The sequence below is a fragment of the Crinia signifera genome, chromosome 1 (assembly GCF_055691185.1).
Source record: "Crinia signifera chromosome 1, ASM5569118v1, whole genome shotgun sequence".
Classification (NCBI taxonomy): domain Eukaryota; kingdom Metazoa; phylum Chordata; class Amphibia; order Anura; family Myobatrachidae; genus Crinia; species Crinia signifera.
Window position 1 is genome coordinate 65507312 of NC_139217.1, and position 144179 is coordinate 65651490.

The 144179-nt window shown below is 42.5% G+C and overlaps 1 protein-coding gene and 1 pseudogene across 1 annotated transcript; one reads left to right on the forward strand and one right to left on the reverse strand.

Moving 5' to 3' along the window:
• The first annotated feature begins 37784 nt into the window (after positions 1 to 37784).
• On the forward strand, positions 37785 to 37904 carry LOC146040903 (5S ribosomal RNA; annotated as a pseudogene).
• Positions 37905 to 43893: 5989 nt separating this feature from the next.
• LOC146012414 (uncharacterized) lies at positions 43894 to 83644 on the reverse strand. Its single transcript, XM_083151444.1, has 3 exons — positions 83524 to 83644; positions 44904 to 45203; positions 43894 to 44041 (listed from the first exon to the last, which is right to left on the reverse strand). The coding sequence occupies exons 1-3, from the start codon at positions 83642 to 83644 to the stop codon at positions 43929 to 43931; spliced, it is 534 nt and encodes a 177-aa protein (XP_083007570.1). The 3' UTR covers positions 43894 to 43928.
• Between the last annotated feature and the right edge of the window lie 60535 nt (positions 83645 to 144179).

Genomic DNA, 144179 nt, shown 5'->3' on the forward strand with positions numbered 1-144179 from the left:
CTCCTGTATTATTACGGCGCCGGCTACGCTGACAACGTCCTGATAATACACAAGTACCTAAATTTACTAAAGCTTTTTAACATCAGGTCCAGTCTATCATTTCATATATACAGTAGTGTATTTAGCACTAAACTAAAGCAACAAATCAGACATTAACTTTTATATTTGTAATTGTTGCTAGTCAGATAAAAGTGATTTGTAAATTCTTACAAATAATCCTCATGGTTTACTGAATTCAATTTAATTAGAATGACCAAACTTGTGTCTTAAATATACTTTACGCCTGCTATAGTTCACACCAATATTTATAGCTCACAGCAATTAACACATGTGCAGTGAAGTATTTTGACTGAATAGTTTTGACTGAAAATGCCTTTGTTTTCTAGTATTGTCCCTTACTTGCTTTTGACATGTGGAACCTAATTATTCAGAGATTTAGTACAAATATTTACCTTTGAAGTTATAATCCTTAACTCGCTGTATTGTTAGTTATGTATCAAGTATAAATATCCATTCAGAAAGTTAGACCCTTATTCTGGTTCACCAGCAAATTCCTTTTTTAAATGGATAAAACCATGTGCACTGCAGGTGGGCCAGATGTGCAGAGAGAATTAGATTTGAGCGGGGTTTTCAAAGTAAGATCTAAATTGCAGTGTAAAAATAAAGCAGTCAGTATTTCCCCTGCACAGAAACAAAATAATTCACCCAAATCTGCATATGTTGCATCTTCCCCACCTGCAGTGCACATGGTTTTGTCCATTTGAGAAGGAATTTGCCCTTGCGAGTGAAACAGAATAAGGCCCATATTGTGTTAAGGTGCCCATACACGCACCGATCCCGGCGGGGCGATATGTGCTTTGAGGTGTGCGCTCCAGCGCACCTCATCGCACAGTACAAAAAGTATGTGCTGCACATACTTTTTGTACTTGCTTTTCATCACATTGCATCGCATTGCATGCACAAGGCATGCAATGCGATGCAATGTGTGCTATTTAAACTCAAAACGCATGCCCGCATCGAGGGAGTTAGATTTGGGTGCGTTATTTTCTTTCTGTGCAGGGTAAATATTTGCTGTTTTATTTTTTGCATTGCAATTTTTAATATTTTATGGGTATTGAATTTTATTAACCCTCTGAGTGCCAACATCTCTGTAAGAGATGTGCAAAATAGCTGCTAAGAAGGCCAGCGTCTCTCACATTTGTTATATAAATTCAAATAAAAAATGTTGTGTAAAATAATATATATTTCGTATATAAGGTAAACATTACAGGTCATTATAGTGAATAAAAATGCTTGCTTGCCAATTTTCAGACCTATTTTGACAAATTTACTTGGCATTCAATGGGTTAATCCCATGCACACTAGACATGCCTGCATTGGTAAGTGCACACACACTTGCCGATGCCAGCTCCGAAGTGAGTGGTGAAGGGGGAAGCGACGGCCCGTGCTGCCACTGCAACTTGGCCATCGTTAACGAGGACCTCCCTTGCCTGGACATGATGAACAAGGGAGAGGGTAGTTAACAATGCCCTAAAAACTGAACAGTGATGTTTTTTATTTCATGTACAGTATTTTTACTTTTACGATCCTTGGAAAACGTTTTCTTGAGTGCTTCTACTTAGCCAGCAGCTAGCCACTTATGCCCAAACATGTTGCACCAATGAGGAGATAAATAGCATATGCACAAAACATACATATTTTCGTTCATAATGGAATAATAAGGACGGCAAACGTCAACATCACTTGTTTTTAAAAAGGTCCAGAAATAACCTTCGATGAGGACAGAAACAGTGCGGGAACATTCAGTAGCAAAGTATTTCTTGAAAAAAAAGAAAGTACAGAATAAAATATACAAAATAACAATAAGTTTGGTTATGTATTAGCAAACCTTGTAATGTTTATTCAGATTGTATTTTTGTCTTCATCGCATTTTTCTTTCAATTATGAAATTGTGCGTCCTCAGCAGATTCATTTTAAGTGTAGTTTTTTTTATGGTGATGGTATAAGATCTATGATACATTCTTTCTTAAATCTCCTGTCTTAAGACTGATGTAAATGAATGCAAATAGCAGCATCGTATATCAACTTGATATTAAGAATAAAAATGTTAACTGCAAATAGAATCTAACATGACTAGCAAGATGTGCCAAAAATGATGGGTTCCAAAAATAGGATGCTTTAAGTGTGTACTACTCAATTATACCTGATAATAGCTAATTTTAAAGGCCTATTTATTAACATATTAATCCTGAAGAGATGCAAGCATCACACTTCCTGAGGCATTTGCTCTGCCACGGGAGGGAAGGGGCAGACTTGGGGGGGTAGCAGTTGAACGCCAGCGTTTAACCCCTTGGGTGGTATGCCCGAAAATTTTGCGGGCTCAGCTGCGCTGCCGCAGCAGGCTGTCCCGGAAAATTTACAGGCATACCACTTTAAATTAGGTGCGCGCCAGTGGTGTCTCCAGCGGAGCACCACTGGCGCACTACCTTTAGGGGTCCCCTCATCAACCCCCATCCCCCTCCTGTCGCCTCCCATCCCCTCCGCTCCGGCGATCGTACCCGGAGAGCTCCTGCTGCCAGCTGCCATTCACTGTGATGTAGGCGGCAGGCTCGGGGATAGTTGGCGCGGCTCGGGGGGACTCGGGAGAGTTCAGGCACCTGAGTCCTCCCGAGCTGCCGCGAAACATCCCAGAGCCTGCTGCCTGTGTAATGACTGACAGGCAGCAGGGGAGCTCTTGCGTACTAATGCCGGAGCGGACTTGAGGGGGGGGAGCGGAGGTGAGGAGCGGAAGAGCGAGGGAGCGGCGGCTTTCTAGATTCTGTGGTGGGTTTTGCTGGGGAAGGACAAACCTGCACTAGTAGGTTTGTCCTGCCCCAGCAAAACCCAAAACTTCTAGGCATTCGCAGGTGTCAAAGCATTTTTGGGGCGGGTGGTTGATGTCACATGGTGTTAGCGCTCGCCCGGAATTTGGAGATCATCTGCCATCTGAAAAATAAGTATTGACTTTACAGACCGAAGACTGTAGAAATTATTCTACGGTCAGCGACCATAGGGGATGTGTAAACATACACAGCAGCCTGGAGGTGCTCGCTTTCCATCACAGTTCTGAGTAAGTACTGGGCTATGCAGCGGATGTGATGACTCGTGGCCAGTGTAAAAATAATTCTGCTTTGTCTATTATCTTTACAGATGTTTGGTCCATTTTGAGTCTGTTTTTGACAGAGATTTACATAGGCTTGTCGATGGAAAATTAAAAATGAACTTTAGCAATGTGCGGCCCTGCGCGGTGCTATCACCAGGTGATTAAAATCCGCCATGCTAGATAAATCTATTTGGATTTATGACAGATCACTCAGCTCACAGCTCCCAGCTCACTCAGCTCACTGCGCTGACACATTGCTTTGTGTGTGTTGAATGACCTTGCTGAGTTATCTGGGTGATCTACATTGCTCAGATCGCTCAGCAGTGTCACCCCGTGTGTAGGCCCCTTAAAGTACTATAAATTCACACAAGATGCATCAGATGCTGACAACAAGAAAGCAACAGATGCATTGAATCGCTTGCCAGGGATTGATCCCTGGCGTCAGAGTCAACAGATGATGATGACGATCACAGGCTGCTAGTGATTGGCTGAATGCACATGGATTTTTTCTTCTATTCTAGTCAAAAGGCAGCTCAACCTACAAAAAACTGTATAGTTACAAAATACTACTGCACACAAATGGGTATGATATGGTTAGGATAGATAATTCTTTATAATAAAGATATGACTGCTATTATTATAATACTGATTTCTATCTTGGACTTGCTTGGTGTGTACGATGCTTTACTTGGAAGGCACTTGCTATCCATTTGCAAGTTATTATGACATAGGACTTTAGATGTGAATTATATTGTGCTTTAAATTGCAAATATTAGATATCAAGAAGTTTGTGCCTTGTTACCAGCCCTGTGCTTATCTTTATTTGAAAGGACTGGAATAACAAGAAGTGACTGATTAGGCTGAAAACATTCTGTTAAAGATAAACACAAATACTGTATTATTGATGTTTCGAGTCATTTCTATAGAAAAATAGGAAATGAAGCATGGCAAATTACTAGCTGTTTCTTGCTAAGAGGACTATTTATGATAATATTTTCATTTGTAGAAATTCAAAGAAATATCTTATGAACCGTATCAGCATACAGGAGTCTACTAGAGAAGTCAGGATGAACCCAGGCTACTGTGCTGATGTTTGATGAGGATGTACAGTAGCTAGTTTTAAATCCTATTTAGCAAATAATGGGTCAGATGTATTAAGCTTTAACAAGAGATAAATGCAAGGGTGATAAAGACAGATAAACGTCCAGCCAATCACCTGCTTACTGCCATGTTATAGGCTGTGTTTGAAAAAAGTCAGTAAGGAGCTGATTGGTTGGACATTTATCTCTCCCTATCACCCTTGTATTTATCTCTTGTTAAGGCTTAATACATTTGCCCCAAAATATGTAAGTAAATCAGGTTGTGCACAGCAGCACATGCGAATGTCCTAATCATATGCAGTGTATGTAATTTATACTTGCCTACTTTAAATGTCTCCTCCCTGGGAGAAGCCCAGAGAGGTGACTCTATGCATCTTTTCCGGAGGTGTTATCTGACCAACAGAGGGAGGGGTGCTGGAGGTGGACATGCGAGAGGGAGCTAAATGCGGGAGGATTACCCACCCTTCCGGGGGGCCCGGAGGGGGACAAGATTTTCAGGACCCTCCCGTTCATTCTGAGAGGGTAGGTAGGTATGATGTAGTGATTGCTCTCTTAGGGGTAGATCTATGAAACTGTGATAAGGCAGGAGAAGTGATAAAGTGCCTGGTACTTTATCACCAGCCAATCAGCTACTAACTGTCCGTTTTTAAACTCAGCCTGTAACTTAACAGTCAGGAGCTGATTTGCCAGTGATAAAGTACCAGGCACTTTATCACTTCTCCTCCCTTATCAATGCTTCATACTGTACATCTACCTCTTAGTACTGTAGTGTGTTGAGGTCTTTGAAATATGTGCTTTATAAGGGTATTTTATATGAGTTCATCATTCACATGTTCCAGATATCAACATTGTGAATAGCAACATAGTCTCAGGGGTTTATTTACTAAGAAGGGAGTTCTATTGAAGACGGGATGTTGCCCATAGCAACCAATTAGATTTGACTTCTTTTTTATTTAGCACCTAGTCAAAAATAACATATATATTTGAATGGGTTGCCCATAGCAACAAGCCATCTTGACTAGCTTTCCCATCTTAGTTACTAAACCCCTCAATGTTTGAAGTCATTTTTTAAAAACAGCCCTGTGCTAGTCTGCAAATGGCTTGCAATAATCTCCTGGATTGGCAGCCAGCTAAAAATCCTTACGCAACTCACTCATTATCATATGATTTTTTTGTATTCTGCAGTCTTTTGCGTAACCACAGGTCAGGGGTCACGCTTCCACAAATCTGCAATAGAAACAGGCTGATTGCGTCCAGAGCTAACGTCACAACAAATAGTGGTTTCCTGTCAATCAACTTGTGAATGGCTTTCGAATAGAGTAAACGCTGAATTTTGTCAATGTTTGACCTCGCACATGCGCACTATGGGCCTTATTTTGGTTCATTCTTTCTGACAAAATCCTTCTTAGATGGACAAAACCATGTGCACTGCAGGGGGGGGCAGATGTAACATGTGCAGAGAGAATTAGATTTGGGTGAATAATTTTGTTTCTGTGCAGGGAAAATACTGACTGCTTTATTTTTACACTGCAATATAGATCTCACTTTGAAGTAAAACCCCACCCAAATCTAATTCTCTCTGCACATGTTACATCTGCCCCACCTGCAGTGCACATGGTTTTGCCCATCTAAGAAGGATTTTGTCAGAAAGAATGAACCAAAATAAGGCCCTATGTTCTGTACTAATTGCATAGTCTTTTGAAAATCAGTCATGGTGCAAATTTGCACAGCGGCGGTCGGGTTAGTATAAACCCCTTTGTCCCTAACTGCGGACACTCCCAGAAAATGGCCGGATAACACCCACAAATTGTGGCTTCCTGTCAATTAACTTGCGGACGGCTTGCAAATAGAGTAATTGCAGAATTTTGTTACTGTTTGCCCATGCTCAAGAGCCCTATGTTACGAACGCTTTCTCAGTCTTTCGAAAATTGGTTGCGGTGCTAATTCGCACGGCAGCAATCAGCTCTGAACAATCCCCTTTTCCCTAACTGCAGTTTTAACCTAATCCTATCACTAACTGCAGCCTAACACTAACTGTTGTCTGACCCAACCAATATCCACAGACTAAACTTATTCCTAACTGCTTCCTAACCTTATTTCTGATCCTAACTGCAGCCTAACCATAGTCCTAACTAGGGATGCCAATCCTGGGGCATATTTTCCATTCTGGGATATGGGATTGAAAAATGCTCAATACCGGGTTTCCCGGGATCCCAGGATTGGTGCTCAGTGGCTGCCCGGCATTAGACTGCACATATGCAGTTTAATCCCGAAATAAAAGACTATTTGGGGCCAAATCCTGGGATCCTGACAATCTCGGGATTGGCCACCCTAGTCCTAACACAATAACTGATGTCTAAAAAATAACTTAACCCTGCCCCATACTAACGATGATTTGCCCCTAAAATAGACATGCATAAAATTAACATTACAAACATGTTGACGTTGTAAACAAATCTGTCCACAATCTGAATGTTGACATTCAGAACCATTTAACATTGATGTATAAATAGTCTGAATGTCAACACTGTCAACGTCAACAATGTGACTGCAAAACTATGAAAAGCAGCAGTAGCTATATAATGAAATATACATTTGATTTAAGCTACTACATTTCTCTCGTATAGTAGCTAGCATAACATCAATGGATCAATTTCTGTGGATTCAGGCAACTCATGTTTTTGATCGCTGTTCTCTCTGCAAACCCGCTGTTCAGTGTGACCCGGTATATATCGGCCGAGCTGCAATATTTATGTATAGCTGTACGTGAACATTTGTACAGTACATTCCCGGTCAAGTGTCAGTTTTCACTGAATCTCTTTAGTTAAAGGAAGCTAAAACAACCTACTGAATGCCGGGGGAATATTTAAACATGACCTATGTCTGCACCATTAATATTCATTTTCTTAAATGAACATATTGAGAAACAAGTAATGTAGTAAATGAAGTCCCGGGCACCCTTCCACATAATTCATGAACACTTTTTTAAGGCTTCAAACTCAATTAACTCATTAGTCCTTGCATTAAATCAGAACAAAATTCCACAATTGAATAATTTCTGTGACCACTGTAACCTCTCAGCATCTTGTCCCTACTCTCAATGAGCTCTTAATAGAATATTTTAAAATAAAGATATTTGGTTGGTAGGAAGCAAGGGACGTTTAGCATCATGTAGCTAAATATTTCCAGCTTGAATTCTCACTGTCAGCAATATCTTTCTGAAATGAAAGAGCAACTGATAAAGGGGTTTATTCTGGTTGATTCACTCGGATTCGCTCAACCTAACCCCGCCTTGCGAATAGTGGTACGACAGCCCACCATTCGCAAAGTGCGTTCCTTCACACTGGCTGCTTTACGTAAACATCCATTTGCAGCATGCAGGGGAACACCCCCATCATCTGATGCGACCATCAAATGTTGTGGAACATGCACGTATATGTAAGGGTGCTCTGAGGCAACCATACAGATGTGTTCATGTTCAGAAGGAAGTGGGCGGGCAGCTGACATCCGGTGATGTCAGCTGGCCGCCCCCGGCGCCCACGTCTTGATCTCATTAGCAGGAGAACACCCAGTGTTCTCATGTTAATGCCCATAAAATGCTGGACATTCACACATGCTACTGGGCCGCCGCCCCACGTGCCCTTCTCTGCTTCCCACGAGCTGTCCTGGGTGTGTGCACCCAGTGATCCGACTATTCGAAGTGGGTGCATGAACAGTATGACATGCGCAGAAATGCGTATGCACATTAACAAAACATTGGTCCCCGTGCGAACAAACGCCCTTTGAGAATGGACCTGAATAAGGTCCAAAGTCCATTTTGGGAAGACTCCAAAACATTTCTAGCAGAGCTGCCCATGAACTGGCGAGATATGCTTATCAGAAACCAAATATTACTGTAGATCAAAAAGGGATGAAACAGACTCATAGGGCGCCGATCTATTGGGTGATAATAGGGGCAAAATCAGACTCATTCGGTTATGTGAACATGCGCATGCACAAACCCCGAAGGCGAATGGCTTCGGCGAGTTTTACATTGGCCAAGACGTTCGCTCCAGGAAGGGTGGAATGAGAGCGGTCAGGGGGCGGCAACAGAGAAACTCCCAGCATTTGGTGGGCTTCACCATAAAAACGCTGGGCATTCCCCTGCACACGCAGACATGGCAATGTAGTAGTAGTAGTAGTACGTTTATTTATAAGGCGCCGCAAAGTGTCCGCAGCGCCGTACATAGCAAACAAAAAAAACTAATTACAAGGTAACGTACAGGGTGTGTTGAAAGATACAGTATAAATAGGGGTATAGCTGGTAGAACTAAAATCAGCATCAGTTCAGAAGTAGGTGTCAAAATTGGCAAGGAGACTGAAGATGAAGTAGAGGAAGGGAAGAACAGGACAGGAGCACAGGTGAGGTAATGAGGTAGGGTGAGTACGTGAGGAAGGAGGGCCCTGCTCATAAGAGTTAACATACTAAAAATAGGTGGGTGGACGAACGAAATACAATAGGATAAGTAGGAACGGAGGGGAACGGAGGCAGGATAGGAGGATCAAAAGAGGTTAGGAGGAGGGATAGGCTAGTCGAAAAAAGTGGGTTTTGAGGGAGCGCTTGAAGGAGGTAAGGGAATCAGATAGCCTGATGGGTGGCGGGAGGTTGTTCCAGTGCAGGGGGGCAGCGCGAGAGAAATCTTGGACACGGGAGTGGGTGGAGGTGATTAGGTGAGAGGTCAGTCGGCGGTCAGCGATGGAGCGAAGAGGACGGGAGGGAGTGTGGATAGAGATCAGTGAAGAGAGGTAGGGAGCTGTGGAGGAGGAGAGAGCCTTGTAGGTGGTGGTGAGGAGTTTAAAGAGAACTCGGAAAGGAATGGGGAGCCAGTGAAGAGATAAATAGAGGGGGGAGGCAGAGGTAGAGCGGCGGGAGAGGAAGATGAGCCTAGCAGCAGCGGTAAGAATGGATTGGAGAGGTGCGAGGCGGGTGAGAGGTAGCCCAGAGAGAAGGATGTTGCAGTAGTCAAGGCGGGAGATGACAAGAGAGTGAATGAGAATTTTGGTTGCGTCAGTGGAGAGGAATGGTCTGATGCGTGAGATGTTGCGTAGGTGAAAGCGGCAAGACTGTGAGAGAGCACGAATGTGGGGGGTGAAAGAGAGGGAGGAGTCAATGATGACACCGAGGCAGCGCGTTTGGTCGGTGGACGTGATCTCGGTTTCACCAATGCTGATGGAGATAGTGGGAGAAGAGGGGATGTTCGGGGGATGGAAGATTAGAAGTTAAGTTTTAGCCATGTTTAGTTTCAGGAAGCGTTGGGTCATCCAGGCTGAGATTGCCGTGAGGCATTCGGAGACCTTGGACAGGAGTGATGGGGATAAGTCGGGGGAGGAGAGATAGATTAGGGTATCATCAGCATAAAGGTGGTAATGAAAACCATAGGAGCTGATGAGGGTGCCCAGAGAGGTGGTGTAGAGGGAGAAGAGGAGAGGGCCAAGGACTGACCCTTGGGGAACACCGACTGGCTGGGGGGTAGTAGGAGAGGAGGAGCTCGGAGTGGAGACGGAGAAGGAGTGTTCGGAGAGGTATGAGGTGAACCAGGAGAAGACCGTGCCAGTGATGCCAAAGGAGCGGAGGGTGTTGAGCAGGAGAGGGTGGTCAACAGTGTCAAAGGCAGCCGACAGATCAAGCTGGATGAGGATAGAGAAGAGGCCTTTGGATTTAGCCGATAGTAGATCTTTAGTGACTTTGGTCAGGGCAGTTTCAGTGGAATGTAAAGGGCGGAACCCGGATTGGAGGGGGTCTAGAATGGAGTTAGCAGTAAGGTGGCTTAGGAGACGATTATAGGTCAGACGTTTTAGGAGTTTGGAGGCAAAAGGGAGGAGGGAGATGGGCCTGTAGTTGGATGGAGAGTTGGGGTCCAGATTTGTTTTTTTGAGAATTGGGGAGACAAGAGCGTGTTTGAAGGAGGAAGGGAAGATCCCAGAGGATAGGGTAAGATTAAAGAGGTGAGCCAGGTGAGAGCAGACTGATGGACTGAGACAACGGATAATATTGGAGGGGATAGGATCGAGCGGGCAGGTGGAGGGAGAAGCGGATTGGAGGATAGAGTGGACTTCAGCAGCAGTGGTGGGGTAAAATGAGGACAGGGGTTGGAAGGAGGGGAGTGGAGATGTAGGAGGGGAGGAGGGAGAGGGTGAGGTCATGGCAGCAGTGATGGCAGTCCTGAGAGAGGAGATTTTGGTTGAAAAGTAGGTAGCAAAATCAGCGGCTAAGATGGAGGACGGAAGAGCTGGAGGAGGGGGGGAGAGCAAGGAGTTGAAGGTGGCGAAGAGCCTGCGGGGATTGGATGATTGGGAAAGGATGAGGGACTTAAAGTAGGATTCCTTGGCCAGAGCAAGGGCAGAGCTGAAGGAGGAAAGAATGAATTTGAAATGGAGATAATCCGCAAGGGAGCGTGATTTCTTCCAGAAGCACTCAGCAGTGCGAGAGCACTTTTTTAGGAATCGGGTGATAGGTGAGTGCCACGGTTGGGGGTTGGACCATCGAAGAGGGATAGAGGAGGGAGGGCAGGCAGAGTCCAATGCCGAAGATAAGGTGTCATTATAGAGGGAGGCAGCGAGGTTCGGGCAGGACATGAGGGCGATTGGGGCGAGAAGAGGACACAGCGTGTTTGAGAAGGCAGCAAGATCAAGTGTGTTGACGTTATGCCGTGAGACAATGCGCTTGGGAGGGGGGTGGGAGAGGGGGAAGCAGTGAGGGAGAAGGAGATAAGGTGATGGTCAGAAAGAGGAAAAGCTGAGATAGTGTAGTCAGTAAGGGAACAAGAGCGAGAGAAGACGAGATCGAGGGAGTGTCCTTGGATGTGGGTGGGAGAGGTAGTCCACTGAGATAGGCCAAGAGAGGAGCAGAGAGAGAGAAGTTTGGAGGTGCCAGGATCAGCGGGGTTATCCAAGTGGATGTTAAAGTCACCAAGAATGACAGATGGCAGGTCGGAGGAGAGGAAGTGTGGAAGCCAGGCGGCGAAGTTGTCAAGAAATTGGGAGATAGGGCCAGGGGGGCGGTAGATTGCAGCGACACGGAGGTGGTAGGGGTAGTATAGACGGATAGAGTGAGACTCAAAGGAGGAGAAAAGGAGAGAGGGTTCAGGGTGAATGACACTGTGGGTGCATGAGGCTGAGAGGAGAAAACCCACACCGCCACCTTGGCGACCGTCAGGCCTGGGAGTGTGAGAGAAAGAGAGGCCACCGTGGGAGAGAGCAGCTGGAGAGACAGAATCAGAGGTGGAGAGCCAGGTCTCGGTGATAGCAAGGAGGTGGAATGCTCTAGAGATGAATAGGTCATGGATGGCAGGAAGTTTGTTGCAGATGGATCTGGCATTCCATAGTGCACAGGAAAGAGGGGGGGTGGGTTGTGTATTTATGTGGATAAGGTTTTTGGGATTGCAGAAGCGAGGGGGGGTCATTGGGAGGGTGGGGGTGCGGGGGCGAGTGGTCAGGATAGGTATGGGATGGGAGGGGGGAGGAGCAGTTGGAGAAAGTGAAGTTGAGAGATTAACAGCCATGAGGAACCGAAAGTGAGAGGGAAGGTTAGTGAAAGCAGACAGAGGGATTTGGGAGGACAGACAGCGTCTGTAGTAGATTTGGTAGAAAACAGAGTGAGAGAGAAGGTAACAGGCAAGGAACTACTGTCAGAGAGGAGACCAGTGGGTAAAATCAGGTTGATTGAGTAATCCAATTAAGTATGAAACAACAACAAGTGAGAGGATGAAGGGAACAGAGAAGGTCAGAAGTGAGGCAAATGTGAGCAGGCGTGAAGAGGGAAACAGAGTGCAATAAATGTGTGGCAAAGATAAGAGAAAATAATAGTGAATGAGTAAAATGAAATACAATGTTGGAAAAATATAGATACAATGAATTAAATGTCAAAATTGAGCAACAGGTTACAATAGGATAGAAAGAAGATGAATATATTACAATAAAACCGAATATGAAAATTTAGACTGTGTTCAAACTCACCTTTTTCAGTATTCTAACTCACCTGCTTCAGTTTCCAACTCACTTAAGTAATCAAGCTTCACTTTAGTATGCAAGCTTCCCTCTCAATGAGCACGCTCCCAAATGAGCTCTGCCCCTCCTTATATAGTATGTCAGGCCCCTGTTACACTCAGCTCCTCCCCCTAATCTTCCTTGACACCTAGATTTAGCTCTAGTACATGACACATGACACCAGCATCCACCCCCTTTTTGGCGATCTGTGGCCAGAATAGTTTAGACTGAGATTTATTACCAAAGATAAGAGAAATCATTCAATGGTATGATACCGTTGAATGACTTTATTTATGTTTCTTTTGCTCTGACTTTTCCTATTTAACCCCAGATGCATACCTCCCAACATGACCCTCTCCAGGAGGGACACAATTCTCTGTTTCTGGATTTTCCTCTTAATTTATGATTGATAAGATAAGGTGTTTCAACACAAGTGATGGCAATCAACCTTTTTAACACAGGTGATGGCAATCAAAGATTAAGAGAGAAGTCCAGGAACAGAGCATTGTGTCCCTTCTGGAGAGGAACCCATGTTGGGAGGTATGCACATGTGTTGTATACTGCATACATACTGTTGTATTATTTGACAATTTTCTGTTACTGTATGTGCTACCATGGTGATGGTTTTACTGGGATTTGTAGCCACACCTTCTGTAGATGTTGGGATGCTGGCACTGACTGTGACATCACTGAGCTTCCATCAGGAAATACTGTCAGGTCAGGACCAGTGTGACTATGTGGGCTATTCTGGTTCACTCACAAAGGCAAATTCCTTCTCAAATGGACAAAACCATGTGCACTGCAGGTGGGGCAGAGGTAACTTGTGCAGAGAAAATTAGAATCGGGCAAGTTATTTTGTTTCTGTGCAGGGGAAATACTGACTGGTTTATTTTTACACTGCAATATAGATCTCACTTTGAAGGAAAACCCCACCCAACTCTAATTCTCTCTGCACGAGTTACATCTGACCCACCTGCAGTGCACACGGTTTTGTCTATTTGAGAAGGAATTTGCCTTTGCGAGTGAACCAGAATAAGGGCCAATATACAGTACGTATGCTATATTTGTATAGCCATTAGACTGCACCTCATATCAGTCTTAAGGGCCCCATACATCAGTAATTAATTGTGACAATTTTCAGATATGGAGATGATTGCCACAATTAATTTTAGATGTGTGGGCTCCCCCTTTTGGCAATCCCAATCAATCGATTGCTTAATCAGGTTTTTAAACATGTTTAATAATCTGGTATTATCTGCAGATCTTTTTTAGATGTGTGGGCATTCCCAATTCGTCTTCTTCATCTATTTACATTATGAACAGCTGAAATGACAATCGATTGGGCAATTTCCAGATATGAAGATGCAATCTTTAGATGGAAAAATCTGCCGATCACTGAAATAAATCTGTAATGTGTGGGCAAAGTCAGATAGATTGTAAAATCCATTTATCTGGCCAAAAAATCCCTGTATCTGGAAATCCATAAATTGTGATTGCTGATGTATGGGGCCCATTATTCTGGTTCACTTGCACAGGCAAATTCCTTCTCAAATGGACAAAACTATGTGCACTGCTGGGGGGGGGGGGGGGGGGGGGCCAGATGTAACATGTGCAGAATTTGATTTGGGTGGAGTTTTACTTCTAATTGAGGTCTATATTGCAGTGTAAAAATAAAGCAGACAGTATTTACCCTTTACAGAAACAAAATAACTCACCCAAATCTAATTCTCTCTGCACAAGTTATATCTGCCTCACCCGCGATGCACATGGTTTTGTCGATTTGAGAAGGAATTTGCCCTTGGGAGTCAACCAGAATAAGGGCCAAAGACCAAGTTGTTCACACCACAACTTGGAGTAACAACAAACTCCCTGTCTGGTTAACATCACACAGCCGTCAAGTGGTTATAGACAAAGCATACAGTCTACAAACAATGAATCAAGTGTAAAGTTTTTCCCTTTGGTGCCAACAGCAATACCATTAAACAGTCGCAACAAAGTGTCCTGGGTTATAGTCACCAGTGCGTGCAGTGTCCCGCATCAGTGGTAATGCGTCCTGCCAGTAACCACTGATACTGTTCCTTCGGGCATACACAGTCTTCCAGACCCCTGACACTAGCCCTCAGCCCCCCCAGACAGGCCCTAGCTTCTGGCTGCTAGACAGCATCAGAGCATACTTGCCTACCCTCCTGGAATGGATGGGAGTCTCCCGAAAATCGGGTCCCCCTCCTGGCCCCCTCGGGAAGGTGGGCAAGTCTCCGCATTTCCCCCAGAGTGCCCGCTCCCTCCCCCCCCGCAGCTTGGGAAAGAAGTGCCGTAAATCTTGAGTACGGGGGAGTCGGTGGGCCTGATAGCTTTGATACATCAGCCTTGTCCTCGCCCCCCGACCTGCACATTTGGTTGTCCTCTTCGTGCTTCTCCCAGAGAGTGACATTAAAAAGTCGGCAAGTATGCATCAGAGGTGCAGCTCCGGTGAAACCTTCAGCCCTTTCTGGGTATCCCACAGATGCACAATTACTCAGCCATTCTGGCTGCAGAACCCACAAGCCCTTGACCGGCCTTCATGGATGGGGCCCGCCCTCTTCTCCCATCCACCCCCAGGGACCCTTACTGGTTTTATATCAAAATCAAGAAGAGAAATAGGGAACGGGTGGGTGGGGCTTCGCAGGACAGAGGGAGATCACTCTAGCACGTGATCCTTCCTAACCTGCCTAATTTCTCCCCCCTGCACTGATAGGCCTTATGCCCACCTTCATTAACATAACACTTGACTAGTTACTAAAGTGCAGCCTGCAGGAACCTATCAGTGGTTTATGTTCACCTCATTGCTTAATCAGCATTCTGTGTTTCTTTAGACTGCACCTCATATCAGTCTTACTGTCCCATCAGGTGTAAGATGTCAAGGCTGGCGGAAACATTGTCAATCATTAGGTGTATACAGTAGTTTTCATCTAAAGGGCACATCTGCAGTTGAAAATCATCCCAGACTAAAGGTGAAACAGCGGTAATGTCATGTCACACAAACAGGTTTGGGTGTGGTACACGACAGGTGATCAAGATGAGCTATCCGGTTGGCCAAGCATGTTCTTAGCAGGCCGGTCACCAAACCCAAAAGTACATATAGCAGCTGATTCATTGGTACTTTGTATATCTTAACTTTATCTCTCTCTAAGCTTAAATGACTCTGCCCTTAATGCTTTAATACAAGCGTTATTGGATGTATGTTTCATCTTTCTTTTTTTATACCCTTTTTTGTTTGGCAATGTCTATTACACTACTCAAACTGAGCTTAAAATGTTCTTTCATAACAGTGTTCTTTAATCCCATAGCATTGTATGCTGTAGAGTTTATATAGATAATTTAACATAAGTCAGTGCTTTTAATATTTTCTAATGGATTCATCTGCATTCTTGGAGTAGTGATTTAAATAGTTTATAATTCTGCTGATAATAGCTAGCAGCAAATATACTAGTCAACGCTATATTTCTTATTTCATTTTATGGCTTTGCAATTTCCGATAAACTATTAGGTTTTCTTATAGGAAGCCAGAACATTACAAAACATTTCTCTCTAATAGCAATACGGTTCCAGAGCCTTTTTTTTAGATTTATGTACAAACATATATTGTTCATTTTCTTTCAGGAAGTGGAAATTAGTTATATTTATGTTATCCTAAAGTAATAGAAATGAAAAAAAAATCAATAATATTAGCCTCATCAAAAATAATCTTTTCTCTCTCATGAATGAATGAGACATATAAACTGCTTCCCAGTGTATTTAATCTAATCAGGACCATCAGACACAGCACAATGCATTGTACTGTAGGTCGCACCACCGCTGACCCGCAGCCTTTGCTCCTGGCTATCAGATTGCATGGAATGAGACCCTGCTGCTATAGTGCACGTTATGTTGACATACAATAGGGCATTGGTTCTTAAACTCGTCCTCAGGACCCCACTCAGTTTACGGTTTCCAGGTCACCCAGCAGGTGCACAGGTGCACTCATTACTCACTGACACATTTTAAAAGATCCACAGGTGGAGCTAATTATTTCACTTGTGATTCTTGAGGTTATTCTGATGTGCTCGGTCCCCCGCGCATATGCACTGGGGGACCGATGTTTTACTGCAGCGCATGCACATTTCTGTGCATATGCTGGGTGCGGGTGGGCATGTCCCGTTCACACCCACCAGTGTGGGCGTGGGGCATGGTGCGGCGCTGAGGGGATGAGCCCATGGAAATGCTCAGCATTTCATGAGTGTTCCCTTGAAAACACTGGGCATTCCCATGGACATTAGGCAGTGACACAGATGCCAGGTGTGGGCAGCTGACATCTCCGGATGTCAGCTGCCCACCCTGTTCCCATATAGAGAACACGCAAAGCTAAGGCACCTGAGAGTACCTTCGTTTTTTTGTATGTTACAAATTATTCAATGGTCGATGACCTTGAAATGATTTGTCTCCCTTAACACAAAGCCACCCCCCCTCACAGCAAGTGAGGGGGTAGGGGGGCGGAGGGCTTGGCGTGGCAGCTGTACGGGCGGCAGAAGGCTTTAAAAACCACATGCAGTGCTGCAAAATTCACAGCGCTGCATGTGTGAGCTACAATAAGGTCCTCTGTAAGGAGACCTGCAAAACATGTGCTGTGTTGGCTCCTGAGGACTGACTTTGAGAACCTGTGTAATAGGGGGACGAGGGAAGCACAGGGAACATTGAAGCAGATGTATTAAGCCTTAAAAAGATATAAACGCGAGAGTCATAAAGAGTGATAAATGTCCAGCCAATCAGCCCCATAACTGAAATAACTGAAATTTTTCAAATGCAGTCATTTACATGACAGTTAGGAGCTGATTGCCTAGACTGATTGGCTGACTGAGCCCAACATTTTAATGGGCGATACCATACTTCCCAATTTTGTAAAGCACTGCAGAATATATGTGCATTATATAAGAAATTGTTAATAATAATAACTTGACCCATTCCAGGAGGGGTACAATATGCTCTAGTCCTAGACTTCCTTGTCATTGTGTGCTGCATATTTTGGGGCTGCATCACAGTCCAACTGCCACCCCAAGCACTGCCAAACACCACAGTCTAGGATTCACTGGCAGTTGGTGTGGCTCCCTTATTTGAATTTTGGACTGTACTGCACCTTACCTCTAAAGCAGCCACTGGCAAGGAAGTTCAGGAACAGAGAATTCGTTTCTCCTGGAATGGGTCATGTTGTAAGGTATGCAATAACTGCTAATAAAAGTAATGCCCTCAAAAATAACAGGCTTATACATGCAAATGATGGCTTTTGCAAGTCGCCTGTTAAACCCCTTACCAGTCCAGATTTTAAAAATACCATTTTTAAATGTTGATGATTAAATCAAATTGACTGAGGTTATAATTAAGTCACATGTGCTCAAGCATGGATAACCTTAAAACCTGGAGTGTAATGGGGGATTTTGGCAAATTCTGCCTGAACCTGTTCACCTGAAAAAGCTGGGTGAATCAATTTGGGCAAATCTTGCATATTTAATTTTAGGAAATCAATTTTCGAATGATTCAGTTTGCTAAATATTTAATGTACAAATGTGAACTACTTTAGTACTATTTGTTTTGCCGTGAACTAAATTGTGTGTGTGTGTGGGGGTGGGGGGGGGGGGGGGGGTAACAAACAAAGTACGAGTCTTTAAAAGTGTGAGAGATAAAAATTTTGCAACTAAAAATCTACTGCCACAATCACCAGCAAGCTGCATTTTTGCAAGCACTTACCATATTATATTACCCCCTGAGTTCAGCCAGCCAGATCTACCTAGACAGTTGAATACAGTATGTAAGGAAACTGGATTTTCATCGAAGCAAGTAATGGCTTAAGAAAAATGGCTATTTCCTAAAAAAGGTTCATAAATGGTTGTTAGAAAAAGTCTTATGAGAGATGACTTAGAAACATTAGAACAGGCTAAAAATGGTACAAAATTTTTTGAAGCACCAGTGACCTTAGGACACCGAATCAGACTCCCTCTGACATTTTTATAATACTGTACAAAGGTTCTGCAAGAGATCAGAATAAAAAGCAAAATAAAAGTTTGGAAAAAAAAACACCTTAAAACACGCTGTTCAACAGGAAACAGCTAAACTATTTTGGTAATGTACTGTAGACAATCAGATTACATCATCTATAACACAGATGTACAGTATAGGAAAGTCTATCACAGCTTGGAAATAAATTTAGCCAGGTGAGAAATAAAATAATAAAACCTAGGGAGGCAATTGTATAACTTGCCAACCTCCCTGACCATTTCACTTAGACACATAAGTACTACATACTGTAGGTGATGAGTATATTCTCTGGCACATTCAAGCTTTAATAATTGCATTTATCGGGCATGCTGGAAGATTTCTCATGCCCAAGAGACTAATTGCACCTCGGACTCATGAAACTATTGTGCCATTATTGGCCAAATCATCTTTTCAGTGGCATATCAGGCCTACAATTGCACAGTGTATGGCTGCCATGTGATACCACAAAGCATATGCATTGCTGTACAAGTGGTAAACCTACAAAAAACGTACTGCAAAAATGTATGAGAACCGGGAATATGTAAAAAGTCAGCCATTACTTGTTGCTTTCCACCATGGTCCCCATCACAATAGTAGTCCTTGCCATTATGTTCCCCTTATTTGGTACTCACCAACAAAATCACTTTACTTGGAGCTCACCAATGTGATTCCCTTACTCACCAATATGTCCGCCTTTCTTTTTTGCTCACCAACATGGTTCCCTTACTTTTCAATCACCAACATGATCCTCTTACTTGGTGCTAACCAATTGCTAGAGTATTGCTAGATCACCATTCCCTAAATTGTTACGATGAGGACAGTTACTGGAATTCCTTTTAACTTCATAGAGTGTTGTAGGTGAAGCCCATCGGAAGTTTCTCCTGCATTAGAGACCTTATTGTACAGATATCACACACAAATGTACAAATATTACTCAGCAAATTGCTCATTGTGTTCTAGCAAAGTAGTTTTGTCACTTTCAGTTGTTTTATGTATGCGTTTAAGGCAAGAAATATGCGCAGTTAGCATGATGAAAGCAACAGTGTATGTGGACTCATCTGTAGTGTAGGAGCACTTGCATATATAACACTTGCACATCATTGTTAGTAAATTAGTCCATCAAAATATCTCTTCTTCTGGAAAATACATGCTAAATTTCATTGACTTAATAAAATAGAGAAGGTTTTGGATAAATTCCAAAACAGTGAGACTAAAGCAATGCTAGCATTAAATTTATTTTTGTTAGCCATTAAAAGGTATCATATTTGCTAGATTGCTATTTTGTTTTTCTCACTGAGGCAGTGGTCGAAGTGGGGCGGTATACGGGGGTATGGTATACCCCCACTTTAATCTGAAGATAAAAAAAAAGTTTTTTTTCCCCCTCAGGATGCTCTCTGATCACTCAGCAGCACATATTGTGCTTTTGTAATACCCCTGTACAACGGGGCAGTCTGGCAGGGGACGTTGATGGACAGGGGGGTGTCCGAAGGTGCGCACTATATTCACTCTTTACTTTTCCATACCCCCACTTCAAAATTTCCATACCCCCACTTCAAAATTTCCACTTCGACCACTGCACTGAGGAACAATAAAACTTTTCTTAACATAGATGGAAACATGTGATTAATACATTACACAACAGGATAACATTTAATAAAAAATATTAAATAAAAGATTTAGGTGTTGAAATACTTCTTGAGAAACATCTGAAAAATATGTTTTGGGTGTTAAAGTAAAATAATATTTTCAAATAGTGTACTTATTTTAGAACACTTTTTGTAAAAGCCTTGAACTCCCAAACTAGAAGCTCACCGTAAACAAACTTTGGAAAGGTCATTTAGGAAAGGCAATTTTTCATTTCAAATTGTTACCTTGTTACAGGGTTATATTTTAGAGACTTGATATTTTAGGCCATGACTTGACTTTTATCAGTACTATACAAGGTAAATGTCCAATAACTAAAGTTTTCATGCAAAACAAAAATGTCTGGATACATTAGCCCTTATTCAGATCTGATCGCAGTACAAATTTGTTCTCAAAATAGGCAAAACCATGTGCACTGCAGGTGGGGCAGATGTAACATGTGCAGAGAGTTAAATTTGGGTGGGGTGTGTTGAAACTGAAATCTAAATTGCAGTGTAAAAATAATGCAGCCAGTATTTACCCTGCACATAAACAGAATAACTCAACACAAATCTAACTCTCTCCATACATGTTACATCTGCCCCATCTGCAGTGCACATGGTTTTGCCCATTTTGAGAACAAATTTGAACTGCGATCAGATCTGAATAAGGGCCATTGTGACATAATTTGCTAATGTTAAATTAAATAAAAAATATTATTGGAACACTACAGCGAGAATAGTTCCAAAACTAAAGAATTAAAAATATCCGGTAACTGTACTGTATGTTAGGTTTTGAGAAAGCTACTTGTATGCCCATTTGGGTTGATACAGTGTAAACACAAGTTGGCTGCAAATATATGGATTTAAATATGGATATTCATCTATACGCTCAGTCATATGCATGTACATTATGTGGCTGCACCACCCTTTTGCATATGATTCCCTTCATAACCATCATCATCATTAGCAGAAAACACTTGTATTGGCCTTATTCTTTGTGCTCATATGCTTTGTGTAAGATATCCCCAAATCAGTTGGATTTCTGTGTATGCAAAGGAGTCAACAATTTCATCTGTCCATGCACCGTTGCTAAACTATCTTATGTGTGAATGCAACATTGCTGCCCAGTTATGCCCATTCAGCTAGTTGAGATGTAAGTACTGTAAATGTAGGTGAGAAGTATATAATTTCAAATCAAATGTGATGCATATGCTCAGCTGTGGACCATGCACACTTCTATAACTAGGCAAGGTTCATCTGCAGTCCAGCCATGCATGCAGCTGGGCATGAGTCCCATTATCTGTTTTTATAGGTATGGAATACATATGGATGATCAGTGGTCAGGATGCCAGCAGTCATGATACGAATGCCGGCATCCTGACAGGGGTACTCCCCATATGGATCATGTAAGTATAATAACCATCCCCTTCCCTCCAACACTCCCCCGCTAACCCCCCACCACCACAGCCAGACCCTAACCCTCCCTGCTAGTGCCTAACTCTAACCCCTGCACTCTGCCTTCTAAACCAACCCTCCCCCCACCCTAAAGCCTAACCCTGGCTGGTGCCTAATCCTCCCTCCCTGCAGCCTAAACATAACCCCCCCCCCCCAGCAGCCTAACCCTGTGTCTCCCTTAGTGCCTAAACCCCCTTCCCATTCGCAGGCTAGCTTGCCCTTCATTCTTGCCAATCGAGATGCTGGCTGTCAATATTCTGGCATCGGCATCGTGATCAATTCAGGGTTCCAGTGCCACTCTTTCTTGGATGTTGGCATCAGTATATTTAACACCAATATCCTTACTGCTGGCATATTGACTACATTTCATATATTCCCCTGGAGGAGGCAATACTAACAAAAGCTTCAAATTATAAAGTGCATGGTACACATGTAGCTGTACATGGTAAAGTAAATGGCCATCATACGGTAAAGACTGGCTAAATATCTTCTCCATTGGAGAAAACCACTGAGAACCAAAAGCAACATAAAGGCTAATTTTACACCTGCCAACACACTAATACCACACAAACTTCTATAGTAGACTAATATGTCCAAACATTTACTTTTGAAAGAATTGGGTACTGTTACATCTGGCATTAAAATTATACAGCATTTCACAATTAAATACATTAGTCAATGGTCAAACTTGTGTTGATCTGGGGATACATAACTGATTCAGTACCTCAGCCCCATACCATAATATAGCTGAGATATAGGATAGAAAAGGGGTTGTCCGTGTAGCACCAGAGGAAGGTTGTCGTTGGTAGAGATGGATGATTACAATTGGGCAGTTATTGACAGTAGCTGAGTAGGAGACAGATGTAATTTAAGTGCAGGAGAAAAGGGCAGTGAGAACAGGAGGGAAGAGGGCCCTGCTCCAATGAGCTTACAATCAAGAAGGAGGTTTGAGATCTGATGACTGTGGAGGCCAATAGAGTATAATGAATTCATTGTCATGTTTGTGGACCCTTCTTAAGTTGATAAGTGGTTTGTAAAATTATCATGCTTCAAGTAACTATTAGAAGATGGGTACAAAGCATAGGTGCCGATTCTGTGGGTGCTCAAGGGCCTGAGCACCCACGGAAATTGATTAGCACCCACGGGCCAGAGTCCCGCTGCTGGGCCGCCATATTAACTTGCTAATTTGCGGCTGCAGCCCCCACATTGCCGGACCCCCCACCTGGGAAACAATATGCCGGGAAGAGTGTATTCTGTCCGCGGAGTACCTGCACTGTGGGGGCATTTATGTACCTGCACTGTGGGGGCATTTATGTACCTCAATGTGGGGGCATTTATGTACCTGCACTGTGGGGGGCATTTATGTACCTGCACTGTGGGGGCATTTATGTATGTGGAACTCTGTTGCCGTAATTTGAATTTTGGAGACAACTGTGCTCCGTAATATAAATTGGTATTATTTTGTGGCAACACCCCTTCCCCATGAAGCCACTATATTTTTGGCTTGAGCACCAACCAACAAAAACATAAATCGGCGCCTATGGTACAAAGTGACCAATAGGGTCTGTAACACTACAATACAGTGCTGTATTCTTCTGTTTTAGCCAATTCCCTTCAAGGTTTGATGTACTGTACTTACAGAAGTACTCTTTCCATACCACAATTGTAATGTATAGTTATTTATTTACCTGCTGTGCCTATATCCTCTGACCTCCCTCATAATGAACTGAGTTGTTGTCTACAGAACTGTCACTGGATGTTGTTTGTTTTGTAACATTCTCTGTAAACTCAAGACACTGTTGTACATAATAATCCCATACGATCACCTGCTACTCAAACACTTGTTGACCTCTCGATATCTTCACGCATTTATGCCCTGAGTTGAAACCATATGTATATAAATATGTTTATTATAACTTTATTGCACAAGCAGTAACCCACTTGCAACAAAATTTAATAAACTATTACAGAAAGAAGTGTTACTTGTTTTAAATGGTTATAACTTAATAATAGCTATTGTGTATTTAATACAATTTATTTTTCGTATTATGAAATAGAAAATTGAAATACATAATAAACAAGATTTTTGAATTTACTGCCGAAAGGTAATATTGCATAATCAAATGGTAATACCATGGCGACTAGCACTATGCGTCTCTCAAAGGACCCCACGCTGCAGTTCAGAAGCCAATCTACTTCTCAGTGTGCTCATTCCTTTATTATAAAAGATAATCTAACTTAGCTGAGTACTTCTAATTGCAGCAGTTCCAATTGCACTGTTTTCAACCCTGTAGGTTTCCAGTCCTATGCAACATCTTTTATAATTAGTCTATAGGGAGCCCCAACAGTCTAAGGCAACTGTTTTAATTAAGTTAATCATGACTTGACCATACGATATCAGAAAACACTCTAGCTGCAAGGCAAGATTTTCCCTGCATCTGAGCAGTTAACCTGAATTTAAGGCTGTATTCCCGTTCTCTTTTGAAACATGTACAAACTGAATTGTACAAAATGCTTTTAAGCACATGCTGAATACACTGTATATTTTGGCAAATAACATACTCCCTTAAACACTCTAATTATTATATATGCTAGCAAATTGTTCTGCAAAAACAGTGCATAAAAAGTAGATCAATAAGTTTAAAAGCTTTACCTAGAAGAAATCTGATGAATAAATTCCAATTATGTATTTTTTTAATTACTGCTTAGATATGACTTGTTTACTTCTATAGAGCTGTTTGTTACAGTATCTTTATTTTATTTTTTTGATCTATGAGTAAAGTTGAATATTTATTTTATATTTATCTTCACTATATCTTGGTTTTAAAATTCATGATCTTTCATGAACCTAAAAATTGCCACTTGATTCATAAAACAGAGGTTCTTAGTTGTGATATGATAATATAGCCCAAATTGTTTATATTCTGCAAGATGAATACTATATACAGTAAAACTTTGCTACAATGTTTAAAACAAATACGAAAAGAGCATGTAAGTGGTAAGGGTATTTTCATGGGTTTTAAACCCCCCCCCCCCCCTGAGTCTTTTTTATGCTTTCCACCATATTTTTGGTAAAGGAAGTTAGGATACTTACTTATTATTTCACATTTTCCGGCTATAAAAAGTAATATTGTTATACAGTACAAGGAGGTAGAATGTCCTATAGCTTGCATGCTAAATCTGGGTACCAGATGATGACCCAAAAGTCGGCATCCCGACGTTCAGTAAACCTACATCGGAATCACGACTGTCAAAATGCCCAACAGTGTGATCCAGACTGACAGGGAGAATAGAAGCTGTGGCAAATGCAGCAAGGCGCTTCTTTGGCTCACCTCTGAATTTCAAATAAAGAGTCCAGTTTCTTTTTACCTGCTACAAGACTCCTAGTGCCACTTCTTTACTTGGTTGTATTTGGGAGGACCATCATCATCACCTAAGGAGGCACAGGAGCAATTCTACCACCACAAGTCAGACATCATTAAGTCCTGAGTGACGGGTCCATTCCTCACTAAATATGATCAACGTTTCAAGACTTTTATTGTCTCATCATCAGAATCTGTTGATGATGAGACAATAAAAGTCTGGCAGAGTTGATCATACTTACTACTGCCTGTGACTATGTTTATTTGAGTGGCGTCATTACAGTATGTATACTTTGGATCCCTGCTGTGGGATACCTAGGAGGGCACCAAATTTGTTAGTGGTTTATGCAGAGTGCTGTCCGGATAACCTCAATGCCCTTTGGAGCCGATTTAGACACACTCGCACCTGATGGTCGGGTTTGTGCTTTCACAAATATGCACGTTTGCAAACCCCAGAAGCGAAAGTCTGTTCACTGAATGATGGGCAGGAAGGGTGAGCGGGCATGAGATGGAAGCAGGGGTACACCCAGCATTCCATGGGCATGCCCATAGAAACGTTGCAATTTCTATTAAATAATTGATTTTAGATAGGGCCAAAAACTGCCCGAAGGAACTCAGTTTTTTGGATTTAGATGAGGGTACTGTCAACCCTAAGATCTGTGAACCATCAGTGCTTTGATTCCTATGAGTAGACATCCGGTCATCTAAATTTATAAGGGATATCATTATAAGTACTGATGGTTCACAGATCTTAGGGTTGACAGTACCCTCATCTACTGTAAATCCAAAAAACTGAGCCCCATCTAAAATCAATTATTTGATTTTCGGCGACATATCTATTTCAATACAGTCAATATTTGGGATTACAGTTCTCACTATTACAACCTATATGATATTTCCCCCTTCCAATAAGTGCAAATTTGTCTTTCTGAATTCAATACTTCCAATGCCCCTGATGAAGTCTATTTGTGAAACGTGTTGGGCCTGTTACTTCATTGAAAAGACCAAAATTATTTGAAAAACCATTCATTCTGTACCCTGAATGTTTTATTATGTATGCCATGTAGCCCTTGAGGCACTATTTTATTAAACATTGTTTTTTTAATTTGTGTATTCATTCATAGCGCACTATGAACTTGTTTTATTTCTATCCCCTATCTCCTTTGGTCCCAGCTAACAGGGGACACTCAGAGATGCTGCTATCTATCTCTAGTGCGCTGTTTGGGTTTTTTTTGTATTTGCATATCTATCTATCTATTTATCTATATATGTATGTATATATATATATATATATATATATATATATATATATATATATAGAGAGAGAGAGAGAGAGAGAGAGAGAGAGAGAGAGAGAGAGATAATACAAACTGAGGTGGCACAACCAAACAGGCATAACAAGAAAACTCGCCGGTGCCCTCCAAAATGGGGAATGACTTGTGTAGTCCCCAACATGTGCAAGTGATGGGGGATGGCGGCACTTGAGACTAGATACCCGACACTCAGGCAGATTTAGCCCATATATATGTTTAAATCACAACAATTATGTATTCTTAGATACACTTGTCACTCTGACTGATAGACAGTAAGTATACATGATGTGTTACATTAATGCCACCATTGAGTTTAACACATGGTTAAGCAAGTGCAGCTTTCACATTAAACTATTATCACATTTAATGCTTTAGAGCTATAGTATAATTCATAAAGTGATTGCATCGAGTGTTAATGCATTGAAGCTATATAAAGTGTTTAACGTGATTGATTAATAAATCATTGTAACATTTACTTACTTTATATGTATATAATAACGGTGCTGGAGAAATAACATAGCAATATTTCTCTCACCTCTATTCACATTCACAATGCATACCTTTTCATACAGAAATAGACCATAGTCTAGACATTATCAGAATGTTAGGCAAATGCCGAGCCTTATTTTACAGGAGACAGAGCTCTGTTTACCAATTAGTATAGTCCTGTGGTTAGGTAGAATTACTAAGGTGTAACTGATTACCCACGGAGACGTCTCAGATGTTCTGCGAAGCTAAAGAAGACATTTTACTGTAGCTGTGCATTTATGTCACGGAGATGGGTACACTGTCACATTAATAGACATCATTTAACTTTTAATATTTTCCAAAGGAACGATTTTAAAATTAAAGATGAACTGGAAACTGACTACTTAAAATAATACAATGAAATAGTAGAACTCAGCTGCTCTGTATAAATGTAGGGAACAAATAAGTCTAATGTCTATTTTTCCAGTTGAAATGATAAACATTTACTCATACAGCAAAGATATACAGTAATCTGCAAGGCTGTACATAGGAGGTGGTTGAACACCATTTGGAACGGGGCGAATTTGGCTGTTCCGATGGTGGGGGTCTGCACATGCGCAAGTGCATATTTGCTCAGCAAATGGCTTTTACGATTTACACACTTGCCGTGCCATTAGTTGCGGGGGTGGACGGCGACAGAAACGGGGCACTCCAATGGGAAAGCCCAACCTTTTATGGTGACTACTAAGTGAAAGTAAATTGGTTCAGCTGATGGTAGTATAATATACAGTATACAGTATATGGATTCAACTAACAAACTGAAATTGGCATGGTTAAGTTTACTAGCTGTGATGCATATTTGAAACAAAACTGGTCCAGATATTGAATGTTTGTATGAATTTGGTTAATAAGTGTACTGAGATTAGTTTGGCTAAGTTTTCTAACCTGAATGAACATCCACATACTGTAAATAATGGTGTAGATAACATAGGTGCTATGGAACTGGGAGGGATTCACCTTGTATACTTTTTAGATACCTTAAATACTTTTGCCTTGAGGACTACAATATTTGTGGGCATGCACCTTGACCAGCCATTGTAATGTGCTATAAAATGAACTGGAGGGAATTGTAATGTTAAATTATGAACTGAGGCACTATAATGTGGTACAATATGAATTAGAGGCACTATATTGTGGCACAATATGATTTGGGGACACAGGGAATAATGAGAATTGGGGATAGCGTGCTGCATAATGTGTACTGGCGGCCCTACAATGTGACATAACATGAACTAAGCTATTACTATGGTTCATAAAATAAACTAGGGACTACTGTAAGGGGTAACATTAACTAAGGGACTATTATTAGGGATGTGCACCGGCCACTTTTCGTGTTTTGGGTTCTGATTACCTTCAGATTTTGGGTTCTAATGGGTTTTGCCAAAACACCCCCTAAACATTTTGTGTTTGGATTTTTAGGTTTTGGGTTCTGATTTTTTTTTTAAAATCATAAAAACTGCTAAAATCGCAGAATTTGGGGTTTTATTTGCTCCTACGCTATATTAACCTCAATAACATTCATTTCCACTCATTTCCAGTCTATTCTGAACACCTCACACCTCACAATATTGTTTTTAGGGCAAAAGGTTGCAACGAGATAGCTGGATAACTATGCTAAGCCACACAAGTGTGTGGCACAAACACAAACTCATGTAAGAGTGGCACTGCAGCGGCAGACAGGATGGCAGTTTAAAAAACTAGGCCCTAAAAAGACCCCTATCTGGCTTGATTGTGCACTGTTTACCTTGTACAGCCAAGGAGCAGTGGGCATTTCGTGCAGCACAGAGTTTGTCTGCAAGTGTGTAACTGTTTCGATCAGTTGAGCATCCAACAAGACCCCTATTTGTCTTCATTGTGTGATTATGATTATTCATTAATGTAATCTGATTGTTTAATTTTGTGATTATTATTCATTTATTAGCAGTCGTCTCTTAAATCATTGCATAATGGGTGGAGGGGAGGGGGCTAATCAATTCTAAGGTGGCAGATGGCAGAGTTCCTCCTCCTCTCTATGACCCCTAGGTTGGAGATGTATCGCTTTTCAGCAACCGGTGTCTTACTACCTAACGGTACATGTACGGGTAAGCAGCCAACAAGACCCCTATCTGGTATGTGAGGGCTATCTGGCTGCTACTTCTGTCACTCAATTGATCGCTATGGTGGATTCAGCTATCTGGCTCACTAGGCGGGTGTTCCCTTTCCTCACTGCTTCACATGGGCACCAGACCAGACAGGTAGATACGGCAGTACTAGGCACAAGACAAGTAGATAAGGCAGTACTAGGTAGTACTAGGCACCAGACGGTAGATACGGCAGTATGAGGCAGTGGGCCCCAGACCAGACAGGTAGATACGGCAGTACTAGGCACAAGACAGGTAGATACGTCAGCAATACTAGTATATGTGTACCAGCAGAATTTATAATAATTAATTTTATTATTAGGTACTGCTTGGCACTCAGTGGCACACGTCAGTGCACCAGCAGTGAGCACAGATATTTTTTAATTAAATTATATACAGCAGCCTAGTACAGTATGTACTAGGTAGGTACACTTAGACAGTAGCACTGCCAGTGGCAACAGTGGACTGAGTAAATACCGGTAGCCTCTATTCAGTATTCAGTGCAGACACCACCAGTGGACTATATATAATTAAATTAATTAAATATGAATAATATAGCAGCCTAGTAGGTAGAGAAACTAAACTACTAGGTAAGTAGACAGTAGCACTGCCAGAGGCTACCACAAAAGGTAGTTACACAGCAGCAGTAGCAGACTATTATGCATCAGCAAAATTTATAATAATTAATTTTATTATTAGGTACTGCTTGGCACTCAGTGGCACACGTCAGTGCACCAGCAGCATGGAATTATTTATTACAGTTCCACTCAGCACTGCAGGACAGGTATTATTTTTAAATTAAATTATATATAGCAGCCTAGTATGTACTAGGTAGGTACACTTAGGCAGTAGCGCTGCCAGTGGCAACAGTGGACTGAGGAAATAATACTGGCAGCCTCTATTCAGTGCAGGCAGCACCAGTGGACTATATATAATTAATTATTAATATAATATATAATAATAATACTTACAGCACAGCACCAGAGGTAGGCCCCAGCACAGAGGAGACAGTAGTACTACAAGTACACAGTTAGACTGTCCTCCTTGCCAGGGTGATCCCACCCTAAGCAGAGAGGAGAACAGAGTACACAGCAGCACTGAGGGAGACAGCCCCAGTGAATAAAATAATTACAGCACAGCAAACCAGAGGTAGACCGCACAGAGGAGACAGTAGTACTACAAGTACACAGTTAGACTACACAGCAGCACTGAGAGACAGCCCCAGCAAATAAAAAAAATTGCGTTCAAGGTCAAGCTCAAGTTTAAGCCCCAGCAGCACCAACACACCCTCTCCCAACCCACTACTAGACTGGAGTGAAGATGGCGGGCGAGGGAGCCGCTATTTAAAGCCTCGTGAAATCCAGCGCCGGGCGATGACATTTTGCCTGTGCTGCCGGACCCAAGTCAGGCGGGAATCACTGAGCGCTGCTCGGAATCGGGCTCAGATTGATGACGTTCGTGGGGGCTCGGATCTCCAGAATCCAAGTCTGCACATCTCTAACTATTATGGGGAAAAAACAAATGCTGTAGAGCAGCGGCGTAACTATAGCACCGCAGCCCCCGCCACCGCGGGGGGGGGGGGGGGGGGGGGCGCTGTGCATGTGGGGGCGCCGGGGGCTGCGGTGCTATAGTTACACCCCCCCCCAATCCCCGCAGACTTACCTATCTCGCTGGTCCCGGCGGCTCCGTTCTTCTGCTGAGGACCACCACAAAATGGCCGCCCCCATATAGCACACAGTTCTCTGAAACTGTCTGCTGTATGGGGGCGGCCATTTTGTGGTGGTCCTCAGCAGAAGAAGAACGGAGCCGCCGGGACCAGCGCGATAGGTAAGGCTGCAGGGGATTGGGGCGGGGGGGTTTGCATGGTCGGCGGGGGATTGGGGGTGCTTGGCGGGCGGGGGGCGCCCAAGACTTAGTTACGCCACTGCTGTAGAGGTGTGTCTCAAGGAGCATTGGGACAGATATTGTCCCAAAATATTGCTATGGGGCTCACAAAGTTCTGTTTACACCCCAGCACATAACAGTGCATATTAAAGTTGGGTCTATATATTATTATACAGGCAGAGTCTCCCGTATCCGGTGATCTCAAATTCATTTTTGTACCCCCAGGATTCCAGTGATATAGTTATAGTACTCCGTTATGGGTACTCGGACGTCCTATCACAATCCAAAAGTATACCGGTAGCTTAATTAGCTCATCATGGCTGTGACCAGGTGTGGGTGAGACTCGTTTGCCAGTATGCACGTGCCTGCTGGTGTGTGAGTATCAGATTGCATTGCATGCCTGCCATAATGGGGAGCTAATTCACCAATGGTTCACAGAAGCGATCCATAGTGCAGTTTCCCGATGTGATCGTTTCTACCTGATTGACAGTCAGAGAAATTCACAAAAGGGGGGTGGCTGGGGTTTTACCCTAATTTTTCAAGCCAAGGGCTATGGTGCGAGGCAAAGTTTCCTTGGCCTTGCAAGCCACCATAAGACAGGCAGCCTCTCAGTAAGGCAGCGTGATTAAAGACTTAAGGTGCCCATACACGTTACAATTATTGTATACAATATCGCATCTCATCGCATCTTGGTTTTGCGATGAGATGAGATCTAGTACAAAATGTATTTTCTGCACATACCTTTTGTACTAGATCTCATCTCATCTCTTCGCAAAACCAAGATGCGATAAGATGCGATATTGTAACTTGTATGGGCACCTTCAAAAGTAATAAAATGAAGAGTGATACACAATGAACCAATCGGCCCCTGTCTGGCATCTTTCAAACACAGTATGTGACATGTCAGTTAGGAGCTGATTGGCTGGTTGTTTATCACTCTCCATTTTATCACTTTTGAAGCTTAGTGCATCTGGTCTTTTCTCTTGTAGTCTGCGTTTCACATTCATAGCTTTTTTTTTTTTTTGTCTTTTGCAGTAGCATCCAGTGGTTTTGTAAATGTTCTGTTGTTAAACAGAATTGCTGGTCACGTTATTCTTGTGATTACTCCCTGGTTGCTTTGTGCCTGTGGTTACTATGACCTCATTAAGGATTTTGTCATTTGCTTAAATTTGTTTTGCTTTTGTTAAGCAGTTTAGCTCAGGTAAATAAGTCTTATATTAATTCAGCTTCTGTTAGGCAGTACAAAGAGGATTTTTAAGTGTGTACTGTTTGTACTATGTCTCATATTGGCATCTTGATTTCTGTAAAGGTATCGCTGAGTGATACATCACCGAGCGATATATCGATTAATGTCTCCTTTTCAGCGGCGACCAGAGATGGCCGCTGATGAAATGAAACCTCTGCCGGTGGAGCCGCAGAGGTAATCAGCAGGTGGCAGGAGCAAGCTCCTGCGACCAGCGATTATAACGGGGCTGAAAACAGGAGACGATTTATCGCCGGGGCACACTCCAATCACTGGCAATATGGTCACCAGCGACTATATTGCCCGCGATATCAGCCCATATCGCTGCCGTGTGTACATGGCTTTATTGTGTTGAATTTAACATCTTGCATTCTTTATGTTACTTTTCTCCATTAGCCTATACTATAGGACTATTGTTATTTCACTTTAAAAGGCTTTTTGATTTAGTGGTGTAGAATCAGAGTTGGACTGGTCCATGAGGAAACAAGGAAACCCCTGGTCGGCTCCACTGCCTGGGGGGTGCTCCTCTAATTATAGGGATCAGGTTCCAGACTGCACACATGAATTATACATATGTAACATTATACTGCCCAGGACTATGGTGTATACTCTACAGTGCATTGCTGTTATTAATATGGTACACTACCATGTATGCACTAGCAGTATTTACTATACCTACAGTATGCTATTATCTCTCTAATGGTTAGCCAAACTTCTGTGGCAGCAAGCCACAGCCCCTCTGAAGACTGGCCACACCCCTAGCGTGGGCCCCTATAACTAGCGGGGACGGGGCTGATGACTGAAAGCCCTGCCCCCAACATGGGCAAATGTAGAATACTGACATGCAGCTCTTTCATCATCTGTCAAAACCACTAATTCCACACAGTTTGCATGACCACATGTTCCTTTGTGACACTTACAGTATGTAGCCTATTATTACATTTGTAAGAAATTTGATAGGGCTAGGGAGTACTGTGGTTACTATGACCTCATTAAGGATTTTGTCATTTGCTTAAATTTGTTTTGCTTTTGTTAAGCAGTTTAGCTCAGGTAAATAAGTCTTATATTAATTCAGCTTCTGTTAGGCAGTACAAAGAGGATTTTTAAGTGTGTACTGTTTGTACTATGTCTTATATTGGCATCTTGATTTCTGTAAAGGTATCGCTGAGTGATACATCACCGAGCGATATATCGATTAATGTCTCCTTTTCAGCGGCGACCAGAGATGGCCGCTGATGAAATGAAACCTCTGCCGGTGGAGCCGCAGAGGTAATCAGCAGGTGGCAGGAGCAAGCTCCTGCGACCAGCGATTATAACGGGGCTGAAAACAGGAGACGATTTATCGCCGGGGCACACTCCAATCACTGGCAATATGGTCACCAGCGACTATATTGCCCGCGATATCAGCCCATATCGCTGCCGTGTGTACATGGCTTTATTGTGTTGAATTTAACATCTTGCATTCTTTATGTTACTTTTCTCCATTAGCCTATACTATAGGACTCACACCTGGTCAGCAAAGCAGCTAAGTTCATCTTGCTTAGCGGAGTTTGTTGGTGAGTACTATAGACTCCACATCCTATAGTAGGTAGAGTCAACATTGGTAATAGGTTGCTCATTATTATAAGTACCTTGTTTTATATAAAAAAAATTAAAACTTTAATGACTGATCCATTAGCTCACTTTGTGTTGCTATATGCTATAATACACATGTCCTCAGGACCTCACACAGTGCATGTTTTGCAGGTCTCCTCACAGAATCACAAGTGAAATAATTATCTCCACCTGTGGATCTTTTAAAAATGTGTCAGTCAGTAATGAGTGCACATGTTGGGTGACCTGCAAAACGTGAACTGTGTGGGGTCCTGAGGACCAAGTTTGAGAACCACTGCTATACTGAATCGGCTTATTCTGCCATCCTATTTTATCCCATTATTTCTATTTCGACATCTGACTTCTCAACATTGATTACAAAATACTTACTCAACTTTTAGTGGACAGAGATAAGTTTAATTTCCCAGACAGACTTTCTTTCTATGGTGCAGGGAAATGGTAGTCAACATCTGCCATGATTCTGAAAGTCTCTGGAGGGTCTAGTCCTAGTCTACTATTGTTATTTCACTTTAAAAGGCTTTTTGATTTAGTGGTGTAGAATCAGAGTTGGACTGGTCCATGAGGAAACAAGGAAACCCCTGGTCGGCTCCACTGCCTGGGGGGTGCTCCTCTAATTATAGGGATCAGGTTCCAGACTGCACACATGAATTATACATATGTTACATTATACTGCCCAGGACTATGGTGTATACTCTACAGTGCATTGCTGTTATTAATATGGTACACTACCATGTATGCACTAGCAGTATTTACTATACCTACAGTATGCTATTATCTCTCTAATGGTTAGCCAAACTTCTGTGGCAGCAAGCCACAGCCCCTCTGAAGACTGGCCACACCCCTAGCGTGGGCCCCTATAACTAGCGGGGACGGGGCTGATGACTGAAAGCCCTGCCCCCAACATGGGCAAATGTAGAATACTGACATGCAGCTCTTTCATCATCTGTCAAAACCACTAATTCCACACAGTTTGCATGACCACATGTTCCTTTGTGACACTTACAGTATGTAGCCTATTATTACATTTGTAAGAAATTTGATAGGGCTAGGGAGTACTGTAAATACTTATCCAGTACTGACTTCAGTCCAGCTCTTACTAACACTCTCTTTGCATAAACATCGAACAGTCAGACACACAACACCCCATTCACATATGGATGAAGAGGGTCGGCTTTTTATTTATAGCCTATTTAAAGAGGAAGGCTTATTTGAAATCCAACCCCCAAAAATTAAAAGGTCCCTTCCTTAAAATAAGGTGGTGGGGAGAAGAACAGTTTAGATCAAAATTAAATATGCAAACCAACCATTCTGAACTGGCCACCCAAACAGCCGACACAAACAACTAATAAAAAAATCCAACCCACTTAGGGTGAGAGGGTGGAGAACAATTTGACTGGAAAGAGGCAGAAGCTTCTAGATTCTTGGGTAAAATCCCTAACTAAAGCTCCGCCACAGCACTAACAACCAATAAAATTGATGGTTAATTTGCAAAAGCCTTCCTCTTCAAAAAGTGCCAACATCCCAGCTGTTAGTGAATGTGGATGGAGTGCACAGTGCCCAGACTTGTAGGTTTATGCTGCGTGGGCACATGCATGTTCTGCACATCTTTCTGGATGGCTAAAGGCATACATATGTAGCCTATAGCATATATTGGCATATTTGCAAAGCTTCAAACAGGCACAACAACTCACCTATTCATCAAAGCATACACTTCCACCGCATAACTTAGTTATGAGGCTTGTCTCCAACCCTACTACACTCCTTGACAAGCTCCGCCTGCTTACATCCTGCCTTCAAGCCACCTCCCACTCGCTTGCACCTCATGCAATCTGTCTGTCTCCCCTTCCTACTAGATTGTAAGCTCTTCATAGCAGGGCCCTCTTCCCTCCTGTTGTCAAAGCCCTCTTCTCTTCACATTTTACTCGCAGCTCTCACATACTCAAGCACTCAGCTCTATCTACTCCTCTCTATCTTTTGTCACCTGCCCCTAGTAGCAAATTGATTAAGTCCTCACTACTTACATTTAAGCTGTAATGTGTATTGAATTGTGGCATTCTTTTTTCCTGTATTTTATTTTGTTTTTCATCACTTGAAAGCTTGGTTGAATGGATAAGATCTTGGTTGCAGGACAGAAAACAGAGTTGTAGTAAATGGAGTACAGTCAAAGGAGGAAAAGGTTACAAGTGGAGTACTCAGGGATCTGTACTTGGATTAGTGCTTTTTAATATATTTATTGGTGATATTGGTGATTGGTGATATTGCAAATGTAATTGAGAGTAAATTGTGCCTTTTTGCAGATAACACAAAGGTATGCAACAGGGTAGACACGTCAGGAGGGGTAAAGCAAATTACTGATGATCTAGGTAGAGTAGAGGAATGGTCAAGAGCATGACAACTACAGTTTAATGCCAAATATGCAAAATCATGCAAAATCCAAAGACTAAATATAGTATAAACGGCACTATAATGGAAACTACTGAGGAGAGAGGGATCTAGGTGTCACTATTTCAGGGGACTTAAAGGCAGGTAGGCAATGTAACAAAGCAATGAAGAAGGCAAGTCAGATGCTTGGTTGCATAGGGAGAGGTATTAGCAATAGAAAGAAAGAAGTAATAATGTCAATGGTACGACCTTATCTAGAGGTCTGGAGGACATATCTCCAGAAGGATATAAATACATTAGAAAATGTGCAAAGAAGGGAAACTAAAATGGTGCATGGCCTACATCACAAAACGTACCAGGAAAGACTAAAAGCACTTAATATGTATAGTTTAGAGCAGAGACGGGAAAGGGGGAACATGATAGAAACTTTCAAATATATCAAGGGCTTTAACAAGGTACAGGTGGGAGACATTCTTCACAGGAAGAGGAGCAACAGAACACAAGGACATGCACTGAAACTAGAGGGAGGAATATTCAGGGTAAATTTGAGGAAGAATTACTTCACAGAAAGAGTAGTAGATAAATGGAATAGCCGACCATTAGAGGTGATAGAGGCAAATACAGTAGAGAAATTTAAACATGTGTGGGATAGACATATTGATATCCTTACAAAGAAATAATGATCAAATATGGGTTGAAGTAACATGTTTAAAAAAGGAGCAGACTAGATGGGCCAAGTGGTTCTTATCTGCCGTCAAATTTTATGTTTCTATGTTTCTATTTACTGTAATGCTAAGTTTGTCTCCCTGTACTGTTCCTTTGTACAGTGCTGTGAAACACTTGTGGCACCCTATAAATAAAATAATAATAATAATAATAATAATAATAATAATAATAATAATAATAATAATAATAGTAGTAATAATATTAAGATATTAAGGTGCAAGAAGATACACAGCATGCAACACACAGCTTCACCACTGGGCAATGATTGCTCCACTCTAGAAAACTACAGTACAGTGCTGATTACAATAGCAGTGGATGGGTGTGGCACTACAGAATACTGTACAGTAGCAAGCCCTGGTAAGTGGGCTAGTCATGTGCTGTAATACAGGATTACTGCAGAGTGGCAGGATCACAGTGATAACATGCTCTACAAACTAACAGTGGGCTTGGTAGGTTCCATACCATTGAGGTCAGGTTTGATTCCATGTTTTAAAACCATTTGGAATTCTATTGCTATCAAACCATGCACATGGTCCTTACAATTTCAGCAGTGATGGGCGGCAGTGATGCAGTGATAGCATGCCTTACAAATAAACAGTGGGCTTCATGATAAAGAGCTTGATGCTTGTATAAAGCATATGGGGGGTATTCAATCCGGTATTCCCGACAGTTGTTTTTGCTCAGCTTGACTGTAACTTGACCTTCAAAATGTTCCAGCTGTTGAGTGTCGGAACTGTGCAGATTGGTAAAAAACTGCCACGGATTGTCGAAAAACATCCACAAATTCAATAATCCGTGGCCATTTCTAACAAAACAGATCCAACTTGTTTTGAAGTCGGATCAGTTTTGTCAGAATCTGCCTTCAAAGCTGTCAGAAATGGCAGCATTGAATAGACGAAGGCAGAACCAAAAAAGGTTTTTAGGGCACGCTTTTTGAATGATAATGAATGAGGAATATTAAAAATTTACTTTTAATGAAAAACTCTATCACTCTCAATCACCATTCGATGTCCAAGTGATAGATGGTGAGTAGCAGAAGAGGGGTCCCACGGCACCCACACTTTACACTACACTATCTACGCTGCTCTCTCATTTGTTGTAGTACACCTGGTCTTTTTGCAAGGCCATCGGCAACAAAGGACAGGGTGTTACTTTTCGGCAAAAAGCAGAAGCACATATAAGCCTCCTGACAACCAGGTCATACTCTCATCCTATGGTGTAGTTATGGCCATACATCACTGGCACACCTGATTCTCATTTCGAACTCAGAAGCTAAGCAGTGTTTGGCCGGGCCAGTACCCGTAGGGGTGACCGACGGGGAATACTTGGAGCTGTAACATACCGGATTGCAGAAAACACTTGGCCAAGGGAGCCATCTACCCTTTAACACTTTGTTTTTTCTCCTCCAATTAAGAACCCAGTTAAGTCAGACCGCCTCATTTATCTGTATTGACCCATCCGAAGGGGGATTGTGTTATGGGTCATGTACACCCCAATGTAACATATTGTTTGTGAGTGGCCATTTTGCCTGTTACATTGAATCCATCAAAGGATTCCTCAGTATTTTCTCACAAGAGTGTACTTAAGTATTCTTCGCTACCAAATGTTCAAATCGTGATCTTTATTCCTTGTATGTACTGTACCATTTTCAAAATTTATATTGAAATTGAATTGTTATGTTATACGTACTGGTATTTTAGTAGTAGTTTTTAATTAAAAGTTAATTTTTAATATTCCTCATTCATTATCATTCAAAAAGCGTGCCCCAAAAACCTTTTTTGGTTCTGCCTATGTCACCCTTGTGACAAATTATTTTTTCAGTTGTTTTGCTGAACTTTTTGGGAGCTCCGCCAACCAAACACCACCTCTATTTGCTTTCGAGCGGTAAGAATGTTGGTATAATAAATGTACGTTCGCAATTGTACTCCAAAAATTCATTAACCTGCCAGTGCCAACCCTCAATCATATTGTAGCATTGAATAGACGGCAGTCACTTTTTCAACCAGTGGAAATAGCAGCCGAGATTGAATACCCCCTATGTCTGCTTGAATGTTGCATCAAAAGACGAACGTTCAGCCCTGTGACCAGGCACACTTACTGTATATAAGTAATGCGAGTAGTTTTTCCCACGACAAGCCATATGGACAATAGATGAGCAAGGCTATGAGGGATATTAAATCCAGGCCAATATTGCAGATAGTTGGAAATATCGGCCAGGACCTATTCCATACCGGATGTTTTCGTAGCATAAAACTTTTTTTATAAGACATATCTGCATTGCCAGAAACAGCCTCTAAGTTGTTGAATTAGAAGCTGTTTCCAACAACAAAAAATGTTTCCAAAAGTCAGAAGATTGGAACTGACATTGGGTGGTATTCAATTATTACATCATGGCCGACTTCCCATATAAGGTGACTGGAGATCATAGAGCGATATTCCATTGATCTATTTTTTTGCACATATCACACTCCTTATGGTCTGGTTTAGTCACGAATTTGCAACTTTCAGCTTACCATACCCAGGGATAGTGAGCTAAAATGCCGGTGAAAACAAATTGAAAACCACCCATTGAACAGGTTTAATGTAAATACTACCTATTGTTGTCTAAAACTAGAGATATTTCTGACAAACGGAAATATCGTCCGGAAATGAATTTCTCCCTACATCTAGAGCAGTGGTCGCCAACCCGTCGCTCGCGAGCTACTAGTAGCTCGCGGCGGCGATCCGGGTGGCCCAACCACTCTGCGGCTGCCCATCTGTCCCTCCCTTCATTTCTCGCCGCCGCCATCCCTCCATCTCCCACCGCCCGCCCATCTCCTGCCACTGCGTTCCCCTGCCGCTGTGTTCCCCTGAAACAGACCAGACGCTAGAGGTCATATTTCATCTCTAGCGTCTGACAGGGAGCACAGCGCTAAGCACTCCCGGCACTTCCGGGTAGCACTGCTCCCTGTCAGACCGTGACGCTAGAGGTGAAAAATGACGTCTGGCGTCTGTTTCCTCCTCCTCAGAGGAAGCAAATAATTTCTATCTTTTCCAGGCCTCATTGCGAACCACCGACAGAGCCTCCTCCTCCACAGAAGCCGCAGCATCCATGGGACTCACAGGATCCGCCTCAGCCTCCTCCATGGGATGCCTGCTGCCTGACCATCGCCCTGCTGCTGCCATAGGTACAACGCTTATATATTTAAGTGAAAAGGGGGAGGCTGTGGTGTTTGGTATGGGGGGTTTAGGCACATACCTGTTTCAGCCCCCTTCACTCCCTTTCCCCTATTCTTCTCTATCCCTCTTTCTCTCCCTCTCTCCTCCCCACCCTCTTTCTCTCCCTCTCTCCTTCTGTCTGCCTCTCCTCTCTCCTTCTCTCTCCTTATCTCTCTCTCTTTCTCCTCTCTCTAGCTCCTTTTCTCTCTCTTTCTCCTCTCTCCTTCTCTCTCTATCTCCTTCTCTCTCCCTCTCTCTCTCCTGCTCTCTCTCCTTCTCTCTCTCCTCTCTCTCTCTCCTCCCTATCCTTCTCTCTCTCTCCTCCCTATCCTTCTCTCTCTCTCCTCCCTATCCTTCTTTCTCTCTCTCTCTCTCTTCCCTATCCTTCTTTCTCTCTGCTCTCCTTCTCTCTCCTGTCTGTCTCTCTCTCTCCATTCTCTCAGAGAACATGCACCCTGGCACACTAATCCCCTCATGCCACCCCGTCCACTTTAATGGTGCCCCCCTATCAATTACTTGTGGATCTGCCCCTGGCTGTGACAGCTATGTTTGTGAAGCAGCTGAGCTCCACTGGATGAGGCGGGACGCAGCCATGGCAGCAGCTACTGCGGGAGAGAGACAGGATTTTCCTTCCTTCCTATTTTCTTCCCTCATCTGACTGCTACACTGCCTGTTGTCTGCCACACCGCCCAGCCACCTGATGCCTGCTGTCCTCTGCCAGGCTGGGTACCTGCTACCCACCAGCAGGTTAGAAAAGTTGAATAAGTTTTGAGGAGCTTTTTTATGTTTTTGATAATGCAAGGTTGATTAGGGGACCGAGAGCTACAGGGGGAAGGGGAATGAAGAGGTGCAGAGGGGACAGAAAGGTGCAGGGGTAATGGGATGAAGAGGTGCGGGGGGACAGAGAGGTGCAGGGGGACAAAAAGGTGCAGGAGGTAAAGGAGTAATGGGGGGACAGACGCATGCAAGGGTGACTGGGGAATCGAGAGGTGATAGAGGGGTGCAAAGAGGATGGAGACTGCAAAACAACACGCACACTCTGTCTACTTAGAGAGGCTAGGGGCATGGCCAGCAGATCTCATAGCGCTGGCCATGTCCCTATAGCAGAAAGTGTGGGGGACGTGGCCTTACAGGAGTACCATGATTGTAGATCATGCCCCCCTATTTTCGGCCGTGTGCCTTTGGCATGCGCAGATGTTCCTTCTCCTCTGCCTCTGATGTTGGGAGGTATGTATGCAGCATATTGGACATTGCAGTGTGTGGTATATTGTGCCTGGGGCAATGCAGTATGTGGCATAATATGTTGTGGGCATTACAGTGTGTGGCATAATGTGTAAATGGCATTTTTCTTTTTAAAAAAAATTTAGAAGCTCTTCATGCAGTATATTTTGTCTCGAGTAGCTCTCGCCCCAAAAAAGGTTGGAGACCACTGATCTAGAGTATACATTAAAGATGTCTTCACCCTGGAAGCAGCACAAATATCTTGCAGCAGCTTTGAGGAAATGGGGTTATTGGGTAGACAGAAACTAGGTCTACAAGCAATAGGTTGACACCACTAGGTCTACATGCATGAAGGTCGACATGACTGAAGGTTGACAGTGTCATTAGGTCGACAGGGTTATTAGGTCAACATGGGGAAGGTCAACAGTCAAAAGGTCGACATGGGGTTTTCACTTTTTTTTGTCCCGAATTTCTACACAGTCAACATGGACACTGAAACATAGAACCGCGTCCCCTCGCATGGCTTGCTACGCTCACCATGCTTCAGGCACGGTTCCTCTCTATGCTCGGCACAGTATTTTATTCTCCCACCATGACTAGTGGATGGTATGGCATGAAATACCGCCTGTCGGCACATGTCGACTGAAAAAAAGTGAAAAAACCCATGTCCACCTTTTGACTGTCGACCTTCCCCATATCAACCTAATGATCCTGTTGATAATGACCCTGTCAACCTAACCCATGTCGACCTTCAGTTATGTCCACCTTCCTGCATGTCAACCTTAATGCATATAGACCTAGTATTGTCGACCTAATGCTTGTCGACCTTATGCTTATAGATCTAATGACCGTATACCGATTTGAGACAGATTCTCATTACCTAAGGGCCCCCATACATTAGCCTGACTTGCCCTAGGGACAAGTCAAAACTGATTTCCCCGGCATCCCCCTGGGAGGGGTCACACATGATTAGGCACTTGATGTGCCAAGTTTTGCATATAATAAATCACAATGCGATTTATCATATGCAACTCTTGGGGCGCTGCAGTGGGAAATGCGGGCAGGTTCAGCAGGTGAGGGACGCTGGGGAGCTGCAGGGGAAGAGCCGGGCGGGGGACGCTGGGGAGCTGCATGGGGGGAGCCGAGCCGGGCATGGTAAGTTGACAAATATGCAGCAGTGCTGAGGGCCACCGGAGAGCCGGACAGGGGGATAAATGGGGAGGGTCAGTGGCGGCAGATGCTGGGGAACTGCTGGGAGAGAGCCGGGCATGGTAAGCTGTCAAAAAGGCAGCAGGCGGGGGGGTTTGGAGAGCCGGGCAGGGGACACAGAGGCAGCGCAAGGGGGGGGGGGGGGGCACCGGTGAACCGCGACAGAAACTAGGGAGCTGGGCAGGAGGATCAGGGACTCACTCTGCAAGGAAAAAAAAAAACAATACAAATGAATGGGCAGCCAGTGATTGGCTGAGAGCTCTCTCAGCCAATTGCTGATTGGCTCCCAGCTCCCTCGTTTCTCTCGCCGGTTCACCAGTGGCCCCCTGCGCACTGCCTCTGTGTCTCCTGCCTGGCTCTCCAGCCCCCCCCCCCCCCCCCCCCCCGTGCCTGCTGCCTTTTTGACAGCTTACCATGCCTGGATCACTCCCGGCAGCTCCCCAGCACCTCACGCCACTGACCCTGCCCAGCTCTCTCCCTGCCCGGCTCTCCGGCGTCCCCCTCTCACTGCTAATGCCCACCTCTCTCACTGCCCTCGCAGTGTCCCCCGCCCGGAGGCTGCACATAAGATTTAGGAAATCTTATGTGCAGCCAGTCCGACTGCCCGACTCTGATCCGATGCGCATGGGACGGCGCATTGGGTCAGACGGGATGTATAAACATGCAATTTGTGCCGATTTGTGTTCACGGCCCAATTCATCCAGTGAAATCGTGCCCAAATCACATTGTGTATGGGGGCCTTAACTCTCATCTTTATATTTACGTTCAGGCAGTGGCGTAACAATAGCCCCGCAGGCCCGGTCGCGGGGAGGCGCTGAGTTAAGGGTGAGCACGGGGGTCTGCGGGGCTATTGTTACGCTGCACTGGTCGGGAGCAGCAGCCTGCCTTACCCCCCTCAAATGTGATGCCGCCGCTGGGACCCGCAAATCTCCTTGTCTGCAGTTCGGGTCCTGGCGCTCCCCCTAGCTGCTGCTTGAAAATAACCATAACAAAATGTCTGCCCCCTTACAACAGACACTTTTTGAGGATGCTAGAGGGGGCGCGCTTATTATAGTTACGCCACTGCATTCAGGTACATATCAATTCAGCTTGGAGTTTGGCCTGGTTTACAAACCTAGGCCCTTATTCTGATCGGTGCGGATATTCCCGAATTCTTACGGTGCGGTCCGCACGCCACGCTGTGCGGCAGCGTGCGGGCATCGTCCGTAGAAATGCCCACGTGTCCTCCGCATTTGGACGGACTCACTCTTTAAGAACAGGGCGTGTGTACGGACGACATACAAACCATGCGTGTGCGGGGGAAACACTCAGATTCTGCACGGTCTGACCGCGTATGCGCGGCCTTCCCGCGTCAGAACGGACGCGAACCGGCCACTACGCACAGATGCGGTGTACTTACGCAAACAACAAGACTACTGTTATCTGAGTTCCCAAATAGATCACATGACACACTTATGCAATTATCAAACCACTTTGAGAACAGATTGTTGCTCCTGGTCATCTGTTATTTAGCTAATTGATCCTTAAACACTTACAAGCACTATACATTAACCCTAACATTCCCTATGTGGATAAAAAAGTTATCTACCCTTTTGCTGTGTACATATCTAAACATCCACATGTTTGTGTTTTATATGCTTTTTATACTTTTAATGTTAAATACTAAAATAACACACAGACAACTTCTTAAACAACGGCAAACTTTTATTTAAACAAATAAAACAAATGGACCACCATCACTCGTCCAGCAGCAGGACACAGAGGTCCTCCACATGAGCCGTCATCCGCCTCAGGTCCTCCCTTAAGCTCATGAGAGCCCCTCTTACTCCCTGGGGTGGCTCCTGGTAATCTGTGTGCATGAGAAAGGGGGTACAACATTAATTATGCTACTCACGTACACCTTGTACAGTCAATCCTAAGTACCTACACCATGAGAAATCATACTTACAAAAAAAGCCTTATCCACTCTTGTATGTTATGTCATCAAATATATGATCATGATGCTGTCACCACACACACACACTTGTGTGATATATACATTTCACAATCTATATATCAAAAACACAACCACACTTGAGGATCACTCACACTTGTCCTGGCCAAAGACTCCTCACTCAACTCAAAACATACACCCACTACAACATGCCACATTGACCCATAGATATATACCTGCATGTTACTGCTTAATAGCTAAACTGCATGATAGAATAGATAGAATAGATATAATAGATAGAATAGATACCACAGGAAATTGCTAGGCTACTCCCTCTTCCCATTACTTCATGATTCCTTGTCACATTTGCCACATAGGTGAAAGTGCAGCACTAATCCGCTTCCATACACCAAACTATTTCTAAGGTCAATCCATCATACATATTACCTTTCAAAAATACATGACAACAACACGGGCACACTGGCTAGAGGGGGGCCCATGCAAACTGGCCACATGGGACTCCAGTATAAATCAGGCCTGCCCATATTCCATTGCTGTTTTATTGTTGCTTCTATACAAAGAGCATCCATAAATTAACACTCATCACCTACATGAGCATCCAGATTGCACGTTTGCAGCATGGGCCTATAAGACCAAAGTGTGTCTGTTGTTTTCCATTTTTTGGGCCTACTCTTTACTATATTATAGGAAAATTGAATCAGCTGTGCGACATAACAACCTGTACCTAACTCAGTAATGAAGCATTATGTCTACTTACCCCTGCCAGGCAGCTCCACCAGGTCGTCATCCTCCACATTGGGAGGTGGTGGCACATCGTCCAGGGGTAGGGGCACCTCCTCCTCCTCCACTTCAACCTCCTGGCAGACCTCCTGTGCCTCCTCCGTGTCCTCCTCTGTGACATAACTGTGGGCCTGTGAGTCCTCCTCAATGCCCACCTCCTGGCTGGCCTCCTCAATGGGCACCTCCGGGGAGTCCTCCTCATTGCCCACCTCCTGTCTGGCCTCATCAATGGGCACCTCCTGGGCCTCCTGACGGGCCTGTCTGGCTCTCTCCCGCGCTGTGGGTTAAACAAACAAAATGGGTGAGTGTCATTTCACATTGAAATTACTCTAACAAGTACATATCATAACCACATTATATATGTGTTATATATCACACATATAGTATATGGCTTTTCTATGTCATAAACACCCAATTGACCTCATGTAATATTAATATTAAATAATGTTAAAATGCAAACACTCACTGGCCTAGATGCACTAGCCTTCAAAAGTGATACAATGTAGAGTGATAAACACGCAGCCAATCAGATCCTTCCTGTCATGTCACAGACTGTGGTTGTAAAATGCCAGGTAGGAGCTGATTGGCTGCCTGTTTGTTACTCTCCATTTTAACAATTGTGAAGCAGACCGAATCCTGGCCACTGTCATTTATATGTATTTGCCCAAAATACTTACAGCGTTGCAGACGTCGCCTCAGAGCCTGCAGACGCTCCGGCTCCCGCCTCCGCAGGTCGGACCATCGCCTCTCCAGTTGGGCGATGGTCCTCCGCACATGAGTGCGGGCGAATATGCGGCGCCGGGCCGCAACATATGCCCGGCGCTTATCCCTATTGGAGATGAAGGGGCCTGCCTGCCCCAGTCTCCGCTCCATCACTCCCACCAGCGCCAGTAGCTCCGCAGTGGAGAAGGGATCTGCACGCTGGTAGGCAGCCATTTTAGGAGTGGCACTAATCAAACAATCATGTGCTGTCATTGGTTGGTTAGAGTGATATTTGGTATTAACTTTATTGTTCATTTTTAAACTAACAGCGTGTTTGCGCCCGAACATACGGCTAACCCATTGCATCGCACCCCCATCCTAAACACACAGTCTAAACTAAGATGGAAACACATTATATATAATCTATAACATTCACCAAACATGGGTATAAGCACCAGGTGAAATAGTCTGCATCACTAGACACTTACACCTAACTCAACAAGGTACTACACAGCTATTTTATAATGAAAGCTATGCAACAGAAACATAGCAAATAGTGGCAGACCTTTTCCCAAAATTACGCCATGGTGCCATGTGTACACTTACCTTCTACTGGGCCATACTAAAGAGGTGGAATGAAAAGTAGCTAGAATCCTGGCTGAATTTGGAGTGCTTTCACATGTGATTTGGATGCTAGCACTGATTACTTGTGGCTAAGTGGTGGACTGGATTGACATATGGAATGGGTAGTGTCAGTTGTACTACATAGCAAACAAGTGCACAGTACAGAAGTACATTCAAATATACATTGCATGTCTGACCTCAGTTGTATTTGGTCATTGGTGTTGGAATCAGCATTTAGCTAATAAATCAGACTTACTGTTTGCCAGGTTTTTTGGAAATATTTTTCAACACCAAGGGGCGGGCCGTATGCGCCGCACGGTTGACGCTGGCGTACGGGACGCGGCCGTACGGAACGCAGGTTGCAGCTGATTAACGCCAATTACAGAAATAGTATTTAAAGTTGTCCTAGAAAGGCAAACACTTGTTGCAAACATGCCAGGCTCAGAGTCAGAGGAAGACCAGGTGGTGCAGAATCTCTTGGCACGCATGGAGGCCAACACCACCTATGTCCCCCTCAACCCAGAGGACCCAGATGGCCCATCAACATCAGGCCAATCAGCAGCTGGGCCATCCTCAGCATCAGCAGAATCATTGGGAACACAGCAGGTGGCTTCCCAACAGAGTAGCCAGGCCAGCACTTCAAGTACAGCAACCGGTGGCCGTGGCCGTGGCAGTGGCAGTGCCCGTGCCAGTGGCAGTGCCCGTGGCAGTGGCCGTGCCAGTGGCCATGCCCGTGGCCGCAGTGGGGCAACAGAGGAACCAACCACAAGAAACATGGCATATGAACCGCGGGAGCTTGACATCCTGGTGACCCGGGCACGTGATTTAATAGAGTGCCCAGCGGGCAAGTTGACACACACAAGGAGATGGAAGATCTGGGAGGAGATAACGGCGGAGATTAATGCAGTGGCTCCACAAGTTCGTCAGACGGAGCATGTTAAGAAGAGGCAAGTACATGTGTGTTACATTTGAGTAGTACAAGTCCAGTAATGTTTACATTCAATATTAGATGGAGTTGGGCAATGGGTGTTCACGTTGCTTGGAGGCACAGACATGTTGGCCATGACATTGAATTGATAGTTATTGGAGGGTGACTGTTTTTGTATCTTCTAAGGGTTGGTTTGAAAAATGAATATAATGTCAGTTTGGTGTCAGTAGCCACATGTTGTATTATGTTTCATATTGCAATGGGTGCTACAGCAAACATGAGTAGTTACATGTATTAATATGTACACTTTGATTGCAGGTGGCACAACTTCAAAGGCAACCTCAAGAAGAAGTTGACCCAACGGTGGGAACACAGCAACACCTCTGGGGCTGGCCCCATGCCGTCAAAGCTGGAGCTCACCCCCCTGGAAGAGATGGCCCAGTGCTGCATTGCAGTGGAGGAGGTCCGGGGGGTGAGTACTATAGACAGCGAGTCCCCAGCGGAAGTGATGGCTTCTACGCTTGAAGGTAATTATTTGGCAGGCCATAAGTAGATGTTTTACATTTGGCATGGAATGTGTGGTAATTGGTAATTTCTCGTTCAACAGCATCCCCACCGCTTGGTCCAGATTCTCTTGAGGAGGTTGTGGAGTCTGTGCCACCTGGCCCCAGTAGCAGGCCCGTGCAGCAGCAGCCGCCGGGATTGTCCGCGGCTGAATTGTCCATGTGGGGCCGTGTGCTGGATAGTATTGTGCAGCAGGGAGAGTCGGCATTCGAGCGGGTGCGTAGGGCCGAGGAGGTGCTGCAGGGTTTGACCACCAGTCAGCAGAGTATTGCTGAGAGCCTGCAGGCTATGAGTGCCAGCCAGCAAGCTATGAGTACCAGCCATCAAGCTATTGCTGCTAGCCTGCAGGTGCTGGCTGATCAAGCCCTGCGGCAAAATGACCTCCTCCTCCGCCATAATGAACTTATGGTGGAGCTAGTTAACAGCAATAGGGCCCTAATGTCATCCGCTTCGGGTGCATTACCAACAGCATCACTCCCTGCTGCCAGAGGGGGAAAAAGATCCACCCCCTCACCAGCATGTGCTCCACATGAGCCACCATCGGACTCTGGCCGTGGACGAGGCCGAAGAGCTGCTGCACGTGGCAAGGAGCCTGCCAGGGGCAAACGTGCCCGCAAATGAACTTGTGTCCCCATTAATCTCCACTGTTATGTCTTCCCAAATCTTCCATTGAGCTGTGTGTGTCAGCATCCTCTGTCCAAATCCGTGCCCAGGGTCACCACTTTTGCCCGCGGTTCAAATGTCATGTTTGGTTCACCTGTTGCCCTGTTTCGGCTACCATTACTGTGTGCTGTACTTGAAGTGTTGGTGCTGTACTTTTGTTGTGAAGCCACCTGATTTGTTCCCAATGATTCTGCTGTGGCTATTTATTCTATATTATGTCATTTTTGTCCTGGTATGGTACCATTTGTTTTGTTATGGTTTTGAAATTTGTACCAAAGTTTCTTTAATAAATTTTATGTTGGCCCCCCAAATGTCTGTATTAATTGATACATGCAGAAGTGCCATGTGTATTAGTATTATTAATATTAAGTTGTGTGCATTATTTGCAGTGTAAAAGTGTGTGACAAGTGCAGCATGTAAAGTTCCCTTTAAGCTGCAATGCTTCCAATTGTAGCAGTGAGAAGCGTGTAATTAACAAGTAATGGGTAAAGTATGTGATTGTATTGGGTTCAGGTGACATTGGTTGAGGTGCGTCCGTCCTGATTAGGCGTTCCGATTGCCTAGCGCATGACCGAGTGGTGTCCGCAAAGCAAGAGTAACCTGTTGGACACCGCACATTTCTTCCCTTTTTGCTTGCGTGCATTCGGCGTGCTGTCCGAATGCACGCCTACCAAAATGTGTGTACTCCCCCGTGTCCGCCCATGTTTCCGCCCAGTTTAGCCCACTTTGAAACTACGCCCCTGTGTCATTTCGCATGACGCCCATAACACACCCATATTGCCCGAATGTTTGCGGTGCACATTTCTGTACGGTATTAGTGAGAACAAGTACGGAGACCATGCGTGGCACATGCACGTAGCGTTCTCCACGCTTGCGCAGACGGCTAAAAAACGCCATCCGAAAGAATTCGGAAAAGTCTGCACCGATCAGAATAAGGGCCCTAATCTCCAAATCTAAATCTAGTTATCCAATCAAGTATCACTTTGACACCTATTTACACCTCTTTTTTTTTTTTAAGCAAAAGATGGATATTACTATATGAATATAAATATGGTCAATTACATTATATGTGGGAAATATTATATGCTAGAGCATTATAATTTTTTTCTTGATACAAACAGGCTATCTTTTTAAATACAATACAATACTCTGCTGTGACTCTTAACTACCAAATAACAGTTATTATACAGTACACAGTAATTCTTTACACTCAAGGGCACTAATTTCACTGGGAAACCCATTTTTTAAAGGAAACAATACTATTTATTAAAGTATTTCAATTTCATAATATATCTTATAAACTCTGCGGGAATGCTGAAGAATGTATTGTGTTGCTCAGGAACTCAATTATTTGTGGTTTTAGGGAGAAATGCTGTTTTTCTTTTACTTAGGTGAATAATACATTTTCCTTAGGGCACTTAGATTGCCATAGGGGACCATTTATTTTTTTTAACCTACATCTGCACTAAAATACTAATGAGACTACTGGGATATCTGGATTGAGAAAAAAAAGTAGAGAGCGCTACATTTTTTTCTTTCATGAGTCAACTTCTAATAACGCAAGATATTAATTTACTTGCCTATAAATTTAGCACTTATAAAAAGCATGCCTTAAATAGTCTTTACAGATGTTTACAGCTTCCTACCAACTGGCATCGATTTTGTGCATTGTACTAGCATTTTATCAATAATACAAACCACAAAAACAGGTCTGAAAATGAAAACCATTGTTTCCAGCGATTCTTAATGGACTTGCTGTGTTACTCCTGTTTGGGAACACTGTGACCGTGTTGTGGTTTAAAAAACCCTGACTGCTTCAAACAATGCATTTAACACAAGTTAAGAAAAAAGCGGTCAATGAAGTAATTACCTGATTGCAAGTAAAAGAACCTCAGACAGTATTAACCCCTTAACTGACGATTTTATTCCCCCCAAGACTGAACAGAAATTGTAGGTTTTTTTTAAGTTTGAATTAGGTCAGGAACATCTATTTAAATTAGGGGTGTGCACTGTGCAAATTTCGTGTTTTGGGTTTGTATCTTCGCCCGTGTTTTGGGTCTGTAACTGTTTCAAAACACAACCCTTCCAAGTTTTGTGTTTCATGTTTTGGATCTGTATTTTTTTTTGTAAATCATAAAAACCGATAAAATCGCAGAATTTGTTTTTTTTAAATTATTATTTCCAGTCTATCCTGAACACCTCACACCTCACAATGTTGTTTTTAGGCCAAAAGGTTGCACCGAGGTAGCTGGATGACTATTCTAAGCTCCATTAGTGGGTGGCGCAAACACATGGCCCATCTTGGAGTGGCAATGCAGTGGCAGACATAGTGCAAAAAAAAAGGGGCAAGATGGAATTGTTCTTGGGTCCTCACACCCATCCTTATGTTGTTTTAACCCCTTCACCGGTACTCCCGAGAATTTTCCAGGTTATGCTCCAGTGCATAGACTGGCAAACCCAGAAAATTCTCAGGAATACCACTGCCTGCACTCCTTCCTGTCAGGCAGTGCCACTGAGTTGAACACTGAGATCAGCGCTGAGCTCAGCTTCAGACGCTGCCCAGCTCCTGCTGCTCGGCCCTGCCTTCTTCCCCAGGCTGTGTGCGGCGTGACCTTGCTAACACAGCTGGGTTGCCGGGGCAGGGCTGGGAATCGACTGATGGAGTGCTCAGCGGCACTGTCAGGTCCTGGTAAACGCAGTGGAGGGGGGGGTTTAGAGGGCCTATCCAAAAAAAACTTGGCCAATGGGGAGCACTCCCTAAAAAAGAAAAACACCACTGAAGGGGTTAACATTACATGCACAGTTTAACAAACCAATACATTTCAGTTACAGGTTCTGCCACATCTGTGGCTGAAATAATTGGTTCATTTTGGACCCCCACCAAAAAAAGAGGTGCATGATGAAATTGTCTTACATAAACAGGACATGAACAGTTTAACATACCATTTCAGCGACAGGGTCTACCATAACTGTAGCTGAAATATTTGGTTTGTTTGGGCCCCCACAAAAAAAATAGTTGCTCTGTCTGCTGTATAAGTTCAGGGGTGCTGCTAAGTCTGTTGTATAAGTCATGGGGTGCTTTGTATTAAAGCACATGGAGGACAAACAATAAAAGATCAGGAAAGCAATACAAGTGGGCAGCACAAACACCTGGCACATCTAGCAGTGACACTGCAGTGACAGATAGGATGGCAGTTTTAAAAACTAGGACCTGAGCAGCGTGCAGTGGACACAACGAGAGAAGCAGTGTGGAGCGTGGGTGGAGACCTGGGAGAACTGCATCAACATGCAGTCAGCATCTGGGATTAAGGAATTACAATGGAATATATCTCTTCCATCTGGGGGCTGGCGGTTGGATCGCCAACCGCCAGCCCCCATCAGCCGCTGGATGGGGACCCGTGCACATGAGATGCGTAAGCATTCCCTTCAAATGGAGCTCCTCGTCGGTCACTGACGCTTATCACCACCTCCCTGTACCTCCCCTAACCCTGCCCGTCACATTAACGGCAGCAGTATCACATCAATGGACTGGAAAGCACAACACATTTCCTCTCCTAAGCTGGAGTGAGGAAAAGGCACGCCTGCATATATATTGGGTCCGGATCTCGCAAGATCTGTCTGCGGGATCTCGTGAGGTCCCGAGACCCACGCTCCATTCCTGGGCAGGAAATTACGAACAGGCTCGGAAAGTGGTTCAGATGGGGGTGTCCGGGGATGTCCAGATACCTCCAATGCAAAATTGCTCATCCCTAATTTAGATCTAATATACAGTTACTTTAATTAAAAATTATATCAAAACTTTCTCTAGTGTCTGCTCATCTGAGCAGCCTCCAGGTATACACAAGGGTGCTGAGTAGTATCTGCTCCTTCGGATAGGGGTCTTATTGTGCTGACTGATCAGCAGTGATCGAAAGCCTGGTAGACACTGGTGGAGGGTGCTGGAGAGCAGAGGGAAGCTCTGGGGGAAGCTTTTGAAAAGTGAAATATACACAAGAAAAATCATGAAAAACTCACATTGACCTTTGACTTGACCTGTAGAACATGTTGACCTATTGCATGTTGACCTTTTTTCTATCAACCTATTGTATAACAACCTTTTGTTTGTGTCAGCCTATTGTATGTCTATCTTTTGTTGTCGATTTATTGACTGTCTACCAAGTTTGTCAGTGGACAACGAAATATGTTAGGAAGCACCTGCTCCATTTATAATCTGCTGGACATTTGAGGTTGTTTTTTGGAATCTTTGCACCAAACAAGCTCTTTGTGCTTTACCCCTTGGTCCTGGTCCGGTTCCACCTTGTTATTTCTACAAATTTGGGATACCACCACCTGCATACTTTGGAATACAATTATCACAAAATCGTGAGGACACCTCTGCAATTGAGGACTACGCCCTCCAGTGGTGTTAAAATTCTACAAGGTATATGGATTCCCTCAGTATTCTCATCACAAAATAAGAATCCAATTTGGGGAACTAAGCATTTGACATCCACACAGAGTATAATAGGAACAAGCGGGAATCCATCAAATAAGTATACAACCTCATTAAATGTCCATTTTATTAATATAAAAATCACAGGTACTTATGTATTATCTGGGCTCCCATGTTAAATGCACCCCATTTTTTCATACCCCTACTATCCAACTACACATGGAGTTGATTTTATATAGTGTGGCGAGTGCAGCGAGCCTCCATGCCCGAAGCGTGGTGAGCGGACGTGGTCTCATAAGAAAATGGGAGCCCAGATATTACATAAGTACCAAATCACATAGTACACTTATAACTGCTGTTATTATATTCTTTATTTATTTTTTCATCACAATTTTTATTTTTATCATTATTTTTATCAATAAATGTTATCAGTTGTAATACCTAATTGATCCAACTCTTTTATATTTAGCGCTCCGCCAGTAGTTTTAGTAGTTCTCTACCTACACACTGCAGACCTTTCAATTCACTCCTGTCCCTTTGTGAGTGGCAGCTGCTGGAAGAATATCTTCCAGTAGGCAGCCACTTTATGGGCCTAATTCAGACCTGTTTACAAGGCAGCATATATAGTCGCTGCCTATCGAACAGGTAAACACACCCCCCCCCTGCCGAATGCATGCCCCTCCTCTGAGCAAATACCCACACTTGCATGCAGGTATTTGGCCGAATGAGATGAGCTGGGATGAGATTCAGGGCGAGCACTGACATCTTGTGACATCAGCCGCCCACTCCAAGCACACATTGACACACCTGCGTTCTAAGGGATACTCCCAGTGTTTCCATGGGCGCGTCCATAAAATGCTGGACGTACCCTTGCTTCCGCCCCCTGCTCACCCTATGTCAACCCATCCTGGAGCTAACGCTTTGGTGAGGTGATATTCCAAAATACAGAATACTCCTAAATACAGATATTTTGGAGCAAAACTAAGATAGTGACACCTGTTCTTTCTGAAGGTTCAATCTACACAAACTTTGTCTAATGCACAAATTTTTTTAAATATTGCGTAATATTATCTTCCGGCTATTTGTAAACGGTGTACATGAAACATAAACGTATTCTGTCTTTTAACTTGGGTTTGTTATGTTTAGCTCTCAAAATGATAATTGACTATCCGTCTGAAGTCTTCTGCGTAGCCAATAAGATTAATCTGAACTTGCACTAGTTTGGAGAAAATAGCAGAGTACAGAAGTAGCGCCTCTCAGCCAGCGCTGGGAATAGCCAGATTCACAGTGCTGGCTCATGATGGTGGAGACGCACTGCATCGCGTGTCCCCTTCACTTGGCGGTGGGGAGCTACGGGGGGGGGGAGCGGGGTGTGGCGAGGAGGAGGTGGAGGGCTTCTTCAGAAAAAGTATCTCGTGCATGCATGCCCCCTTCTGGCGGATGGCGATAGAATGAGAGCTGATGAGAGCTGCTCCATCTGTACATATGAACTGCTCACCTATTATTATTATTATTATAAAAAATGCACAGAGCACATGAAATGAAGATATAACAAATCCCCACCCAATCTCATAATTTTCTATGACATACTGTAGGTGATGAGAAGTCATCTAGGAGAACGTTTTTCAAAATACTAAACAATATTGGTATAGTCCGTTCCTCCGCCTCTGTGTCACAGAAACCGTGTGATACTTTAAACACACGGTCCTAAGACCCACAGATGGAAGGGGGAAAAGGACCCACCAAATAATCGGGCGCACAATAAAATCTTCTGAGGAAACCGCCAAAATACATGACGGAGAAACGCGTAATGACAGCCACCAACTGTGTCTGAGCCATCCACTTATTTTCCATCCCTTTAAATATATTTGGGACAGCCTCTTTCCCCTTGGTTCCCCTTAGAGATATTGCGTATACCACGGCATGCGTGAAGGAGCCCTATTGTGATCCCCTGTGTGGTACTACCGGCAATTGGACAGTGATTGATCATTTATTCCGGTAGAGCAGAGGGATGTATTGCACGGCGGCTCCCAGCGCCGGCTCCTTGTCCATCAGGAGTCACGCTCGTTGTTAGCGGGTCCGTGCTTACCCTACCATCACCTGCTTCACACAGTGATTACTCCCGGCACTGGCTCCCCCACCACACGGAGCTACACTGACAGATTTGGACGGTGAGTGACCTCCCATTTGGGAGAGCAGACATATGCCATTCACGGCGGCTCCCGGCGTCGGCTCCTAATCCATGTGGAGTCACGCTGGTTGTTAGCGGGTCCGTGATCAGCATACCAATACCTGCTCTACAGGAGTGTCTGTTCCAGGCACCAGCTCCCCCACTACACGGAGCAACGCTATTAAAGAAAGACAACTAGACAGTGCCTTCACCATGTCCTTATCAGCCATTCTTATCTGCAAGTAATATATAAAAATTTTCTTCCCCAGTATAAACTATACCATCAGTCAATTGACTATTGTGCCAAATCAAATCTACTTTATTGCACCCCAGGAGTTCCTATATATTCAATTGGGACTTTATACACTTCAATGGAAGGACATTAGATGATTTTTTGAATCTGAGGCACCCGATTAAGCTAGACTAGGAAAATTGGTTTAATAGTGGATGTTGCTGATCAGTATGAATTATTAAATAATTTATAAACTGTATTAACTTGTATATGTATGTCATTACCTATATGACCCCTTTTTGTGTTTTTTATAATTGAAATGTATCCATGATTTGGATTTTTTAATTGATTTAATAATAAATCATTATTGGTACTTAACAGGTGTCATATGTGCGCTCTCTTAAACATCATATTGTTTAAATCTGCATATGTTTTTCAAAATACTTCATGCGACATTTTTACTTCATCTTCCATGTACATTTCAGTCTCTGACCAGAAACTGCAGTGATAGTACTAAGTATCATAGAAGCAATTTTTATAAGTGAATAGTGTGTGTCCTCCAAACTATTCATATAATAGATGAAATACATACATGTGCAAAAGACAATGCATTGCTCGCCTGCATCAGTAAGCAGAACTCTAGTACTGTCTGTAAAATTTTTAAAAATCCATGGTACTGTATATGTCTTTACGTTTTTCTTTTCATTTAATTGCTTCAGTTTAAATGAAACTTTCTTTAACACATGTGTACAGATGGAGCCGGCCTCTTCCATCTGGGGGCTGGCGGTCGGATTGCCAACCGCCAGCCACCGGAAGGGGACATGCATGCATGAGACGCGCGTGCATCCCCTTCTAACGGAGCTCCCCCCAGTCCCTGCAGCCTCACCACCGGTACCCAATGCTTGACCCCACCTCACCGCTCCCCCCCTAACCCTGCCTGTCTCCCTGAAGCAGAGACGGGCAGGGTTTGCGTCCCCCGCCGCCCGGTAACTGAGTCACTGGGTCACGTGTGCCAGTCTGATGGAGCACCAGCGGGGGCAATCTGGCTAGCCCCGGCGCTGGCTGAGAGGCGCTCCATCTGTATAGTGGAATTATAGAGGAATTTACAGAAATCGGATATGAATATGTTGAATAATACTTTATCTTTGTATTGTGTTCTAACAGTTCAATGAGAACAAAAGATTTGCTTAGATCTATGTAAATTAACTTTCCATTCCCCGCTGTAGATCAAATGGCAAGCTTTATTGACAGTTGGCAAACGTACAGGAATAAATAGAGATTTAAACAACAATGCTGGCTAGAGTTTTAATTATTTCTCTATCCATCACTTGTTCCTTATTAGAGATAGTGATGCCTGTAGCCCTTAATAGATATCATTTTATCAGCAAATCCTGTCATAAAAACCCTGGAATTCTTCCCATGGGAAAACTTAATCTTCAAAATAACCTTAGAAAAGATTGAATGAAGCATGAAAAATGATCAAATTAGCTGATATCAGCAGAGAACTTGATTAGACCCATGTCCCTACTTCTTAGTAAATTATTTTACTTAGCATATGTTCTTGTCTTAAGTTCACTGCTTAGTCTTCGTCTGCGCTGAGACTAAATTACATAGTATTTGGGATTAAAAAGAACCATAAGTTTAAGGCTGGTCAATTTAAATTGTAGTTGCTTTTTAACCCCTTCCTGACAGAGCCAGTTTTTGCGTTCCTGACAGAGCCCTTTTTTTCAAATCTGACATGTCTCACTTAAGTGGGTATAACTTTTTTTTGCTTTTACTTATCCCAGTGATTTTGAGATTGTTTTCTCGTGACACATTGTACTTCAAATTAGTGGTAAATTTGGGTCGATACAGTCTGTGTTTTTTTGTGAAAAATACCAAAATATCGTGAAAAAATGGAAAATTTAGCGATTTGCAAAATGTTAAATTTTCTGCTTGTGAGACAAATAATCTTACCACTCAAAATAGTGAATAACTAACATAGGCCATATGTCTACTTTATGTTGACATCATTATTTCAACTTCCTTTTAATTTTTTGGGACACTAGGAGGCTTACAATATGAATAGCAAATTCTCAAATTTTCAAGAAAATTTCAAACACTGATTTTTTTAGGGACCAGTTCAGTTCTGATGTAACTTTGAGGGACTTGTATGTGAGACACCCCCATAAATGATGCCATTTCAAAAACTGCACCCCTCACAGTATTCAAAACAGCATTTTGGAAGTTTGTTAACCCTTTAGGTGTTTCACAGGAATTAAAACAAAGTGCAGGTGAAATTTCAAAATTTCTTTTTTTTTGCAGATTTGCAATTTTAATACATTTTTATAAGGAACACAGTACATTTTACTAGAGAAATGTGACTAAAAATTGATTCCCCCAATTCTTTTGTTTTCATAAATATCCTATATGTGGCCCTAGTGTGCACGGTGACCAAACCACAGGCTTCATAATAGAAGGAGCACCTACTTGATTTTGGAGCCTCCTTTTTATGAGATTATTTTTTAGGCACCATGTAGGTTTCGAAGCACCATAAGATGCTAAAAGTTAGGAACCCCCCCACAAGTGACCCCATTTTGCAAACTACACCCCTCAGGGAATTCATCTAGGGGTATAGTGTACATTTCAAACCCCCAGGGGTTTCACCAATTGTGGTACAACTGGGCAGTGAAAATGAAAAATTATTTTTTTTACACAAAAATGCAGTTCTGGCTCCAAATTTGTCATTTTCAGAAGGTATGAAGGAGACAAAGCACCCCAAAATCTGTGCCCCAATTTCTCCCGAGTACGGCAATGCCTCACATGTGACCAAAAAATACCAGTTGGGTGCATGGCAGGACTCAGAAGGGAAGGAGTGATTTTTGGATTTTGCAGCTCAGATTCTGGTGGAATTTTGGTGGGTGCTATGTCGCATTAGCAAGACCCCCCAAGCACCAATACAGTGGAACCCCCCCACAAGTCACCCCATTTTGAAAACTACACCCCTCAGGGAATTCATCTAGGGGTATAGTGTACATTTCAAACCCCCAGGGGTTTCACCAATTTTGATACAAGTGGGCAGTGAAAATGAAAAATTACATTTTTTTACACAAAAATGCAGTTCTGGCTCAAAATTTTTCATTTTCAGAAGGTATGAAGGAGAAAAAGCACCCCAAAATCTGTGCCCCAATTTCTCCCGAGTACGGCAATGCCTCACATGTGACCAAAAAATACCAGTTGGGTGCATGGCAGGACTCAGAAGGGAAGGAGTGATTTTTGGATTTTGCAGCACAGATTCTGGTGGAATGAATGGTGGGTGCTATGTTGCACCAATACAGTGGAACCCCCCCACAAGTCACCCCATTTTGCAAAGTACACCCCTCAGGGAATTCATCTAGGGGTATAGTGTACATTTCAAACCCCCAGGGGTTTCACCAATTTTGATACAAGTGGGCAGTGAAAATGAAAAATTACATTTTTTTACACAAAAATGCAGTTCTGGCTCAAAATTTTTCATTTTCAGAAGGTATGAAGGAGAAAAAGCACCCCAAAATATGTGCCCCAATTTCTCCCGAGTACGGCAATGCCTCACATGTGACCAAAAAATACCAGTTGGGTGCATGGCAGGACTCAGAACGGAAGGAGTGATTTTTGGATTTTGCGGCTCAGATTCTGGTGGAATTTTGGTGGGTGCTATGTCGCATTAGCAAGACCCCCCAAGCACCAATACAGTGGAACCCCCCCACAAGTCACCCCATTTTGAAAACTACACCCCTCAGGGAATTCATCTAGGGGTATAGTGTACATTTCAAACCCCCAGGGGTTTCACCAATTTTGATACAAGTGGGCAGTGAACATGAAAAATTACATTTTTTACACAAAAATGCAGTTCTGGCTCAAAATTTTTCATTTTCAGAAGGTATGAAGGAGAAAAAGCACCCCAAAATCTGTGCCCCAATTTCTCCCGAGTACGGCAATGCCTCACATGTGACCAAAAAATACCAGTTGGGTGCATGGCAGGACTCAAAAGGGAAGGAGTGATTTTTGGATTTTGCAGCTCAGATTCTGGTGGAATTTTGGTGGGTGCTATGTCGCATTAGCAAGACCCCCCAAGCACCAATACAGTGGAACCCCCCCACAAGTCACCCCATTTTGAAAACTACACCCCTCAGGGAATTCATCTAGGGGTATAGTGTACATTTCAAACCCCCAGGGGTTTCACCAATTTTGATACAAGTGGGCAGTGAAAATGAAAAATTACATTTTTTTACACAAAAATGCAGTTCTGGCTCAAAATTTTTCATTTTCAGAAGGTATGAAGGAGAAAAAGCACCCCAAAATATGTGCCCCAATTTCTCCCGAGTACGGCAATGCCTCACATGTGACCAAAAAATACCAGTTGGGTGCATGGCAGGACTCAGAACGGAAGGAGTGATTTTTGGATTTTGCGGCTCAGATTCTGGTGGAATTTTGGTGGGTGCTATGTCGCATTAGCAAGACCCCCCAAGCACCAATACAGTGGAACCCCCCCACAAGTCACCCCATTTTGAAAACTACACCCCTCAGGGAATTCATCTAGGGGTATAGTGTACATTTCAAACCCCCAGGGGTTTCACCAATTTTGATACAAGTGGGCAGTGAACATGAAAAATTACATTTTTTACACAAAAATGCAGTTCTGGCTCAAAATTTTTCATTTTCAGAAGGTATGAAGGAGAAAAAGCACCCCAAAATCTGTGCCCCAATTTCTCCCGAGTACGGCAATGCCTCACATGTGACCAAAAAATACCAGTTGGGTGCATGGCAGGACTCAAAAGGGAAGGAGTGATTTTTGGATTTTGCAGCTCAGATTCTGGTGGAATTTTGGTGGGTGCTATGTCGCATTAGCAAGACCCCCCAAGCACCAATACAGTGGAACCCCCCCACAAGTGACCCCATTTTGCAAACTACACCCCTCAGGGAATTCATCTAGGGGTATAGTGTACATTTCAAACCCCCAGGGGTTTCACCAATTTTGATACAAGTGGGCAGTGAAAAAGAAAAATTACATTTTTTACACAAAAATGCAGTTCTGGCTCAAAATTTTTCATTTTCAGAAGGTATGAAGGAGAAAAAGCACCCCAAAATCTGTGCCCCAATTTCTCCCGAGTACGGCAATGCCTCACATGTGACCAAAAAATACCAGTTGGGTGCATGGCAGGACTCAGAAGGGAAGGAGTGATTTTTGGATTTTGCAGCACATATTCTGGTGGAATGAATGGTGGGTGCTATGTTGCACCAATACAGTGGAACCCCCCCACAAGTCACCCCATTTTGCAAACTACACCCCTCAGGGAATTCATCTAGGGGTATAGTGTACATTTAAAACCCCCAGGGGTTTCACCAATTTTGATACAAGTGGGCAGTGAAAATGAAAAATTACATTTTTTTACACAAAAATGCAGTTCTGGCTCAAAATTTTTCATTTTCAGAAGGAATGAAGGAGACAAAGCACCCCAAAATCTGTGCCCCAATTTCTCCCGAGTACGGCAATGCCTCATGTGTGACCAAAAAGTGGCAGGACTCAGAAGGGAAGGAGTGATATTTGGATTTTGCAGCACAAATTCTGGTGGAATGATGGTGGGTGCTATGTCGCATTAGCAAGACCCCCAAAGCACCAATACAGTGGAACCCCCCCACAAGTGACCCCATTTTGCAAACTACACCCCTCAGGGAATTCATCTAGGGGTATAGTGTACATTTCAAACCCCCAGGGGTTTCACCAATTTTGATACAAGTGGGCAGTGAACATGAAAAATTACATTTTTTTACACAAAAATGCAGTTCTGGCTCAAAATTTTTCATTTTCACAAGGAATGAAGGAGACAAAGCACCCCAAAATATGTGCCCCAATTTCTCCCGAGTACGGCAATGCCTCACATGTGACCAAAAAATACCAGTTGGGTGCATGGCAGGACTCAGAAGGGAAGGAGTGATTTTTGGATTTTGCGGCTCAGATTCTGGTGGAATGAATGGTGGGTGCTATGTGGCATTAGCAAGACCCCCGAAGCACGGTGAAATTATGAACCTAATATTCCATAGATGTGTGGTATATTTTAAAACACTCCTTTATACATAGGCCGGGTTTGTCGGGGCAAGTGTCACACTGGAAAATAGTTTGCTTTCTTATTCCCTTTTTATAGCAAACTTTGCACCTTTTTTGTGTCCTGCCCTTTTTTCCAGTGGAGGGGATTTCATCAGGAAAATGCTGCCCTGGTACAATACGGGGGCCAGTACTAGAAGTACTGGGGCCCTCTGCCTGCTGGTTCCCAAATATTAGGCCCTTTATGACTTCCTCTTGAAAGTGCATAAATGTCCCCCTCTGGCCGGTAGAACGGAATAGCACGTAAGCGTTATACAGTGCCATCTGGATGATATACACGGCCACCTTCTTGTACCAGATTTTTGTTTTCCGCAGGGCACTGTACGGCTTCAGTACCTGATCTGAAAGATCCACTCCGCCCATGTACCTATTGTAATCCAGGATACAATTAGGTTTGGAGGTGTGGGTACTGGTACCTCGTACAGGGACGGAGGTGGTACTGTCTCCGTGAATTGTTGTCAGTATAAGGACATCCCTCTTGTCCTTATATTTGACCAACAACATATTTTCGGTGCATATTCCCCTGCTTTCACCCCTTCTCATTACTTGGGCAATGTGCGTTTTTGGGAGGCCTCTTTGGTTCTTGCGCACAGTACCGCAAGCTGCTGTACCTCTTGAACCAAGGGCCTTAAACAGGGGGATGCTGGTGTAAAAGTTATCCACATAGAGGTGATAACCTTTATCCAGGAAGGGGTGCACTAAATCCCAGACAATTTTCCCACTAACACCTACGAGGGAGGGGGGGCATTCTGGCGGTTCAATTCTTGAATCCTTCCCTTCATAAACCCTAAACCTGTGGGTGTACCCTGAGGTGCTTTCACACAGTTTGTACATTTTTATGCCATACCTTGCCCTCTTACTGGGAAGGTACTGGCGGAATTTAACCCTTCCTTTAAAATGTATAAGGGACTCGTCGATACAAATAAATTTTTCAGGGATGTACACCTCTTCAAATTTGGCACTGAAATGATCAATGACCGGCCTGACTTTGAATAGCCGGTCAAAGGTGGGATCATCTCTGGGTGGGCACTGTGCATTATCGGTGTAATGTATAAATTTAAGAATTGTCTCAAATCGAGTCCGGGGCATGGCCATACGGTAAAATGGAGTACTGTACAGAACATCTGTACTCCAATATTGCCTAATTTCTGGCTTTTTTACTATGCCCATATGAAACACCAGACCCCAAAACGTCATCATCTCTACTGCATCTACAGGGGTCCACCTAGCAAATGATGACGTGGGGTTTTGAGCAATAAACTGCTGGGCATATAAATTAGTTTGGTCCACCATTAAATTTATAAAATCATCAGAGAAAAATAATTTGAAAAAGTCAATTTCTCTGAGACCTGTGGAATCAAATTGGATTCCTGGCATGGCCAAAAACTCAGGAACCTGGGGCTCAAAATTGTCTGGTGGTGGGGTCCATACGAGATCAATTATTGGGGGGGGGGTCTCAGCTGCTCTACGGGGGCGTCTTTGAGGGGGTCCCTCATCACCAGAGGAGGAAGAGGAGCTTAAGGCGAATCCTTCAAATTCCCCGCTTGCATCACTGGCTGTGTCAGAGTCAGAAGCAAGCAGGGCATATGCCTCCTCCGCTGAATACATTCTCCTGGATGACTGGGAGGACATTTGGGAGGACATTTGGGAGGACATTTGGGATGCCATTTTTATTTTTGTGTTACTGGTAGTGAAATGTTTCAACACGTGTATAGTGTAGGGGGGGGTACAAACTTTATTTCAATCCGGGGGGTATGTAGTGTGTAGTGTGTATGTGGTGCAGAAAAAAAAAAAATACTTTATACCAATAAAAAAAAAAAAAATGAAGGGGTTAAAAATAAAAAATTTAAGGGGTTAAAAAAAAAAAAAGGTCCTGCGCCAAAAATTGAGCACAGATGTTGGTCAGTAACGTCTGTCACTGAACAGCGCTCAAAGGCAACAGGAATTTGATCAAAAAAAAAAAATATAGATCAACCCTGTACCGAAAAAGATGATCAGTGATGTACGTCACTGATCAGCGCACAGCGGCCACAGGACACCCACAAAATCACAGTGTGTGTAAAAAAAAAATTAAAAAAAGACCCCACAGCACACACACAAAAAAAAAAAAGGTGATCAGTGATGCGACACTGATTACCAGTGAGGTGCAGCAGGTGCACAACCTTTGGTGCAACTGACAGGTATATATAAAAAAAAAAAAACCTCTGTACCCCCAAAAAAGTTGCTGATCACCTCAGATATAGTGATCAGCACAAAAGGCGGGGGCAGCAGACAAAAAATTTAGCACTCTCTATCACTCTCTGTCACTATCTCTCTCTATCTCTCTATCTCTCACTATCTATCACTCTATGACACTGCAGCAGCAGCACTGACAGGTATATCTATATATAAAAAAAAACCTGCGCCCCCAAAAAGTTGCTGATCAGTTAATTTATACTGATCAGCACAAAAGGAGGGGGCAGCAGTCAGTTATATCAAAAATATATAGCACAATCTGTCACTATCTCTCTCTATCTCTCTCTCTCTATCTCTCTATAACTATCACACTGCAGCAGCACAAAATATAGCACTCTGTCACTAGGCCTCTCTATCTATCTCTCTCTCTCTATCTCTCTCTATCTATAACTATATCACACTGCAGCAGCACAAAATATAGCACTCTCTGACACTATCTCTCTCTATCTCTCTCTATCTCTCTATAACTATCACACTGCAGCAGCACAAAATATAGCACTCTGTCACTAGGCCTCTCTATCTATCTCTCTCTCTCTATCTCTCTCTATCTCTCTATCTATCTCTCTATCTAGCTAGTACACTGCAGCAGCACAATTTCACAGGAAGGCACAAGTAGCAACAGGATCCAGGAAGCAGTGATGAAGCAGCGATCAGCACTCTCTGACACTATCTCTCTCTATCTCTCTCTATCTCTCTCTATCTCTCTATCTCTCTATCTATCTCTCTATCTATCTCTCTATCTCTCTATCTATCTAGCTAGTACACTGCAGCAGCACAATTTCACAGGAAGGCACAAGTAGTAACAGGATCCAGGAAGCAGTGATGAAGCAGCGATCAGGTAAGTATGGAGCAAGCTATGGAGCAAGGTTCTGGTCAGTATGGCGGCAGGGAGGTACGGTGACCGCACTGCACGCTATTCCAGACCGGAATGGCGTCTGCAGTGCAGTCACCGTTAGTTTAAATCCCCCTCCTTGGCTGTGATTGGTCCGTCGGTCCGACGGACCAATCACGGCCTTTGGGGGCGGGCGGGGTGCGGTGGGGTGACACCAGTGTCACCCTCACACCCCGCGGTGATTGGTGCTGTACTTTACAGCACCAATCACCTCTGATCCCGTGTCACCGGCGAACGTTATTCGCCGGTGACACAGGAAAACGCTGTAATTGGCTGTTCACACTGAACAGCCAATCACAGCGATCGCCGACGGGGGGGCGGCATCGCAGCCCCCCCTGGGCATGCACGGACATGTCTGCTGTCAGGGACAGCAGACATGTTGAAACTGTCACCGCGTCTATAGACGCGGTGACAGTTAAATGCCATGACGTACATTTACGCCATGTGTCGGGAAGTACTTCCCGACCATGACGTAAATGTACGTCAAATGTCGGGAAGGGGTTAAAATGCAAATGCTATTGACATGTGCTTGTGGCATGCAGTTAGCATCCCAGCAGATAGATTACTGGCAGCCAGAATACCTACACTGGCATCCAAACTAGCGGCCATAAGAACAACGCCAGAATCCTGACATCGATGAGGATTCCGATGCTGATATCCTGACTGCTGGTATCCACATTGTAAGTATGTGGGCATTATGGTTAGGCACTAGCAGGGGATTAAGGAATAGGCTGCGGAGGGAATAGGGGGGAAAGTTAGGGTTAAGGTGTTGGGAGTAAGTGTTAGGCACTAAGAAGAGGGCAATTAGACTGTGGGTGGGAGGGAGTCGGAGGTAACGGGGTTGCGCACCCCGTTAAAAGGTTAGGGTTAGGCACTAGTGGAGAGGATTGGGGTTAGGCTGTGGGTATGGAGGGTTACAGGAAGGCAGGTGAAATGTATTGATGGAGCCATCCTCATCTAGTTGCCTCTGGATAGCCATGGTGAGCCTATTGTCCTATTGTTCTCAGCTGCAATACAATACATAGAACAAGTAGGGGATTAGCAGAGTAAACCTAATACTCACTTAATCCTATTAAATGGCTAGATGAGGATGGCATCCATCTGTATGTATACTTACTGGACTCCTGACGGTATTCCTTGTATCAGGAAGCCAGATATGGCATTCCCAACCCGGTCATCAGTTTGCATTCCGTGCTTGTAATTAGAATGTTTTTACTAGTGTTGGAATCTCTGTTGTAGCTAACCTTAAGGTCCCAAAATAAATTTACCATTAGTATTGGCATTTACATAGGATGTGTTTAGAAAGCTGCATACCCTGCATCTGCTACTTATATTAGTTTCACAAAAGGTGAGATGTTGCAAACCTTTTAGAGAGATAAAGTGGTGAGAAACACCAACCAGTTAGATCCTAAATAAAGTTTAGGCTTCAGTTTTTCCCAGCCTGCTATGCCTCAATCCAGAGACTAACAGGGAGTACTGTTGTGATCATTAGACCATGGCCCATACAACCCAGAACTATACGGAGACTCCCTGAAATAACTGACTCTATCCACCAATCACCAAACACCAAGGGGTATAAGTAGGGAGAGCTGAGTTTCAAAATCCGCCAGTGCAGTGGTTTAATCTGTGCTCCTCTCAATTTCCAGTTACTGCTTAGTACCTGTGTAACATATAGTTTTATCTATTTGTTCCTACGATACCATCTACACTTCCTGGGAATAAATAAAGAAGATACAGAACTAGGGTTTAGCTGAAAGAGCTATTCTAACAACTTATATAAGTATTAAATAAACATTTATTCAGTAAAATAAATCACTTGTATAAACATTGTATAGAGAATTCTCTAGACCAGTGGTGGCCAACTCCAGTCCTCGTGAGCTAACTACAGTTTACGTTTTCCAGGTCACCTCGCAAGTACACAAATGCACTCATTACTCACTAACACATTTTAAAAGATCCACAGGTGGAGATAATTACTTCACTTTTGACTCTGTGAGGAGACATGGAAATTGTTAACTGTCCGTAGCTTTCGAGGACTGGAGTTGGCTACCACTGCTCTAGAGAATAAAAAAAGGGGAATTTTCTTAAAAATATAAGCTTTTTCATCAGGCTAAACAAACATGTTGTGTGTATATATATATAGTAGTTAGTCTGCAGTCTAGCTCCTATATAATACTTGGCCAATCCACTGTGATGACCCTTCATGCCCCATTCCATCACTATTTGCCCTTCTAATATTTATTCACTTATTAGTATATTTTAATGTTTTACTGTCAAACTGATTATTATTATTTATTATGTTTATGTGTGCTATATATTGATTCATCTTCAGGTGATAAAGGAACAACATGTCTAAGTGATTATGTTATCCTAATGCACATATTTTGTATTATGCTAAGCAAATCAGTGTACTAGAATGCACACATTCTTATATTTAGATTAATAATGAAAGCGAATACTTATGTCTCCATTGAGCCAGTGAGGTTTAAATCCTCTATTTTCTTTAGCTATTTTGAAATTCTGGTGTGCTGAGATAACAGACCTCTCAGTGAGCTTGTCTGACCAGTTAGTAAGTGAATCGCTGTTCCAGCATTTTGAACCTCTTTGTAGCAGAGATGAAGAAAAAAAGAAAACCCTCTAAAACAGTTTAGCCTTTAAATGTAAGTCATGCAACAGATTTACATTGCAGTTTTATTGTAAAATAATTATCTTGAATTAATTCCTCGTAAATTTAAAAATATAATCTGGGAATTTTTTTTTTAATATTTCTCTTACAATATTAGTGCATTTTAATGTATATATAGGTCAATGGACAATGTGATTTGTTAGTGTTTTTACAGTACTATCCACCTTTCTCTGCAAGTAATGAATAATTAAATGGTATAATAGGGGATACAATAGAGATATAGGTCACCAAATGTATGTATTTGTTGAAGCATATTGTGTTACTTACAATCTACAGTAGAACATTTTAGAACTGTTATTACATTTTACATATGCCAATATCAAATATATAATTTTAGTCATACCAGAAAGTTCTGACACTGGTGATCAAGCCTCTGTACCGGCGAAACGCACGTCCAGGCTCTGGGTGACTGTCCCGAATAGATACCACACCATACATTGGATGAAGGGAACCTTATAGGAAGCTAAGTATTTTACTACTAACTCTACCAGCTCTGTATACTTTATTTGTCTCTGTATTTTTGATTATCACATGGCTATAATTTATTAGATCAATGAGACATAAGGGCTGTCAGAAATATGATCTACAGTTATGTTAAAATTTAATTGAGGCAATTGGAAGTTACATCTGCAATTGTACAATACTGTCCTTTTTATAGACGGAACAATCCTTAAAGGTGCATTGACCTGACCTTGCCTCCTTAGGGGACTCTCATTGTGGCCAATGCCTTCTTGACCCCCTGCACTAGATTTATTTCTAACAGGGGCAAAACCAGGCAGCAGATTTTAACAGCAGATCCCCATGTCTTCCTTCCACTGCTCCTAATAAGCCTCCACTTTAATTGTACCCTCATCCTGACTGTTCACTGTCCAAGAGACACACAGCGGGACAGTAGGAACAATTGGAGGTGTAAGGGAGCAGCCTTTATTTTCATCTTTACTATATTGTATTTTTTCATTGTAAAATCAACTTATATCCCTCATCCTTCTAGTGATAATTTCTCCAGCCCTAATAACCTTTATAAGTGGGAACACACAGTGCAATTAGCTGCAGCATTACCACCCACTTGGGATAGTATTGAGGCTGTCCATCTGAAGACAGTCACCCAGACAAATAGAAAAATATTCTCGCCGTTTTATATTTATATTTAATTAACACATCACCGTTTAATTTTATTTACATATTATTTAATCACAAGCATTATATATATAAAAAAACCTCAGCTGAAAGACATCCATGTCCAGAGGGAGTGATAAAGCTCATCTAATGAGGTCATTGGTAAACTTTAGCTGAAACAAAAATTATTATACTAAAACCTTCATTTGTATTTCACATCACATTGATATTTTTTTCACACTTTGGGGGAAATTTACTAAAGGAAATTTGTAAAAATAGGTGTATTTGTATCCAGAAATACACTTATTTTTGACATTTACTATCCCAGAAATACGGCAATTCGTATTCGTATTGATAGCATACGAATACGAATTGCCGTATTTTCGGGATAGTAAATGTCAAAAATAAGTGTATTTCTGGATACAAATACACCTATTTTTTTAACAAATTTCCTTTAGTAAATTTCCCCCTTTATGTCACTCACGTGTACCAATTCACCCAAAACCATATACATTGATAAGGTAGTAATTAAGAACCACTGCAGTGCATGGGAATTTAGTTTTCCAAATAACACGATATACTTGGAAATAAAATATTTCTAAGCAGTGCCCAACAAAGAGAGTCATCTTTTTTCTTGTGTAAAGTATCGTACTATGTGTTAATGTAAGCTTGATGGGGTTGTCAGATCTATTTTGCACTTCCACAGTGGCGTCTAATTCCATGCTGGGTTTAGACCAGATAAGAAAATGGACATTATAATACCCTCGGGCACTTTGAAATTATGAAAGAAAATATATCTCACAACCTGCTACATGTAGGCATTTGCCAGTGACAGTGCCAAGGGAGATCCCATGGCAATCCCATTTAGTTGTTTGTAAACCATCCCATTAAACAAAAAATTATTGTCTTTAAGAGTGAACTCCAACAGCAAGAGAAAAAAGGAAATATCAGGGCCGGTATAGGCTTTATTGCCAAACAATAATTGTCTGACAGCTTCTAATCCTAGAGATTGTGGAATGCAGCTATATAGACTTGCCATGCTAAGGTGGCTAACACTGCATTTTCAGGTACAGTATCTCAGGATTTGCAGCAAACTTTTGTAATAACACATTTGAGTCTTTCAAGTGAGTGGCTGTTCTCTGTATACAGGGTTGCAGAAACATATCTAAGTAGATAGCTACACGTTCACACATAGACCCCCGGGTTGAAATGATCGGGTGTCCAGAAGGCCTCTGTGTGTCTTTATGTATTTTAGGTATGCTATAGAACACCGAAATAACTGGATGTCCAGTTGACAAACTTCTATGTGTTTCTGCGGAAATTAAGTTGTCATCAACCGCCTGTTGTAATATGACACTTAATTCCTTTTGAAACATTATGGTAGGATTTTGTTCCAACCGGCAATACGTGGAAACATCACTAAGTAATCTATTACACTCACTGATGTAGTCTTTGGTGTCTAATACCACAACAGCGCCTTCTTTATCCGCACTTCGGATGGTATTGTCCACTATTTGACAAAGTTTTTAGTGCAGCAAACTTGGTTTTGATTAAATTGTGACAAACTGGTGTTTGATGATACTTACCAGCCATCTCCAACATTCTAGAAAATGTATATATGATGTGGTTGTACACTGGTGGTAAAGGGCCGGTGTTGACCCTTCAAGACCTTTGGTGTTGACCCTTTAAGATACCCTCTACTTGTTACCCTATTCCTGGCATGTACTCTGGCAACATCTGCTTTATGGAAAAACCTCAAAGACGGCTATTAAGAACTGGCAATTAAAAGAGTCTCATCCTGACTCCAGCACACCAAAGGATGTCATCTGCCTTTCCGGGAAGCCCCACAAGGTCTTTGCAACCCTCTACCAGCCCTTTACCACCAGTGCACTACCGCATCATAGTGAGGACAATTGGACCAAAGGTGGAAAACCCATTTCAAAAATCCTTGGTGAGATGACACAAACTTTGTAAAATATTTGCCATATCCTCACAGCCTTTCTATAAGAGGACTCCTAAAGCCAGTAAGGCCAATTATAAAACAAGAGAGGGTATACATTTTAATTGATACTAATTTACATGCTATCCTTTTAATGGATGTCCTATTAATTTTTAATAAATGTGTTATATCTGCCTAGGCAATCCCCTGTAATTGTGTTAATATTTAATGCATAAGAGCATCTTCTTTGCCTGTTTCTTGTTGTATAAAATATCCACAGCCTAGCATGAAAGGGTGAGGCAGATGTTTATATGTCTTTTAAATAGGACGCCTGTTGTTGAGCATTTCAAACCCCTGTAGTGCCATACCCATGTTGATAATGATGATCATGGTATAACTGTACCTTTAAAACAAAAACAACTTACCCATTAAGTGAAATATATTGCTCATAGCCTAGGTGGGTACCAGAGATATCATTGGGATGAAAAGTGCAGTCAACTGAAAGTGCTGCTACTAGTACTAGACCATTTGCTTATTTCATAGATGTATTTTAATAAACATTTAAAATAGCCCTTTATCACTACTTTTTGTAATGTTTATATTTTCCTTCTCAAAACTTTTCAACCTACATTATTCACCGATACATTAATCTTGACAGGAAATACTGCTGAGTTGCACCAGTCCAATCAACTGGATAGTAATCCTGTTTGGACTCTGAATACAGTGTGATTGTTTGATTGATGCTTTTCCATGTTTCAGTGATCTTTATTCAACAGTATAAATGTGTGCTGAACCTTGTTCAATTGGTTGGTGGTCTATACATACTGTACATACAAAAAGAATGAGTCCATCCTTTCCCAGTTACTGTATACGCAGCTTCATTGTTCTGTTCAATTCTGCCGCACGGTTGGTGTCCACTTCTGCCTTGCCAATCATCAAAGAACGCTTTTATTTTTTTCTGTTTTTATGTTGTTTAGTTTTTTTATGTTTAGAAATGAGCAAAATAATCTCACAAATAGAATTTTGCATCAAAAACTATTTATTCGAAGGAACAACATCACTGTAAAGATGCCAAAGAATACAGGATTGGGATATTAATATGAGAACTTCAGAGTATCTAATGTAGGAACATATATGCAGATCTGGTGGGGAGTGGGGGGGGGGGGGCGGTAGGGGCACATGATGTCATCTTGGCTTTATCTGAAGTAGAGCAACAGCCCAGCCAAGCATGAGTGGCACTACCTGTGTGAACTGAAAGAAACTAAAGCTAACCCGGCCCTTGCTGCCAACAAACACACAGCAAACCACCCCGCAGCCTTGCAACCTGGTATAAAGCATTGGTGGCCATCCAGGGCAGTAGATAATGGCGTGAGAGTGGATGGAGGTACAGTTGTATTTGAGATCAGCTAGTAAAACAAAATTGGGTGGGGGTACAGGGGGAACATGCATTGTTACCCTTTGTATGACCTAGTGTCCTACTGTAACCCTGGAATGTCCTACTGTCACCCCAAGTGCATGCTTCTTTGTCACCCTGTGTATGTCCCTCCATCAAACATGTATATGTCACTCTTTCACCCTATGTACAGTATGTGACACTGTCACACTATGCAGCCCCACTGTCACCATGTGTATGTCACTCTTTGACCTGTGTATACTGTATTTAGCCCTGCCCCTTTATCAGCCTATGTGTATGTGCCACTATCACATCACTGTATGTCCCTCTGTCACCCCATGTATGTGGTTTTAGTTTTCTGGGCACGTGCGCCTAGTGCCACTAGCCTCCCCTTCCCTATCATGTATCTATATGTTTTTAAAAGTGCACAATTGTTGCGCTAATTTCCCCACTACCGAGGTGTCTTCATTATTGCTGTGCACACATGGATCCCAACTGCACTGTGCATGAAAGTAATAAATATTCCACAGATGATCAATTTTATTTTAAGATTATTCTTTGTATTAAGTACAACAATAGTGGTATTGTCTAGATTCAAATGTGTCCCTAGCCTAACTGACCTTAGTTGGTCACTAGGTTAGGGGGCCACATGGTGACCTGGGGAATTACTCTGTCTCCATTTCAGTATACTTGGATATCACAAGTCCATGGTTCCTGTGTGTCGCAAGGATGCCTATTCTCATTTTAACCTGTGTGCCCAAGTAGCATAAAGCCTCCCAATTCTCTGTACATCTTAGTTCATACCCAGGGCCCAAAGCCAAATCTAAAGAATCCCAGGAACAGCCACCAGTGGCCATAGGATTCTCCCAAGAAGATAAGATACTACCTAAAAAATGCCAACATATTGGAGTCAGAAAAGAGAAGAAAAGAGAAGAAACAAAAACAAATAGAAAAAAGGGGGAAAAAGGCATGCTAATACATTAATGCCACAAAATCATTATAATCAAACCACATGCAAATCATAACTTTGGTTTGACAAATGTTTCATTGTGATTTCAGTTTGTAGAACATTAGGTTCCATAATGACTTGAGCTTGATAAAGGGTTCTGGCCACTCTAGGACAATGCACTTTTACCACCTACCCCCTCACCAACAGGATTTCCAAATGGAGACTCAGGAAGTCCAAATTACAATGCATTAGTGACACGTGATTGTCTGTCTCTGGAAAATAATAATTTCACTATTACTTATGGGATCTGGTGCAATTATCTCTCAGGAGACACCAATGTTTATAGTATAATAAATAATGCCTACCAGAAAACCTAAACTGGGCGTAGTGCCGGCCTGGGCTGATTTTCTGGAAAGCATAGAGTGTGAGAATATAGAATCCTATTTCTTGGACTCTAATGGGGACAGCTATTAATCCTTCTAAAGAGAACAAGTGTATACTGTAAGTTACTTGGAACAAAGAACCAGCTTCTAACTATTATTTTTTATATGAACTAAATAAATGATAACTGGAAGCTAGTTACTTGCTTGGGGCAATTTCTCAAATTATACTTTTAGAATGTATAATATACCTATTTTTGTCTTCTTGCTGCCAATGCACCTTCGTTCTCCTGTCTGTGTCTCCCACTAGCAACTCTGATACTGACTGGCCACTCACTTGTTTGGTACATTGTCACTGAGGGCCTTATTCTAGTTGGTTCGGACGGATGCGTATTTGTGGCCTGGAACCGAGCGTTCTTAGCCCCTCCTTCCGTACGGATCGCTCACACCGTCCGAATGCGGTAAGACACCGACCAAATGGACCGCGAGTGGATTTTCCATGTGAACACCTACTCCATCTGTGAGAACCTCCCCCATCATTTGATGGTCGCCGATGGTCGCTCAGGCAGCACGAGTGCTCCATACCACTCGGGCATTTCTCTGTGCAAACGCAGGGATATGGGCGGGCAGCTGGCATCCGGCTATGTCAGCTGTCCGCCCCCCCACACGTGCATCACGGATGAATTACCATACATACGCCCAGCGTTTTCATGGGAACGCCCATGAAACGCGGGGTGCACACATATGGTAATGAGCCCAAACAGTCCTTCACACCCCTCTCCACCCCCTGCTCGAATGGTTCTATATGATCATTTTCTGCACGGAACTCACGCTGTGATCGGACGTGTGAGGCATTCGCACATGCTCAGATATGCCTCTGCACATGCGCAAATACCAACCATCGGCCGTCCGTATGCATTCGGAGCCATCCAACTCAACCAGAATAAGGCCCTGAGTGCTGATTTACTTTTTTACTCCCCCCAAACAAGTGATAACTACTAGCAGATAGTCTAGCCTACTCCATTCTGCTAGACTCCACACTGCATTTGACTGTATCCTTATGCTGTTATCTATTGTTATTCCATGTATTAATGTATACTTGTGTTGTTTAGTCTATTGGTGCTGCAATGACATTGGGGCATCATATAACATAATCGTGATCATTATTGCCATGGTGAAAACCAGCAGCAAGATTGTCACCACCAGGCTGATGCCTCTATGCTGCAGTGAACAATGGCCCTTATTCTGGTTCACTTGCAAAGGCAAATTCCTTCTCAAATGGACAAAACCATGTGCACTGCAGGGGGGCAGATGTAACATGTGCAGAGAGAGATAGATTTGGGTGGGGTTTTACTTCAAAGTGAGATCTATATTGGAGTGTAAAAATAATGTAGCCAGTATTTTCCCTGCACAGAAACAAATAAACTCCCCCAAATGTAACTCTCTCTGCACATGTTACATCTGCCCCACCTGCAGTGCACATGGTTCTGTCCATTTTAGAAGGAATTTGCCTTTGCGAGTGAACAAGAATAAGGGCCATGGGCCAGCATGTATCCCTTACTATAGATTACAACTTCACTTTTGAAATTGTAAGACCTTAGTTACATTATAGCAATATATATTTTGGCACCAGCATGCCATCATGGTGCATTAAGATATAAATTTGTATGGGATACATTTTTGGCTTTATAGTTAGCCTCTCTGAACATGTGGAACTCTATGTTGTGTCCAACATATATACATATTTTGAAATGCATAAAATTAATCATTTCTATTTATTTTCAACTTAAACCCCAAACCAAGTACATAGATGCTTTAAGTAAATAAAAGGATAAAACGAAACAAATTAACAAGCCTTAACAATATTTCCTCAGTGATGATATAGGAGAAGTTTACTAAGATGGGATTTCTATTTCACATTGAATGTTGCTACAGGAAACCAATTACAATCTACTTCTTTATTTAGCACCTTCTAAAAAATAATAAATAGCATCTGATTCGTTGCCCATAGCAACATCCCATGTGAAATACTGTAGAACTCCCTTCTTAGTAACTTTCTCCCGGTATGTCTAATAATACATAAAACCAAAATTATAACATTTTATTTAAATATAACATAGATTTCAGGTGTCAGTTGGTTAAATCATAGTGTTTAGGCATATTTTACATACCACTGTAATTGCAGATACCACCATGTAAGATTAAGATAAAAGTGGTGACCGGCACACTACTGTAGCTCAAATTGTTACTTTGCTGATTGTCATCATACAAGGGATGAAATATGGAAATATGCATCCTTCCTTTCATGAACAAGCATGGCTATTTGGCATCATACTGTACACAAACATTTAGGCCCTAGTCCCAAGGATGTGTCTGCCAGTCAGGGCCGCCGATAGGGGGGTGCTGTGCGTACAGCTGCCCCGGACCCTGGCCTCTGGAAAGGCACGGGCAGCTCGTTTGGACCACCACAAACAACCAACCCCCTCCCCCTGACTGCGTCTGCTGTGCTGCCTTTGCTGCACACATGCTTCTGCTAGTGCTACTTTGGGTATTGAACCCCCTCCTGGTACCCTGGACAGTGGTTTCCAGGGAAATAAAATAAATATACCCTTTGTTGTTTAATACATTTAATATACAATCCCTAGCTATAATATGATCCTGAATAACATGCATTGGAAGTGGCCTCAAGCAGTCTGCAAGTTCAAAACAATATAGTGGATTGCATTTGTTATACCCAGTGCCACTGACCCTGTTGCCATTAGAGTACAAATAATCTCACCCACATCTGTATTATTGTACCAAATAACATATTTTTGCAGTGGTGTACTGAAACATGACACAGGCCCCAATCATGTTCATCCATATATATGGACCGCTCAATAAAGGATTTTTATTTCATCAAAGAGACTGTGTGAGTGCCGCCTCCATTCTGCTGATATACAATAGGATTCTGTGGAGTTCTCTTGGATGGCACCGCAGCAAGTTATACTTCTAACAAGTCGAGTGCCGGGTGTTCCTGTGTCTATATATATATATATATATACTGTATATATATATATATATATATATATATATGGATTCAGTATTGAATCCCGGCGGTCGGGATCCCGGCGTTCAGAATCCCAACGCCGGAATCCCGACAGCCGAAATGCCGACAAGGGGGGGACGTCATGGACACCCACAGAGGGAGAATGTGTCAGCATTTCGGCGGTCGGGATTCCGGCGTCGGGATTCTGAACGCCGGGATCCCGACCGCCGGGATTGTAACTGCATCCCATATATATATATATATATATGAACACAGAGCGATTGGCACTCACAGGAGCAAGTAGTATAACGAGTATGGCCGCGGTGCCATCCAAAAGTGCAGCAGCACTAAGTACAGGAGGGAGGACGGTGGCGGCACTCAGAGGACTTGTGACGAAAAAACAGTAGGCAGACAGAGGGTCTTCTAAAGGCTTTAGAAGACCCTGTGTCAGTCTACTGGTTTTTCGTCACAAGTACTCTGAGTACCGCCACCGTCCTCCCTCCTATACATATATATGTGTGTGTTTCAGATACTAGAAAATAGTAGTATTTAAAGCTGTTTTGCTGAAAAAAACAGGTGTCTGCACAGATATACAGCACTGTGTGCACGGGTCCATACTCTAGAAGACTGACAGCTAATAAATCATTACTAGATACGTGCATGCATTTGATGTAAAGGATTTTATTCCTTTGAAATAAACCTATTTTTACCAGTTTCCTGCAAGGATGTATTGCCAACATGGACAGATGTGTATCTTCCCTAATTTTATCCTTTTACTTCATTCTGTTAGCTATTTTTAAAGAAAAAAGTTACAGTTTATTTAATTCCCTTTGGAATGCATTTGAAGCGGACTTCGCATTTCCACTGCTTGTTTTCCAGATCATCAGTTCTGCAAATAAGTGAAGTATTTTGATCTTTAAGTTGTTTCAGTTATACAGACATGCCAAAAAAATGTGCAGTTCTATCTTGTAATTCTATTTCACTGACTTGTTCCCAGGACAGTAATTGATTTTTTGAGGTCCAAAATTGTAACATCAAAGTCTGCTTTAAAATGAAGCGGCAAGTCCCCGGCTTCTCTCGGCAAATATCAGTCTTCAGGGCAATTTTAGTACATGTGTTTTCCCGCATCTTACTATGTAATGTGATGTATATCTTTTCTCTTCAGGTTCCATGAACTTTGTACAAAGCGAAAGTATAATTCTTTGTGGCATGGCTTATTGACTTTAATTTCTGTGGATGGATATGGAAGGTTTTAGTTAATACTGCCAAATATCATTCATTTAATGCATTCATCATTTGTCAGGAGTGAAATATTGAGAGTATTTCAATGCATCAAGGTATCTATCGATAATTAGTAATTATTGGTTCTGTGTCTCCTCTTCCTAATTAAGGGGCCGATTCAGGATCGCTTGTAGTGATCTGAATTCGGTCCCAACAATGATGGTCGTTGTTTGAATTCTTTGCACATGTGCAAACCCGGGCAACAAACAGCTTTGGCAAGGGCCATTCCCTGTGGGGAGGGAGGAGGCGGGCAGGGGAATGCCTAGCATTTTATTGGCATCCCTATGAAAATGCTGGGTGTTCCCCGGGGAATGCAGGTGGGCGGCTAACTCCACATAAAGGTCGGCAACCTCCCCTTTGGCTGCATGCAATGGGATGTGTTCCTGTTCCTTTCCCTTGCATGGCACCAAGGGGATTCAGTGGAGGGGGGTGTGGCAATGGATCGGAGGGGAAGGGGGGGTGGCAGGGCAACAGATGGTGTTAAGGGGCTCCCTAGACAGCAAACGACCACTGCCTAGTGAGCCAACATGGGTCACCCCCTATGATCCAGGGCAGCCTATTGATTGCATTAAACGGGCACAATATTTTTATTCCATAATATTGTACAATCATCTTCACAAATCTTTAAGTTTTAATCAGCTGAATCAGCCATCATCTTTTTAAACCCACCTCTTTGTTATATCTTTTACTTCAACCTATTTCACATTAATCCACCTTCATGAAGGTCTCAATCTTCAGATTGAACCACACTCGTTCCTCTTATTTCAGTTGTTTTCGCCTCCAATTAAATAAGATATGATCTAATTTTGCAGCAGGTGAACTTCATTAAGCCTTGTAGAGTAATAAAGTGTAAAGAGATAGACTGACGACCAATCAGCTCCTGTCCTTGTACAAACACAACCTGTAACATGGCAGTTACAAGCTGTTTGGATGGTATACTTTATCTCTCTAATCTTTACCACTTTCCAAGCTTTAGTACTGTACATCTCCCCCTTTATGCCTTGAGCGTCCTTGTTATTAGTATGGCATCTTCTTTTCAGTGTAATAATAATAATTGTTGACGAAACAGAAAGAGTAGGTGTCCATGCACTTAGTGAGCCAAACAAAAAAAGGCATAACCCATCTTGACATCTACTAAAATGGTTTTTCTATCTTCAGCCTAATGTCACTAATAGCAGTGCTCAGTGTCCAATGTGTACTAAAAAGAACTGTCACTTACTGTAGGCTGCCTTCTCCAGCACCACCTTTATCATATGTAGCTGTCAGTATTTGTCCCTCCTTGCGATACTGTGCATCTAAATTTGCATCTAAAATATTTAAATAAATATATATATATATATATATATATATATATATTCTTGAAGCTAGCGCTCTAATACTAGGTCCCTATTATGCAATTTGGACCCTGAAGAAGTACATATAGCTAGCCCACACCTGATCTGGAGTATACTATATAATGATTTACAAATGTTTCCTAATTTCCAGTTACTATGCTTCTTGTTAGACCTAAGGCAGATGTAATAATGAGAGATGTTCTTGTTATCATTATTACCAGGGCTATTTTTCAGCAGGCTCCAGCAGGAACTGAGGCCCTTATTCTAGTTCACACTTTCTGACGAAATATTTCTTAGATGGACAAAACCATGTGCACTGCAGGTGAGGCAGGTGTTACTTGTGCAGAGATAATTAGATTTGGGTGGGGTTTTACACCTGCCTCACCTGCAGTGCACATGTTTTGTCCATCTAAGAAATATTTTGTCAGAAAGCGTGAACTAGAATAAGGGCCTCAGTTCCTGCTGGAGCCTGCAGAAAAATAGCCCTGATTATTACTAATCTTAAATGGTGCTCAACCAGTCAGCTCCTGTAATTTTTTACACATGACAGGAGCAGATTGGTTTTAGCACCATGAAAGATTAATGACAAGTAACATATACAGATGGAGCCCCTCTCAACTATCTTCCTTAGATAATGGCTCACCATGGCTCACCATGGCTATCCTATTGTTCTCAGCAGCAATACAATACATAGAACAATACAGCAAGGGATTAGCAGAGTAATCCTATTACTCACTTAATCCTTTTAAAGGGCTAGATGAGGAGGGATCCATCTGTATCGTTCTTACATCTGCCACATAGAATTAGCAGATTTGAGACATGACAACAAATGGGGGGCGGCGGTCCGAGAGACTTGCCCATATGGGTGCCAGAGGCGGGTAGCTGTTATCACCAGATGTCAGCTGCCCACCCACTTCCTTCAGAATGTGCATGCACATCTAAGGTTGCTCTGAGCAACCTTAGATGTCTGTGTGCCTTCTACATCATTTGATGGTCGACGACCATCGAATGATGTGGGTGTTCCCTCACAGGCTGTGAATAGATGTTTGTATCAAACATCCCTTCACAGCCAGTGCATGTGAACACATTCTGCGAATGGGTGGCGGCCAGGCCTCCATTCACAAGGCGGGCTTTGGTGGATTTTGCGAAACAACCAGAATAATCCTCTATGTCCAAGTATAGCATCCTGACCATGCGGGTTATTCATCCAAAGCTATTTGTTCTGTGGATTGTGACTATGGGGGGAATTTACTAAAGCTTTTAAAAGTAGAAAGAAGTCTTGTGGTCCAAAGCATCCGAACTGTCATCCGATTCTGTTCCGAGAAATGATCTTATAGGATGCTATATGCCACATCACCTCTTTCCATTTTTTAGAAGCTTTAGTAAATTTACCCAAACATGTGTTGCATGTAAGTAGACTCCTCCTGAGACCTAAATACTACTAAGAACCCAACATTTATAAATTGTAAAGAGTAGGTTAGGAAGAGGAAGGGAAAAGACAGAACAAGGGTTTAGGAATTGGGAACAATTAGTAGAAGACAGAAGTAGAGACAGAAGTAGTCTCTAGGGTATATGGAATTTTAATGGAAAATAAAAATGGGGATGGATTAACATTGTTAAGGGAAAAATGGGAAAAGGAGATTGGAGATTTGAGTGACTTGAAATGGTCTACAGCGAAGATAGTGGTGGCAAAAGCCACAAATTCGCTCCGAGTCCAACAGACTCAACTCTTTATTCTGCATAGATCTTATATGACAACCACAAAGTTGGCAAAATTTGCAGGGAGAGTATCGTCAACCTGTCCCAAATGTGTAAACTTTCCTGTGTCATTTATACATTTAATCTGGGAGTGTAGCTTGGTCTCTGAGTTTTGGAACAAAGTTAAATCAACCATAGCGTCGACAGGGATATCATTGGAAACCCTAACTCCAAGGTGTTGTTTACTGGGAATAGTGCCCGGGGATATTGGTATGAATGAAAATGATATATTATCAATCTCACTTCTATTGCAAAAGTTATTGTGGGAAGAATGTGGATGTCTAATGTCGCCCCTGATTTTGAAGCTTGGAAGGCACGTGTGAATTATATTATTGAGCAAGAGAAATATTTAGTACAAGGTCGCAACACATTAAGTAAATATTATTCAATTTGGAATCATTGGATACAATCGCCTTTATATAAGAAAATTAATTTGCACTAGTAATTTAAATAATGAAGTAATTGATATCACACATTTTGGTTATGATAGACAAATATAAAAATAGAATATGTACAAAAGGGTGGACTATATAGGTAATGAGCACGTTCTTTTTTATTTATAGCACCTCTTTTTTATATATATATATATATATATATATATATATATATATAGATGAGATAGAGGCGATAAAATAGTGCAATGGAAGTGGGATTGTAGGATAGTATGTTTTCTTCCCCTGGTATTAATAATCCGAATAAAGATGTAATGTTGGGAAGGAAAAGACGGCATGAATAGGCATTTAGAATAAAGAAAGTACTAATCTCCCTGGTACTTATGCGGGTCGAATAAGACGATAAGTAATTGTAAAGCTTAAGAAATTAATGATGAATATCGAGGGTGAATTTTATCCACATCCACTATGGGCATAAGCCCATAATGTCCCTTTGCAAGTATTGAAGATCTTTGTATAAGTACCTACACAGTGTTTGTGAATGTCAATTTATGTTTTTTTTTATATGTGTTTGTTATAAAAGAAAATGAAATAAAGATTTAAAGTTAAAAAAAAAACATGTGTTGCATGTAAGTAGACTCCTCCTGAGACCTAAATACTACTAAGAACCCAGCATTTATGAATTGTAAAGAGTAGGTTAGGAAGAGGAAGGGAAAAGACAGAACAAGGGTTTAGGAATTGGGAACAGTATATTAGTTGGTGGGGTCGAGGTAGAAACAGGGTTGGTAGCAGTCAATGAGATGGAGTAAGTAGGGTAGGAAAGGGGCAGATGAGAAGTGGAATTCGGGAATCAAGGGGGCAGATGTATGAACCAGCGTTAAGTGCAAAAATGCACTTAACGCTGGTTAACTGGGGGGACTACGATTTTCCTACTGTATTACTAGCGCACCTAACGTGCGCTAGTGACAGCCCGCCGAGTTACGCTCGGCGGGGCTGTCCCCTGCAATCCCCCCCAGGGATTAACGGCCGGGGCGATGTATTAACAGCCTTCAAGGCGTTAATTCACCCTGGCTGCTTCGCCATCTCAGGGCTAGCGTTGTCCTATCCCCCACTGTGGGGAGAACACTAGCCCTGCGTCTGGCTTGGGCTGCGCTGGAGATCTCGCGGTTTTAGCGAGATCTCGCGCATGCCCAGAAAGCCGGCCAGGGGGGAGGAATGCAAGTGCGCATGTGCGGGGCGGCGAAGGAGCCAATAAGGAGAGCCGTTCACGCTGGGGATAACGGCTCTCCTTATCTGCTTAATACATCTGCCTATAACGTTTGCCCGCTTCTCCACGTTATGCTGGAGAAGCGGGACTCGTTATTCTCCAAACGTTATAGGCAGATTAATACATCTGCCCCAAGGTTACTGGTCAATAAGATCTAATTTTCACTGTGTACAGTAGTATGTTAATATGTGTGATAATCTTTTGGAGGAGTCTGTGTACACAAAACTTCTTAAAGCTTGGTACATCTGGCCACATGTCTTAATTATGTTGTTATTTCTTTAACTAGTAGCGTCTACTAGTGACCACACGTACTGTACCAATACATGTACATATTTCATTTATCTTGTGCGTTATGAAAATAATATCTCTTCAAATAAACATTCAATAGCAATGTAATGACTGCTCCCTTGGCAGAACATGCATCGTCATCTACTTTGTATCTTAATCTTTCTTTTTAAACAACATAATTTTCCATAATCTAGCGCTGTTCCATTGTTCACCTTTGTGTAACTCTCTCCCAGTTGTTCATTTCTCTAGCATTATTGTGTGAAGTACAGTAATTATTTTACGATGTCAATTATTTTCAAAGGGAATACATTGAATTACGCAGTGTAGTTTACGGTATATGTCAAACTTGAAATGTACATAAATGTACACAATGGGGAAATGAACTATAATTTCAAAGCAGTTTTGCGTTTTTAATCTTAATGAATTTATGTGCGTTTCATAGTAGCTTATACAAAGCAATTGCATACAAAGATTCTTGAAATGTTAATGGTGTTAAGGTATATGAGGAAAAAGTAATGAAAAGAAAGGCAAATACTGTACAGTGTATCTGCTTTTATGAAATAATGGAGCACACTGTTATATTTACTATATATACTTTTTTGTTTCAGAATTTTATGAGAACTGTCCTACTTTTGCATCACTTTTTCATAACTCGCTAGCACCGCATTGGGAATATAATATGAAATAACAAAAATTCTCTGAAATGTGGAATGCACACACTTACCTTAAGGCAACATTGATATTTAGGAGAAAATCAATTGAAAATTGCAAAGTTGCCAATGAAAAAAACACTCTAAAATGCAAATTGTGCAAATGCAATATCTGTATTAAACGCAGCATAAATGCTCCAACTATGCAGACCGGGCCTGATTCATAATTGTAAGTAAAGCAAATAAAATAAGTAACTTTGTGTCTGGAACAAACCAAGTTGCCATGCAAGGGAAACAAAAAGTTACATATATATAGTTACATATATAGTTACATAGTAGTTGAGGTTCATCAAAAGACTTGCATCCATCAAGTTCAACCTTATAGAGGACCCGTTAGGTCGTATAGACTAGATGTGATATCCCCATTTTAGTATTACCATCTGTTCCAACTATGACTGAATAGCGGTTAGTAGTACCCCTGAATGTTTCTTTCCAGTAGATGTTTGTCCAACCTTATTTAAATGTGCTCAATGTGTCTGCCATCACCACCTATTCTGAAAGAGTGTTCAATACCTTTATGACCTTGACCATAAAAAACCTTTCCTTTTGAGCGTACAGAATCTCTAGTTTCCGACTTTAGAGTAAAGAGGTTGTCTGATAGTTTAGAAAATTGCCCACTGATATATTTGTACATGTTAAGCATGTCTCCCCTTAAACATCTCATTTCTAGCATAAACATACCTAATTTGGCTAGTCGGTCTTCTTAGCTTAAGGACTCCAACTCTTTTATTAGCTTTGTTGCTCATCTCTGGACTTCAAAATGTCCTTTTTGTAATGTGGGGCCCAGAATTGCACTCCAAATTCCAGGTGAGGTCTAACCAGTGCCTTGTAGAGTGGTAGAATTACATTGTCTTCCCCAGTTTCCATGTCCCTTTTTATACATGGCAGTATCCTGTTGGCCTTAGTGGCTGCACCATGACACTAAGCTCTGCACCCTAGTTTGTTGTCAATTTGGACTCCTAGGTACTTTTCCAATTCTGATTTGCCCAATTCTACTCCTTCTAATATATAAGTCGCACACTGGTTATGCCCTTCGAGATGCATAACCTTACATATATCTACATTAAACCTCATTTATCAGTCCATTCATGAAGTTTATCTAAGTTCCTCTGTAGAATATTGACATCATCAACAGTTCTAACCACACTACACATGTTGGTGTCATCTGGAAAAATTTACATTCTGCTTACTATCCCGTCCTCTATATCATTAATGAATATGTTAAATCGAAGAGGCCCTAACACCGAACCCTCTGGTACTCCATACTGGCTACTTTCACATGTAGCAAATAAGATTCATTTTTGAACACAATCCATACAAATGTAATTCTCTCTGCATATGTTACATCTGTTCCACCTGTGGTGCAGCATGGTTTTGCCCAGTTTCTTTGCTTTTTTGCTTTACATACAAATATGAATCAGGCCTACAGATGGGTCTGTTCCCATCCTTGCAGGGGATGGCGCTGGCGTCGCCAGCCGCCATCCCCCGCCAGCGCCATGGCGATCGTGAGAAGGGGACGCGCGCGCACGAGAGGCGCGCGCGCCCCCTTCCGACGGCGCTTCCAAACGTTTCCCCGGGTCCCCGCCGGCTTGCCGGCGGTAACCCGGGGTCCCCCCTGCCTGCCCGCATCCCCCCTAACCCCCCCCTAACCCCGTCCGTCTCCCTGAGGCGGAGACGGACAGGGTTTCCGCCACGCTAGCGACGGAGACTGAGACGCGCGTGCGCGTGAGACGCACGCGCGTCTCAGTCTCCTCGCTGGCGAGGCTGCTGGCGGGTCGCCAGCGCATACGTTCTGGCGACCCGCCAGCAAGGATGGGACCTGCCCCATCTGTATAAGTGCTCAAACACTTGCCAATGTTAAGGTGTGTACACACGTATCGATTTACTTTCTATGTGATTTGCTTTCGATTTCCCCTATTCCACCCATTTTCAATTTGGCCTTTGCTTTCACATTCAATTTCACATTCGATCTACACTTTTGCATTCGATATCAATTTCGATATCGAATTTGATTTACATTCAAGGTACAGTGTACACATTCGATTTACTGGATCGAATTCGATATTTCCTTGCCTGCACAGTCTATTTTTCTTTTCGATATAGAGAAAACAGGAGCGCGCAGATCAAAAGTGTCTTAAAAACCATTCGATTTCCATTAGATTTAGTTTTTATTTTGCTTCTATAAGCAAAATCGAATCCAAAACCTGTCAAAATCAGATTGTGTGTACACCCCTTTACAGATATTCTCACATTGCAATTTAAAGACCAGCTATAATGTGCTTAAATTAAATGTAACTGCATATTTAAAATTTGGCCATATCCAACAAGTTATGCCAATATGTAAATTTACACACCCTAGCAGTATTTACTAAAAATAACTGTAAATGAGGCTCTTAATACTAACTTTAAATTAATACATAGATCTAATAGATTAATGGTGGTTGTTTTGGACAAAATACAATTGTCTATGTGTCTGAAATATGCCTCACTATGATAGTTACTCAAATAGCATTCTGTGCCAATATATTAGAGATAGAAGTATGTGGCGCAATAAGAATATGTGAAGAAGCCTATAAACAGAACTGTGTGCATGGTACAGTACCAGCTAAATGAGTAAGGTGTTCAACCAGAGGAGGATTTTCCACAAGCAACCTAACGATATCGTGCCCATCCAAAACATTCCAATTTGTGGCTACTGCGTGATGTTTCACACTTTCAAAGTTACTTTCATGTTCTTTGATATGATAAATGTTTGGACACACAAAATGCTTTCATCCACTCCTTCAGGGCATTCAGTATACTTTAAATGTGATACAGATAATGGGGGAAATTTACTAAAGGAACTTTGTATAAAATAGGTGTATTTGTATCCAGAAATACACTTATTTTTGACATTTACTATCCCGAAAATGCGGCAATTTGTATTCGTATTGATGTGCTATCAATACGAATATGAATTGCCGTATTTTCGGGATAGTAAATGTCAAAAATAAGTGTATTTCTGGATACAAATACACCTATTTTTTACAAATTTCCTTCAGTAAATTTCCCCCAATAAGTCTACTTCTAAAGACATGGAACCCGATTCAGATTTGTAAGCAATGCTGATATTCACATTGCCGATCAATGTGCACGCGTCAAGCTACTCTGTCGATGCCACCTGCAATCAGCATAAAAATATAGGGCTATGGATTGTTGGAGGGCCTCAAACTGGTAGGTGCCACGCTTCGGGCTCGGTGGCTCGCTGCGTTCGCCAAAACTAAGCAAATAGCTTAGTAAGAGCCCAACTAACATATAAGTACCAACCGATATCTTGTTTAGGGCCCCACGAGGTCTAATTCCATCTCTGTGTCCAACCCTCTTACACTATCGCAGAACAGAAAGTCATCTGTTTAAAAGGATTGGACACCCTACTTATGGAAATGGTTCCATGCACGTAATACTCTGCCTGTAGGCCTGTACAGCACAAGGTAAGAAGCTCCAAGAGGTGTAATGTACTGTCGTCTTCTATACATTTTTCATCTCATTTGCAATGCAGCAAAACACCATTCAGAGTGGAATAGAAATGTTTGTCTGAGGTCTTAAACAGTAATATGATTTCAAGATTTTTAAGCAAACAATGTCGTAGATGAATCACAATGGAACTTGGTAACTGTTACAAAGCTGACTTCAAATACAAATTCAGACTCATTTGCACAAATATGTACAAGTATCAAACAAATTACAGATTGTGTTTGAAAAATGTAAGTTAGATGCTGACTGGTGGTACTTTATCTCTGTCTACTTTCTCTCTCTCCAATTATTGGCGCTTCTCCCCCATAGTAAATAAGTAACCAATTTGAAATTATGAACGTAACCCCAAACAAGCCATACTCACTTCATGCAAGTGAATGTACTCACTTTGCCAACAGTTTCCTCTTTACCACACTGTCACCTTAATATTGCTTTGATTGCACATTATTTAATATAAACTACAATTTACTTTTAAATGACAAACGGAAGTAATGTTTTTACAAATGTTTTATATGATAAACTTCTAATTCAATAAGGAAATCACTAGAATTATGTAGAATTGTGTAGTTTCACGGCGGCAGTTACGCCATCAGCGTAGCGTCCCTGTCTGAATCAGCGTAGTGTTATTGCGGCCAGTGTAGTCAGCATAGTCAGTCAGAAGTAGCGTAGTGTTCCCGCGGCCAGCATAGTCAGTCAGAAGTAGCGTAGTGTTCCCGCGGCCAGCATAGTCAGTCTGAAGTAGTGTAGTGTTCCCGCGGCCGCCTAAGCGTCCCTGTCAGATCCAGCGTAGTCAGTCAGCGGTATTGTAGTCAGTCAGCAGTACATTATATGAGTTATGAGCCGACAAATTAACTATATTTAACCTGCCGCAGACAGAGGAGGAGTCAGTGAGTTTTTTGCAGCTTCACCACTTTCTCCCTGAGACCAAGACGTGTCCTAATGGTCATCAAATGCATCTGAATGTGAACGAGCGGATGTGGTGCTGCCACATCAGAAGCTGCGGCAAAAAGGTTAGCGTCCGGGCCGCACAGTGGTTTAGTGGAAGCCATCTCACATTCATGATGCTTCTACGCTTTGTGTTTTGTTGGGCAGAGGATTTAACCAGCGTCATATTTTGTTAGCGGCATCTGCCCATGTCTAAAAAAGACCACTGTGCAGTATAATGACTTGATGCGGGAGGCCTGCACCTTGGACCTAATGTCCCAGCCCCAACGTAGGATTGGCGGTCAAGGGAAAATTGTGAAAATTGATGAGAGCCTCTTTGTGCACAGGAAAAGCCATGTGGGATGGATGCTGCCTCAACAGCGGATATTCGGTGAGTGCTTTGTGACACCGGTAGAAAGGCGTGACGCCAGCACTCTGATGGCTGCCATCAACCAGTACATTGAATCACGGATGACTATCTACTCCGATTGCTGGTGTGCTTATAACACCGAGCAGCTGGAGCAGACAGGATACCACCATGCTCGGGTGAACCACAGGTACAACTTTGTTCATCGTTTACACACAGAACAGTGAACGCCTTTGGGGCAACAAATGCCAAAGGGGAACTGCGCGCCAGAATCTCAACTCCTACTTACAGGAATTCATCTGGTGAAAGACTGTCGGCGCAAAAAACCCTTTTGAGCGGATTCTTTATGCACTTTCTCTGCTCCCACAGACTGACAAAGGCGATGACACAGATGCAGAGACAACTGCATCCACCTCTGCTGCACTGATTGAGATTAATTACTGTTTAATTTTGTTATTTATTCTTGATGATTGTACTGTAATGTGTTAAGTTGCTTTAATTCTTCTTATTATTAACTAAAATCCAGTTACAAGTTAACACATGTCGTCATTACTGTCTCAGATGTATGATATGGCAGGTGTGAATGTGTTCCTGAAACACCCCCACTATTCACAGCAGCCGGAAGTGTGGTGAGGGGACGCGTTACGCGTCCTCCCGACCTTTTAATACCCCCACTATCCACGTCGGTGTGGAGTTTATTATATATAGTGTGGCTCGCTGTGCTTGCCACACTATATGAAATCAACTTTACGCTGATGTGGATAGAGGGGGTATGAAAAGGTCAGGAGGACACGTAACTCGTGCGCTCGCCATGCTTCTGGCTTCCATGGATAGTGGGGGTATGAAAAGGAGGCATTTGCCAGTATGTGACATGGAATGCTGGCAAATGCCTCCCATGCTTTGGGCTGCCGTGGATAGTGGGGGTTTCAAATGGAGGCATTTGCCAGTATGCAAATGCCTCCCTCATTGTGAATGAGACGCCAGTATGCAAATGCCTCCCTCATTGTGAATTTGACGCACTTGCGTCCACACCCTCTCTTTGGACAGGAGACGCACGCGCTACAGAACCCCTAACCCTGTCGGCAGGGTTGCTGTACCCTGCTGCAATAGCTACTCAGAAGCAGGAGTGTCTCATTGCTGGAGCGTCTGAGACGCTCCTGCGTCTCAAACAGATGGAGCGCGTCTCCGCCGGCGCCAGCCTGATCCCCTCTCCGCCAAAGAGAGGGGATCATGCTGGCGCCGGCGGTGTGAGAGAGGCACGTTACGCATCCTTCCGACCTTTTCATGCCCCCACTACTGGCGCCGGCGGTGTGAGAGAGGCGCATTACGCGTCCTCACAACCTTTTCATACCCCCACTATCCACGTCGACGAGGAGTTGATTTTATATAGTGTGGCGAGTGCAGTGAGCCACCGAGCCTGAAGCGTGGCTTGCGCAGCATGCCCCATGAGGGGACGCAGATTTCCTACACGTAATCTGCGTCCCCTCGTGGGGCTCGGTGGCTCGCTGCGTTTACCACACTATATAAAGTCAACTCCACGCTGAAGTGCATAGTGGGGGTAGGAAAAGGAGGCATTTGCCAGTATGTAAGATGGAAGAATATATACTTAACAGGTATAATCAGGCGCAAATGATGAATATCAAATTCAATAATAATAATTTAATAATGAACACAGCTATGGTGCTGCTCCCAGAACAGAAATGAATCTGAACTACAAAACACAAACTAAAAAATAGAGAGCGCACAGTATTGATAAAAATAAAAGAAAAAAATATATATAACCCAATAACATACACATAAAAAATGCTAATAATATTTTAAAAAATTACAATTTATAATTCATTTAATAATTAATAATGGTCAGCAGCATCCACTAAGTTATCCAATTAATCCAATATGACGCAATCTGGGTGCCTCAAACCCATTTTAGCACATTAGAATCATCCATTAAAGTAAGTCATTTTCCAAAAGACTTTCAGGGAAATAACTGAAAGTTTGTATCAATAATGGTGGAAGATAATTAAGGGCCTTATTTTGGTTCATTCTTTCTGACAAAATCCTTCTTAGATGGGCAAAACCATATGCACTGCAGGTGGGGCAGGTGTTACTTGTGCAGAGAGAATTAGATTTGGGTGGGGTTTTACTTCAAAGTGAGATCTATATTGCAGTGTAAAAATAAAGCAGTCAGTATTTTCCCTGCACAGAAACAAAATTACTCACCCAAATCTAATTCTCTCTGCACATGTTACATCTGCCCCCCCTGCAGTGCACATGGTTTTGTCCATCTAAGAAGGATTTTGTCAGAAAGAATGAACCAAAATAAGGCCCCAAGTGTTCTTTGGTAAAAATAGCCTAAACGGCTGACAGCGATTGAATATGGTCTGCACAAAAGGAGATGTTATATTACCGGCTGATGATGTGATGCAGTGGTTTCGTAGTTGGAGTGTCTTCTTCTACCGGCGTTACTCCGATGGAGGGAGAGCCGGTGCTGGGAGAAGACACTGCTGTGAAGCAGGAAATGCCTTTTCCATACCATTTCCTGCTTCACCTTAGTGTCTGCTCCCGGCACCGGCTGCTGACCGTTATTACTTATTGAATGAATTATAAATTGTAATTGTTTTAAATATTATTATAATTTTTTATGTATATGTTATTGGTTATATTTTTAGTGAATACATTTACAATTATATCAATACAGTGCGCTCTCTATTTTATAGTTTATGTAGGATGGAACACTGGCAAATGCCTCCAATGCTTTGGGCTGCCGTGGATAGTGGGGGTTTCAAATGGAGACATTTGCCAGTATGTAACATGGAGCACTGGCAAATGCCTCCTTCATTGTGAATGAGATGCACTTGCGTCCGCACCTCCTCTTTGGACAGGAGACGCATGCGCTTCAGAACTCCTAACCCTGTCGGCAGGGTTGCTGTACCCTGCCGAAATAGCTACTCAGACGCAGGAGCGTCTCATTGCTGGAGCTTCTGAGATGCTCCTGCGTCTCAAAGAGATGGAGTGCCTCTCCGCCGGTGCCAGCATGATCTCCTCTCAGCCAAAGAGAGAGGATCATGTTTGTGCCGGCGGAGTGAGAGAGGCGCTGACTAGGCTTGCCAGGGACACCGGGAAAAGAGATGCAGTTCCTGGCAACAGTATGGTAGTGACTTGTGTAGTTTCACGGTGGCAGCCTACATTGATAATGTAGCTTAGGCTGCCGCTGTGAAACTACACAAGTAAGGCAGCCATTGGGCTATGCTAATAATGTAGCTTAGGCTGCCGCAGTGAAACTACACAAGTAAGGCAGCCATTGGAATACGCTATTAGTGTAGCTTCAAACTTAGCGTAAACTGTCGCCGTGAAACTACACAAGTACCGAATTATCTTATGTAAAGGTAGCCATCCGACCCCTCCTAAGCACTGGACCTTCCCAGGTTGTCAGGATCACATGCGATACATCGCATGTGGTCCTTTCACATGCAATGTATCGCATGCAACCCTGTCTCCTGGTGCCAGAAGGGGGGATGAGTCAGAGGTAGCAGGTCCATTCTTCAGCTCAGGTGCGATGTGCACAGGACCGTCAAACACCTCCGATTAGGGCCCAATCAATTGGGATCAGGTGAAATTGACCTAAAGTAGAGAAGTGTATGGGCACCTTAAGACTGGTTTATCAGTAAAGGAAAGAGTGTCTTTTTATGGTGCACCTGGAACCTAGCAACGATATACATTTAAAGAGCATACAACCTAACTGCAACAGGTCGGTTCAGGTGTGACACATACATGATAAACATCACATGTGCGCATCAACATTATTCTAAAGTGATCATACTTACCAGGCAGACCGGTCTGTGCGCTGTGTCCCACGTCGCTCCTGCATCCTAAGAATATAAAAATATACTATGTTCAGAATACATACACATATATACAATAATCCCGCTTCTCTAATGAATGGGATTAATTTCATTAACATTTTTTGCATAAGCTTGTTCCAATCTAAACCACCAGCGCCTCTCCTGTAAATATTCCTGACGACACGCCGGGACGTGACCATTATGTCAACAAAACGCCTCTGAGTATACCGTACTAAATGCTTTGATCACTGATGACATATTTATCCTAGAGATAAACCCTAGACAGTGTCCAGGGTCACCACCACATCCAAATGACAGATGCAGCATAGTACACACACGAGGCGATTTATCTGCATATCAGTGGATCATCATTGAAATCTACTCCTGCACTCTCTTCCCTATGCCACTACTCCTACGCTCCACGATACTTGATGCTATAACAATTATTATCAGGGCAATAGATGAGAGGCGTCCCATGAACCTACCCGACACGGTCGTACATCAAGACTGCATGACTATCACTGGTCTATACATGCATTCCACAATCCCGTTTCCTTAAATCAATACATTGAGTTTTTCAAGCGTGTTTGGTTTGCACTTAAACATTAAAAAACATCCCTTATGACACGCCGGGACCTGACCAGCATGTCAATCAAACGCCTTCCACTACACTGTACCATTTGTGGCTATTACTAATGACACACTTACCCTGGAGATGAACCCGAGATTACGTTCAGGGTTACCATCACATCCCATGACAGGCATAGGATAGCACACACACGAGGCGAATTATCCGCACATTAGCGGACTATCATCAATACTAATTACTGCTCTCGCCTCCCTCGGCTTCCATTCCCACGCTCTGCGAAATTAGATGCCATAACAATTATATCAATCAGGGTAGAGATGACAGACGTCCCATTAGCTTATCCGATACAACTGTATGCCGTGACTACCTGACTGTCACTGGCGTGCATATGCATCCCACGATCCTGCTTCCCTGGTCAATATGATTTGCCGTTATGACACTGGTGACTTTCTTGACACAAACATGTTCCAGCTTTGGTGCCCCTCTTGGGGATTACTTTGGTCGACATACCGGGAACTGACCATCATGTCAACAAAACGCCCTGACTGCACTATACCTGATGCGCTGATTACTGATGACATACTCACCTCGAAGACCAACCTCAGACTGCGTTCAGGATTACCATCACATCTCATACTTTATGCCGCGTTTGCCTTAATCATTGGCAACACGGCAACTATAGAAATGAAAGCTGCCCGGGCAGCCCAGAATTATGTGCTAAACAACACACACACGGGGCGATCTCTGTCACGGACACACTAGATGCGACGTACAGTCCCCCTAAGACCAACCATGCAGGGCAACCAGCTAACGATTAAAGTTTAACCATTAAGATAAACTGTGCCGCGGACGTTGGGACGCATCAATACAGTATTGACTGTCTGATCTCTCCTTGATTAGGATGCTCCCATCTCACTCAATCAGGCGCAATCTACCCTGAGAAAATGAGGACTCTTTTGCCTCCTTTTCCCCTCTCAAATCCACGCTACTACATCACCACCGGTCGGTGGGCTCAGACTAACACCATTCGAATCCAGCAGTCGACGGGGCAAATTACTTATGTCTAACTATCCCCGTTGGACCGACGAGTTGTAGCAATACAGGTTGCCTTGGCAACCCTGACAAACTATAAGAACACTGCGTCAAGCAGTATACACACGGTACTACCAGTGTTAGTTATGCACACACACGGGGGTATCTATAGTGATGCTGAACCCCATGCGATGCACAGGGGAACACACACACGGGGCGATCTATGACGGCACCTTATTTGGGTTGGTGTCATACCCCGGCAGGAAAGGAACATGACCATTTTATTAAAAACCCTGCGACCGCAAGACAGATATAACACACTAAGAGTTACATGACACATGAATACAGCTCAGATTCATTAAACAACATAAACTATCAGACTGCTCTGATTTCAACGCCATACATAAGATTCACTGAACGAGTGACTGGAAAATCACTGACAATGGGTGTGCACTCACGCATCATGAGTGACACCCAACTCTGTGACCAATGAAAGAAAAGGGATCCACTCGTATACTCCCACTAAAATTTGCATACCATGAATATGCAGGGAGGAACTGGTATTTAAGGAGCTTCCGGTGACTTGCCTGGTGGTCCTGAGGAAGCTTTTTTGCGAAAGCGTACGCTCGACACTACACACCTAGTGTGTCTAATACCCCACTCTCCCCTCCCCATTTACTAATTGTTATTTTTTGAACTGTTGGCTGCGTGAGGGGTTACCGTTGGACACGGTCCCCTATCTTCAGACACTGACACGGTATCTGGCGCCAGAACCGGTAGTGTCCCTGTCGGTTCTAAACCCACTAGAGCAAGGGAATACATGCAAGCACCCCTTTAATGTAGCTCTGTGGGAGAACTAAGTACGTGATTCTACTAGCTCCAGTAAGCCAGCAGCAGCGCTGAGACGGAACTGTGTCCGTGCTCAGGCGCCTGCCAGCAGCTACTTAAGAGAGCCCAGAGTGTCATTGCAACATTGTAGAGTATTTCAGTAACCTTGAACCACGCTACTAACAAATGATTATTACAAAAACACAGCTCAGCAGCAACACAATATAAATTATTTGGGAGATCAGGCAGTGGGGTTCCCACTAGGTGAAGGATTTTTTTCCTTTTTTATATCACTAAATGTTTGTCTCATGTCTTGTCCAATTTTTTTATATATTTCGCAACTATTTTAACCAATTAAATAAAAGTGACGTTTTATAAACTACTCTTTTCTCCAGGTGCACCATAAAAAGACACTCTTTCCTTTACTGATAAACTTGTCCTCTCCGTGTCTATGGTAGCACACCCTCGCATTTACAATAAATTCATTGCTAAAAACCATACAATGAGGGTCCATTTCTGTATGCTAACCTAGTAATATCTGTGCGACTGACAACACCTGTTTTCAGCTCCGCACCTTAAGACTGTAAAATCATATTCATATTTTAAAAAGTAAAATAACATTAGAGTACAATATGTTTCTTTGTTGGTTGACAGTGAAGCCGATGCGTACCCACTGAAATGAATGTTCCCTAATATCAGAGTCTTGCATGTTACCTTATTTTTTCTAATGTACTATAAAAGGAAGCCTTACTGTAGATGCAATGGCAGACGAACTAAACACATATTATCATACCTCCCAACTGTCCCGCTAAACGCAGGAACGTCACAGTTTTTGGGGACATTCCCGCTTCCCTCCCGTGGCCAGCTGTGTCCTGCTGTGTGGGGGGGGGGGGGCAGTTGGGAGTCCCCCCCAATCTGACAGAATAGACTCTACGCACATGCACACAGTGTCTATTCAGCAGTGCAGTGGCCGAAAACGGGGCGCTGACTCATTTAAATTTGCCAAGGCCCCTTTTCGGGCACTCGCTAATCTTCTGTTGAAAAACTTGGGAGGTATGTATTATATGTGCAGCAACCTTGGTAAACCAAAAAGACAAAACCATTATAAATAATTAGTTATAAAAAGATGAATTAAATGTAATAGTCGTCAAGAAACAGGAAGTGGGGGATCTCATGCGATTCTGGATGGATTTTTAAAGTGGCCACTTTATATACGGCAGGACCAGGTTGGTCATTCTGTGTAAATGATTGCTATTTTAAAAATCCAGTTAGACTCGCCTAAAATCCCACAATTCCTGCTTCTTGAAGGCTATTATATTTAGCCTGATATTTTATATTACAAAGTACAATGTTATGTCTTTTTGATTTACAATTCATCAAAACCTGTAGTGGTATAGAAAGGAATATTTGTAAATTATTACTGCTACAAATTACATGTAACTTTAATTTGAGCATTTAAAATGCATTATTTTGACTTCTTGTCATGTAAAGTTTGAAGAATATCTAGAGCTTGTGAAAGTCAGTCTTCATGTCAAGAAACTTGGAAATACTCACAAAGGAAAATTGTTACTTGAAACAGATAAGAAAAGTTTATGAAAGGTTGAGACTGATTTTGAACAAAAGGGAATTCACTGACTTACACAGAAGGGAAGTTGACTCATCCAGAAATCACATACTATCTTTTCAGGAAGAATGAGTACTTTACTTGTCCTTCCATATCAGCATTAAAGAACAAAGTGATACAGTACTGATGTGTGTTTCTAGTTTTTATTTTTTAATAACATCTTATTAATTACTTAGTACAGTTCATGTGGAGTAATACACACATACAAATATGGAAAAATAAAATATGCAGTGGTCTATCTACCTAATATATATCTTTTTACTCTATCTACCTAATATATTGTGGATATTGTGGTAGAACCCTGAGTAATGGGTTAATGATGTAAAAATGTATATGTTTACTACTATTTTTACTACTACTACTACTACTACTACTACTACTATTGATAGATTGTAAGCTCCTCCGAGCAGGGCCCTCTTCCTTCCTGTTATCAAAGCCCTTTCTCTTCACATTTTACTCATAGCTCTCCCACACTCAAACATTCAGTGACCATCTTCGTCCACATGTTCATCTCCATCTTTGACCACCAGTACATTGATCAAGTCCTCACTACTTACATCTAAGCTTTAGTGTGTATTGTGGTGCTCTTTTTACTTTTACTCTATTTTTGTTGTTTATTTACTGTAATGCTAAGTTTTGTCTCTCTGTACTTTTCCTTTGTACGGCACTGCGAAACACTTGTGGCGCCTTATAAATAAAATTGTAATAATGATAATAATCATGATGATCAGAATCAGCATTATTGGCCAGGTATACTTGCGTATACTAGGAATTAGATTTGGATAGCTGTGAAATAGCCAGGGTAGAAACAAGTAAAACAGTGACAGTTCAGATATATAACACATACAGAAATGCACTAGATGTGTCCTGGTGAGGGGCATGTACTGTATATGGGGAACATATATTTACTGAGCTGCACAGCACCCAGGCATCCATTCAGCAGCGCCACTTGGTCATTGCAACAGCCAGGTAAACAATAAAACACAGTACAGGTATGGAACACTGCAGAAGACACACAGAGTACATATTTTGGCTTGGTGGCCCAGATCCTAGGCAGCCATCAACAGTGCCATCTCGACTTCAGGGCAGCAGTGGAAGGGCTCAACAGGCCATCTCCCCTTCAGCACACCATGGCCAGCATGGATGGGTCCAGAGGCTGTCCTGTTTTGGGGTTGGGGCGGACACCATGTCAGTGGCCCTGGCTGGAGCTAGCATGGGGGGGAGTCAGTGAGGCAATGGGGGGGTAGAGAGTCATTGAGGCCAGTGGCCATAGTTGGGCTCTCTCTGGGCTGAGGTCTAAATCCATTGCCCAAACCCCCCCATTACAGAAGCTGTTACCTCCCCCCTTGGGGTCCTCCTGGGGCAACTTCAAGCAGCAACATCGATGGGGGGTGGGGCGGGCTCCACCAGTCCTCAGCCGGGGCCTGCAGGCCTGAAATCTCTGCCATGCAGCCGGGGCTGCAACCAAATGGATCTCAGACATGGCCACAGATAGTATCTGGTGGTCTATCATCAGGGGTCCCCCGGGCAATGGTGCTGACAGGTGGCCCCAGCACCGCCCACCTCTAGCTGGATTTTGACGCATCCTGCACCAGGGGACACTCGGCGCTTGCCTTCCTCCAACCTCCTCCTTGCCTCCTCCACCTGTGAGATGCCACTCCTGAGGCCTGATACAGGGAGCTCCGTGGATGGGATATCGGAGCTCCACATGAGTGCGACCATCCCCGGCCCCCACCAGAAGCTCTTTCTATCCAAAAGTAACTTTACATAGAAATGATGAGGAGGTTGATGATGTAACATCTGAAACATATGTTTTTGTTTAACTGTATTTGTGTAGTTCATAATATATTTGGCATTTCTTAATGAAATACAACATATCATTGTATCTGTAAATAATAATGTTGCTTTAGTTCTCAAAAACATAATTACGTGACTTGTATTTGATTTATTAAGTACTTTACATGAAAAAGCATCACTCAGCATACAGTATGATGACATTTATGACCTGGAGCTCACCTGCAATGGGTCATATATCTAGTGAGCACTGATAGTTCCCTATGTTTGCAGGAGAATAATTATATTTAATACAACTTTTTGTTCTATTAAAACTACTGCAGTGAAATGAGATGTGCATGTATTACTTTCTTTTATGTCTGTTTTACTGCATTAGCCTTTGGCATTCTTGGAAAAGACTCAGAACTGACCTTTATGACATCTATTCACTTGTAAGACTCATTTGCAGTTAATCACTTCTTTTATAGGCTTAAATCTATTAAAAATTCCCAAGCTTAACTTAAGTTCATGACCTATTTTTACCAATGAAAGATTTTCTGATTTATTTCATACATACAGATATATATACAGACATATACAGTATACTGTATGTGTGTGTATATATATATATATATATGTGCGCATGTGTTTTTTATCATTAAAAGTACAAAGACATTGCGATCAATTAAGATTATTATCATTAATTATACTGCAAACTAGAATTTAGTTGACTTTAGTTTAGTTGATAACAGTTTCTCATCCAACTACCAAGTGTGAACTCTAGATATAAATACAGTATGTGTCATAGTTACAAAGTTTGTGAGTTTGAAAAAAAACATTAGTCCATCAAGTTCAACTTAGTGTATAACTGATCCCCTGCAGTGTAAATGACCCGGATGACGGTCTATTCAATACAATGTGTCCTTTTTTTTGGAGCGGTGACAAAAACTGTACATTATATTCTAAATGAGGCTGTACCACTGATTAATAAAGTGACAAAATAACTCTATATTCCCTAGCATATGTGCCCCTTTTTATGTTAATACCTTATTTGCCTTTGCTGCTTTTCCATGACATTGAGCAGTGCTGCTAAGTCTACTGTCAATGAGCACCCCCATATCCTTATGAGGGTTGATTGCCCTATATTTCCCCATTTACTGGCTTCTTGCTGTTCCCAAAATGCATAACCTTACATTTATCAATTTGGCAGGCGAGATTATATGTCCCGCCTGCCGAGCGATGAGAAGGCCATGAGAAGTGGCTGGAAATTGTTGAGATGTGGCCCGGGAGCTAGTCAATTCCCCGCTGTTCTCAGCAGAACGAGCCCGACTGCTTGTGAAGTCGGGCACGTTCTGCCGAGATCCCTGTTCAATGCTGTTGGGGAAGATAGCATTGAATAGGGCCCTGCTGCTTTTTCCTCCATCGGAATTAGCGGCGGGTGATTGAATATCCCCCGTAACCTCATCTTCCATTTTGCTGACCAATCCTCCCATTTATCTGAGTGTTTCTGTTGAGAGACTATATCCTCATCTGATTTAATTCCCAAAAATTATTTAGTGTCATCTGCAAAAATGGACACTTTGCTCACTAGACCATTGCCTAGGTCATACATAAATATATTTTAAAGAAGTGGCCCCAGCACAGACCCTTAGCCCAATTTAAAAATGTTACCACAACTCTATTTTCCCTATTCTTCAGCCAATTTTTCACCCAAGTACAAACAATACTACCCAATCCTGTCTTCCATAGTTTGTAGATCAACCTCACGTGAGGCACTGTATAAAAGGCTTTAAACAACTCTAAGTAGATCACATCTACTGCATTGCCCTTGTCTAAGTTCGCATTTTCCTCCTCATAGAGGTTAATTAAATTAATTTGGCATGACCTATCCCTCACAAATCTATGCTGGTTCCCATTGATAAATCAGCCCAACACTTGTTTTGGTGCCAAGGATTTTTTAGCTGATTTTATGTATATTTGGTGTGCTGATTTTAAATATAACTTATATTTTTGCCTATCAGCTCTAATTTGGAGATTTAAACATTGTCTTATTTGTGTTACCCTATTTCATATTACGCCTATGATTCACACAATAAAATACAAAACTGCCCAAAAAAATAATAATAGTTTGGTCCCTGGAATGCTAAAATTGATTTTGGTTATATTGGGTGTGCTAATTTCAAATACGAAAATAGTTTTGTTTTTCTATCAGCTTTACTTTTTGCGCATGTTATATGAGCATAAAAGTTCATTAATTACACAGCCACTTGGACCGTTTCTCAGAAAATTTGGTTGATATGAGCAAGAGCAAGGTAAAAGATCTCACCAGGACATTAAAATAATGGACAACTAATTTTATTTTCATTTTAATATTTTGAAGAAATTATTCTTCAGATGTTTCTATGATACAAGAATATCATTATTATAAAATAATATTATTTTCCAACTTAAACTTTCTTCATTATCATAATTCAATATAGAACATGCAGAGTACAGATTTGGTACAGTACTTGTGTATTATCACGGCGCCCATCGCATCGCATACTAATTAAGGTATGTGATGGGACCCAATTTGAGCCTTTCCCCGGGCTGAGTATACAATTTTAATATCGCGTCACATAGCATGCCATTATAATGACATCAGGGTGGGTGTACAATCAAAAATCGGGTCGGGGGGGGGGGGGGGGCATTTAACATAGGAATCAGGCATCTGGGTGCCTGTACAATAAAAAATCGGTTCAAATCGCGTCACATCGCATTGCATGCGATCATATCGCATGCGATGCGATCATATCGCATGCGATGCGATGCAACGCGATTTTTGGTCGTACAATGCCCTACAAAGGAAATTGTGGGTGCCGTGATAATACACAAGTACCCAGATTTTCCTAGAAACATAAAGTTTAGAGCAAAAGAACGATTTATCATAAACTTAATACCAATCTCTATAATTTAAGTCCCAAATGATTCTTGCAGCAAGCTAAAATGCATCATTCCTACAAAAGTCCGCTGTGATTATGTACAACCCCCTCTTATGGAAGAGTTTCTGAATCCTGGGGTATCTAAGCAAGCTTGATATTCTTAAAGTTCTTGCTTAATTTAAAAAAAGTGAAGTTATACTGAACATGTCAAATGGCACGGTGCGGTGTTAACAAATTGTGCCTTTTCTTTGTTATTAATATCTTTGATTTACAGTATTATGTGCCAGAAGGGCACCGTACAGAGGGATTACATTAACAATAAAAAATATAAGAATAGACTAATACAGGCCATATAGAAATTCAAATAAAGACATACTGTAGTTTAACTTAATTGTGTAGAGAAGACATAGGGTACAGCATACTTATTGTAGACTTATTCTTGAAACAGAAGAAGAGGACAAAAACTGCAGAGTTAGAAGAAGAAAAGTTTGTAGGACAGGCTGGAAGTCTTGAGTGTGGTATAGGAGCCTGACAGTTGGGATCCTGACAGTCAATAGCCCGACATCAGGATCCTGGCTGCCCAGACTCAGACAGCAGAGGAACGCAATGAAGCCCCTTGCGTGCTCGCTGCACTTGCCACGCTGCGGGCACAGTGGCTCACTACACTCGCCACCTATTCTATTCTCCTTCTATGGGGGCCGTGGACCCCCAAAAGGGAGAATAGCCAGTGGCCATCGTCACCCATAGTGTCAGGGTTTTAACAGTCGGGATTCTGACGTCGGTGTACAGACTGACGGAATCCCGACTGTCTGTCAGCCATCCAGCATCTGGTAGACTTAGAGGCTGGATGTAGGTCTAAAAAGTTAGAGAGAATATATCTTTAGGCCAGGAGTTTGTCTGAGAGAGGGTCTTAATGCTAAGTATACAGCAGATAGGGAAGCAGTTGAAGTATGGTTGGATGGAGTATGTGAGGAAACGAGGGTGGAGCTGTTGAGATAAGGGAAACTGTTAGCTTTGTAGAAGATAGTGGGGATTTAAAAAAATTCTAAATACAGTACAGCTAGCCAGTGGAGAGACTTGGCAGATAGGAGAAGCAAAGTTAGAGAAAGAACTGATTCAAATGAGGCACAGTAGGCAACAAAGTTGAGAACAGACTAGAGAAGTCCTAGATGGAATTTAGGAAAGCTAGAAAAGAGTAGATACTTTAACAGGAATCATTCAGAACACAATCAGTTGAACAAATAGGATGTATATCATGAGAGAGGGATAGACCCTGAAAGGTAAAATGTAGAGGGAGAAGAGAAGGGTTCAAGACAAATACAAAGTTAGTGGTCCAGTTGGTGGGACCAGAAGAGCTCCAGGCTGGTGCATACATTTCTATAATAAATATAGTGAATCTTATTGTACATGTTGCATGTATCATGTTGTTTGCATTTCCTTACAAAAGGTGTCTCAATCTATGTGTGACTTCAGATAGAGTACTATTAGTATTGTTAATTTCAGAACCAGAATTAAGTAAATATTAATTAGCCTGTATTTTAGGTGCTCAGAAGTGTTAACTGCCCCAAAATAAACTTCCATTATGCTAGATAATATGCATTGCTCTACATGGCTATAAGGGTTTGGTATGATTTGTCAATGTATATAAGGTCAATAATTATTCTGTCAAATCCAATATATCAACAGGTACTTTGGACTTTATTCTGATTGCTTCGGTCCTCTGTGCATTCGCACGGAGGGCTGATGGTGTGCATTTGCGCATGTGCAGATGCAAGGTGCACGCACACACGGCAAGCATTCTCTTCGCCGGGTGCACGCACCCTACACAGTAGGTAGGGAATGCTGGGCAGCACCACTAGCATATGGGAATGCCCAGTGATTCATGGGCATTCCTATTAGAATGCTGGGCATTCTCATGCTAATCAGGTGCATAGGGTGGGCAGCTGATATCACCGGATTTGGGGGGGGGGGGGGGTTATGGCCGGCACTGCGGGCGGTGTCTGATGGACTCACAATCAGAATAAGGTCCTTTATGTGGACAGATTAACATTCAATAAATTGCTGTATTTACTACTTGTTATTTTCTAGCATTCTCCTTGTCCATACAATAAATATAAATCATTGAGTTATGAACAGCCTCCTGCTAGTTTCAGCAAGATCTGCAATTATTGCACATTAGACCGAAGACAAATGATTTCATGACTTTCCAGCATTTTGTATGGAATCACCAGAAAGAACAGTGCGCAGATGTAATTGGGTTGATCCCAGCCAGTTGTCTATACCCTGGTAGCACATACTCCTGGGGGACAGATTGTTATCCACACCACCAGTGTCTTTTCCATTACACAGTACACATTTAGAAGGAAAGGAACTACGTTTTACATATGGAATCATCCCTGAGTGGTATTCGGAGTAGAGTCTTAAAGATACGCCACTGGCAAATTCCTTCTCAAATGGACAAAACCATGTGCACTGCAGGTGGGGTAGATGTAACTTGTGCAGAGAGAATTAGATTTTGGTGAGTTATTTTGTTTCTGTGCAGGGAATATACTGTCTGTTTTATTTTTAAATTGCAATATAGATCTCACTTTGAAGTAAAATCCCACCCAAATATAATTCTCTCTGCACATGTTACATCTGTCCCACCTGCAGTGCACATGGTTTTGTCCATTTGAGAAGGAATTTGCCTTTGCGAGGGAACCAGAATACCCCCCCCCCTTGTTTTCAATCCTATTCATATAGTGTAAGTTCGAAACTACATATTCTGTCTTGGAAAGACATAAGCACTTGTTTTGCTGTGTTTATTTTTCTTCCAGTAATTACAACGTGGCTAAGGCAATTTCCCTGCATGGCGAACCCGTAGCTAATACATTAATTCACAGGTAAGTTCCTGGAATATATGTTACCCCACATAGTAAACACCATAGCGCTGTATTTAGCAGATTTTTCCTTGTGGCTTCTGAGTTTGTGAGCACAAATCTGCATTAAGGGGATTATTCTGGTTCACTCGCAAAGGTACAATCACTCTCTAATGGACGAAACCATGTGCATTGTAGGGGGAGGGGCTGATGTACCGTAACATGAGCAGAGAGAGTTAGATTTGGGTGAGTTATTTTGTTTCTGTGCAGGGTAAATACTGGCTGCTTTATTTTTACGCTGCAATAAAGATATCAGTTTGAAGTACAAACCCCACCCAAATTTAATTCTATCTGCATAAGTCACATCAGGCTCACCTGCAGTGCACACGGGTTTGTCCATCTGAAAGTGGATTTGCCTTTGCAAGTGAACCAGAATAACCTCCTAAGTGCATCATCTATGTGACACAACAGCACAAATTAAATATATGATTAAATATATACTATTTAAATGATTTACTCAATAGTGTGCCCTTTAAAAACACATGACATTTAATATTACATTTTTCCATGCATCACATTTTCAGTAAAAAAAAAAAAGTATGATATGAAATGCATTACAGATCCTAATAGCAGCAGGTATGCAGACAAAAAGATACCATTTTGTAATTTGATGTTTGTGAAAAGGTACGTAAAGCATATAAACAGAAGTATATCATAATACTCAAGCTAACTGTACGTAGAATTTTGTTTACAAAAATGTGGGAATCCATATCGATCATTAAATGTGCCGACGGCAAAGTAGACTAGCTCCTACATCTAGACTGTTATATTATGCTTCATGAAGTTTATCTATATTGCATAGCATGAATATAACCTCGAATGCCCACTCAGAGCCTCGAGGAAACAAAGAAACTTAATGCAAATAATTCATATTTGTACTGTAATTTAACTTTTTCATTCAATTGTACATACCATGCTTTCGTAATATTAATATATATGATTTACCTGATATTCTCATAAGAATGCGACAAAAAAGGTACAAGTGTACAAAGGTTGGAAGAGAGGAAATAGGTAACCTTTAAGTATGAAAAAAATGAACACAATTTTTTTTTTTTTAAAGATTGATTAAAATAAATAGTAACTACCAAATAAAATCAGTTTATTATTATTAATAATAATAATAATAATAATAATAATAATTATGATATATTTCAGAATAATAAAATATGCCAGGGGTTCGCAAACTTGGTCCTCAGGACCCCACACAGTTCACGTTTTCCATGTCAACTGGCAGTTGCACATGTGCATTCATAGTTACATACTGTAGTTAAATACATAGTATTTAAGGCTGAATAAAGACTCACGTCCATCCAGTTCAACCCTGGTATATTAGCTTCATCCCTTGTTATACGTAGTGTATACTGATATATTTAAGGACATATTTTGATTATTGCTTGTACCCCATGTACATTTTTAACCAGCAGATGTTTGTCCAGCCTTATTTTAAACTTTTTTATTGTGTCTGCCAACACCCCATCTCCAGGAAGAGAGTTCCATAGTTTGGCTGCCCTTACAGTAAAATAATGTTTTCTTCTAAGGGAACAAAATCTTTTTTCCTTTACTCTAAACTCGTGTTCTCGTGTCCTTGAGTCCTTCCTTACAGTAAAGAGGGCGTCTGACAGTTCCTTATATTGGCCCCTGATATATTTGTATATGTTAAGCATGTCACCCTTTAAACGTCTCTTTTCTAGCGTAAACAATAATAAATGGTTCAATCTATCTTCATAGCTTAAATTCTCCATTCCCTTTATTAGCATTGTTAATCTTCTTTGGATTTTTTCCAGTTCTATGATGTTCTTTTTATAGTGCAGGGCCCAGAATTGTACTCTATATTCTAGATGCGGTATAACCAATGCTTTGTACAGTGGCATAATTACATTTGAGTTCCTAGTCTCCATTCCCGTTTTTATATATGCTAGTTTCCTGTGGGCCTTATTTGCTACTACAAGACATTGAGCACTGCACCCCAGTTTGTTATCTATTTGGACTCCTAGGTCCTTTTCAAGTTCTGAATTACCCAGTTAGTTTATTAGGTTATACTGTAGCTAGCACATTGATTATGTTTCCTAAGATGCATAGATGAATATTGCTACTACCTCCGCTATTCTCCAGTCTTTTGGTACCTTACCAGATGAAAATGAGTTCTCAAAAACGTAATATAGAGGGGTTGTTAATTCCTCCCTTAATTCCATTAGTAAGCTAGGATGAATTCCACCTGGGCCTAGGGATTTTTTTGTTTTGATTTTGCTGAGCCGTAATGTTATCTCCTCTGTCGTGAAAGTGATTTTAAGTTCTGGCTTGCTTGAACCATTTGTGGTACCTGTATGCTCCACTGTCTGCTCTTCCCTAGTAAACACTGATGAGAAAAACTTATTTAACAATTCTGCTTTTCCCTTATCCTCTGTAAAGCTATTACCGTTTATATTGGTTTGGGCCTATGTTCTATTTAATTATTTGTTTACTACTGATGTAGTTGACAAATTTCTTGGGATTGGTTTTGCTCTCAGTGGCTATGCGCTCTTCATTTTCCCTTTTAGTTATTTTGATTACCCCTTTAAAAATTTTGTTTGATTCTTTGTACTTACTGACAGAGGCGTAGGGAGGGCGGAGCCACCGGAGCTCCTGCTCCGGGCGCCGATTGGTCGGATGGCGCCGCCGGCCCGCCCCCCCTCCGCAAAAATCATCCCTGCAGAAGAAATACAATACGGGCAGCGTGCGCCGGCGGTTGCCCTGCCCGGCGGCTGCCCTGCCCGGCGACTGCCCCCTGCCCGGTCCGTGACGCTTGGTCACTCTGACACTCCAATGTAATTTCGTGCTGCTGCTGCTGCTCGGACCGGCTTCCGGGCAGCGCAGCGCAGCAGCACTCAGATTCCTCCCACAGTCGCTTGCCTCTCACTCCCTCCTCCGTCATCAGCCACAGCCATCCCAAGCGCTGGTGAGGATAGTTTCTGCTGCCGCCCGTGCCGCCCTGCTAACATTATTCAAGGTGGATTTTTTTTTTTACAGCTAATTAATGATGTAATAAGTTTAATAATACACTTGGGGTTTGGGGGATTCGTGGGTCCTGGGGGAGGGGAGGAGGGGGGGGGGAGTGAATCTCTCTGGCATCTGCTGCTGCCCTGCTGTGCTGTATATTTATTTATTTACAGCTGTCAGCATGTTATATAGTGCAGCAGATTCCGTTACAGCGTCTTATATAGCGCAGCAGATTCCGTTACAGTGTCTTATATAGCGCAGCAGATACCGTTACAGTGTCTTATATAGCGCAGCAGATACTGTTCCGGTGCCTTATATAGCGCAGCAGATTCCGTTCCAGCATCTTATATAGCGCAGCAGATTCCGTTCCAGCGTCTTATATAGCGCAGCAGATTCCATTACAGTGTCTTATATAGCGCAGCAGATTCCGTTACAGCGTCTTATATAGTGCAGCAGATTCCGTTACAGCGTCTTATATAGTGCAGCAGATTCTGTTACAATGTCTTATATAGCGCAACAGATTCTGTTACAGTGTCTTATATAGCGCAGCAGATTCCGTTACAGTGTCTTATATAGCGCAGCAGATTCCGTTACAGGGTCTTATATAGCGCAACAGATTCCATTACAGTGTCTTATATAGTGCAGCAGATTCCGTTACAGCGTCTTATATAGCGCAGCAGATTCCGTTACAGCGTCTTATATAGCGCAGCAGATTCCGTTACAGCGTCTTATATAGTGTCTTATTTTTTAAGTTTTTTCTTTTCAAATGTAACATGCAAACACATGTTAGCCACGCCCCTAATTCATTACCGGGGTAGGGGGGGGGGGGCGCTAAATATGCCCTTGCTCCGGGCACCATGGCACCTAGCTACACCGCTGCTTACTGAACACCTGCTCATTCACGTTATCCTTGTAAAATTGAAATGCTCTTGTCTTATTGTTAATTGCTGTCCTTACTTTTTTGTCCAACCATGATGGCTTTTTCTTATTGAATTTGCCCTTATTTCCTTTAGGAATATATTTAATAGTTAATGATTTGGGCACATTTTTCAGTGTTTCCCACATTTCCTGTGCATTCTTCCCCTCAAATATCACTTCCCACTCTATTTCTTTTAAAGAGTCTCTGAATAAATCGAAGTTAGCTTTCCTAAAATTTTATATTTTAGCCGGCCCTGTATGTTTATTTCGACTGTTACCTAGATGTTCTATTACTTTGGTATTTGAAACAATCTATATTGTTTTTTAAAACTAAATCCAATACATTTATTACTCATTGACACATTTTTATAGATCCACAGGTAGAGCTAATTATTTCACTTGTGATTCTGTAAGGAGACCTGCAAAACATGCACTGTGTGGGATCCCGAGGACCAAGTTTGAGATCCTGTGAAATATGCAAATAAAAATGTATTTATTTAAGTCTGATAATTGGTATACTAAAAGTATTATGTATTTTTGTTTTGTTATAGTATATAATGTCTACCAACATCTTTTTTACCAAATTTTATAAAACAGCACTTTATAACAGGGCCATAACTAGCTTGATGCGAAATGTGCTTTGCCACAGCACTGTAGGGTAGACAACAATGTTGGCAGTACTTGTCTACCCTCCAGCCCTTGCATCACTAATACCTGTACAATATTCATGAATGTACTGTAACTTGAGAGTTCTTTGTTATTTGGTCATTTATTAAATTTAAAAATGCCAGTGATTGTAACCCATAGCATGTGGCATTGCAGGCAGACACTTTATTAATTGAGCTATCTGATCTTTCACAGAAAGCTAGAGAATTCTAGCTCAAATGTTCTTTGGGAAAAACGTATCAGCATTGCAACTGAGAAGATATATTTAGTGTGTGGCTGTAAAGCAGACATGTCCAAACAATGGCCCCCCAGCTATTGTGAAACTACAAGTCCCATCATGCCTTGCCACCACAGTTTTGCAATTAGGGAATGCAAGGCATTCTGGGATGTGTAGTTTCTCAACAGCTGGAGGGCCACAGTTTGGACATGCCTGCTGTAAGAAAATGGATGTGTGGCTGCAAACTACATAGATCTTCTCAATTGCAATACTGATTTTTTTTTACAAAGTACAAGTTGCTTCATATAGTTATCTTATTGTGCAAGATAAAAGAGCTGAACGACTAGGATGTTTGCTACAGGTTAAGAATTTGAATAATCGGTATGGCAGTATACTAAATGGGGTTATTTAATAAATGTATAAAGGAGTATTTGTGTACCAATACATTATAGAATTTGATGGCAGATAAGAACCACCTGGCCCATCTAGTCGGCCCAAGTGTTCTATAATAAATGTGTGTGTAACATATTTGACATACACACACACACACATATAAATGTAAACACACACATATAATCATGTCTATATAATCATACACTCACATCTCCAGTGCAAACATCAGGTGGGTGCTACTCAGCTGGATTTCAGATATAATGAAATAGAGCACTCACCACAATTTAAGTAAAAACAAAGGTTTTATAATGCTTGTATATACAGTACGTGTCATGCATGTCTCCATGAGAAATTCCTCCTCAATGCAGATGCTCTCACAAGAAACATTTATGAACCCCAATCCTACAGTCAACCATGTGATGAAGTTAGGGGAGGGGGATAGAGAGAATGGAAATTAGGAACTCTGGCAAGGGGTATAGAAGGTGTGTTCTGAATGGGTTCTGGACGGGGTCCCAACAGTCGGGATCCCGACAGGCATGTACCCGATGTCGGGATCCCGGCTCTCAAAATACCGACAGCCGGGTTCCCGGTGGCCGTCGACTATATTCCATCGTGGGGGTCCATGACCCCCATAGAGGGAGAATAGAATAGGTGGCTCACAGCATGGCGAGCGCAGCGAGCCTGCAAGGGGCCTTTTTGTGCTCGCCATGCTGTCTGGGTCCGGCCAGTCAGGATCCCGACGTCCGGCTAATGACTGTCGGGATCCCGACTGTCGAACAGCTTTGCTTACAGATGCCTACACACTTATTATGCATATAATCTCATGCTGTGATACATACAGTACACATGCGGCAACAATTATATTTATTGTAGCTTGCTATGCTTAGTCACCGCCTGTGACCGCTCCATTGACTTCATTGGGAGCTGATACATATGCAAGTGACCGTGAAAAGTTTACGTTTATCGAGACTCATTTGCAATATGAGAGTGGTCACATCTGTAGGTCATATATAGACTTTAAATATACAATTACAAATTTGGAAATATTATCCACATGTTAATGTCATAAAAAGAATGAAACATTTATGGAATGTCTAGCAAATATAGAAATCCTAATAAAAAAGTTAAACAACGATCTGCCCAGCAGCTTGTTGACTTTGAACATTATGATAGGTATGATAAAAAAATTATGGTAGAGTTATGGAAAAACATATTTTTTTATTATGGTTTATTATAAGCCACCTAGCATAACCAAGTGCACTTGAATTAAATTATTCTTACATATTGAAAGTAAAGCAGAAGGAAATATGATATTCTCTCTGGGTTATTTTTAACTATCTAGGTATGAATTGGAACAATGAAACCAGACATTCTAGCATTGGAAGCGGATTTTTATCTCTGTTTAAAGAAAACTATGTTTTGCCAAATGTTGAAGATTGAACTAGAAGGGTGTTTTTCTTGACTTGGAACAATGCATTCAAAAATACTAACTCTACAATATGTATTAGGTCATAATTCTATAGTATATGCTGTAGGTGAAATCACATTTAAAGAACATAGTTCTATTTGACTGGGCAATGTTTCAGCTCATGGAACATTAAAACTCCTAAAATAATCGTAATAAATAATGTTACAAGTACTGTAAACACCATGTGGAGCAAACATTTCTAGGAATACAAGGAAATGCACTATGGACGAATGGGAAATCCTTGGCGGTAATAAGGGAAAATTCTAAAAATTTTAAAAATGGAAATGTAAAAAACTCATTTTGATATTATAAGAAATCTAACAAAAATATGTAAACTAGAAATAAGGTTAGAAAAGTCTCAAAAATAGGTCAAAATATCAATCTTCTAATTCTAAAACATGTTTTAAATAAAGTATATAAATATGAAGAAAAATAATGTTTATACAATTTTGACACTAGGGGGTAAGATGGGAGTCCTCTTGAAGAGGGGATGTGGCCCATAACAACCAATCATATACTTTCTATTATCTTCTAGAAGGTGCAAAATAAGTAATTAAGTGATTGGACATTGGCATCAAATAAGATTTTATTGTTGTCAGTACTTTTTAGGTTTACCACATGCAGTGATTACTGCAGACACCCTTCTACAACCCCTGTATTTAGATGCTTGGTGCTTATATCAGAATCTGACTTTGTACAGCACCCAGATCTGGGGCTGCAGGGCAAGACAGGTTAACACTACAGTAAATGAAATTAGAAGAGTGAGGGATACTGTACTTGTCATTCTATATCACTTATTCTGTATGGAGTATAGTACAAGTAAATGTAGGTTAGCTAAGTATGCTCTATGTCTGTGGAAGCTATTTGGTAACAACCTAGTACACATAACTGGAATGAATATGGGATGTATTAGTCTGTAACATTCTAATACATGTAAACACAAGAAAAAATACCAACATAATCCTGGGCGCTGATAGAAGTATTTTTCACGATTTTTATCTCACTCAGGATGATACCCAAAATGAAAACATAAAAAGGGATACAATAGTGTAATATTGTTTTCACAACTGATAATCTCTTCTAAATGCAAATATTTGGAGTATTGAGACCCGTACCAATTAAGTTGGTCTACTATTAAAAGTAGACATTAATCACTTTATACGGGAGTGGTAACATCACCGGAAAGTCATCAATGCATCCAAATCCATTCAGCGTACATGCAAAAGGAAAGTGCAGACAAATAAGGCAATGATTTCATATCCCAGGCATCTACGGAGCCTTTGTCCAGTGAAAGTCCAGCGTTATCCACCTCCTCTCCACGCCCAACGCGTTTCAAAGCTAGATGGTTTCTTATTCAAGACATCTGGTTTTAAAATGTTGGGCAAGGAATCTTTACAAATACAGGTTTAGTATCCTATATCCGAAATGCTCAGGACCACGGGATTTTTCCGGACTTTGGAATATTTTTTTCCATACTTATCTGGTCCCCTGGTGGTGCCCTGATGGTCTCTCACCATCCACTGTGCCCCCTGGCATCCACAGTGGCCTTCAGGATCCTCTTCAGTGGCATCTCTGGTCCCAGGGGTGCATTGCGCGAGTGCACGGGTGCGCCAGTGACATCATTGGCATGCCTGCTCAATGCACCCTTGGGACCAGAGATGCAGCTGAAGAGGATCCTGAAGGCCACCGTGGACATCGGGGGTCAAGGTAAGTAAATCCCAGTCACTCTGCGGCTCGGCATTCAGAAACACTGCCCGTCTCCACTTCAGGGAGAAGGGCAGGGTTAGAGGGGATGCGGGGAGGTGGTGGACAGCAGTGGGGAGCTCTGTCGGAATGGGGCGTAAAAGCGTCTCATTTGTGCACGCCCCCTTCTGACAGATGGTGGGGCCTGGCAGCTGGTGAAGAGTCGTCAGCCCTCGCAATGCTGAGAGCGGCTCCAGCTGTATGTTTGAATTATGCTTACATGTGTGAAATCAACAACTTGCAAGAGCACCTACAGTATAGAAGAATGCTGATATCTATCTTTTCAACTATCTTTTTCCACTTTGATTTAAACCAGGGGTGTTCAAACTTTTTGCGACAAGGGCCAGTTTTGGTTGAGGTGGAAATGTGGGGGCCGACCATTCAGCCTGACATTCTTGAATCATTAATCTCATCAGAATGGTCCCCCACTCTGCCCCCATTCACTTTTTGTCCCCCAGCCTGCCCCTTCACTGTATATTACCTAGACTGCCCCCCTTCTCTGTATTTCCTCCAGCTTGCCCCCATTCACTGTATATTCCCCAGCCTGCTCCTCCTTCACTGTATGTCCACCATTCGCTGTATGTTCCCCACTCTGCACCTATTCACTCTGTCCCCCAGCCTGACCCCCCTTCTCTGAATGTCCATCACTGCCTCCATTCGCTGTATGTCAAAAAGCCTGACCCTCTATTCACTGTATGTCCCCCAGCCTGACCCTCCTTCACTGTATGTCTCCCGCTCTGCCCCCATTGACTGCATATCCCCCTGCCTGCCCCCTCCCTTCTCTGTATGTTTCCCAGTCCCTTGTGTGAGCCAGAGGACGGAGAAGCAAAGCAGGAACTGCAAGGAGAGGAGATACTTGGGCTCCCGCTGCTGCCCTCCTCCACTTTCCATGTTACGGGAGCAAGCTTTCCCCTTGCTGCACCCCATGCCCACACACTGCTGTCACTGTGATTGTGACTTTGGACATGCCTGATTTAAACTAAGACACACCCCTCTCAAAACTGATTCTGCACATTTTATATCTGCCCCATCTGCAGTGCAACATAATGTAATTTTCTCAAGATTTAAGAGGTGAGGAACTGCATTAATACATGCATTAACTTATAAAGAGAGATCAGAAATAGTTTTACAGTATTTTTTTTTTTATAACCAACTTTCCATAGGAAGTATCAAAGAGAAGACAACAGTTCATGAATTGTCAAAAGAAAGAAAATGGTATCAACATTAGCAAAGGAAGCCATTTTTCACTGTAGTGGTGCTTTTCTTAGTCGCTGTTAAGTGTTTTCTCCACTGTTGTTCTAAAGTACATTTTTCACATGTACTCATTATATAACTGATTTTTTTATCTGTTGTGCGCACAAATTATACTTTAGATTTCCAGAAAATACCACTAATCTATTGAATTACATTATTCTAATATGTGAAATAAGACCCAAAATGGTCAAAACTTTTTTTTTTATTGAAAATGTATTAGGTTTTTAGGGTTTTTTTGTTTATTTTTTGTCTTGTTATAATGCATATTTACTTTGTGGTTTTAATTTTGGCATTAATTCACAATTCAAAAATTGCCCAAGCAGATTTTTATGAATTGTCTTTCACAAGATAAAATCAACACTTGTAAATGAATGATAGCCCCCCAAAATTGGAAATTTTACGCTGTCTTGGTCTAAAGGCTTATCCTGTAGGAATAATGTTGCAGCCTTACAAGGTAAATCAGTTTTCAAACAACAGTACAAAAACAGTGTTTTTTTGCTTGATACAATTTGCGGGTTATAATGAAGAGTTTAGTGGACATGGTGGGATGCCAGCTGAAATACGCCTTTTTTTCCAAAGGAGCCATCATTAATAAGGCATGGATTTTGCCCTGAAAGAACTATGGAATAGCAGCGCTATAAAGATGGATGTGAATAATACAATCATTAAATTTGCAGTATCTTGCGCAAGATATGGTCATATTTTGGATATGTTTTTAGATGCATGTAACATGATTTAGAGCTACATTGAATGTGTGGAACAAAGGAAAGTTTAGTCAAGGATAATACCTAGGCAGCGAGCTTGTGGTGTAGGGTGGATTCTTAATTTGTCAACAGTTATGGAGATATCAGGTTGGTAACTACCAGGGGGGATAGGTAGATTTGAGTATCATCTGCAAACAAATGATACCGAAATACAAAGGAGCTTATTAGTTTACCAAGAGATGAAGTATATATTGAGAAAATCCAAGGACCTAAGAATGAGCCTTGCTGTACTCCAACTGATAACGGTAGCAAAGAGGTGAATCAGAGAAGTGAACAGTAAAAGTTAGGTAGAATTAGAAGAGGGGTGTTTTCTGAAACCTATTGATTGCATAAAATGATAAGTTTAAAATGAAAGTAGTCACATTACTCTTACAATTATATAGACTTTTAATAGTGTATCGTTACATAAAATGTCATTGCTTAATTAATGTATTTACTTATTAATATAATATACAGTATCCTTTCAAAAAACCTGGTCATGACCATATAATATAAATAATTCTATGCAAACATTACACTATATAATATTACGCAAACTTCAACTAAATAAATCATTGTCTTTTGTTGTTATATGAGAGAATTTAATGTTCTGTATTTAAAAAAAACAACTGTTGTTTTCTTTAAATGCGACACTAGATTTTAGAAAAATGTTTGTTCTATGAAGGCTTATCCGAATACATGTGCACATGTTCCACCTATCAGCAAAACATTCATGAATATATGATAACTCTGGTTTCTGCTTAGATACTCAGCATGGTCTCAGAAATCACAAGATATGATTTAGTAAAATACTTATTGACACATTGTTAAGTGAGCTTGTTTTTTTAACTTTTCTTGACCCAAATATTGCCGGTTATTTACCATACAGTCGGATTAAAAAGAGAATATTCCTTTAACCTTTTCCATGAGACGAATTCCTGTGAGGCAAAACTGCTTATTTTTATTTTAACAGGTTTTTTTTATGATAATAATGATAAGCTCTTAGAATCCATCTTTAATAACTTCCCCTAATGAATATTTTAGTAAGTGCTCAGTAACCTTACAGAATAAGTTAACTTTAAAGAACTTAAATTGTTCATTATCAGGGCAATCACAAAGAATACTACACATTTATTTGATTTAAGAGCCTCTCAAAGTCTTGTTAGCATCTTAATGAGACTGTTATTAGTACCATCGCAATTAACCTAAAATGTTGTAAAATTTGTATTGAGTAAACATGTACAACGTGCCCCTCTGTACATAATTAGCAAAGTTACAGGAAGGTTAACACTAGAATTTAATTGGAGAACAATAATTAGACAGAGTTTGCAACCCTATGTATTTATTTTAAAAGTGGCTTATGGTAAACTTTTATAGAACAAACTTTTGCTGGTCAGTCACGGAATCTCTTTCAGAATTAAAATGTTTCTAAATGTCAATAACCTCCCCATTTTGAAAACATTGAGGTTTTAATAATTGTGGTGGAATTAAAATAAATGGCATAAAACATTCCAATTAGGGTATTGATTTCAATGATACATTGATTAGAAATAGCTCTACTTTATTATATCATTTTTGATGCTATTATTTTGAAATGTGATACATTTATGAATTCAAATTCCATGGTTCAAATATAGCATAAATTAGAACAGTCAAAGAAAATGATTTATTAGTTATTTAAGAAACTGAGCTGATATACTGAGCTGATAACAATTGAAGTAATGGACTGGTGTCTATAAAAAATTCAATCGATGTTCTACATAAACTCTATGTGACTAAATGGTAATTTTGCTATACTTTGTAACATTCATACCTTTAGCTTCTATAAAGCCGTGCAGAGACTCTTAGGCATGGAGCTCGCCTGCAGCCTGCTCCTGATTGGCTGAGGGAAGATCCTCATTCTCAGGGAGGGCAGCTCCCTCAGTCTGATGGATTTGAGCTTTGTTCTTTTTTTGTCACAGCCTTAGATGCTACTTGGACCAAAAAGGATGGGATCTACACTGGGAGTATGCTGAGTATATTTTTATTTTACAGTTACCCTATGAATTATCTACTGGAGAAGAGGACAGGCCTATAGTTGACCCTGTAGGTGTGTATGGATGTATGTGGCGTGTAATTAAGTTTACTTTAGTCGGTGTGTGTAAGTTCTTAGGGTATTGGTTCTGTAGTAGGACTACAAGTCCCAGCTGGCCCATTAATTCCATGCATGCTGGGATTAGTGGTTTCTATTACAGAACCCAAAATCTATTTTTTAACACTTTTATATTTACACATTTTTCACCATCAACCGTCTACTGCCTAGCCTCAGCCTGGGCTGGGGGCCCATGGTGGAGTATCCCTTTATTGGGATGTCTCACTCCCCAAGGTTCCTGGCCCAGCATGACCAGCCAGGTTGTCATATTTTGGAGCTTATATAAATAGTGTCCCCCAGGATTGGCAATGCACCACTGGCTGTTGGAGCCAGTGCTGGTTTCTGAGATATGCTACTCCTTTTGTCCCCATATTTAGGGAACCAGGAACAGGCCAAATGCCTGGTGGTGTGTGGGGCTGAGGTCTTGTCCCCTCTACAGTGCACCTCTGACCTGTAAAAATAATTGTTCCTCCTCTGAAGGAGCGATTGATATCCTTCACCCCCACCATCACATTGTATTATATGTGTGGCATTGACATCTGGCACTGTGACCAGATTTTGACATATATCTCAAGAAATACATGGTACTTTATAAATTTAGTATCTGCCATTTATTACTCCATTTCACATAATGTAGCATATACATTATCAGAACAATAGTCTCTCTCCCCAATTTTGTATCATTTTTTTTCTGTTTGGTATGGGTCCACTTATTTACTTTTGCACACAAAGGAGATGTTTATAATTTATTGCACTAGGAGGCTCTTCTATCATTTTCTTTTATAGATTGGAGGAATCGGTGTACATTTGAGATATGGAGCTTGGCCATCCCATAAAATGGATTTTTTTATGAACAAGACTCACGGAAGGATTTATAAACTTCATGTGTCAATACAAATTGGTATATACATATATATAAAATGATGAGATTTGCATTCCAGCACCATGCAGAGTTTCATCATAATGAGGGAATAGTTAACCCTTTGAGTGCCAAGTTTGCTTGGGATTTAATTCCCAAGAAAACATTTTTATTCATCACAGTAATACATAAACAAAGTGCACTAGATGATGCAATTATAAAATCAGCTCTGACAGAATAAACAAATATAACTTTCCCTCGATTCTACTGGGTAGAATTTTAATGGCAAAGATACTAGCAATCTATGTACATAGCTTAACTTCAGAATCTGGTTTATTTAAAAAATATATATTTTGATTGTCAAATTCCTGATGAATTTATTCAGATTTACAATACTGTAGATTACATTTTTCTAGATATTCATCTGGGGCAAACTTTAGCTCTATGTTTAACACTGTAGGCTGTGGAGCATAAAGTTTATTTGGTACTTGTATCCTAGCATGGCGCCCACGATATTCAGTCGTATGGCATTGTATTCAATTTAAAATTGAATACCATTGTATATGGCATACAATGGCATACAATGCAATGCGATGCGATTTTAAATTGTATAAGCACCCTAATGGGTTTTTTCAATGTTAAATGGTCCCCTATACGATTTTTTATTATATATGCACCTTAATAGGTGCTTACAATGTTAAATGCACTCCCACGCCACAGCCACTATCAACGTCAACCCGAAGTGTGGCGAGCGCAGTGAGCCCGCAAGGGGCGGCGGTACGCGTCCTCCGACCTTTTCATACCCCCACTATGCACGTCGGCGTGGAGTTGATTTTATATAGTGTGGCGAGCGCAGCGAGCCACGGAGCCCGAAGCGCGGGGAGCGCACGCACATTACTTCACACGCGGGGCTCTCTGTGCTCGCCATGCTTCGGGCTATGTAAAAGCAACTCCACGCCGACGTGGATAGTGGGGGTATGAAAAGGTCGGAGGACGCGTACCGCCGCCCCTTGCAGGCTCGCTGTGCTCCCCATGCTTCGGGTTGGCGTTGATAGTACGGGTGGCGTGGGGGTGCTTTTAACATTATAAGCACCTATTACGGTGCTTATACAATTATTTATCTTATAGGGGGCACATTTAACATTGAAAACACCCATTAGGGTGCTTATACAATTTAAAATCGTATACCATCGGCTAACATCACATCGCATACCATCTTATGCCTTATGGTATGAGATGCGATGGGCGCCGTGCTAGGAAACAAGTACCATTTATTTTTAGAAAGGTCAATGACTCTTGTTTTTTTTGTTCCTGGCAGTGATTTGGCACCCTCCTTTTTTGGGGGGAGTTTTCTTTCTTCTCTCTTTCCCCCTCTGCTACATCTAAATGTTTTTTTTTTTGTCCTTGAATAGAATCTATTCTGGCATGTGATATCTCTGCTACTGCACATTCCCAAATTTAAATAGAGGATTGACCCCAACTGCCCCCCCCCCCAAATGTTGCCAAACATCTCCTGCCAGGATTCACTTGTAGCGCCTCCCCCATTTGAATTTTGAACTTCCTGTAGCCCCACCTCAGCAACTGCCACTGTTCTTCACCATTGATTATTATCTGTTTATCTAGAGATGGCTCATGCCTGCTTGTATCACAGGAGACTATTTGCAGGCCTAAAATACAGTACACTATCTATGTGCCAGGTGTTATTTACAGATGAGTGGAAGTGGTATTTAGTAGATGTTCAACAGCCCTAAATGCTCCTTCACCACTACACTGTATCATTTCCCACTACACTCATTTGTTTCAGGTTTAATATTCATGTGAAGTTGATTATGTGGGAGATGGATCTCAGAGCTGTTCTAAAGCACGACCTTTAATAACTGAACTGTATATCTTTAATATACCGAAAATTAATATAAAATTCTGTATACTCTATGTCCGCTCGTATAAATCCATTTATTTGACAGCAATTTATCTTAAACATTCCTTAAATGAAAAGGGTAATTTAAACTTCACACAGAAATAAATCACAGTTTGAAACACTTTTAGCAACTTAATTTGCCTTTTATTTTGTTACCGTATGGTTTTAAATTTCCTGCGGTGTTCACTGAAACAGATGAGGCAGGAAGGATTTTTGTTTCTTTATACTTAATAATTGCACAGTATTCCAAGTAGGAGTGCTTGATGGGAAGTTGTGTTAAAATGATATCCAAATCTAGCCAGAAGTATTAATGTAAATATAGCCTTATTATCAGATCTCTGCTTATGTTAACCGGGTTTTTTAATACATACATTTACCATAGGCGTGCGCAGGCCATCTTATTTGAGGGTGCACAATTTGAGGGGCGTGTCTATTGCTGCCTACTAAGCATGTATATATCTGGCCACTTATCTATGCATATTTTTAAATATATATATATTTGTGGAGGAGCAGCAACATTTAACTTGCCTCTGGGGACCCCCCCCCCCCCACATGCTGCCTGCAGCAGACACTCAGGGGTAGATTTATGAAGTGGCGTTGATGTGTAAATGCGCTATCCCCGTGCGCTGAAGCAGGGGATAGCGCATCTCCTAATCTATCAAACCTGCGTTGCCGGCGTCCTAACGGCGGCGATGGGAGGGAGGGGACATAGCGCAAGTACTATTACAAGTACTGCGCTTAGCGGTCAAACTAGATTTACGATTCGCCGCTATCCTCCTCCCGGCAGCTTAGCGCTGCTGTCTGCTTCGCCAGTCAGATCTGGCGTTGTTCACTTCGTTTCTGACCTTTATTTTTTTTTCACTCTACAATCTACAAGCAGCCTCCAACATGAGGCATCCATCCACTCCTGCCTTGAGAGCAGGGTAAATAAACTAGAAATTGGGCCACAGATGAAAGATTACCACAAGGTGCAGTGACGACGCCGCCGCAGCCTCGAGCTTCGCGCGTGCGCACCACTGTCTTCCACCCGTCTGCCTTTGTAAGCTGCGCATGCGCCGGATACCAACGCGATACCAAGATATCCGGCGCATGCGCATAAGACGCCGCCGGACGCCAGCGCGTCATTCGTTATGGGAGGGAGCGTATCCCCGACAGGAGGGGATAACGCACTCCCATAACGTGCAGCCAGACAATAATAAATACGGCCGAAAGGCAGGTTCTCTTCACCACGATAAAGTGGTGAAGCGAACCTGCAGGCTTAAGGAACGAAAAAGGACTCTTAATAAATCTACCCCTCAGTTACTGCTGCAGTAGCTCCTGTCCCCCGGCAACACTGTAAAGTTAAGTGACTTATTATTATTTCTATTTTTTCTTGGCTATTCACGACATTACCGTTACCCTCTTGGATGAGGAACACCTGGTGACCACTCAGTTGATTGCAGCCCTCATACAGACACAGACAGTGAGGAGTCAGGAAGTCACTTCTGTGAGGTCCGGTCACTCTGAGCCAAGGGGGCAGGCGTGCGGTGTAAACCGCATCACGCTGTATGCTGCGCAGGGATGTGACGATAGAGGTGGGGGACAAAAGGGCAGCAAAGGATCTAGCGCTGCAGCACCCTGCGCAGACCCGGCCGCAATGGCGCTGTGTGTGTGTGATGGTTTTTATCTCCTGCGCGCTGGAGGCGGCAGGCAAGTACTGGTCAGAAACGGCACACTGTGGATTAATTTAGCAGCGTGAGGGAGGTGCCAGGTCATTAGAAGGTGCCTGTGCACACCCGGCACCCCCCGTGCGCACGCCTATGACATTTACATTATGTACATCTACCTCCATATCTAGGTTTGGGCATAACTTCAACAACTTTTTGGGGTAAATTTATTAAGATTGGAGTTCTATTGAAAATGGAATTTTGCCAATCACAACCAATCAAATTCTATCTATTTTCTTCTAGAACAGTGATGGCTAACCTTGACACTCCAGCTGCTGTTGAACTACACATCCCAGCATTCCCTGCATCAGTAAAATAGTAAAACTGTAGCAGGGCATGCTGGGATGTGTAGTTCAACAACAGCTGGAGTGTCAAGGTTAGCCATCACTGTTCTAGGAGGTGCTAAATAACTAAGAAGAATAATCTGAGGTACTTGTGTATTTTGGCGGTGCCCCCGATCTCCATCGCGCGATGAGTACATTGCGTCGCATCGCATGCCATGCACCCGATGGCATGTGATTCGACGCGATTTTTGCCCCCTATTCGATGAAAGATTGTATAAGCACCCTAAAGGGTGCTTTTAAGCACCCTAATGGGTGCTTACAATGTTAAATGCACGGTACTTGTTTCCTAGCACGGCCACAATCTGGAGTAATCGTGTCCCTTAATTAAGGGACACGATTACCCCCGATGGACCCGATTTCTTTTGAAATCAGGTCCATTTTGCCGGCTAGGATACAATATCGGGGGCATCGCGTCGGTCGGGACCATTAACATTGGTCCCGACGCGACCGACGCGATGCCCCCGATATTTCCATAGGCTTCAATGTTAAAAAATATTTTAACATTGAAATCTTGTCGGGAAAGTTAAAATATCGGGGGCATCGCGTCGGTCGGGACCATTAACATTGGTCCCGACGCGATGCGACGCGATGCCCCCGATTTTTGCATAGGCTTCAATGTTAAAATATTTTTTAACATTGAAATGGTGAAAAATTGTGAAAAAATGTGAAATGGGCCAATATGACCCATTTCACATTATAGATGTCCCCGTCGTCACCCCACGATAGACGCCAACCCGAAGCGTGGCGAGCGCAGCGAGCCCGCGAGGGGAGGCGGTACGCGTCCTCCGACCTTTTCATGCCCTACTATCCACTAGGGCATGGAGTGAGAATATAATAGTGTGGCGAGCGCAGCGAGCCACCGAGCCCGAAGCGTGGCGAGCGCAGCGAGCCCCGCGAGGGGACGCGGATACCTTCACAGTTATACGCGTCCCCTTGCGGGCTTCACAGGTGTCCGTGGCGACGCGGACACCTGTGAAGCCCGCGAAGGGACGCGTTTACCTGTGAAGGTATCCGCGTCCCCTCGCGGGGCTCGCTGCGCTCGCCACGCTTCGGGCTCGGTGGCGCGCTGCGCTCGCCACACTATTCTATTCTCACTCCACGCCCTAGTGGATAGTAGGGCATGAAAAGGTCGGAGGACGCGTACCGCCGCCCCTCGCGGGCTCGCTGCGCTCGCCACGCTTCGGGTTGTCGTCTATCGTGGGATGGAGTTTACGCGCTTACATTTGGGGGGGTTGGGAATTTTTTTCATTTAATCCAATGTAAAATTGGGTCCCAGGGACCCAATTTACATTGGATTCAATGAAAAAAATCGGGTCCAAAATCGGTCGGTCGCGTCGATCGCATCGCATGCGACCAAATCGCATGCGATGCGATCGACCCGATTTTTCCGACACGACCACCCCGATCTAAATCGGTGTGGCCGTGCTAGGAAACAAGTACCAAATGCACCCCCACGCCACCCCCCCACTATAAACGTGAACCCGAAGCGTGGCGAGCGCAGCAAGCCCGCGAGGGGCGGCGGTACACGTCCTCCGACCTTTTCATACCCCCACTATCCACGTCGCCGTGGAGTTAAGAATAGAAAGTGTGGCGAGCCCGAAGCGTGGCGAGCGCAGCGAGCCCCGCGAGGGGACGCGGATACCTTCATAGGTATACGCATCCCCTAGCGGGCTTCACAGGTGTCCGCGTCCCCTCACGGGGCGCGCTACGCTCGCCACGCTTCGGGCACTTTCTATTCTCAACTCCACGCCGACGTGGATATTGGAGGTATGAAAAGGTCGGAGGACGCGTACCTCCGCCCCTCGCGGGCTCACTGCGCTCGCCACGCTTCGGGTTCACGTTTATAGTGGGGGGGTGGCGTGGGGGTGCATTTAACATTGTAAGCACCCATTAGGGTGCTTATACAATGTTTAATCGCATTGCATCGCATTGTATGGCATTGTATGCCATACACAATGGCATACAATTTTAAAATTGTATGCCATTGTACAATATTGCGCGATATCGTGTCGCATCGCATACCATCCTATGCCTTATGGTATGCGATGCGATGCGCACCGCCAAAATACACAAGTACCTAATCTGATTAGTTGCTATGGTCAACATTCCATCGTCAATAGATCTCCCATCTTGGTTAATGAACCCCTTCATGTCTGGAGAGGCGGAATGGTGTGGGAGATGGGTCAAAAAATCATAAGCTTTCTTTTTCTATTGACTCGAGAAACTATTCTTACCATCCCAGGCAACTTCCATCCTATTACCTCTTAACCCTTTGAGTGCCAACATCTCTGTGAAAGATGTGAAAAATATCCGATATAAATGCCAGCATTGCTCACAATTGTTATATAAATTCAAATAAAAAATGTTGTGTAAAAAAAAAGATTATATTTCCTATATAAGGTTATTATTATAAGTCTTTATGAAAAATCAAAATGTTTGCTTGCCAATTTTCACACCTATTTTGACAAATTCACTTGACACTCAAAGGATTAAGCCCTAAATGATAAACAAAAACATTAAATGGGGTTATAAGGTCATAACTTTTATTTATTAATTACATCATTGAATGGAAGATGAAAAAAAAAAATATTTTAACTCCCAGCTCTTACCATAAATAGATTTAGCAAATGGGGTACAGACATACTATACTGCCGCAACCTGACATGTGAAGGCTTACCCACTCTACTGGCTTAGAACATCTCTCTTTTAGGGGGTATTCAATCATGGGCCATGGCTGTCGAGCTGGCTGGACAGACGTGACCCTGTCCCATTCTCAGTCTGCTCAACCAAGAACCGCGAGCTGCGGCTGGGAAGAGGCGAGCTGCAGACGGGAGCTCATCACTTCCTGGCTGTTCTTAGCACAAGGAGCCTGACTGCTTGTGAAGTCGGGCTCATTCTGCCGAGATCCCCTGTCCAATGCTGTCGGGGAAGACAGCATTGAATAGGGCCCCGCAGCTATCTCCCCCGTCGGGAGATGGCTGCGGGTGATTAAATACCCCCTTACAAACTATGGGCTTGTGACCCATTAAGCATAGAGAGCCGTCTATTATCTTTATACAAAAGAGTGCACTAAGGCAATATTCACAGAATTGTGACTCAGGTATACCTGTCAGTAAGTGTTTCCTTTGCAGGTGCTTTGGAATTACAGTATGCAACAACAAGATGCTATGAGGACCTGACTCTAAGCAGCACTATGGGGGGTCATTCAGGTACAGAGGCAAAGCAACTATTGTATGCAAACCGATTGATGTTTTCACACTGTCAGCGGTGTAGCTTGGTGCCATGGTGCCCGGAGGAAGGGCATATTTCGCGCCCCCCCCCCCCCCCGGTAATGAATTGGGGGCGTGGCTAACGGAATCTGCTGCTTTATACAAGAACCTGTAACGGAATCTGCTGCGCTATATAAGACACTGTAACGGAATCTGCTGCGCTATATAAGACACTGACGGAATCTGCTGCGCTATATAAGATACTGTAACGGAATCTGCTGCGCTATATAAGATACTGTAACAGAATCTGCTGCGCTATATAAGATACTGTAACAGAATCTGCTGCGCTATATAAGACACTGTAACGGAATCTGCTGCGCTATATAAGACACTAACGGAATCTGCTGCGCTATATAAGACACTGTAAGGGAATCTGCTGCGCTATATAAGACACTGTAAGGGAATCTGCTGCGCTATATAAGACACTGTAACGGAATCTGCTGCGCTATATAAGACGATGTAACGGAATCTGCTGCGGTATATAAGACGCTGTAACGGAATCTGCTGCGCTATATAAGACACTGTAACGGAATCTGCTGCGCTATATAAGCCACTGTAACGGAATCTGCTGCGCTATATAAGCCACTGTAACAGAATCTGCTGCGCTATATAAGGACCTGTAACGGAATCTGCTGCAATAATATAAGACACTGACGGAATCTGCTGCGCTATATAAGACTGTGTAACGGAATCTGCTGCGCTATACAAGGCGCTGTAACGGAATCTGCTGTGCTATATAAGACGCTATAACGGAATCTGCTGTGCTATATAAGACGCTGTAACGGAATCTGCTGCGCTATATAAGACACTGTAACTGAATCTGCTGGCGCTATATAACAACCTGTAATGGAATCTGCTGCACTATATAACATGCTGACAGCTGTAAATAAATAAATATATATACATATAAAGATATATACAGCAGGGCAGCAGCAGAAGCCAGAGAGATTCACTCTCCTTCTATACATATGCCCCACACATGATGCCCATTATACATATGCCCCACACCGTGATGCTCCATTATACATATGCCACACACCGTGTTGCTCCATTACACATATGCCACACACATGATGCCCATTATACATATGCCCCACACGTGATGCCCATTATACATATGCCCCACACGTGATGCTCCATTATACATATGTCCCACACCGTTTTGCTCCATTACACATATGCCCCACACCGTGATGCCCCATTACACATATGCCACACACATGATGCCCATTATACATATGCCCCACACCGTGATGCTCCATTACACATATGCCCCACACCGTGATGCTCCATTACACATATGCCCCACACCGTGATGCCCCATTACACATATGCCACACACATGATGCCCATTATACATATGCCCAACACACATGATGCCCATTATATATCAGTGAAAGGGTATGCAGGCTAGAGTCACAGGTCGCGAATTTACCTACTGCGCACACAGTTTTAAACAAAAAGCCATTGTGGGCATGGCCCCTGCCCAGTGCCATATCATGGAGATGTGCTGCTCCTGGGATCTAGCAGCCATGGTTCCTGCCTGTTACCTGCCCACGAAGCTCTTCCACCGCACTCTGCCCGCCCACCACGGCTATCTGCGGCAGCTCCAGGCGTCCTGCAGCCAGTTCACCAGCGGGATGAGCTGCTCCATATCCCGGTTCCCCGTCATTATTGCTGTCCCCGGGCGCTGCTGGCTGTGGCTGGAAATGTGCCCGCCGCTGCTGCTGAGGGTCGCGGTGCCGGGCTGCTGGTGCTGGGGGGGAGGGGGGCTCCCGCGTCCTGGGTATGTAACCCGCGGCCGCGGTCATAACTAATATGTCAGCTCGCCACCCGGCCCCACCGTCCGTGACGCTTGGCGGCAGGGACCGGGCGCGCAGGGCAGGAGGCAGGCGCCGGGCAGGACAGCCGCCGGCGCTGCACATGCTGCCCGTTAGCACTGCAGTGGGATCATTTGCGGAGGGAGGGCGGGCCGGCGGCGCCATTCGACCAATCGCCGCCCGGAGCATGAGCTCCGGTGGCTCCGCCCTCCCTACGCCTCTGCACACTGTGCATGAGTGTGATCTGCAGTGTGCATGAGTGTGATCTACAGTGTGCATGCTCAGATTTCTGATAGCAGTTGCATTACTGTTGATTATTGCATTGCAAAATGTGTAGTTTGTTGCCTTTTTGTTAATGGGGTGTTGGTGGAATATACAAATTGTCCTGATAATGGCCCATTGACAGGCCATATGGGGTTTATGCGTGCTATAATGCTACAACAAAATATAGCATGGAATTTTAAACCCTCATTGTGCATGCCATCCTCCTTATAGACTTTTCCCCTTTCACATTTCAATGCCAAGACAGCTATTCAAGAATTAAAATGGCAGTAGAAGCTGTTGTGCCCAGCGGGTGGCCCGAGGGTTATGTGTCAGCATTTCCGTCATGCTCTGCAGGAACACTTAAAACCATTTAAATTGTTGTGAAATCTCTGCAAAGATTATTGCAGTCCTGCTTGGTGCTTCCAAGATATTTTAGTAAATAAATCTAAAAATTCCTTCCGGTACTTGAAACATCTGCTGCCAATATATATATATATATATATATATATATATATATATATATATACTGTATATATATATATATATATATATATATATATATATATATATATATTACTATATTATAACTGAAGAGATGTATGGTAAGAAGGCTTTTTATGCCTCTCACAGACAGATACAAGATTTAGGTTTGTCATAGCTTTTAGGTATTGTGTGTGTGTTTCCCTTTTAGCAATTACAGTCCTCAGTGATTGCTGGTCATAAATATGTGGTAATGATCATATAATAGCTCACATTACAATATAATGTCAATCATTTCCATTTCATATTTCTTTTATTTATTTATTATTTTAAGCAGATAAGGACATTTATCATAATGGACATAAAAATGAATGCAACTATTCAGACAATTGCTTTCCTTTTTTGACAAATGACATTCAGAAACATCAGCATTACTGTGCAATCTTAGCTGCAGGAATATAATGGACAAGCCCACAGAACGTACACATTTACAGAGGATGCTAAAAGGAATATAAAGTATGCATAATAATACACCAAGTGGATGTTGGGAGTTTACTACTACAGTACAAGGCTGCCATCAAAAATTGTGGGGCTCGGGGATGACAAAATAGGCAGGGCCCTCCTTCCCTTTCACCTGGAATGCCCCCATTCACTTTCACCTGGAATGCCCCCCTTCACTTTTACCTGGAATGCCCCGGTGAGACCTGTGTCGGCAGCACTGGCCGCACTACTCAACCTCTACATTGCTTCAAAAGAAATGTCAACTTTGTTAATGACAAATTATACATTATAAACTCTAGTCCTTGGCCCACTTTCTGACTAGGCTACCTGGTATCCACAGCTACCCGGTATCTACATAATCTCACTGGCTTTTGAGCTTGCTGCACTCAAGCTGCCCCGACCAGCGTATATAACAGTGAGTACAGCTATACCTATGTTATGTTCATTAAAACCACTCCACTGGCTAAATTGGGGCTGTTCATAGTTGTACAGTCTTTTGTGTACAGAAAATCTGCTATAAGCCTGTACACACATATTTCCAACACTGGTCACATTAGAACCGGTGTTCATTTTATAATGTTATCTCCATAATTGTAATGAATATTTTGTTCCAGTGTTCTCTAAACTTCGATTGCAGTATCTATTGTTCCCTATCTTGCTCTAATTAAATCTAACGTGTCTGGCTGTATGTGAGCTGGTGTAATGCTACCTCTATTTGAATAGATATCCTGGAGGAGAACTAGAAGTTATTTTGTTTTCTACGTTCACAGTTAATAAGGTGACCTTCTGTTTTAAGATTAGTCCTGGATCAAAAATAATGTAAATTAGAATATAGCTAGTAAGCCTAGTATACTTTATAGCAGCATCAAGATAACTATGCTTAGATATACATTCATTAACATTTTATTTCACATGACAAAAGCATTAATGAATATAGTGACATAAAGATATAAAATCAGGCGTTTGTATTCAGTACACGGCATAGTGTACTTTGATTCAGTTTTGCGCTGTTCTAAAAGCTACATCTAGTGACCTCATAAAGCCAGAAAGCAGTCAATGTAACAAGGAAAGACAAGGAAAATAATTCTAGTTATTAGAATTCAACAGAAAGCTTTAAGTAGGATATCTGCGTATAGACCTTGCTGTTTAAATCAGCAACTCAGATGTTTCAGCAGAGATCACTGGGAAACTAAGCTTTTCATATATATTTCTTAAAAATACATTACTACATTGTCAGTTCACATGATGAAGATTTCACCTCTTCTTTCGGGTTACGGAGAGGACTATAGTTAAGCTGCAATTTTTTTCTTCATGTGACATGTGATTCGCAAAATAAGAACCTTAAGGTTAGCTCCATTTAAATTGCCATCTTTTTTTCCTGTGCTTGAGTAGAAGAATATAGTGTAAGACACAACACATTGACTTATATGTCCATTTCTTCCAGATTCAGGGTTTAGCAAATTCCCGCTACTATTAAAATTGCATTTCTGGATAGAAACAAAACACATATGGTCTTATTAAGCAATGATAGATTAAATAGATTATATATGATGAATGCTAGGCTTTCAGAGATTGGCTGGCGCCAAGGTCTTACTTTACTTCAAATAATAGGGCCAATTCAACAAGCGCAACAAATAAGTGTGAAAAATTGCTATTAGCTGATTTTAGCACATCTGCGCTTGCGCCACCAACGCATTGCCCAATTTAATTTTGTACTGACTAATTTAATTTAATACTGACTAAGTATTAACCCCTCCCTTTCATGCACCTGAAAAGTAGTATTGAACTAATTTGAGCATCTACCACTATCTGTATGTATGTTGTGAGAGGCAGAGAGGAGCTTGTATTAGGCGGAGATGCAGATCCTGATATGCCACATGGAGTAGTCTGGGGTTTCTCCAAGGTAGGTAGCAGTGACGTGCGGTGAGGGGAGAGACTGGTGAGGCTCTGTGGCCCCATTTTTGAAATGGGATTGAGTCCCACCGCTAAAGCCCCATACAGCAACTCCAGCAACAGTATCCCCACTACCGCCTCCAACGCCCAATTGTGTGAGCTTTGATCTATCCCCTATGTATGTAAAATACAGGGTATATATTATATAGAAGCAGTGATGGTATACATTACTTCTATATATACACTGCATTTTATATTCCGATGGGGGTAATAGACCAAAGTAAATGGGCCCCCTAATCTGTGAGTGATGGCTGCATGAAGGCTTAAGTAAAAAGTTTCCAGATAATGCATCACCCTCTGCCCAAAACACAGAGACCTCTAATCACATCACAGCCCCATCAATCAGTATATACTGTATCGGTGAACGATCCTAGAAATGCTGCTGAGCTGAGGTTGTAGAGATAAGGGATGGGGTAGGGGCTGACCTTGTCTTGTTTAGTGCACTGGATGCAGGGATAAATCACTGACAGAGACAGACTGCTGTTTATCAGTTTGAACGGAGCTGAGGTGATGAGATACCAGGCAGCAGGACAGTGGACACAGACACAGTGGGGGAAAGCCAGTGAAGGGAGAGAGGACGAGCAGACAGGGGCAGAGTGGATTTTATTTGTCGGGACTCGGGTGAGTTCTCCTACCTCTGCACAAGTGCTGCTGCTGCTGGCTCACTCCAGTCTGTCTGACCCAGCGGTGACTTCACTGCTGTGGGCAGACTCCTGGACTCCAACTTCGGCACACCGCGCAGCAGCACATGGTACTATGGAGCTGTATTATGTATGGGAGGTGATCTCCTTAACCCGCCCCTGCCTGCAACCATGACAGCGGATACAGGCTGTCAGTGTGTGACAGCCTGATCCGCTGTCCTATCACATCTGTCACAGTGACAGAGGTGTGCCTTGTATATGGGGTGAAGGCACATACCTGTCACTGATGCAGATGTCTAGATGCCGCTTCCCCATTGTTTTTCAATGGGCTTTGCAGCCTCTTTTCTGCCCGTGATTAGCCCCGCCCCCTGCTGCTGATTGTTTGCAATTGTTAGCGGGAGGCACAGCTCCCGCAGCCTCCCAGCCTCACAACAGTGTCCCACCTGATACTTTATAGAAAAAAAATGCATATAAGATATTTATTACACAGTATATGTGTTATAAATATATTTGTATTTTTGTTACTTAATTATGACAGGTGAATCACTGCCTCCCCTGCCTCCCCTGACTGCACGTCCCTGGTAGGTAGCTCTTAGTTCAGATATACCAAGTAAGGAGCCATTATCATGTGGCTCCTTGCTGACTAATTGTAGACCCAATTTAGGGTAACAGTGGTGTGGGGTGGGGTGCCCCTGGACTGGATGGGCTGGGTGGCTTTAGTGCGGCATGCTCTTACATTCTATTAACACTTTTCCCTCACTAACACTATCTCTCTCTATTTTAATTACATTTCATTTATCTCTCTCTTTATGTATAGCTTCGGCTTCCTATCACTAATTATTAACACTTAGTATCTCACTGGCATGCTGCACTGGGCCTCCTAGCTTATGATAGTTTTTGGGGTGCCACACCCTGCATCTAGATATAGTGCTAGGGACCCCCAATATACAGAGAAGCCTTGACGCGGCTTGGGGGCATGTCATACACCTGCGCAGGTATGTATGTAACCAATATCTCTGAATTCTATTATCATGTAGTGTTCAAGATTGGTTACTATTACTATTCAGTGTGCCGGGGGAACCAATGTCTTGTTACTGACTAAGTATTAACCCCTCCCTTTCATGCACCTGAAAAGTAGTATTGAACTAATTTGAGCATCTACCACTATCTGTATGAATTTAATTTTGTTGTCAGCAGGGGGGCGGTGACTGAACGGTGAAGTGGCATTAGGGGGGAACACTATACTGTTTCTGGGGCAGTGTGGGGTGGCTGCATGATGTCACATGTACAGTAGATGCTGCAAAACAAAAAATACTGCCACTGTGCCTACCTATGCACAGGGGGCTGTTCTTATAGTAGCGGTGGCAGCGATTTCTGTGATCTGATCACAATAAGATCGCGATAGCATCGCAGGTTGCTATTTTATATGTTGGGCGGCCTTGCCATGTTCTGGGTGGTTCCCATCATGCGAGAAACACCGGATGAAGTATTGCTTTTTTATCAAAACTAAAACTGAACCTGTATTAGAGGGGAGAACTTAAAACAAAAAGAATAATCCTTATGAATTTCATGGCAGTGGAAGTTTTGTGTGTTATCAATGTATATTTTTTATTTACTAATTACTTTGTTTCATAAAGCAGATGCACCATTCCATAAGTGTTGGGAAGCATTGCCCAATGAAATATACAATATGCATTCGTAGCAGTGATTGCTAACATACATTATTACAAACACAAAGGAATGGTTTGTAAAAACCGTCCATTGCATTCCGGGGGACTTGTTGATTTATAAATTGGTAGTCCTACAGAGTAGGCGTGGTCATTGGGTTGTGCACATGCAAACCACAGAGGGGTCCCACTCAGGGGAATTCTGTGTTAAGAAGCCAGAAGACTTCTAAAGGCAATGTGATCTATAGACGGCATTGCTTATCAGGCACCAGCTCTGGAAAGTATCACGTTCTGGAGCTTGATAAATACCGGCACATCGATGCCCCATAGCATTCTATGTGGACTGCAGTGTCAGCGGTCAGCAGCATACATTGGAAGTAGTCTCTACTATTAGACTACTATTATGCATATGGAGTATGCCAAAGAATTTCCACATCACCAGTAAAAACTTGTTTCTATACTTTCAGTTTGTCACAGATATTTGAATTCACAGCTATACCAATGTCATTATGCCTTTGTACATTTGAAAGTTCTGTTTGAATTACCATTGCTTTTTTGCTTTACAAGCTCTCATTTCTACATAGTCTAAATTGTAATTCAGTTTCTGCTACCTTATTATATTCGCTTTAATGTGCTTGAAACTATGTTATTGCCGTTGAACATACACATTCCTATAAATCTACTGCCCCCCCCCCCCCCCTCTCTCTTACAGCCAACATACCTATTTCCAATATTTCATCCCCTATTTTCCTCATTCACACTATGGGCCTTATTTAAATCTGTGCTCAGTACAAATTTGTTTGGAACATGGGTAAAACCTTGTGCACTGCAGGTGGGGCAGATGTAACATATATAGAGAGAGTTAAATTTGGGTGGGGTGTGCTGAAACTGAAATCTATATTGCAGTGTAAAAATAATGCAGCCAGTATTTTCCCTGCACAGACACAAAATAACTCACACATATCTAAAGGCCCCCATACATTAGGCCGACTTGTCCTTAGGACAAGTCGGACCCAATACTCCTGTGAGCCGCCCGGCAGCTCCCCGGGAGGCTCACATACAATTTGGCACTTGATGAACCAAATTTTACATGTGATAAATCGCTTGCAATTTATCACATGTACGGGGAGCTGCAGCGGGCGGTGAGGGGCAGGGGGCGGGCAGTGAGGGGCATGGGGGCCGGTGGTGATCGGGGCAGCAGTGGGGTGGGCAGCGGGGGTACTGAGTGCTGACCTGGGGGCAGTGTGGTCAGCAGCAGGGCTCATCAGGGGGACGCGGAGCGGGCAGCGGGTCCTGACGCTGTAACTAGCCGGTGGCGCCTGTGTGTGATGATCTGGCCAAGCGCTGTGATCATTCACATATATCATTCAGTAGCGCTGCGGGACGGACGGGGCCGGGCAGTGGCGGGTATAATATTTTTAAAACACCTGTCAAATGACTAGCCGTTCTCTGATTGGCTGAGAGCTCTCAGCCAACGGTCAGTCATTGGCTGAGAGCTCTCAGCCAATCAGAGAACGGCTAGTCATTTGACAGGTGTTTTAAAAATATAATACCCGCCACTGCCCGGCCCCGTCCGTCCCGCAGCGCTGCTGAATGATATATGTGAATGACAGCGCCCGGCCAGATCATCACACACAGGCGCCGCCGGCTAGTTACAGCGTCAGGACCCGCTGCCCACTCCGGCGTCCCCCTGATGAGCCCTGCTGCTGACCAAACCGCCCCCAGGTCAGCACTCACCGGCGCCGCCAGCTAACAGGGAGGTCGGACGTGATCGTATGTACTGACCGTCCGACCTCCCTGATCCGATCCGATGCGCACGGGACCGCGCATCGGATCGGATCAGATGTCACAGTCCTGCGATTTTGGGCCGATTTCACCCGGTTATCGGCACAAAGTGCCGAAATCGGATGAAATCGGCCCAAAATCGCATAGTGTATGGGGGCCTTAACTGTCTCTATACATGTACATGTTACATACGCCCCCCCCCCTGCAGTGCACATGGTTTAGCCCATTTTCCAAACAAATTTGTACTGACCTCAGATCTGAATAAGGCCCTATGTCCAGGTTTTCTTCAACTCCCCTATCACTCAATATCTACTTAGTCCTTTATTTTACCCACAGTTTCCTCCTTCATCCTTTCTCCCATGTCTCCTGCATCTTCTCTCTCCCCATCCATTGTTTCACATCCACCCCTCATCTTAAACTCCCTCTGTTACCCGCTTTATTCACCTCAACCCCACCATTGTCCTTATAACACACCACCCTCCTCTCCCTGTCACCTCAACCTTATCCACACTGTGCCAACCTCTGGCAATTTCACTAAGCCAGAAGCCCTTTTAATTCCTGCCATCCAAATTCATTTCACTTCCACAAACAATCTCTTTTCCTGGAATGGCACATCTGTTATAACAAACTGGTCCTCATACATCTCCACCTCCCTAAACATCTGTGCCATTACAGAAACATGTATTTTCTCCTCTTACATCACTTGTCCTGCTGGTCTGTCCATTGGTGGCCTTGCATATCCACCCCCAACCCCCATTGTAACATTATTCATCCTGTTGGTGGCATCAGGTACCTTCTATTCTCAGCCCTCCTGACATTCCCACCAAATTCCTGGCCAATTTTGATTCCTGTATTTGTCGATTGTTATCTTCACCCTCACAAATAGCCCAAACCTGGCATACCAAGGTCACCAGATATCTGCAAAACTGCACTACTGAGCATCAGTAGAGGAAAACACACTCTAAGGCAGGCATGTCCAACGCTGGCCCTCCAGATGTTTTGAAACTACACATCCCAGCATGCTTTGCAATAGTTTTGGCATTCTCTAATAGCAAAACTGTGGCAAAGCATGCTGGGATGTGTAGTTTCACAACATCTGGAGGGCCAACATTGGACATGCCTGCTCTAAGGCATACTTCCTCCATTTAGTATGCTATAATCCCCCAGCCATAATATTTCCCTTTGTAAACAGTCAAATTTTAAAAACGTAATCTCCACCCAGGCTGAACTACCCTCCTCTTTCTCTGCCTGTTAAGTCTGTAACTTATATTATATCAAAAATGTGGGAGTTTGTGTACCCAAGAGGCAGGGAGAAACCTAGTCTCTTGGGGGCCCCGGCGCTAATTAATGGAAATAGGTGATTGGTCAATCAAAAATACAAATGTTATAATATGAAGTGTGTTCCGACTAGCTGCTGCAGAAGTGAGAAGTCTGCCAGACTTCAAAGAAGTGGAAGAAAAAAACTAGTAACTAATTAGTTTCTTTCCACAACAAATGTAGACAAAAGAGAAAAACACACTCTGCGCTGTCAGTCAGAACTATGTACATAGAAATATGTAAGCACACCAAGCAGAATGAGTGGAGGACACGCTGAGATTTGATTGTACAAAATTTTATATATATTTAAACACTAAACACATACAAATAGGACCATAAATAATAAAAAAGTTTATAGGTAGGTATATAAACTAAAACTGGAGTATAACTGACATGTAATATAGACCACAAATAATATGCTAAAAATGAGGTGGGTAATAAAATGAAATTGGAGTATAATAGACACAATTATATATGTTAATACATAGTAAAATACTTTAGGCCAGTATAATGAGAATAAAATAGCAGACTCTTGTGAATTTCATAAGTCACCATAAGCTGGCGTCCCAGCGGGAATGTGGGGGGTATTATGGAGGTAAGGGTAGAGATGTCCCTTCAATAGATTGCCGTTTTTAGGATGAATGCACGTAAAATACTTGAAGCAGTCAGGGTTTTGTAGCCACAGTTGACCTGAATTAGCGTGTAATTGACACGCAAACAAAGTTCATGCAGGAATTATAATAAGCAAGCAGGCAGGCAGATGATTGTAGATTAGTAAAGCGTAGCAGGCTCAGTTAGTAATAAAGCCACATAGCGGAAGTTTTGGAAGTTGTGCTTAGATAGCTGGCACAGGTACACTCACTGCGTTTTGATCAATATGCCTCCGAGAGCTGCTGTGCGGGTGGCCTGTTCGGCATATGCGCTTCAAGGACCGGTTCCTGAGAACGGCTGGACGCCGGGCCACGTGCAGAAAGGAGTACGGCAAGGGAGCTCCGGCCGGGTGACGTAGCGGCAGGGAGTCCTGAGGCAGGGAGTAAGGGCGGAAGTCCGTCACAGGTCTGCTCAATAAACTGGCGGTAGTGGGGCGGAAGTGGGGCAACGCGTTTCGTCTCCCAAAGCCACTGGAGACTTTTTCAAGCTGTATTCAGACCATTGCTAGTACTACGTATTTATAGGTCCATCCCTGATTGAATAAGTGGTCAATTATTCACTTACTAAAAATAACAGCGTGTAAAAATGAATTTCCAACAGATGTATAGTTAAAGCATACAACGTGTCCTCTTAGATTAAATAGAATCTATATAATAAGATGAAAAGTATAATGCTAATAAATAGAATTATAAGTATATCGATATCCACAAGTAATAATAAATGTATATACACATATATTGATCATTAAGAAACGAGAGCAAAATAGAAACAATCAAATCATATATATATATATAAGACAACAATTTCTAAAGATAAATATATATATAGAAATTAAATTAAATTGAATCAATAAAAACATATATTTAATGGGTTTTAAATGCAATGATATAAAATAATTATTGAGGATAAATATCAGATAAGAGAGAGAATATTAGTAAAGGTATCAATTAATTATTATGTAGAGCAAAATGAAAATAAAAATATTAATATTAATATTAATAAAAAATAATAATAAATAACAAAAAAAAAAAAATTTATATAAAAAAATAATGATAATAAGAATAGTAATAATAAAAATAAAGAATAATAATATTAATATTAAATCAATAAAACAAAGTTTATTAGATTAATTAGCATATTAAATAAAAAAATATTACTATCAATACTACTAAATCATGAAATAATCATAAATCACAAATGCCCTGTGAAGATCAGAAGAAGGGAGGACTGCATGCCCTAACTAGGGTTGTCATCCGTCTTTCTGGTCCCCGCAAAGGTCTTATATTTTAGATTTGTGTGTAGAATAGGACGGAGAGAGGGAAAAGGAGCGATATATTTTATTGAGTTGAGAGATATAATGGTTATAATGGTTCATACTGAGATGACCCCAAATAATTTAAAGAAACAACAATAGTATATGAGGTATTCAGAAAATGGCAGGCAGGACCACTGGATAGTGGTGGAACCCAACTTATACTATGGCCTGTAAACCACTAACTGTGTTTTTATTGATTCAATTTAATTTAATTTCTATATATATATATTTATCTTTAGAAATTGTTGTCTTATATATATATATATGATTTGATTGTTTCTATTTTGCTCTCGTCTCTTAATGATCAATATATGTGTATATACATTTATTATTACTTGTGGATATCGATATACTTATAATTCTATTTATTAGCATTATACTTTTCATCTTATTATATAGATTCTATTTAATCTAAGAGGACACGTTGTATGCTTTAACTATACATCTGTTGGAAATTCATTTTTACACGCTGTTATTTTTAGTAAGTGAATAATTGACCACTTATTCAATCAGGGATGGACCTATAAATACGTAGTACTAGCAATGGTCTGAATACAGCTTGAAAAAGTCTCCAGTGGCTTTGGGAGACGAAACGCGTTGCCCCACTTCCGCCCCACTACCGCCAGTTTATTGAGCAGACCTGTGACGGACTTCCGCCCTTACTCCCTGCCTCAGGACTCCCTGCCGCTACGTCACCCGGCCGGAGCTCCCTTGCCGTACTCCTTTCTGCACGTGGCCCGGCGTCCAGCCGTTCTCAGGAACCGGTCCTTGAAGCGCATATGCCGAACAGGCCACCCGCACAGCAGCTCTCGGAGGCATATTGATCAAAACGCAGTGAGTGTACCTGTGCCAGCTATCTAAGCACAACTTCCAAAACTTCCGCTATGTGGCTTTATTACTAACTGAGCCTGCTACGCTTTACTAATCTACAATCATCTGCCTGCCTGCTTGCTTATTATAATTCCTGCATGAACTTTGTTTGCGTGTCAATTACACGCTAATTCAGGTCAACTGTGGCTACAAAACCCTGACTGCTTCAAGTATTTTACGTGCATTCATCCTAAAAACGGCAATCTATTGAAGGGACATCTCTACCCTTACCTCCATAATACCCCCCACATTCCCGCTGGGACGCCAGCTTATGGTGACTTATGAAATTCACAAGAGTCTGCTATTTTATTCTCATTATACTGGCCTAAAGTATTTTACTATGTATTAACATATATAATTGTGTCTATTATACTCCAATTTCATTTTATTACCCACCTCATTTTTAGCATATTATTTGTGGTCTATATTACATGTCAGTTATACTCCAGTTTTAGTTTATATACCTACCTATAAACTTTTTTATTGTTATATTATATCAAACCTTCTTAATGTCCTCTTTCCTCTCTTCTGTATAGAAAGAATGATAGAACTCACGTGCTCCTGTATTCAGTGATGGCTGTCTGCATGTGCTGCCCTTTTTCACCCCACAATTGTGTAGAGTCAGTCCTTTGGCATTCCACTGATCACTGAAGCAATACTGAATAATAGGTTTTATCCTCGTCGCCAGTGTTAAGTTTGTAACTTTTATTATATCAAACCTTCATGAAGGAGGACACAGGAAGTTCAGCATGCTTCTTTACTCATAAACTGCAGGGGAGGAGCTACATACATTACAGATATTCATACGCCAACTTACACACAAGAAAATAAGATCCTTCCACGGGATACTTACAAAGCAATAGGAACTATATACACCACACTGCCCTTGACTTTTCTTACTTCACATACAAAATAGACTGCCTTTTCCCTTCTACCAGGAGAGGAAATCTTGGCCCTCAGCTGCCCCCCCCCCCCCCCCCTCTTCCCACCAACACATCCCAATGTGATCCTATCCCCAATTATCCCCTTACCTCTCTGCTACCACACATCTGCCTGTTCTCATCCTGTCCATTTCCTCGATCTCAACCTCTTACTAGGCACTGTACCCGCTGCATTCAATAATGCCCTTGGGCCAGATTCTCTAAGCTTCAAAAGTGATAAAATAGAGAGTGATAAACAATCAGCCAATCAGCTCCTGTCTGACATTTTTCAAACACAGTCTGTGACATGGCAGGTAGGAGCTGATTTGCTGTTTATCACTCTCCATATTATCACTTTTGAAACTTGAAATCTGGCACCTCTTCTCTCTTAATTCATCTCCTTTTTGCCTGCAAACTCATTGGGGTTTATTTAATAATATGAGAGTTAACACCTTGAGTGGTGGGTTTTGCTGGGGCAGGACAAACCTACCAGGGCAGGTTTGACCTGCCCCAGCAAAACCCACCACATGAAGTTGTAAGCCTCCCCTCCCCCACCTCTGCTCCGGCGTTAGTACGCCGGAGCTTCCCTGCCGCCGCTGTCCCTGCTGAGTTAGCCGGCCGCCTGTCACTTTCAGCAGTGACATCGGTGGCAGGCTGGGGGATGTTCACGGCGGCTTGGGAGGACTCAGGTGACTGAACTCTCCGGAGTCCCCCCGAGCCGCCTGGAACATCCCCGATCCTGCTGCCTAAATCACTACAGGTCAGATGATTGGCGGCTGGTGGCGGGGAAGCTCTGGCGTACGACCGCCGTGTACGCTGGAGCAGAGGGACCGGGGGCTGTCTGCGGAGGGGACCCCTAAGGTAGTGCGCCAGTGCTGCTCCGATGGAGACACCACTGGCACGCACCTACATAGTGGTATGCCCGGAAATTTTCCGGGACAGCCCGCTGCGGCAGCGCAGCTGAGCCATGAAAATTTCCGGGCATACCACTTAAGTGGTTAAACATGGGATGTTGCCCATAGCAACCAATCAGAATATCCTTGTTTTTTTTTTAGCACCTTACATAAGATAACATATATAATCTAATTGGTTGCCCTTAGCAACATCCCATCTTCAATAGAACTTCCATCTCAGTAAATAAACCCCCTTAAGTTAAATGTCTAACTACCTTACTGGGCATTAGTCTTTTTTCTCTCCTGTTTTTGTTCTTTGTCTGTCTTTCTTTCCTTCCACTCCCTGCTTGACCCACTTTTGTCCCCACTCCACTTCACTCCATATCATCCTCTACACTAAAATTTACCTCAAGCAAGTCTGCACTGACATTCTTGCTGCCAAATCCAGAGGTCACTACTTCTCTGCTGCTTTTGACACTGTGGACCTATTTCTCCTACAAATCCTTCACTCCCTTGGTCCACATTGTACTGCCCTCTCGTGGCTGTCCTCCTACCTCTGACCCTTCCTCCCTTGGCTCCTCCCCCCAATACTCTAACTGCAGATGACCACCTGTTCTCTCTATATATACTGTATGTCTTCATAAGATGATTTGGCTTTGCTTAATATGCTGATGATGCTTAGTTCTATTTCTCTTCTCCTGATCTCACTCCTTACTCCAACCTTCTCTCTGCTGCCTCGTCTTGTATGTCCCAATGCTTTCTTAAATTTAACATGATTATAGGAGTGATCTGCTGAGCGTTCTGAGCAATGCTAGATCACTAAGAATGCTCAGCAAGATCTCTCCGCACACAGCGTTGTGAAAGATCTGTTAATCTAGTAATATCACCAGAGAGGTCCACTTTTCTCACCAGAGAACACTGGCCCTGCCTGGTGATATTACTAGATTTATCCAGCTTGCTGGGCAATAGCGACGCACGGTGAATGCATCACTCACGATATGCCCCTACACACGGAGCAGTGTAGGGGCATTTTCTAGCTTAGAAAATGCCCCTAAATCACTATTTTCATCCTCCTGCATAATCTCACCTCCCACAATTTCTTTATCTATTGATAGCACAATCTCCTCTAGCCTGCTAGTATGCTGCCTTTGGATTATCATTGACTCCTCCCTCTCCTTTAAACAACACATTTAATAACTCTCACACCTGCCATTTATATCTCAAAAATATTTACAGGATCACTGTGAAGACCCTCACCCACACACTGGTCATCTCCCGTTTGGACTAATGTGATCTCCTCCTATCTGGCCTTCCTCATTACTATCTCTATCACATTCACATCCAATCTCTCATTGCTGCTGCCCAGCTGCTACTGCCCAGCTTCCTCTCCAAAAAACTATTTCTGCCTTTCTTCTCTTACAAGCCTAAAGGGCCCCACACACAGGGCGATATTAAGCCATTTGTGAGCGATTTTACATAATTTCTATGAATCGCTCAGAAAATGGCAGAGAATTGCTGTGTGTGTGTGGCATACACAGCAATTCAAAAGCGTGTCCCTGCAGCCCCGAATCTGGCCACAATTAATAACAGACATGCTGGTAAATTCAGAGCACTAGCTCAGACCATCGCTAGCATAGCAAGCGGTGAGCAGAGCCTTCTGATCGAGTGCTCTGAATCGCATCTGCCTTTCCGTCCGCCTGCCTCCCACTGTCTGCCCGCTGTGAGAACGGGGTAATCCCACCTGCCTTTTCCGTCTGCCCTTCTGCCTCCCGCTGTCCGCCCATTGTCAGTCCGCTGTGAGGTGAGGACGGAGAAAACCCACCTGCCTTTCTGTGCGCGGGCTTCCCGCTGCCCGCCTGCTGTCAGCACGCTGTGAGGATGGGGCAAAACACTAAATGTAGATGAAAATTAGTGGACATTAGTACAGTATAAGCCCATTGAAGTATCCCAATATTTCACAAACGTTTTCCAACCAAATATATTTTGCCAGGATTTAAACTATAAAGCTTATATAGGTATTAAAAAGTTTTTTTTTTTTTTTTTGGTAAGTAAAATGAAGTGTGAGAGAGCTTGATCATACTTCAATCCACAGAAATATCCCGTTATTTATTTTTGAAATTTAGGAAATATGACACATAAACACTGATAAGTTTTGATTGTCCCATGAGCCTTTGTCACTTGACTATATCCAGTACATGAGATCAATTGCGATGTAAAGTGTATATTTTCTTAAGCATTATTAATTATTTACATACTAATAGTTATTTGAATAGTGCATACATATTCAGGACATTTCATTCATAAATAGAGCTTACGACCTATGGGCCTGGTTCAGAGTTGATCGCAGCCTCTGACTGACAGGAGGTACAGGATTCTGTGCAAATCTGTCCATTTTTTTAAAGCAGCAATCCTTTTACCAGACAAAATAAAACAAATCCATGAATGCAACAGATGGTAAAAATGTTCTCCCATGGTCCAGACGATCCAGAGGATCCAGATTCCACGGATATTCTGAAAAACTTAGCTGGATCCAGACAAATTGTTTGTGAGGTAAATAATTTAGATGCAATCTTCACACTGAGGCAGGGGCCGATGTGTATCCTGGCAAATTGCTGAACGCTATATATACTGTAGGTGCTTGGTATGATGAAAGTTGTACCATTATACATATAACAATCCATTATTCTAATATGAAGACTTTTTTTATTTCCCTGAAGTCGCTAAAACACTTTCTGTGAGAGATTTGAAATCTCTCATGCTGAATCTCCCATTATGAATCTCTGCCACAAATCTGTGTGTGTGTGTGTGCTCATTATCTGAGAGATTCAGTTTAAAGGAAATTTCTCATGCTGAATCTCCCGTTATGAATCTTTGGCACAAATCTCTCCATGTGTAGGGCCCATTACACTGGCTCCCCTATTCCTCCACAATCCAATTCAAGCTTCTCACTCTCAAGCTGGCCATACACTACTGCGATGAGTCACAGCAGTGTATGGCCATCCGAACCCCCACAAGCCACCTGGGACCTTCCTGGGTGGCAGAATTGCATGTGATACATGCACCTCCGTCTCACGTTCGATGCACACTAGATTGTGCATTGGATCCAATAGCATGTTATACACATCCGATTTGGTCCGATTTCCTGGAGCTCCTGATGAAGACGTGAGTTAACGTCAAAATGCGTTGAGCACCATCTACACTGAACCCCAAACTTGCTCCTTTGCACAATACCAGACTGCACTATATCCTGCACTTTATTCCGGACCAGTCTTCCATACACCTCCAGGATTCCTTTCTTCAGCAACTTCAAGCAGTGTCATGCAAGGTATGCATTTACCAAAAGGACTGCCTATTACATATTTGCTCTGTAAAACCTGGACCCACTGGGTAATTATCCGGATTGGACAATATATGCAGCAAAAGGAGACCCCCAACATCACCCAGTTTAACTGGTAACTATCACGTGCTGGTGCATTTCTTTTGTGGAGCCTATATATATTTTGTCTACAATACTCTGTTTTTAACATTAATTCATTGTATCATGAGAATTCTCATTAAATTGTTTATTTTATTATGATGTATTAAATGTTATACAATTATTTTGTGGTAGTGTATACTTTTCATTATAAACCTAGCGCTGTACATACAACCTTTTTTCTGTTTTACATTATTGGGAGATTTACACACTCCCTGTACAGCAGCTTTGGCCATGCATGTGGTTCTTTTCCTTATTCTATTACTATTGTTGAATTCACGGCCGTTTTTCAACCTGGTCCTAAAGAAGCTCCTCCTGGGAAGCGTACGCAGACCTAGCACACCGTGTGTGTGCCCCCCCCACTCCCCCACTTACAAATGCATTTTGATCTGTTTAGCTTAATTTGGTTGCGTTCCGTTTGCTCCGATCTCAGCCTGTAGTCAGGGACGCAGTGTGAGGCATCCAGCAGCGCGTTTCTCTGACACACAGACTGATTCTTTCTGGCTGTGGTGCCGTTAGCACACCCCGGCTTACCCGCTCACAGGCTCAGTACGGCACTGCTCACGGCTGCCTGTCCGACTGGCTGACGAGTCTAATTAGCTCTTAGCGAGCGAGGGACAAAGCAGTATACTAAGCCGTCCCAATATACATGGCCACTCTGGCACATATAGCCCAGCCAACCGATCCCTTCTGCACAGCCTGCGGAGAATCTACTTGTAAATAAGGACACACTACTCTATCATTTATTAAAAAAACTGTTTATACCGTCATACTGATACATATATCCTCATTACAGGAATTACACTTATCTTTGCTAAAAGGTATATAACAGGCAACTATTAAGGTCTCTCACGCAACCATTTAAGTAAGATCTTCCATAATATATAGGAGGGATTTCAGTGTGGGGCCCCACTGTGTGAGGATACTTTATCCTTTTTATCTTTCACTGTCCGTGTCTCATTGTTTTGTATGTGTCCTATATTTCGCAACAGTATTTTAACCAGTGTTTAATAAAGGTTACATTTTAATAAATATTGTGGTGCACCACACAGTGACACTCTTTTTCTCTGCCCAATTTGTTTAGAAAAGTTTCCTACTTATTTATTCGTAATTTATATTTCTGATACATAATCTGCAAGGTTTTTATAAGGGCCAGCAGAAGAGAAAAATATGCAGCAATAACATTATGTCTCTTATAGTCCCCTGAGAGTAATACAACCTTGTTCAGGAACAGCCATAAAGGTTATTTATAATTGCTATGTCTGGCATAGTCCTTGAAGACGCACATTATAGTTAGAGGTGCATATAAGCAAGTGAATTGAAACAGCAAGATACAAACTCTATCAAGTTCAGCCAGCTTACCTTATTAGACCTGAATAAATATTTGTGATAAACAGTACATTAACTTCTACTGTATATCCTTATAAATATAGAAAATTATATTAATCATAACAATAATAGCAATACAAAGTTCTAATAAGTAATCTAAAAAAATGTAATATACTATGTATAATGTATAACATTTCTAATATCTGTAGCTAATTTTATGACAGTATGTTAATGAACATTAAGAATACAAGTGGACTGCATAATTATTCCAAACAATTAATAGTTTTTAGTTTTTGATGTTTTTGCAGATACAGAATATTTAAATACAGGTTAAGTATCCCTTATCCCGATG

What these genes read in the sequence shown, in the direction of transcription:
- LOC146012414 (XM_083151444.1), bottom strand. Translation starts at nt 83,644, where the DNA reads ATGTACAAATATATCAGTGGGCAATTTTCTAAACTATCAGACAACCTC. An exon ending in TTATGGTCAAGGTCATAAAG is followed by an intron (nt 45,204 to 83,523) that starts GTATTGAACACT and finishes TTTAACCCACAG; the next exon opens with CGCGGGAGAGAGCCAGACAG. An exon ending in GGTGGAGCTGCCTGGCAGGG is followed by an intron (nt 44,042 to 44,903) that starts GTAAGTAGACAT and finishes TCATGCACACAG; the next exon opens with ATTACCAGGAGCCACCCCAG.